This window comes from Trichomycterus rosablanca, chromosome 3 (assembly GCF_030014385.1).
Source record: "Trichomycterus rosablanca isolate fTriRos1 chromosome 3, fTriRos1.hap1, whole genome shotgun sequence".
Classification (NCBI taxonomy): domain Eukaryota; kingdom Metazoa; phylum Chordata; class Actinopteri; order Siluriformes; family Trichomycteridae; genus Trichomycterus; species Trichomycterus rosablanca.
The window spans coordinates 11,269,216-11,413,394 of NC_085990.1; the positions used below are offsets into that span (position 1 = coordinate 11,269,216).

Here is a 144,179-nt window from a genome sequence, read left to right on the forward strand (position 1 = left end):
ACTTAATGAAGTGCAGAGACTGTCAATTAAAGAAACTGGCCCTGTGGCAAGGCAAGTTGGCAAGACTTTAAGAAGTTAAGCCTAACTAGATGTTTTTGCTAGTTGTAAAACCATAAAGGTCATCCGAATTAGCATTAGAATTCCCTCAAATTCTAGCATTTGGGACCCGTAGTGTCTTTGAGGCAAATTTGCAGCAGTCCGGTTTTGTGGTGATAGGATGTAAGACATAACATTTTTTTCATTTCACTGCTAAGAAATTCAGCTTGCACACTTGCTTGTTTCAGTTTCATGAATTTGACTTCAGTTCCCTTAACCACCGGTTCTACAAAGGGGGACTGAAATTCGACACCTTAAATTATTACTATCACAACTGATCAACAGTATTTAAGCCATAAGTAACCAAGGCAACAGTTACTATGCGATTCACATACGCTGACATCAAGGACCTCCGACCTCACTATTCACATGCAAGGGTTGGACTTTCTAACCACCTTTTTAGATGAATGTGTGTGTGTGTGTGTGTGTGTGTGTTGCATTTAAAGGTGTGTTTATAATGGTCAGACTGCATTTCTGATGACCTATCCAGACACAGAACAGAGCAAAACCCAATGGACATAATAACAAAATCACCATTCACATTAATTAGGAAAATAAAAAATGTGCAAAATGAAATCAGATACACTGATTTCAACACTGGGTGACAAATAAGCAAATAAAAGTTGCAGTAAGTTTGTTTGTATCTTACCCTCCTGCCACAGAAGTGGTCAAGTGGAATTGTGTAAATAAGTAATAACACGTAGGAAAAGTCCTGGAAAAGTTGTAGCTGTAAATATTTCCAACTTCCACTCCTCTGTTTGTACCACTGTTGGGCAGGTGGAACAAAACTGGAAAAGCTGTAACAAAAACCAAGTGTGTTAGTCAGAATTCCAGTTCTTGAAGGCAAGAAGGCCAGATGAAGAAAACCGAGCTTGAGGTGGATTGAAAAAGGGCTTGAGGGCGTGTCATCAGGGAGGAGGAGGAATCTGGACGCCCAGCAGCTCGTAGGCAAAGATGTTCCAGAAAATGGCAAAGAGCAAGAAGGTGATGAAGGAGAAGATGAGGACCCACCAGGAACATTGCTTATATAAAGACTCCTCATAGCTACGCAGGATGAGTAGGCCCATGCTGATGCCCACCACCGCTCCCGACAGGTGGGCCATGAAGCTTGGCTGTGGCCCAGATGATGGTAACGGTGGTGAGAAGCGCAGCCACACGGCTCGACCCACCTCAGAACTCACTGTAACACAGAGAAAGAGATTTGTATTATTATAATGATTATGTAAAGTGTACAAAACAAGAGCTATGTGGTGTATTTATGTGTTTGGTATGATAAGATTAGGGTGGATTTAGAATACTGGTTCCAAATATAGGCATTTACAGCATCCAGTAATGGGTCTAATGGGACTCTTGATATGATGAATATGAATATTATCATATGAATATGATCATATGATTGCCAAATTCTCAGGAGTTTCAATGTTTTTAGAACACAATGTTTAAGGGCCCTGGTGTTGGATGTCACATGCTTTAAGTTCTTAGTTCTATATTCTCACTGTCTTTTTGTAGCCCCTAAATGTCTTATGTTCCTTGGGTTCCATGTTCTCTAATCATAGCTGTATCTTATATTTTTCATTCATGGCAATAGTCAGGTAAAGGTGCTTTTCTGTTCTAAGCTAGGTATATAAAGGCATTGTTTGACAGGTTTGGTGAGGAAGAACTGGAGGCCTGCAAAGAGTTCTGACCTTAACTTCAGTAAACAGTGAATACATTGTATTTTTAACTGCAAACCAGGCCTTCTCATTAAAAAACAATGCCTGATCAAAATCATGTGGAAAGCCTCCCAGAAGAGTGGAGCCCGGTTTATCTGCAACTACAGTGAATCTATTATAGGGCAGTGGTAGCTCTGTGGTTAAGATAGTGAAGTGGTAATCGTAAGGTCACTGTTTCAAACCTCACCTTTGCCAAGCTGCCACTGATGGGCCTCTTAGCAACCTAAGCCCTCAACCTTGAATTGCTTGCATTGTATTTGTTCACAAGTGTAAGGAACTTACAATAAACGTGTCTGCTAAATGCTGTAAATGTAAAATGTTGATGTGCATGGTTTTGCAATGGGGTGTCTAAAAAAGCTTATGGCCAGGTGTCTACTGTACATATTTTGGTTTGAATGCAGGACTACAGCATGTGTTCTAGAAAATAATTCATGTACGGAATAGAAAAACAAAAATGCAGATATCAACAAAATTAGTGATTAGGATTTCAGCAAATTCAAGTGACATTTGCTAGAGACAAGCTGGACAGGAATGTCCTCAGTAAGCATTGTAAATTGCTGTAGCTGGTAAATGAAGCAACAAATGTCACATTTTCCCATATTTATTTTCCAAATTATTTTGCATTTTTCTTTTTCCCTCCCAATCTAGTTGTATCCAATCTCCTAGCTGTACCTTCCTCTGTAGCTGCATCCTGACTATAATGCACCCCCTCCGACACACACGTATTGTCACACACTGTTACAATCTGCAGCTTTAAATTGTAAATTTGTTCAGCATTGAACATGATTGCAGAAACAAGCATTCTGGCCAAATGTGGCACTTCATGACGGACATGTCCTATAATCTCACTTTCAAATCTGCTGAGTCAGCCAAAATGACAGAAAGAGACATTTCTAATCTCCACTGATCTAGCACCCTGGAGTTAGGGAAGATGAAGAGAGGCATGATGCAGCAGTAAGAGACCCTATAGGGATAAGAAGCAGCGTTCAAGGGCACAACAATAGTGGGCCGAGAAAGGGGTGTTTCTGTGGCTAAAAATAGCATGCACAGATTTCAAACTGCAGTCTCCAACACTGTAAAATTAGAAAGGCGGAGGGTTTTACGCAACCATAAATAAGTTTGACAGGACAAACATGTGACTCAGACGTAAATCACATGATGTGAAGCATTACACTTTCACTGAGCTGGCAGTGGGTGAGGATGCTGGTTGCCAGCAGAGAGAATACTTAAGCTGTGATTATACTGCATCCGATTAAAGCTTGTAACTTACAATTTTCAACTTCCGACCAAGAAAAACCAAAGTAAACTCCCTTAACTGGGAATTTTTACTAAAGTTGAACAAATTATATCATAAAGGTGTTAAACTCTCCAACGTACAAACATCTTGAATGCAGCAGATATGATCAGCAAAAGTACTTGCAACCCAGCAGATTTAAAAATTCTTTTGGAAAGCTTACAACCAACCTAAAGAAACTCTCACAAGTATGTGTTTTTGTCACTAAAAATTACATTTGCAGGAATCATCAAAATTTTAAGACTGCCATTACCTACATGTCCCCTACAAATGCATGTACATTTTTAAATTCAGCTTATACAGACATTAGGCAGACAGATGGATTTATGCACATATAGTTGGTTGGATGGATGGATGGGTGGTTGATTGGTTGGTTTGTTGGTTGAATGAATGAACTGATTGTCTACACTTACTGCAGACTAGTGCGAGGATCATCCGCAGCAGTTTATACGGACACTTCATCCCTGCCCAGTTCTGAAACAAACACACAATTATACACAGGTTAGACCCATGCACATGTCTATATAAAGCTAAAATACAGCCATCTATGATTCATGGTAGAACAAATTTAGCTAACGCACTACCAGTAAATAAAAAATAACACTCATAACCGCCCCCACACATAAAGCATATGAAATTTAAATAGCTCGCCCTCCTCAGAGATGAAAACAACTACGCCACTGGTTGGCACGCAAACCACAACAACTGCTAAATTTTTAATCACCCTCACAATTTTTAGTGAGATCCAAACTAATGGCTGAGCTGACTATGAAGGATACTAAAAACAGACAGTGTTGCTAACAGTGTGTTAAGACTGTTAAGGTACAGTGTGCTAACCGAATCACTGCTGAGCCCTTGAATCCCTGGACTGAATTGGGTTTCCTAAGCCACAGAAGTAAGATCTCAGCAAATGATCCAGCCATTTGGTGCTACACCAACAAGATAAGGCAGGATGGCTGATTGAAGTTAGTGTTTCTTTTACTGAGCTCGAATATAATAAATGTACACACATTTTAAATTTTACCCTCACATAGTTCTGAACCTGTCAGTCCCAAAAAAACAGGCATATCCTTGTTGTGGCCCCAGTGCCTAGTCAGTCCTAGTGGAAAGCAACTCAGGCAACTTAGTACTTATTGTACTAAAACAACGATCAAGGAATTTTATTAGTGGAAAGAACTAATGAGCAAAATTAATTAAAAGAAGTTTAGTGTTCCTGTTTAGTTCTTTTAGTACATTAAACCACGTTAAGATTTTTTAACGATAAGCCACTGAGCAAAGTGGCGGTTTGCGCCGAGGTTCGCGTAAAACACTTCTCATGTGAATGTGCCCTAGTCCTAGTGAAGAAGGTGTGTCCTCTGTACTTGTTACTCCAAGTGAAGGACATGTGGTCCTCTATACCTGACAGTCCTAGTAAAGGTGGTGTGCCCCTTTGTACTAACAGCCCTAGTAAAGGAGGTGTGGTCCTCTGTACCTGATGGTCCTAGTAAAGGAAGTATGGTCCTCTGTACTGACAAATTTTATTAAGCAAGGCAGATAAAAAGCAATATTTTTCACAGAAGAAGGTATGTGTGTGTGTGTCCATGGAAACAAGTTGAAATCAATCAAAATGCATCTGTCATCATGCCTGTTTTCTCATTTTGTTCAATCAGTGATGAAAGTCGTGGACATAGGTTAGCTTGGTTACCATGACAACGTTTGCGAGATGGGCAGAGCAGAGGGCATAGACTCCACCGGAACCACCAACCACTGGAGCACGCATATCAGTGATGGAGACTGTGAGAGAACCTGATGAGAGAAATCAGGGGTAAAGTTAGTATTACGTTAAAGATTTAATCATTTATTGTTTCTTTTTCAACAACTGTTTTTTTGTGGTCGGGCTTGCAGGGGGTCCAGAGCCTGTCCTGGAACCCCTGATCCTAAATTAATAAATAAAAAATGAAGTGTGTGGGGGGAATGTGTGCTTCATTAGCTGAAAAGTAACTGCTGTACTCTTCTCTTTTGTTCAACCAACACGATGAACCCACTAAAGTCAATCACCAGTTCCTATGACAACCAGTACCCCAATTATCAAACAGTAAACATCACTGAGATTTGGAACACGGTCAGAGATCTCATGAAACATTGCTACACAGCTAAATCCAAAGCGGAATTGGAACAGATCATAAACACGCACATGCACACACACACACACACACACACACACACACACACACACACACACACACATCCTCATCCATCTTCATCGAATGTGAGTTATGTTATTAGTGTATGATGAAATATTAAATCTCTTTTCATGTCTGATCAACCCAGAACATTTTTCTTCCTTCTCTTCCCTACTTATTACATTTTCACATGCACATTTCAGAGAAGTGTACGGTATAGCAGTCGCTGGATTTCAATCATCTCTGCAACTGTTCTTTTTCTGTAACAATGATCCATTTGTCTAAACAAGAAATTACAAATGAACATACAGAGTCATACACATTCTGAACAGATGCTGGTTCAAATCCCCTTTAATATGCTGTCAAAATAACTTTGACCCACTGAGACATGGACTCCACAAGACATATCAAGCAGTCCTGTGGTATTTGTTACCAGGACGTTTCCAGCAGGTGCATCCTGGTGCATCTCTTCCACAGGTAAACGATGTACAAGTACCAGATCATCCATATGATCTTAGAGAAAACAATAATTATCAAACAAGTCATACTTATTTAATTGCGCTGATGTCCAGTTCAGATGCCTGCATGCCCATTATAGGTGATTTTAACGATGGGCAGTTAGTGTGGCCACTTTGACTAGCCTGTAACTACCCAGACCATACACAATAGGGTTCGATGCAATGTGCGTCGTGACACGTTCACCTTATAATAGATGCAGTACACCATGCAGGGGGCCAAAATCACACACTTGTAAAGAATCACAGCCCTATCTTTAGCGCCCTCACACTGTCTGACTGTTGCTATACATGCTGTATTTGCTTTTGTCAGATGTAGTGTGCCGGTAGTGTGACGGTTCAAAAATTTTTTAGTTTTGGACGCTGAGCTTCTGCAAGATGATTGGAGGATCAGTCGAAAGGCTGAATCCCGTTTTGATTGACAGCTGTTGCTGGGAGCTTCAGTACCATCGCGGATTTTGCGAGTGAAGTCGGAAGACAAACTGCAACCCATTTCATGCCATTTTCTTGAAAACTAACAAAGGGGAGAATTTATACATTTATATATAAATAAATTGACAAATTTTATGATGTAAGCCAACAATGAGCTTCCCCTCTTTGAAAGACCAGCAGCCGCCACTGCCACAGAGGCAGATATACACACTAAAGCTGGCAGAGTAAATTCCTGTGCAGAAAATTACACCTCTATCGACTGTGATAATTGCATATTGATGTAGCATACACTCTGCCTGTGTGTGTCTGTGTGTGTGACAGATTTCCTATAAGTGTCATGTTGTGCTGTGCTACAGATGCAGGCCTCAGCATATTAATTCTTGAAAGGCAGCTTCCTAGGTAAGCAGCATTTGTGGGCAGCTGGAATGAAAGCTTTGCGATTTGGAAGGAAGCTGATCTCAGAAATGCCTTCTTTTCAAAAAATTTCAAGTCTTCCTCATTAAAAAAAACTGAATCTTTAAATAATCATAAATATGCTAATTAGATGCCATCATTAATAATTAATAATAACTAATTAGATTAGCCTTCATGCCATCCCATAAATTAAACCACAACTGTACAGGTTGTACATACACATACCTCATACACAGATTGTACATACCTCATACACATACTTCAGTGAAACAGGAAGTCATGGATCACTGGGATGGAAGCCAGCCATAATTTTTTTACTGTCACTTTAGATTTCTCTTTGTAAAGCAGTGACATTCCAGCAATGACACTTCCAGAACCAGACATGATTTAAACTTCAGTAGTATTTTAAGGTTGTGTTTACACTTGCTACAGAAAAGTAATTTTGTATCCGGCATGAATTATTTTTTTTTTACACAGACCAGTATCCCACCCCCATCCCCGGCCACATCTGACCCTTTGGCTGTCCTCAACCAGCCCGCATAAGGTCAGTGGCAATTTACATAATTTACGCTTTTTATAAAGTGATACAATTACTATTGAGCTGGATTAACTTCAGCCTATTGGTCCGGCCCTCAACAACAGTCCCAGTTTCTCATGGGTTATACGGAGTCGAGCTGGAAAGAGAAGGGAATACTTCACATTGTCCAATGCACGTAGTTGTTTCCGCACATCATTAAAAGCAGCTCGAGTCCTGGCAATCTTTGCTGTGTAATCAGGATACACCGAGATACTCAAGTTCGATACAGTGATTCGTTGCATCTCCCTGGCTTTCTTCAGAATGTGAGCACAATCCTTGAAATAACCCCCCGTGGCATCGCTACCAGGTGAGGACGCAGCTTGAACTACAGATCTGAGGAGGCTCTGTGAGGGTCCCGGTGTTTTACTGACTTTACTTTACTGACCCCCCCCCCCCCCCCCCCCCCCACCCCCCCAGGCTTGATGGTGCGATGCTAACATCAGATACAGCAAAGCTTTGCAAACTGAAGGCACATACCTTTAATATTTATATTATGATTATTTATTTTATTATGCACCAAGGGCTCATTCTGTTTTATCCACCAATCACAGCATCTCATTTCTCTCTAAATGGTTCAGAACAAATGAGAAAATAAAACGCCCTAAAGTGCAGACGTGGCTGCTAAGCACCTCTCTCATTTCCTGTACCTGTCTTTCTCTCATTCACTCTTTTATTGTTTTATTTTTTTCTCAGAGACTGAGATGATTTAAGCTGCAGTTTAGATAAAATGGATAGTGTAAAAATGGGTTTTTGTTGTAATGCGTACGTTTTTGTGAGCAGAAAGAGATGACCTTGGCTGCAGCCCGTTTATGGGATTTCACTATTCTTTGAGATGCCAGTGCACATCAGGCCAGCACGAGACTGTAGAACAACTGTCCCCGTCTTGTATACTTCCATTCCCTGCAGCACCATGGGTCACTCTCAACCAATGGGTATAAAAATGTGTGTGTGTGCTTGTGTGGGTATGTGTGGCATGGGACTGCAGAGAATATTGATTGCCCCTGTGAGCTATGGGGAATGAATATGATGCTGATTTTAGTTGTAGTGTAGCAACACACACACACACACACACACACACACACCCACAACTCAAACTTACATTAGCAGGTTCATACTCAAATAAATGACACACACATGTGCAACTTTTCCCACGTGTAATTATTACAATTTGCAATATGTGCAATATTTTTTCCCATGTGCAATTATTATTTGTAATTATTTGTAAATATTTAGTTTTTTTCAGAGTTTTTTCTGACTTTTTATTGTTATTATTGTTATTACACTGTACTTTTTATTGTCTATTTTTTGTACTGAGTGCTTTACTGTCCCTTCGCTGCTGCAACACTGTGAATTTCCCCACTGTGGGACTAATAAAGGATTATCTTATCTTATCTTATCTTATCTTATCTTATCTTACCTGCCACCACTCCTGCCATATACAAAAGACTGATTCTCAGGATGCCATGCACCATCTCCAGAGGAACCCCGATCATCAACTGAAGGAGTGCATTAAAGCCCAGCTGCTCCAACCTGTCCACACAAACACAATGGCATGGGTTCAGGTTACAAAATAATTTTGACTTGTAGAGCACATTTCACTCACATAGCGGCTATTAAACCACCCGCAGACATAGCCAGTCACATATATATGTATGAGGGATCTACAAAAGTTTCTGTACTTTTATATTTTTGTTGGAAGCGGTGAACGCTCAACCAAAAACAATTTTTGCTGATGGCATTAAACAGTTGGTACAACGCTTGGAAATATGCATCGAAAGGTGACTCTGTAGAAAAGGGATGTAATTTGTTTTTGAAATTCTTAATAAATAGAGTTTTAAAAAATGTGTGGAAACTGTTTGAAGAACTCTCGTAGATACATGTACATGTATGTGCCAATAGTATAGCTGGGGATTTGAACCAAGGATCCCCTCAAATTTTATGAAGTAGTGTAGCTGGTAGAGTGGCTTCTGCACAGCAAACCAGGTCTCTGGTAGCAGTACAGGTCTATGAGGAGTTTAGAATGTTCTTCTTGTGTATTTTTGCTTTCCTTTTTCTTTCAAAACATGCAGGAGGTAGATTACTTTTAATTAGGGCTGGCTTGATACCACTTTTTTATGCCCGATACCGATACTGCAAATTGAGTATTTGCCGATACCGATATCAAGCCTATACCGTCATTTCTCCTCTCAAACAACTAAGCAGTCATAATATATAAAAATCCTCCAGATTCCTCAAATGGTTTAATGATATTATGCACTGTAGAGGGAGAAATATGCAAATCCCTTCCAATCTTTCTTTGAGGTACATTGTTTTTGGCCTTATTTACATTAAGTGTTATTTCCTTCTGATATCCAATCCAGTGATTTGGGCCAATATCGGACCAATACCGATACAGAGTATCGGATCGGTGCCAGCCCTACTTTTAATAACCCCTAGGTGTGAGTGAGTTTGTACTGCCCTGTGATAGACTACCCACAATCCATGCTGTATTTTTGTTTTGTACCCAGTCTTTCCTCTGATTCAGGACTGATCAGGACACAGCAGCTACAGTTGAAAATGAATAAATAATTAAACTACTGCATGTGCTTTCTCAACTAGAGGCGCGCCGATGCTCCAAATGAAAAATTCCCAGTTTGTAAATTCATTAACTACAGAGAAGAAAATGAAGTTAAATTATTTTATGCAGCAAAAGAAAAATTTGTCATTATTTCAGTATTTTAATGAAACCGTCGCTACTAACATTTCATTCTGTACCATAAAATAAAGCATATTTAATGTACACACACACACAAACACACACAGATGCCAGTTCTACTGTCAGCTCAACAGCAAGCTAAACTCCTTTTATGCTGGAACACAGCAGTTAGTGCTTCCCAACACAAGGAAAAAAATAAAAACCAGACAAAGAAGTTGGCAGTCACAGCGCACTGGCATCATGACAGCTCAGTCAGCATACGCTTACATTTCTAACCTCAGTGTCTCCGTCTGCCAGAGTCAGTAGGCAAGTGCCTAAAATTTAGAAACAAAAAACAATATACAGGTGCCAACTTAAATACTGAAAACATTCATTATTCATATTCGTTCTGTTATTGATTTTTATTTACAGAACAGGGTGTCTGAACGGATCCTATTATTCTGGAATGTTCCTATATAAGTCCTAATAACGGAGCATTATTTTAAGTTCTTTTTACAGTTCTTTGAAATTTAAATAAAGTGATGACCGACCCTATAGTCTGCACATTAAACCATCAGTCTGAAAACAGTTTGTTTTTTAAACCACTCAAATCATTTTAGACATAAGTTTGGGTGCATCATCTTTCTGAAATGTTACAATGCCATGTCAGTTTTGTAAAAATCATGATGTACAACTCTTGTTAGGACTGCAGTGCTTCTTTAAATTGTGGTTATTTTTGTAGCTCTGCTACTTGTGGGACTTCTGTCAACAATCCTGTAATGTGGTGTCTATCAATGTCAGTGAGCTTCGACTTGCAGTCACTGTTCTCTTTGCTGATACTATATGTTTGTGTTGACTGTACAGATGCACTTGTAAATAAGACAGACACTATTTAAAACTCTGTAAGCTGCCTCATGCTGCTCTGAAATCTGGACGTGTATGCCACAGTGATTAATAATAATATGATAATTTTGGGACTGTCTGCACTTGCTGTAAGACTTCTGCTCATGATGATCTCCTGAATCATGAGGACCTCCTTCATGAGGTGATGCAAATGTCTAAAAAACTGTATTGTTCTAAATAGGACGTCAAAATGAAACATTTGACAGACACTTCAAAGCTACTATAATTGTGATGGTATACAATCCAAGAAACTGAGTGTTTGGACCCTTGCTGAAGGGCCCAGTAATTGCAGCTTGATAGTGGTGGTGTTTGGACCCATAATGATACTTTTACACAACTATTCTGCAACATTTCAATTGGCTTCTTCAGAACAACTCTGTGACTTGTGGCACAGTACCCACCTCAAAAACTCATAGTTGTATCATACTGCTTAGCTAACATAGTTGTAAAAAGCTCAAGTAAGCTTTAACATGATATGTTATCTTATAGTCAACATTTGGATAGAAATTTGGCTTAACACATTAACAAAGCTGCAGTTATGTTCAGTACAATGTATTTCTTACTAGTGTTTAAGCCACTTTATAGCTATTATCTTACCTGAAATCCAAAATGCTTAAAAGCAGCCAAACTGTCATTTTTACAACCACTGATTCTTCAATATGAAAATCTAAAGGTGCTTGGGTGATGCAGCAGTTTAATGCCTAAGCCTACCACTGCGGAGACCTGAGTGTAAGTCTTAGAGGTACAACAGACCTGGTTAAATTTGACGCAATTGGTAGGGTTCTTACCACCGCAACAGCAACTTCTCCTCTCATTGAGATGCTCTAAATAAAGAGATGTTATGCAAATATGGCACCTACATGACTTGAACACATTTTACCCGTTCTATATATCTATACCTAACGTTGGTGATTTGCCAACCTCTCCTGTAAAAACAGAATTCGCTGATCACCTATTAGATACTATTAGATGCTATCAATCTCATATGTACAGTATATTATTTAAGGTACACCTATCATACAGACAGACTTTGTGGGTATACAATTACTGACTGTAACACATTCGTTGTTTGGTATACTTTGGCACCCCCCTTTTCCCGTACCCCATTTGTCAATAGATAAGGGCCCCAGTAGGACCTCCACTGACCAGGTGTTTTGGATGGTAGACTATTCTCAGCACCTCAATGACACTAACATGGTAATGCCATGGTATTTTTTTGTTCTGGTATGAGTGCAGCAGGTGCAGTAGTGTTGTTAGGGTTTTTAATTACTGGTTAAAACTACTGACCTCTTTATTAGAAACACATACCCTGTTAGCAGTGGTTGTAGCAAACACACCACCGTGTAATTTCCACATTGCAGTACTTAATAAAGCAGATACAGAGGAGTGACTAGAGGAGTAACAAGAGGAGTAAATGCTGTTTAAACTAACTGACAAATCATAGCCTAGTGGTTGAGGTACTTGACTAGCAATTAGAAGGTTGCTGGTTCAAGCCCCACCACTGCCAGGTTGCTGCTGTTGGGCCCTTAAGCAAGGCCCTTAACCTTCAATTGCTCAGACTGTATACTGTAACTGTAATGTAAGTCGCTTTGGATAAAAGCGTCTGCTAAATGCCGAAAATGTAAATGTAAATGACAAAGTAAGAGGAGTAACAAATAGGCTACAGTCAATAATTGTATACCCACAAAATTCACCTGAGTAGTAAGTGTAGCTTATTAAATAATTATTAAATATACATACCAGACAAGTGTACCTAATAAAATCCTTAGTGAGTATATGTTTTAGGCCAGGTCCAAATGTCTGCTTCTTATTTGTGAACAGGATCTATAAACCCGACCACGACCATATGAGAGATTTAACGTTGCTTCTTTGATCAGCTGTCTGGTTAAAAGGCTTATGTTGACAGCCACTTACATACTAAAGAAAAGGTTTATTAAGATGTGCCACAGCCACTAAATCCAAGCAGCAACACTGAATACATTCTGATGCAGTACAAGTAACTTCAATGACTCTGGCACGCTTGCAGACACTAGTAATGATGCATCACTAGTTCTCATTTCTGAGACCTCGTGCTGTGTGCAGACACAGCCCTGTGGATGATTCTGCCTTCCTCATTCTTTTTCACATGCACTTCACACCGCCCTAGAACATATGGATGAGCAGAATGCTTACAGTATGTCCTTTTGTATGAGCTGTTTGCCTGACTACAGCTCTAGCTTCAGTACTGTCAATTCTGCAAAGCCACTGGGAGCCGTGATCTGAGCCTGATAGTGATGCTACAAATAGACACAGACTTTGCGAGCTGCTTTGTCCCCAAAACATTATAGTTCTCAGATCTTCAGTTTACAGGAAACTCCTATTTCAGGTAACACTAAAGCTTTTTGTGCAGAGATAACCTTAACTGGCACGAAACCCTCTCTTAACACAATCCCAAAAGTGGCAACCCATTCATCATCATTTTCAAAAAGAGGCATCTCTCGGGCATAGTTACATTGGCAGAACGCTTCTGAAACACGGTAGTAAATGAAGCCTCCAGGCTTTTTTCTTTCATATTAAATTTTATTTAACCTGTTTTCATCCCAATGCTGTTTGTAGACACACAGTTACAGTTCTCTACTCATAAAGTCCTGGTAGAAAACAACCCTTATTTTATCTTATTTTGGCTAGGTTATTTCTCATTGTTTAGAACCACACTAATTTGTCTAAATGAAACTTAATGCACAAGCTCAAAAATAAGCTAAAAAATAAAATAGACCCATCAGGCTTTTAAAATATGACCTGCAGATCATTAAACATTAAAAACCAATTTCAGATGCTAGACATAACCATAGACAAGTTTACATTTTCAGCATTTAGCAAATGCTTTTATCCAGAGCGATTTACAGTATGCAATCTAAGCAACTGAGGGTTAAGGGCCTTGCTCAAGGACCCAACAGTGGCAACCTGGCAGTGGTGGGGCTTGAACCGACAACCTTCTGATTATTGGTCCAGTACCTTAACCGCTAGGCTACAGCTGCCCAACACATAGACAGAGAACCAAAAGAGCTACAGTATGGGTGGAACTGGGTGGAACTAAGTGCTGTTGGGATTTTTAAATACTGTTTAAGAGTACAAATAGAGTACAAATACAGTCAGTAATTATCTACCCACAAAGTTAGACATAACCATAGACACAAAGACAGAGAACCAAAAGAGCTATGGGTGGAACTGGGTGGAACTAAGTGCTGTTGGGATTTTTAAATACTGTTTAAACTAAATGACATCTTTAATAGGAACACAAACCCTGTTAGCACTGGTTGTAGCAAACACACTACGTGTGTCATTTCCACATTAATTTACCGTCATTGTAGTACTTAATAATAGGGATACAAATAGATACATATATCTATATCTAACTTTGGTGACCAAGTGGAGATGAGTAACAAATAGGCTAAAACCAATTTCAGATGCTAGACATAATTGACAGAGAACCAGAAGAGCTATGGGTGGAACTCAAAGAGGTCATCAACAAAGAATAAGAGAAAAACCTGGAAAGAATAAAAAGGATGAGAAATCTAATTGGATGGCAGATACAGTGGAGATTGCAAGAGGGGGAAGAGAGGCCAAAATCAATAAGGATAAAGATCTTTTAAGGGAACTAAACCATGAATTCCTGAGAGACATACTACAATACTATAACAACATCTCTAAAGACATTAAAGATTAAGCAAACATGGAAAAACTACAATAATTTTCCAGAAGATACATGAGATGAAAAAAAACCAACCTCAAGTTAGCATGCATTGATCAAACAGTGATGAAAGAAATGCACAGAAGATATCTACAAACATCAAGACATAATTTGCTCAATCTTAACTGATTAGATGAACCTTCAATGATTGAAGTTGAAATCTGACATGTTCTGAGATTCTGAAGAAGATTCTTTAAACAGATGACCAAATTATACCAACAAATCTGGATAGCTGGCAGTTTATATGCTAATACCAAAATAAGGAGAAAAGAAAGAGTGTGAAAAGTAACTCCCTAATATCACACGCCAGTACAATTATGCTGAAGATTATTCAAAGCAGACTAGAACAGCACACTGAAAGAGAACTGCCAGATGTACAAGCAGGGTTCAGAAAAAGCGAAGGAACAAGAAATCAGCACAGATGTATGCTGGATTCTAGAAAGAGCAAAGCAATTAAAGAAGATAGTCAACATGTGCTTTATTATTTACAGCAAAGGTTTTGTTTGTGTTAACCACACAGAATTATGGAATGTCCACAGGAAGATAGGCTTACCAGAGCATCTCATTGTCCTGATGAGGAATCTCTACACTGATCAACGAAATCAATGATTTTTTATTAGGATTTTAACGACATGTTCTACACTTTGGTTACATTCATGACAGAACAGGTAGTCACTGGTTACACAAGATTCACCAGTTCAAGTCTTTAATGTCAAACACAGTCATGGACAATTTTGTATCTCCAAATCACCTCACTTGCATGTCTTGGACCGTGGGAGAAAACCCACACAGACACAGGGAGAACATGAAAACTCCACACAGAAAGGACCCAGGAACTTCTTGCTACCCACCGAGCCCCACAGTAATGACAGGATTTGGACAAACAGACTAGTTCCACACTGGCAAAAGATTTAAATAAGGCTGCATTCTGTCACCATTTCCAGTCAACCTGTACGACGAACATACATTATAAGAAGCACAACCTAAAGAAGATGATTGAGCATTTAAGATTGGTGGAAAAAACATCAATAACCTTTGATATGCCAATGAGAAAAAAAATTATATTCTGTGCCAAAAGGGTTGTGGGTTTGAAACCCAGATCTGCCAAAAGTCCACAATGCATTAAGTCTGTATTCTGCATCACTTCTTAGTTGCTTTGAATTTAAGCATCTGCCAAATCAATAAATGTAAATGAACCAGCTTCTTTCTAAGCAAAGCCAAGTGTTTAAGGGCATCAATCACGCTCTGTCCTCTCATCGTGTGTCTGAAAGGAGGTGCAGCAGAAACAACACACTTGGCACAGGACTGTGTTTATAATCTTAGCATATTGGAATCAATATTACTGACTGTATATAAATAGTGTAAACAATTACAGCACAAAGTTGCTTTTAAAGACATTGGATTATGTATAAGGCTTATTTTTACTGAGCATGAAGTAGGTCCAGCAGAAAGATTGGTAGAAGTTTTGATTTCAAAACATGGATCACTTTGGTGTACATATTGGTGTGTGTGTGTGTTTGTGTGTGTGTGTGTTGATTCTTACCCAACATGCATGAACATGTAGCTGAAGAATCTCCAGACCTGGGCTCGATGTCCTGGATGATATACCAATGGACTCTTCATGAAGTCTGGCTGATATGTCTGCAGAACCCACTTGTTGAGCCTCACACCATAACACATAAACACTATAATCTGGCGCACACACACACACACACACACACACACACAATTACACAATGAAAGTACAGTCCGAAATTCCACTAACAAGATGTCACTGTCAGTACTAAATATTCAGAAATGCGTTATTGAATAAATGTATGAGGTTTAATGACTCATAAAGCATAATAAAAGACTTAAGCACTGTTGGTACACAGTGAATAAAATATACATCTGCAAAAACAATTTGTCCTTGCACAAAAACACAAACACACTCAGAATAAGTACAAAAATTAACCCTGGGTGTAAAGGAGTCACTATATTTGTGACTGTGACTGTTATGCCATGCAATGAGGGTTTATTTTTGCCTCAAGCCCAGCGTTTCGAATAGCTCAGCACAGACTCTGACCCTTTTATGCAGCAGTTACTGATGCTTAATTAATTAATACAACAAACAAGCTACACTGTATTAGACTACATATCAAGCTACTCCAGACTTGTGCCAGATTCCTATAGAGAGCTTTAACACACATTGAGGAGCATGCTATGTTCTCTGTATTCCTCTGCTGCTCATTTCTGTGACTCAATCAGACAGTAGGAGTCGCTTGTTGCTGTCCCAATAAAGTGACTTCCAATCCACCCTTTCTCAAAAATGCCTGACTGTATCTGTAGAGTGATTGACCAGATAGGTGGCACCACTGAGACTTGAACACAAGTTGTTGTGGTGGTGGGCTGGCATTAGGCCACTGGCCATACAAGCACATTTTTTCTTAATTCAGTGAGCATTAGAAGTAATATTTAGTTGGACAACCAGCTATACCAGCCCAACAGCCACTGTTTCAGGATAGAAGACCAGCTAAACCGACAGCTTTATTGCAACATGCTAACAAGTGCCAAGGTACACCGATCAGCCATAACATTAAAACCATGTCTTTGTTTCTACACTACCTGTCCATTTTATCAGCTCCACTTACCATATAGGAGCACTTTGTAGTTCTACAATTATTGACTGTAGTCCATCTGTTTCTCTGCATGCTTTGTTAGCCCCCTTTCATGCTGTTCTTCAATGGTCAGAACCCTCACAGAACAACCACAGAGCAGGTATTATTTTAGTGGTGGGTCATTCTAAGCACTGCAGTGACACTGACATGATGCTGGTGTGTTAGTGTGTGTTGTGCTGGTATGAGTGGATCAGACACAGCAGCGCTGATGGGGTTTTTAAACACCTCACTGTCACTGCTGGACTGAGAATAGTCCACAACCAAAAATACATCCAGCCAACAGCGCCCTGTGGGCAGTGTCCTGTGACCACTGATGAAGGTCGAGAAGATGACCAACTCAAACAGCAGCAATAGATGAGTGATCGTCTACAAGGTGGATCAACTAGGTAGGAGTGTCTAATAGAGTGGACATTAAGTGGACACGGTATTTAAAAACTCCAGCAGCACTGCTGCGTCTGATCCACTCATATAACACACCACCACCATGTCAGTATCACTGCAGTGCTAAGAATCATCCACCACCTAAATAATACCTGCTCTGTGGTGGTCCTGTGGGGGTCCTGACCATTGAAGAACAGGGTGAAAGCAGGCTAAAAAGGTATGTAGAGAAACAGATGGACTAGTCAGTAATTGTAGAACTACAAAGTGCTTCTATATGGTAAGTGGAGCTGATAAAATAGACAGTGAATGTAGAAACAAGGAGGTCAATGCACAAGTACATTGAGGACAAACTATTAAAAGGAATTTTGGCTTCTTAATATTCCTGTGCACTTTTACCTATGGGACGTTATAGACAGAAACCTTAGTGCTAATTTGGGAGTTAAGGTAAATCTACAGTAATAAAATACCAGTTGAACACATCCTGTACAGCATAAACAATATATGTATTAATAACATGTAAAACAAGTACTGATCACCTAAAAAGCAGATTAAACTCGGCACATAGTACTTTTATTTTTTGATCACTTTATTTCATTTTTATTGACTGCTCCATGCTGTCAGGGTCGTGGCAGGTCCAGCATCACCAGGACACACCTGGCGCAAGGCAGAAATACTCTGGACAGGGCAAAAATCCATCATAGGGCTTTGGTTATTCCTGTACCCACCTCCAACATAGCCAATCATGACTCTGTAGATGCCTGGCTGGCCAATAGCCAAACTTAAATCCCAGTGGTGCTGAGCTGGCGGAATTGACCTAGGGCGCCCAAACATGACAATTCCAATTGAACACATGACTGTTAAAGTGTAAGCAGACAAAATGTGCAGCTAAAATGCTTTACTGTTAGAACTCTGAGTGTTTGGAATTTTGGATGGCTTGCAGAAGTATTTCTAATAAAGCTTAAATTAGATGAATGTGATTGCAAAGAAACACCATTGAGAGTCACAATATTCAGCATAACTATCTATATACATCATTAGTAACAGAAAAAAAACATGGCGTGTTGAAAATGGAAGTCCATAAAAATACAGAAAAGCAGGTGTACATGTGTGTATGTGAGTAAGTGTGTATGATCCTGAAGAAAAGGGGTGCACCTGTACTATGGTGACGATGGCCATAAAGACAGGTGGAGGACAAATCCTGTTTTGGTGGAAGTACCAGCGTCTGTCTGTCTCACATGGGAGAATCTCATAGGCTACGTAACGTACAAATCGCTTGTACACACCCAAGCCCGTCTCATCCAATAGGATCTCGCGCTGAAGTGTGCGCCGCCCATTGGCAATGGCACGCCGGAAACTACTGGAGCGCTTACTGTTTAGCTGGAGAGAGAGAGAGAGAGAGAGTGAGTAAAGAATATGTTGTGTACCTGCTGAGTGCACAGTAGTAAAAGAATGTAATTGATCCTAATTCTATTTAAATAAAGTTTTTTTTCACAAACACAGACAGCACTACTAACCCAGTGACATAATTAGTGTACATAATTACTTTTAGTTGACTTGTTTGTAAAGTCAAACAGTGCAACCCAGAGTCTGTGTGTGTACAGTATAGTGTAATTTATACTGTACAGTATAGTGTTACACTATGTAAGTGTATCTCACCAGTTCGATGAGCTCGTGGTAGCAGACTTGGCCGTGCTGGTCACTCTGAACAAGAGCCAGCAGCATGTCCAGCTTGTTGGGGTCCAGCTGCAGCTCATGCTGCTCCGCCAGACTGGTGAAGTTCTCCACCGCAATAAAACCAGTCTGCTCGGGGTCCAGCTACACACAAACACACACAGAGGGTAGAAGTTGAAGTGTATTTATATTAGTTACAATGTTGCCAAAACTTAAACACATCTGTGTCATCCCAAATTGTTTTTAATTATTACACGCAATGTTTATGGTGTCCAAAAATGCTAACACCCAGGCAATTATTTTTTATTGAAAAAATTAAGGTATTTTTGCTCATAAAGATGTATGGGAAACCTGTTAATGTGTTCCATGGTCCTGAGGAACTGAGTATATTTTAGGCTAATGTAAAATAATGGGAGTTGTTTTTGACACTTTTACACTGAAAATGACACAAATATAATATAAAAAACACTGAAATACAATTGAAATACTTCTTTAATGTGTTCTTATGCTTCCTAAAGGTGGAGATGCTTTATCTTCGAATACCGTATTCCATTCAGTAAGAATGCAATCATATAAGAAGCAGCAAAATAGCTTTTGTGCTGGCTGTGCCGTTATTTCCTTTGGAGTGTAGAGTGTCCTATTGAGTTATTCCAAGATCAAGAATCTCCACAAGAAGTAAAGGTAAAGAGCATTATTTTACATTAGCCTAAAATATACGCAGTTCCACGGGACCATGGAACTTATTAACAGTTTTCACTTATCTCATTATGGGAAAAAATACCTCAATGCCTTTTAAACTCGACGCCACTCCCAGAATCAATTGACATTGAGTTTCAAGGTACCACTGTATATAAATATATGCTAAACCACCATTTTATACATTTTACTCATGCTTAATAAAGTATGAGAATTATACAACTAGGAAATATTGTGTCTGTTTTGATATTGTACTTTTGCCTGCCTTGATATTGTAATTTTACTCTTGGCTCCAAGGAATGATCCTAATCAAATAAAGTTCATACTGACTTGGCTTTCAGTCTGAAAATGTCACCACAAGCTTACAGTATAAAGTCTACAACAATATTTTTTAAATGTTATGAGATCTGAAACAATTTTGCAGTTGGTTTACTGATTTCTAAACTAGTACCAGTACCACATCAGTTTAACCTCCCGATTTAATCTAACAAAATTATTGTGAAATTTTACTACCCACAAATAGTAGTGATGCAACAGAGGTAGCAGTGTAGCTCGGTGAAGCTTATAAATAGTTTTAATAGAACATGCAGCACTGTGTGTGTGTGAGTGAGAATGCGTGTGTGATAATTCAAAGCAGTTTAATCGAGCACCGGCAGGGTTTTAATTCCATTAATCTACTTCACTGCCCTGCACCGTCACTATTTATTTATGAGCAACAGACAGAGATCCAGCCAGCCAGCCACACACACACACAGAAACACACACACACATACACAGGGTAACTTAGGCTCTCGGCTGTGGGCCCCCATGTGGGCCCCCTTCATTTGTCAGAAATAATAACAGTAACTTGTAAGCTCATGATTAGTTGGTTTGAATAAAATCAGATTTGGCAAGTTATATGTAATGAAGCATGATACAGGTCAGTGGCCAAATGTGTGAAGACTACAAACATTACCAAATACATGATATGGTGAATTTACGAAGCATTGCTTCTACCTTCCATACAAAAATGGTGTCGCATTTAAAATAAACACAAATCAGAACAAATACAGAATTAATTGAACTTTTCAATAATAATTAATAATTATTATAACAATATGTGGAAATTATCACATCACAGTAACTGAATTTTGCAGTGTCTGTAGGAATTAAAAACATCTTGTCCCGGCTTGGAGATTCCTCACATCCTCAACGATTAATCCATTAGTGTTATGAAATAAAACAAACTACACCGTTTCCTGTTTAGCCACAGATGTCCTCTTCAAAATTCAGCAGGGTTTAATAATCTAAAAACGTGACAGAACTTCAAAGGAAAATCTGAACTCTGTGTCAATTCTAATTGGTCCATTGGGTTTAATTGACATCCACATCTTCCAATTGTAGACACTTTGGACGACACGCCGTAAAGCGAGATGTGTCATGTGAACAACAGCTCGAACATAAGTGAAACCAAAAATGCTGCTAAATGTTCTGTGTGTAAAAGTTAAAATAAAAACAGCAGTTTTGCATAAGTGTGATGTTGTAGGTTCTGTGTTTATTCCTTTAGAATATTTGTTTCACAGTCTGAGCATTGTTACTTAGATAGCTAACCATGTTTAACCATGGTGCATTGAGACATGTATTATTACTGCTTAGTTGTTTGAGAGGAGAAATGACGGTATCGGATTGGTATCGGCAAATACTCAATTTGCAGTATCGGTATTGGACATAAAAAAAGTGGTATCGAGCCAGCCCTAGTTTCAATTTATCCAAAAGGTCAAAGCTCTGGTCAGGCCACAAAACTAAATTTGTCAAGCCATGAGTTTATGGTCCTCACATTGTGCACAGGGGGCACAGTCATGCTGGAACAAGAATGCATTTCATTTATATTATTAATTTATTTTCAACACCAGTTAGCAATGGGTTTGCCTCAAGCAGCTGCAGTTAATAATTAGAAGGGGTGTCTACATACTTTTGGCCATATTGTGTAAAAAATTAATGCAAAAGTGATTGTATACATGATTCACTGTAGATATAGTACAAATGCAGGACAAGAATGGATAACCGAGGGAAGGAGGGAGCCCAGAGAGGGTAGAGTAGCCAATGGGGGCAGATGATGAAGTGAGGCAGGGGGTAAACGAATGGAGAGAGAGGGATGGCGAAAAAAAGGAGAGGGGGGGAAAATGTGACTGATTTAATGCAGGCATGCTGCAGTGTCGCCATGGTTACAGGTTATGGCCGACCAATGTGTCACCCATTAAGTGAGAGGGGAAAAGGGATTGAGGGAGGTAGGTAGGATAAAAAACCACAAGGAAAAGCGAAGGATCAGGAGGAAGGATGTGAGAGAGAGAAACACTGATTCACCGAGGGGAATTAAAGACAGTCTGACTGCGCAGGGAGAAAACCAATATATTTTGAATATTGAATGAAGATTGAATTGGTGGACCTGTTTCCTTACACTGGGTGACTGGAGTGAATAATAACACTGTAAGCTCTGTTCACTGCTATACAACTAATTCTACAAAATCTTCAAAATCAGTCAAAGCATAAAGACAAAACCCCAGTAAGACACCTCAGTATGTGCAGCTCTTCTGTTATAACTATTTGCGCTGTTTCCATGGCTGCAGCTAACGCTCGAAGAGAAGTATTGACTTGCTGTTTTCCAGTACTGGATCTAGTGCACTCTGGCTAATTCCTCTCCTCCATTTCGCTCCGGTTCAGTCGCTGCCCCCATCTTGCCATCATCTGACTATGTTAATCATGACAGGTAGGCAATTAATAGAAAAATCATTTTCATTTGCAGCGCTTAGCGGACCTTTTTTTATCAAAAGTGACTTGTGAGCGACGACAATCCAAGTAATTGAGGGTTAAGTGCTTTGTTTAAGGCCCGACGGTGGTAACTAGGCTGTGGTGGAGCTTAAACCCGTGACCTGCCAATCAATAGTCAAGTACCTTAACCCCTAAGATGAGCTACAACATCCAAAATGATACAGTGTCCAAAACTTTGGTCCAGAGTTTCACACAGATGTCAATTGGATTGGGATTTATACTTATACTGATCAGCCATAACATTAAAACCACCTCCTTGTTTCTACACTTACTGTCCATTTTATCAGCTCCACGTACCATATAAGAGCACTTTGTAGTTCTACAATTACTGACTGTAGTCCATCTGTGTCTCTACATACTTTGTTAGCCTCCTTTCATGATGTTCTTCAATGGTCTTGACCTCCACAGGGCCACCACAGAGCAGGTATTATTTAGTTGGTGGATGATTCTCAGCACTGCAGTGACAATGACATGGTGGTGGTGTGTTAGTGTGTGTTGTGCTGGTATGAGTGGATCAGACACAGCAGCGCTGCTGGAGTTTTAAAATACCTTGTCCACTCACTGACCACTCTATTAGACACTCCTACCTAGTTGGTCCACCTTGTAGATGTAAAGTCAGAGACGATCACTCATCTATTGCTGCTGTTTGAGTTGGTCATCTTCTGGATCTTCATCAGTGGTCACAGGACACTGCCCATGGGGCGCTGTTGGCTGGATATTTTTGGTTGGTGGACTATTCTCAGTTCAGGAGTGACCCTGAGGTGTTTAAAAACTCCATCAGCGCTGCTGTGTCTGATCCACTAATACCAGCACAACACACACTAACACACCACCATCATGTCAGTATCACTGCAGTGCTGAGAATGACCCACCACCCAAATAATACCTGCTCTGTGGTGGTCCTAGGACAGTTCTGACCATTGAAGAACAGCATGAAAGGAGGCTAACAAAGCATGCAGAGAAACAGATGGACTACAGTTAGTAATAGTGGAACTATGGTAGGTGAAGCTGATAAAATGTAGAAACAAGGAGGTGGTTTTAATGTTATGGCTGATCGGTGTATATAGACATTTAATTAAAAAAGTATCTATCTGTCTGTCTGTCTGTCTGTCTGTCTGTCCGTCCGTCCGTCCGTCCGTCCGTCCGTCCGTCTATCTTTCTGTATATTTAATGATCCCTAATCCCACGTAGATGGGGGCATTGTCATCAATACAGAAATGTTCCATTCATCTACACATCAACAAATGTGTATTGATTTAATGTGACCTTTCCTCCTGGTGATAAAACCCAAACCATGCCAGCAAAATGCCTTCCTCAGCAAAACATAACCAAAAGAACTCTATTACTGTAGGAGTCAAGCATTTAAACCTGTCCCATTTTTTTGTTGTTCACCACATATGCACCGAAAATACTGACTCATATGATTATTACTCTTTCTGTAGATCAAACCGGATCGGTTCCTCTTACCAACTTGATCCAAAATTAAGATAAAGAACATGGCAGAATGTTAATGTTTTAAAAGTATGCAGTACAAACTGTCTGAAATTGGAAAGCATCCACACTCATTTAGTTCTGCATGTTCTCTGCTCTCCTCCCACCACCCAAAAACCTGCAGAGTGTGAAACGACTGATGTGTTTCAAGGTTTATTTCGTGAGAATTTCGTGTCTTGAGTTTTAACCAAGTATTTTCCAAGTACATGAAAAAAAGCATTGTGGCATAAGCAGAGAAAATCTGAGGCATAAAGCAGATTAGTTCAGTGTGTTCAGGGATATCACAGGGTGGTTCGGGCACCAACCGATCCGAGTGCTGTGGACTCACACTCAGTCACCAGAGACTTTCTACTTCTCAAGCAAAGAATACAGGGTCAGCAAAAGGCTTGTCTGTCTTCCTCAGTGTTTCCCTGTACAGACGGTGGCTAACAAAAAGTCTCACACATTCTCAGGTATACACTTCATTTACTTTGAAAACCTACAGCAGCTTAAAGACTATTTTTACACTAATCTGGTCTTCTGCCAGCTTCTCTGCTGCCGTGCAGTTCTGTTACTCACTGTAGACAGAGATGGTTACATTTGGGAATATTTACTTACAGCAAATACACTTATAAAGCATAATTTCTACCAAGAATCACTTGGCATTGTACATACAAGATTCTAACTGCTTCGTAGTAGCTTTCTTAAATATGTAATCTCCACTTAAGAATGACTTTAGGGCAACAAAAATCAGTAAGTGTGAAGCTGTTTAGCTAGTCGTTATTTACATTTTAGCTCATTTGGAAAACTCTACATGAGGAAAATTCACCTTCAAGAGGACAGCTCTAAAGTAAAAGCAGGCTGGCTTTGTGTTACAATAATGTTTTCCATGCCAACATTGTAAAATTCCCTTGCAATGTTCCCTTGGTTTAACCATAAGTCTTAATTAGGTCTTAAGTGAAGTTCTCAAGGCCATTGTTTAGATAAGATTTCAAGATAAGATTTAAAACCGATCCTTTATTGGCTGGAATGCATAAATAGGGCATTGCTGGCAATTTTCAGTAATTGTTTGTCCTCACTTCCAATTTAAACTGACATTAAAAGCTTCTGGTTTAAATCGGCATTCTTCCCATACTATGTATGTCCCAGACTAGAATTATTAATCTATACACATACAGTGGTACCTTGTAACTCGATGTGTATGGAATAACTGTCAAATTCCCTTTGAAAGCATCTGTATACACCGATCAGGCATAACATTATGACACCTCCTTGTTTCACTGTCCATTTTATCAGCTCCTCTTACCATATAGAAGCACTTTGTAGTTCTACAATTACTGACTGTAGTCCATCTGTTTCTCTACATACTTCTTTAGCCTGCTTTCACCCTGTTCTTCAATGGTCAGGACCACCACAGAGTAGGTTTAATTTGGTTGGTGGATCATTCTCAGCACAGCAGTGACACTGACATGGTGGTGGTGTGTTAGTGTGTGTTGTGCTGGTATGAGAAGATGACCAACTCAAACAGCAGCAATAGATGAGAGATCGTCTCTGACTTTACATCTACAAGGTGGACCAACTAGGTAGGAATGTCTAATAGAGTGGACAGTGAGTGGACACGGTATTTAAAAACTCCAGCAGCGCTGCTGTGTCTGATCCACTCATACCAGCACAAGACACACTAACACACCACCACCATGTCATAGTCACTGCAGTGCTGAGAATGATCCACCACCTAAATAATTCCTGCTCTGTGGTGGTCCTGACCATTAAAGAACAGGGTGATAGCAGGCTAAAAAAGTATGTAGAGAAACAGATGGACTACAGTCAGTAATTGTAGAACTACAAAGTACTTCTATATGGTAAGTGGAGCTGATAAAATGGACAGTGAGTGTAGAAACAAGAAGGTGGTTTTAATGTTATGGTTGATCGGTGTATATCTGTGTTTAGCTGGATTTTTCTCCTGTTTCACTTTTAACTTGTGATACAGCTCAAGGTGCTGAGAAATTGTGATAATCAGCTTTTCCAAGAGAGTCTAAAATGCTTATCGTTGAGAAAAAAGCTTAACTTGACTTAATGTATTAAAAGTACGACATAGAAACCTCTCTTAATTATTACTGCTCATAAGTTCTCTCCACTAATGAAATTCCTTGCTTGTTGTTTTAGTACAATAAGTCATGTTAAGTTTTGTGCACTGGCACACTCCATAGGACATGACAGCACAGCCAGCATAAAAGTGGTTTTGCCGCTTCTCATGTAAATGCGCCTTTACTAGAGAGAATTTGGTATTCCAAGATCGAGCATCTTAATGATTAAGAAGCATAAGGAAACAATAAAGAATTAAACGTTTTATTGTATTTTTTTTATTGATTTTTAACTGCTTTCAAATGTATTTCAGTGTTTTTATATTATATTCATGTTATTTTAGTGTATAAGTGTCTAAAACAAGCCCATTATTTTACATTAGCCTAAAATATACACAGTTCCACGGGACCATGGAACGCATTAACAGGTCTCCCACACATCCTTATGGGAATAAATACCTTGAAACTTAATACCTTTTAAACTCAACACCACTTCCAGAACCAATTGACGTTGAGTTTTAAGGTACCACTGTATTTGGTTCATGACTGACCTGTATATATGTGTGCATATATATATATATATATATACTGTATGTGTGTGTATATATAGATGTTTATGTATGTGTGTATATATGTATATGTGTGTATACAGTTTCCATATACAGTATATGTGTATATGTATATAGATTTGTATTTGTGTATAATAATCACATCTCTTATGTTGCACAATATATGTTCAGTACTATGTTCAGTTTCTGCACTACTTTGTTACTTTTGCACACTTAGTTCACTTTAAATTGCTTCTAATTTTAATTTTGTTTTTAATTGTCTACACTTACATTTTAAAACATTTCTAATTTTTTGTATAAATGTATATTTTGTCTATTTTGTAATTACTGTGGCCGAGCAGTCACAAAAGCATTTCACTGCCAGTTGAAGTGTGTATGACAAATAAACCTTGATTTGATTTCTACATTATAATGCAACACTGTCAGGGTATTAGGGCTCTCTACTATATATTTTATTAATGCACAGAACCATTTAAAAAATATATAATAATTCAACATTTGCTGTTAAAGCACCAGGTTAATCAAAATTTGATCATGCCAGTATTAAAATGACACCAGTAACACAAAGCTTTATATTTCAAACTATCTCTGAACGTTTGATAAATTGCATTTGTAAACCAGGTTAATTTAATCTGTTAGAAGTACATTGTGCTTCTGTGTGTTTTAACTGAAACATTCTCCTTACACTACACAATCAGCTCGTTTTTGCTTCGTGTGACCTGTATGACCTTGAGCTTTTTTCAAGTAAAATAGCACAAAACTGTATAAAACTGTTGTCCTATATTTTGGTTTGGGTTATGTCCACTGGTTTTGGTTTTATAAGAATAGCCGAAGTTGGTTTCCTTGGGAGTACCAAAACAGGAATGTGTAGATTAATCCAGTCTAACCAGCATTTAGAAATAAATAGTGGTACATCCCTAATCATGTCGTACCAAAATGAAACCTTTATATGATGTCACTGGGTTAATTTTAGCTGTTGCATTGTTCAGATGGTGATGAGAGTACATTGAAAACAATAATGGAACACAGTACGGTGCACATCAGCTGAAATAGAAGAGTTTAATTTTTGTTAATAGCTCCATTACTACGCTCACACACCCTCTGGCAATGCCAACCACAATGCAGAGTTTCAGCTCTGTTAGCTTAATGATTTTGGATTCAAGGGTTCAGTGAGGTTTGCAATGCGCACACAGAAGTCAAACTGGTTTCTGGTAGCTTTATTTTGTTCATTTCTAATAAATGCGCCATCCTTGTTAGGGTCGTGTTGGGTCTGTCATCACCTAAAAAAAGGCGCAAGGCTTAAATAGTCCCTGGACGGCAATTTATCTCAAGGCGCCAAACACTCATCCACACGTGGGGGATATTAAGATTAAAAATCCATCTTCTGCTAAAATTAATTCTGACCAATTTTCTTTGGGACTCGCATCCATTGATTTTTATACCACTGCTGCTACTGAGGTCTGATTAAATAATAAAAAATTTATTAAAATGTATTAGATTTTCAGATTCATGCTGAATGTGATCAACGACCACCTACAAACAAAAAGTAAAACACCTGAATGAAAACTCATTTATGAGTTCTCATGTTGTGTGATCCTGTAATTAAAAGCAGGATTGTGGCTCACCTGGTAGAGTGAGTGCTGCACAGCAACATAGTTCCTAAGTTCCTCTCTTGACCAAGAAAATGCTTCTCAGAGTAAACATCTATTCATTTTATCATTCTTTATAATGCATGTTGTCATATTTTAGTAGGTATGGCACCACTTGGAAAAAACTGGGGGCAAAGCAAAAATATATCTTTGAAGGGATGCCAATCCATGAACAATTTACATACATTAGGGGTAAATAAATTGGGGTAGTAGACTGTGCTAGTCCACTACCACTGAGATTCGGGGGTTTGAATCCCCAGCGGTGCTATCAGCAGATCAGGCATCTATATACAGATATGATTGCCATCCTGTCCAGGGTGTGTTACTGCATTGCACCCAGTGATTCTGGAGAAACTGGACCCACTACATCCCTGATCAGGATTAAATGCTGGTAAAACCTAAAAAATGAATGAGTGAGCAATAATTTATTTATCTTATTTATTTTAACAGCAAGCGTCTTTTGTTCCACCAATTAATTTTTTACTTTATTAAGGAAATTAACATTTTTATGTATCTCAAAAATACACATTTACACTGATTGCTTATTTAAAAGTATTTAAATGGTGGGGAAATTACTGTAAATTTGGCATTTTATATCACATTTATACACACAGTTTTATGGGTTTTCATCTTAAAGACAACAAAATAAATAATGCATTAAAATATGCATGTGTTAATAACATGGTATTTAAAAAAGAGGCTACTAACTACTGGACTTGTAATTAGAAAGTTGCCAGTTCAGGCTCTGTTGGGCCCCTGAGCAAGGCTCTTAACCCTCAATTGCTTGAATTGTATTCAGTAATAATTGTACACAAATGTGAAATGTAAAAGGATGACCAAACTTTTACATGAGACTTCACTGTAATTTTTTTTAATTGCATTTTCTCCCTTTTCTCACGATTTTTTGCGCATCCAATTTTTACCCAACTGACTTATGCTGACCCCCGCCCCGACTGAGGAGAGTGAGACTGTCACATGCCCCCTTCGACAGGTGAGCAGTAGCTGACTGCATCTTTTCACCTGCACGAGGCGAGTTCATATGCGATCAGCCCCGTGAACGGAGAGACACACCCTGATCAGCATTATTCCTCAACTCTGTGCAGACACCATCAATCAGCCAGCAGAAGTTGTAATTGCACCAGTTATGAGGTCCCTATTCGGCTCCCTCCCTGGATGAACAACAGCCAAGCGTTGTTCATATCGCCGCCCAGCCTAGCCGGATGGCAGAGCTGAGATACGATACGATGTATTTAAAATCCCAGCTCTGGTGTGCTAGCGTATTTTACCGCTGCGCCACCTGAGCGGCCAGACTTGACTGTAATTATACAAAAAGAAAAATTTGAATTTACATTTAAACATTTGCAAGAAAAATAAACAAATGTTTATTTATGTTGGATAAATTTGAGTCTGCACATACTTTTCATCCAGGCACGTTACACACATTTATCAGTGTAACTACTGCTCAAAATGACCTAGAGTTATAATTTTTGATAATATTTTACTAAGTGGAAAAGCGCTATTCAACACTCGGAATAAGTCATCGTTTACCCAGCTTATGCCAGCAATACTGAGCATGTGTGTGTGTGTGTTCACAACCAGAAATAGCCTGAGCTCAGCACTGCTCCCTGTAACGGAAAACTCATCAACTCAATGAAATAGCAGTTGCCAACACTCACACAAACTCACACACACACACACACACACACACACACACACACACACACACACACACACACACACACACACACACACACACACACACACACACACACACACACACACACACACACACACACACACACACACACACACACACACGGCACCACAGAGAAATGACCAGTCTGTGCTGAAATCACACATTTATACACACGTGCATATGGCCTTCACCCACACTGTCTGAACAGAAGTGCCTGCTACTAGTCTAGCTACAAACCCACACAACACACACACACACACACACACACACACACACACACACACACACACAGTATAAAATAAACCCTGTTTTTTAGCAAACAAAATGACATGCTGAACAGTTCATGGGGTCAATTCATCACTATCATTTACTAATCACTGATACATTTCTGGGATCCCAATACATCCACTCACAACAAGACCTAATAATTTAGAGCATTAGTCCAGTACAAGTTTTTGTGGAAGCAGAGATGCCCAGAGGAAACCCAGACTAGTACAAGAATAACATGCAAGACTCTTCACAGATGAGAAGGTTAGGATTAAACTCAGGTCTCTGGGACCCATGTTGCTCTGCCATAGATACTGCAGTGTGTGGCACAATTAAAATTAGGCTTAAAGAACAGACCTTTGGTGCTTTGTCAAGGTTACGACAGCTCAGATGAGAAGTGACATAAGAGGCCCAAGAGAACCAGGTCACCTGGTGCCTAGGCATTAAACACCAACTTATTTTCTGACTCTAAGGCTTGCTTCCTAACAGGCCTCCCCACATTCCTCCCCAAATCAAATTACAGAAGTTTACTAGGAGATATATGAAAGCTGAATTATGGAGAAAACATTCACCAAAGTGGATACAAAATAAAACAAAAAGTTCTCTAAGCAGAAAATCTGATTCTGTAAAGCACTGTGTCACTGTCATTACTGTGAAATGTACTGTGAAATGCATGGTAGCGTGTTTATTAAGCATCATTTGTTGGGCTTTTTGTGGTCAGCCTAGAAATGAGCAGAAGTACACTTTATGGTCTAAAGTTTGTGAACGTCTTTCTGAAACCAGGCATTAATATGGAGTTTGTGGCTAAAACAGCCTTCAATCTGCTGGAAAGGTTTCTACAACATTATAATTCAATATAAAATTGTCATACAATTATTATAATAATTATAAAAATGATTCAGTTCCTATTTGTCTTTGAATTGTTTATTTTTTTTGAGTGATGTGAAATTTGGATCTTTAAAAATGGACATGAATTTTAAAATTTCTTAGTATTTGATATGTTCATATTTGTAACAATTGGATAAGTATGAACTTACTTGAATGTGCTTTTTAGTAGCACCACATTTTTGTTGGTATTTGAAAATTTTGAGGGGTTTTTTTAACTTAAAAAATTTAAATTTTATTAACATTTTTATGCTGACTATATAATTTGTATTAAAACATGAACAAAATAAAATAGAGCCATTTTTACTAGTGCTCTCACGAACAAAATAAAAATAAAGGCATTTTTACTAGAGGTCTCAGACTTTTGGTCAACACTGTACCTTATAATTACAATTTGTGTAAGTTTGCGTTTGTGTACCCAGTTCAGTTTCTATATGTAACTGGTGCACCCAACGTGAGAATACTGTTACTGGAATATTATAATATTAAAAATCCCTTATATGTTATGATATTAACACAAAAAGGGCAGCACAGTGGTGCAGTGGATAGTGCTGTCACCTCACAGCAAGAAGGTCTTGGGTTCCAGTCCTTTCTGTGTGGTGTTTGCATGTTCTCTCTGTGTATGTGTGGGTTTCTGTTGGGTGCTCCGGTTTCCTTCCCCAGTCCAAAGACTTGCAGTCAGGCCAGTTGGAGCTACTACAAACTGCCCTTGTCTGTGTGTGTGTTCTGTGATGGACTGGCGACCTGTCCGGTGCATTTCATGCCTTTTACAAAATGAAACAGACCCACAGCAACCCTGACCAAGAAAAAGCAGTGGTGAAAAAATGAATGGATTAATGAAAAGAAAAACTTAAACATTTTGACTCACAGGGAATCTTAGCAAGGTACACATGACATGTAGGATGGTGTAAGGATGGCTGGTGTAAGAAACAGCCAGTGAATTTACATGGGAAGGGGGCAGGGGGTTTAGGAGCTCTTCTTGGACAGTGTGGGAGTGTTACAATTGTCGGTGAAACTATAATAGGGAGCTAAAAATAACTTAACTGAAAGCAAAGGGGGAAAACTGGTTCAAAGGTCACACTTGTTCACGCTAAGTGTAAATAAATTGTTTATAATATTAAACATTACTTGAGTCAAACCTCCTAATAATGCCAAATAAATAGGCTTAGTGGTTTGACTTCAGCTTGGAGGGCGTGTGTGAGGCCTGAGGGCAACGTGGCTGGTGTACTATTTTCCCTGAGGCTACGCTGCAGTGATCAGAAGCAGGGTGTGCACGGTGTATTTGTGTGCATGTGTGCGCGCACAATGTATGTGAGGTGTATTGATGTAGAAGGTGCCACTGGCCTCGCCTAGCTTGATTTAGGGGTGATTTCAGTAGTTCAGGGCACTGTGGGTCTGCCGGGCTGTCACAAACCATGCGTTTTTTATTTGCACATTGAAATATAACCAGAGACTGAGACACACACACACACCACACAAACACAAAGCATGACACACACCAGCCTCTCTTTGTCGACCCCTCAGCCATGCTTCTCCTGCATCACCCCCTGTATCATCCGCATCCCTTCACCGTAGCTGGACTATCTAGGAACAGACAGACACATGCACATCCACATGCATGAAGATGGGAGACGGTCGTCATGGTAACTGTGAGGGATGCTTACCTGCTCCTGAATGAGCTGTAACAGTGAGCACCTATCCATATACTGGCCCTGCTTCTCCAACCTCCGCCGAGAGATACACACTCATTCATGCACACACGCTCATCTATACGCTCGCACACACCAGGGTGCCACACGCCCCCCTCGTAACTCCTTTGCTTGTGCGAGCAGGATTCCGAGTGTTCCCTCTGGTCAGGGAGGACGAACGGCTGTGTCGTTACGAGGAAATCCAGGACAGACCAGATCTCTGTCTAGCTCTACGACGCTCCACGCTACAGCCTGCTAAAGCTAGACTGCACAATGCAGCCCTCTCTTATTTTCCCTCTGTTCACCTCTTTCTCTCTCTCGTTCTCCTCCCTCCTTCTTTCACCCTCACGTCTCTTCCTTTCCTTCGTCTTGCCGTACTCGCCTGCCTCTACCTATATGTAAATCTCTCTCTCAGACTGTGGCACTCCCGCTCTCGAGCTATCTGTCCTTCTTACACACCACACTGCCTGAATGCTAATGATTAAGGGGAGGGAGGTGGCATCAGCCGACCAATAGGATGCAAAGGGGTGTGTACCAGCCTGCAGATTTACCTCCAAATCCACAGTGCATGATACACACATGCATGCTAGTATTAGTAGTACCCCATAATTAAAATCAGAGCTCATCTACATCTAGGGCGGCACGGTGGCTAAGTGGGTAGCACTGTCGCCTCACAGCAAGAAGGTCCTGAGTTCGATCCCCAGGTGGGGCGGTCCGGGTCCTTTCTGTGTGGAGTTTGCATGTTCTCCCCGTGCCTGCGTGGGTTTACTCCGGGTGCTCCAGTTTCCTCCCACAGTCCAAAGACGTGCAAGTGAGGTGAATTGGAGACACTAAATTGTCCATGACTGTGTTTGATATAACCTTGTGAACTGATGAATCTTGTGTAATGAGTAACTACCGTTCCTGTCATGAATGTAACCAAAGTGTAAAACATGACGTTAAAATCCTAATAAACAAACAAACAAACAAACATCTACATCTCTGTACATCAATTGTGTTCATGTAGCTGCAGATTTATTTGCACCCTTTGTAAAGATTTGTGGTTAATTGGCTAAATCTTACATTAAAAGGCAATTTTAAAAACAACAGCAAAACATTTGAACAAAAAAAATTAAGTCCTGGATGGCACAGGTATCAGGTAGATGGGTATCTTCTATGGATACCTCAGTGACCCAAATTAAAGTCTCAGTGTTGCAACTGGACTGATTGGCACAACAGGCACAACTGGCAGTGTCTGATAGAGGGAAGTCTGGATTGGGATTCACCTTCTTGCCACCAAAATGGTAAATCCTACGTTCTGGTCAAAATGCCAGAACAAGCGACAAAGGAATACAAGGGATGTAGTATAGACCTCTGTACATGTAGGGCTTTCTGTCACTGCTGGGCTTGCCAGAGCAAATAAGCAGTCTGTGACTTCACGTGTCCAATGAGGCGTGTACTAGGCTTGCCTCTCTTGTTGGCCACAATAGGTGTCATGCAAGCAACAGAGGTCAGCAGAGTGTGAAACAGGTATTAGATATTTTCAAGTTCAAACAAGTTATGTAACCCCAAACCAGATTCCTTGTACAAGTTTTGCCTCTTTAGTGATCTTCCTCACTTTGCATGGGTCCAATATTCACTTGCATGCAGTTCCTGACATGGTCATTACAGCATGTATTAGCTATATTAGTAAATATAGGCATCATTTTATTTAGTTATTAGGATTTTGAAGTCATGTTTTACACACTTTGGTTACATTAATGACAGAAACAGTAGTTACTCATTACACAAGATTCTTCAGTTCAATGTCAAACACAGTCATGGACAATTTTGTATCTCCAATTCACCTCACTTGCATGTCTTTGGACTGTAGGAGGAAACCCATGGGGAGACATGGGGAGAACATGCAAACTCCACACAGAAAGGACCCAGACTGCCCCACCTGGGGATCGAACCCAGGACTTGCTGTAAGGCGACAGTGCTACCCACCGAGCCACTATGCCACACTATAGGCATTGTTATTTGTGTTCTGTTGCATAGCCATTGTAATTAGGGTCATTTACTACACAGGCATTTTGTGACCTATTCATCCATCCTTAACAAAGGGTGCCAATAATTCTGGAGCTTGCTTTATATGGAAATGCATTGTACTTGCACTAGGCCCATATATTTCTTTTGTTTAGCACATATCAATGTTGTCTGTCATTTGTCGCACACACACACACACACACACACACACACTATTGACTTAGGTAAGATAGAGGATGTGGTTTGGGAAATGCAAAGCTTGCACTTCATCTCAGCTATATTGATTTGGATATTTATCACACAACCTCTCCGTGCTCCCTTTCTGGGGTGAATGAAAAGTGAGCAAAAACATTAAAACTCATTTTATAAATAAACATAATTTTAAAAACAGCTTTGCAGATTAATTCTAATACACTTTGTGGCCAAAGGTCTTTGGACATGCCTAATTAGTCAACACCCATTGTGAAGAGGTGTATAAAATGCATGACAGTGCCCTGGTGCACAAAGTAAGTTCCATAAAAATGTGGTTTGATTAGTTTGATGTTGCCTGCTCAAAGCCCTCACCCCAAACCCAATGAACAACTTTGGGCTGAATTAGAATGTTGATTATGAGCCAGGTCTTTCTTGTCCAACATCAGTGCTTTTGACTAAATAGGCACAAATTCCCACAGACTTGACACATTCCCACATTTTATGGAAGGCCATTCTTGTAGTGTGTAAGATGGTATACTTGCAAATGGGTGGCCAAGTTTATAAATATATTGTTTTTTAAATGGGATGCCTATCTAGCTCATGTTTAGGTGTTCACACAATAGTCATCATATAGTGTAGTTCGGCAATTCGGAGCATGTATCAACTATAAAAATGGTATGTCCCTTAGCACTTTAATCTGGGAGATTTAATGGTGACATAAAGAAACTATCAAAGTTCTGAAGTGGCTAATTGTTGGGTGTCTAGCTCGAGATGCATTAATCACAAAAACATGAACATTATTTCATGTCTTTAAAGGAACAGTATTAAAAGTCAGGCCAGTGTATGTCAAATGTACAAAAAAAAAAGTTTGGTGCAGAAAAACTGCAGTGGCCCACACCGAGCCCTGACCTCAGCACCACTGGGACCATTGATTGCAAGCCAGGCCTTCATGTCCAGCATCAGTGTCTGACCTTAGAAATGCTGTTTTGACTGAATGGGTACAAAACTCCAAAGAAGAAAGGAGCTTATTATAGTGCAAAGGCGTGGCTACTGTATATTATTGCCCATTGTCTTATGAGTCGTCCAACACGTTATTAACATCATAAAGAGAAGTTACTAAACACCAAGACTTATCCAGTCAAGAACCTTTCAAGGTTTACCAATTCATAAAATAATACAGTGAATCAATAAAGCTGCATGGTACGTTTAGAAGTGCAGACTGTAAAGTAGATCTTCATCTCCATCATACCTCAAAAACAAAAAAGCAGTTAAAACATGCATTACTTTGGTTTCCTGGCAGACCTTTACACTGAGTCACTTTGTGTCTGTAGAATATTTTGGCGGTCATCTGTGAATGGACCTCACATTAAGAAAGTGACACTCACATTTCAGCACTTGGCAAGTCTGACGGTGTTTCAAGATGATTTTTCACCTAAAAAGCACATTTTCACAGCCAGGAAATGAGAATGTAGTAATACATCATTTAAACAGAAAGCATTTCATTGGCAAATATACCAGCCATCACATCCTGGAACAACCAATAATGGACCACAATTTGTTTTACTAATGGCTTTAAGGTATAAATCATGTCAAAAGAATAGGAGCTGAGAAAAAGTGAAAAAAATCTAAATTAGAAGTGCATTGGTCAAGAATTGGTGCATTCTTGCTTCTACTATTATCAGTAGGTGAAAATATCTGTTAAAGACATTCAAAAACAATCATTTAAACATTTTGACTTAAGCAATTGTATTTATTGAACCACAGGTTAGACAGATCATTTATCTGTTGCTGATATGATAAACATTTTAACTCCTTTTCACATGTTTCATGTGTTTTTGAAACAAATTATATTTGCATGCTAACTAGCTAACATAGCTAGCATATCTGAGGAAACGTTAGCTATTGCTAACTAACTAAAGTAATTCAACAGGGTTGTTTGCATTGTAGTCAAAACTTCATTTAGATGAATTTCAGTATAATTTCTTTAAATTGCTACTGTTTTTATTGAGGTACCACTGAGGTACCAGGAGGATAGCTAACACACAATGACAACAACAAAAAAACCCATATAAATATTTGTAAATTAAGAGACTGATGAAATATTTTATTCACCCCTTTAAATCACTGATTTAAAGTTTTGGGAATAAAACATATAGTAAAGAAACTTTTACATTTAAGGTATTTTTATAGATTAGCATTCAAGCTTAAAGTACATTCACATGCAGACTAACAAATCTAAAAAGATTGGGAATATACTGAAAGGTTTGCAAATATATTTTTTCTTTAAGCGATCCCAAAGAATAAAAGATCTTCTCCATTATTGAGCAACCGCTTGATTCTTGATTGAACTTGATTCCCCATGAGTCCCATTCCCAAACCCACTATAAAACATTAAGCACCACCATTCTACAATTACTTACTTAAAAACACTTCAATACATCAACCACTACAGCCTCATGTGGTCAATTTATATTATACTCCCTGACCAGGGAGTATTGACTCGAGATTAAATTACTCTGTCAAAGAAGCTTCTCTCTCACACAAACCTCAATTCAATAATAAATAAAATAATAATAAAAATATAATAGATATAAAAAGCAAACATTTTCATCATCTTAGTTCACAAAAAGCCACATTGTTTATTACTCTGTTCTGCTTTGCACTGATTATATTGTACCTGAAATAGCTTTTACCTGAAATGTTTTTTTCTTTCATAAAGCTAATATAAAAACGGCAGACCTGTTAACATTAGCCTTTATTTATTTTAGTGAAGTTTGTTCAGTGACACAATGTATTTCAGAATGTGCAGTTAAAGGAAATAGACATCTTCAGTGAACTGGGCCTTCATTCCAGTATGTGATTTATTTTGATGTGTTTCTATATACTAACAAATTAAACCTTTTGTAAGATATATGAAAGGCACTGCTCTGTTGAGATTAAAAATAAGCCATTAGAAATGCCAATCAACATCATTCTTTAAATCTTAGTGTCCTGCAATTGCACTGACAGAAATATAAACCAGAATGGGTGAATCAGCAGAAGAATCAGTTTAACATTGTACACAAAATACACAAAAATAAAAATAATTATTTGTAGCCTTGTTGGGTGGCACAGCAACATGAATCCTGATTTAAGCTTGCCCTGGTTTAGTGTCACATATCCTTCCAGTGTCCTTGTGTGTTTCTTCCATTTTAATTCCACCCTTATAAATCAAACGGACGAGTTAATTGGTAAATTGCCCGTGGGTGCGTGTATATAAGTTACTCTGTGAGGGTGTTTTGCCCTAAAATGGATTGGAAGGGTGTAGTCCTCTATGTCGACCAGTGTTTCTGGGAAAAAAGAGGTTAATGAAAATTAATTAAAAATAAATTATTAAATTAGAATGTGTTATTGTAAAAATATCATTGGTGCAGCTGTGTAAAACAAAAAGCTGTGAGGAAGACTGTATTAAAAATACTAAAAACTTTATTAGTGCCCCCTAATGAATGGTGTTCTGTGGAATAACTCAAGGTAAAAAAAAATACCAAGGTAAAAATTAGTAGTTTCCTACATGAAAGAGCTTTTCAAAGCGCTCTTGACTTTGAAACGACCTCACAAATGGCTGCTGTGGGCATTCATATATTCAAGTCCCTGTAATAGCTTCCTCCTGCTTAGAGACATAGTGGGTTCCAGCACCACACAAAAGAATGGGGTGTTGGTGGAAATAGATGCTGGCTACTTACACATTCACTTACTGATATCTGAGACAATACACGTTCTCCATGATTTAGTAGGTGGGAGGGAACCGGGGGACCTTGAAGAAACACAGTGACCATGGGGTAAGGATTAAAAAAGAGTGAAAAAGTAAAAAGGCAAACACATTAAAAATGTTTGAACTGCCATGTTGAAAAGTCAATCAAATGCTAATATTTTGTGGTCATCTCATGTGGTTACACCCTTATTCATGCAAGTGGACCATGTTATATTATGCTGTCATAGAACATATTTGACTTTTTATTGTCTTTAATTAAAAATAACATACATTTTACTGTTACCCGTGTGTCTGTTTGTGTTTAAGCATGCCGCTTGCCCTTCAACAGAAAAAAAAATCTTACATATAATTAAGAATTGTGCTAAGTACACCTGTGCATTTCAACAAGGTCACCTGTGATATGCTTGAAAATTAGCACATGCCCAAGGTGAATAACTACTGTGTGTCTTGCACCCATGGAAAAGCTCCCCCCCCCCACCCCCAATTAAGAAAGTGAGTTTTATCATTGCTTTATCAGGTCAAAGCGAATTCAAAAAAATAACATTTAACTACAATTCAGTACAAACAAAATATTAAAAATAGTCTTGCAGCAGTTCATTTTATCTCAACAATGAGTGTGTTTACTCCAGCTTCTTCAGTAAAACCATCCAGATGGAGGACTGGCTACTCTAAACTGACCCTAGGTGCAAGTGAGTGATGTGTAAGAGGGACAGATTGGCACTAGTGTTTCCAAATGGCTCAATATTGCCCAGTATTTCCAAATAGCTCTGTACCCACTGTGAGCCTAAACAAGATGATTTGGTTGGTAAAAATAAATGAATGTATTCCGTGTCTCGTCGTGCTGTTTTGGTTGGAACGGTAATAAAATTATTAACAGTTGTTTTTAAGCTACAACGTTAATATGTGCGTGAGTCAGATAATTGTTTGCAATGCTCGATTTAAATAAATAAGACAGATCATTAAAATGTTATTTTTTACTTCATAAACACATTCAAATAAAAGAAGTGAAAAGATAAAAAGTTTTTGTCAGAAGTGGGATTTGAACCCACGCCTCCATTCGGAGACCAGAATCCTCATACTGGAAGGTTTAGAACCTTGAGTCTGGCGCCTTAGACCGCTCGGCCATCCTGACATGAAAACGCATGAGATTTATTTTGCACTTGAACTAAAGTAAGTATTCTGATATTCTGCTGTAAATACTAATCAACGCTGAGAATAATCGTTTAATAATGACAGTAAAGTGAAAATGTTAATTAAAGGAAGAATTCCGGAGAATAGACGGTTGTACGCGCTAGAAATATGGCGACCTAACGAACTACTAACGAAGCAGTAATGTGCTGCCCTCTGTTGGTCAAACAGCTTCATAATATAAAGCCAACACAAGCACTGTAACTCATTTACAATATCATACACTATACACTATTATTATATTATATACTATAATAATATCAGGTTCACATTTCGATTTTAATTTTAATTTCTAACTATTACAAAACATAGATTTTTGACTAGTGATGCCGAAACATTTGCATTAGATTTTCATGCCAAAATACAGTAGTATTCCAATGGATAGATGAATTACATTATCACTGGGCAGTAGTCACTGGTCAGCATTAACCACATAACATTATTCTTAATTAGTTAGTAATGTTAAGACGCAGTTGTTGCAGATATGTTGCACAAAGATGTTACAGATTGTTTTATTTGTAAAGTACTAAATGACTGAGATCTGTTTTGTATGACTTCTGTTGCGTCCAGTTTGTTGCCATGTAACTTATTAAACAACCTTTACTCTGCCTGAGGGACATTTTATTTGATTAATACATAAGTAGTGTCTAACTTGCCCAAAAAATTTAAACCCATTACTGCTTCCATTCGTTTGATTTGTAGACTGGTGGAATGGCGCCCCCTAGTGCTCTGGCGCCCCGGACAGTGGTCCTAAATTGTCCTAAACCAGGGTTGGCCACCTTTTTGTACGACGTGCCGATTTATAAAAAAAACAATATGTATTTAGAAGTATTTAGTTTTTTGGCATCCAATACGTCAAAGTCATATAACTCATATAACACAAACTGTTAGCATGTACACTATGTAAACAAAAATATTAGGACACCCATTCTAATTAACGAATTAATGTTTAGCCATAACAGCTGCTAAGAGGTGTAATAAATCAGTCATATAAAGGAAATTTAATGCAGGATAAAATTTTGCAGCAACAGTTTAGGGAAGGCCTTTTCTGTTCCAGCATGACTGTCTCCCCCTGTGCACAAACAAGATCTACAGTACAAAGACATGAAGAAAAGCTTGGTTTAGAAACTCCAGTGACCTGCACAGAGCCCTGACCCCAGTCCCACTGAAGAGCTGTGGAATGAACTGGAACATCAGTCGAGGCTTTCTTGACCCACATCAGCGCCCGCACAGCAATACAAATAAGGTTTGTGAGAAACCTTCTCAGAAGAGTGGATGTTGTTAAAGCTGAAAGATCTAATAGATGTCACTATTTTAATATCATTTGTTTTTGGAATAGGATGTCCAACAGGCTTATGGTCGGATGTCCAAATACTTATGGCCAGAGTGTGTATAAATTATAGCTCTTCAAAAAGAAAAGTACCTGTTATTGGAAAAGCCAAAAACAAACACAGAGTAAAATGCGGTGTTATTTGGCCCTAAATCGACAGTACACTGTAGCTGATTACCTGAGTACAGTGACTGATATCAAACACAGAACCACACTGACTAAATACAGACTCAGTGCTCACAAGCTGGCCATCAAGACCGGACGCTACAGGAACTCCTGGCTCCCCACAGAACAAAGAGTGTGTACACAGTGCAACACCAACACCACAGAGACTGAGCTGCACTTCTTAACCGAGTGTCCAAAATACACTCACATACGGGAGGTGTACTACAAAACATTCCAGAAACTTCACCCTGAATTCTGCTCCCTCACCAACAGCCAGAAACTGATCATCATGTTAGGAGAAGAGAAGAAGAGCGGCACTGTAGCAGCTCAGTACGTATCTGCCTGCAACAATCTAAGAGACATGGACTGATACACCCAAACACAAGAAGAAGAAGATATACTTTATTTGTCATATATACATATACAGTTGTACAGTACAATGAAATTCTTTCTTCACATATCCCAGTTTGTTTGGAAGCTGGGGTCAGAGCACAGGGTCAGCCATCATACGGTGCCCCTGGAGCAGACAAGGTTAAGGGCCTTGCTACAGTGGCTGCATAGCAGAGCCTGGATTTGAACCGCCAATCTTCTGGTTGATAGCCCAAAGCTCTACCCACTAGGCTACCACTGTCCCCCTGATGGACCCACACAGAGATAATGTTTGATATGCACATCTGTTTTTATTCTATTTTTCTTTTTTATGTTTCTTTTTTTTTTTTTTTAATATTTTCCTAAAATTCTTTCTTTTTGTATATTTATATAAATGTCTTTTCACCACTACAACAGTCATGCTAATAAAGCTCTTTGAATTGAATTGAAATTGTATTCTAGTCAACTAAGGGCATTCCATGTTTAGCAATACAATGAGCTATCTTGTAACTTCAAAGCGTGAAATAACTTTTACCATGGCTTAAATTCTGAAGAACACAGTACACAGCACACACAGTCCGGTCTTTCTCTTCAATAAATCCATACAAATCTGTCCAGTCATGTTAATATAAACAAAAGTTAATTTTAGCGCGTTTAGCTGCCTTTTTGTACTAAATTCGCACAAACTTGAAATTCAATCCTGACACCGTGATTAGCCACTAGCATAAATTACTCCACCCTAATTTAACCGCTTGCTGTAGGGATTCAGCCAATAATCAGCAGCCCTGGGTTTAAAATATTGTATTGTTTTTACTCTCATAAATCAGTGTGCCAGGCAAGTATGACCCACGTGCCTGTCGTGGCACACATGGCATGTGTTGCCGACCCCTGGTCTAGATTTTGTTCCTTGATTTTCTCATCACTGGTCTTTAGTTGAACTGCTAATTCAACCAGTTGGTCACAAAATACTTTTTTGTTGTTGTTTGTTTAACATCTAATCTAACATCTAAAAAACATGAACATTATTGTATAATTACTCCCATTTCAGCTCTACCAGCTTTTCACAATATTTTGGAATGTGTCTGTGGGACTTTGCGCCCATTCAAGGAAAAGACCATTTCTGTAGTGCGGCATTTATGTTGGACATCACACAAGGTCTGGCTTGCAATCATCATACTATTAAGAGTTCCTCCACACTAGTTTGTCAAAACATGCCTGGAGTCATGCTGGAACAGAAAAGTGTTTCATTTTATATTCATCAGCCGGTTTATCCTGCTCAAGGTCGCAGAAAGACTGGGCACAAGACAGGAATAACCTAAACAGGACACCAATCCATTACAGGGCTACCGCCAGACATAGCCAATCATATATGTGTAAATGCCAGAAATATTGACCAGCTGATCAAGTGACAGTTTTTTTTTCTTCCTGATCTTGGCAACAGACCATTGTTCTATGTGTTTAGACAGAAGTCATGAAAATTACCTCCAATACTTTTAGAAATAAAAGTTGCTGTGTGTAGGCCAATATTTCAAAACTAGTAGATTGTGTCACATAAAAAAAAAAAACTATAATAATGGTATAAATTCAGTCGAAACTAGCCAGCTGACACCAACATGCCATAGTCACAGAATACATTTAGTTCCATTCTAATATTTGATGTGAACATTAATAACTCAAGTTTATGATCCTTGTCTGTTTTATTTTATGGATTGCAATGTTGCTATGTGAGCAGGTGCACACATGTTTCTAATAAAGAGGCCAGCAAGGGTAAATTATCATGGTATGATTAAGTGATGCAACATTTTAGAATGAAAATGTAACATATTTTCCCGAAAACTACAACCCCAAATCAGAAAAAGTTGGGACAGCATGGAAAATGCAAATAATAAAAAACACTTCATTACATTTACTTTGACTTTTATTTAATTGCAGACAGGATGAACCTGAGATATTTTCTTAATTAATAAACATCCATTTCTGCATTTTAGGCCTGCAACACATTCCAAAAAAAGTTGGGACGGTAAAACATTTACCACTTAATTTTGCCATTCCTTTTCACCACACTTAAAAGACGTTTTGGCACAGAGGATACCAAGCGATTTAGTGTTTCAGCTTTTCCAAAAAAGACCTGGAATGCTGATTCATCTGACCACAATACACGTTTACACTGTGTCATGGTCCATCCTAGATGCCTCCGAGCCCAGAGAAGTTGGATTCTGTAAAGTTGCTTTGAGACAATGTCTATTGCAAAGAGCACTATACAAATAAATTTGATTTGATTTGACTAGTTGTCGACGATCCTTCTGGACATAGTTAACATAAGGCTCCTTTTTTGCACAGTAAAGTTTTAAGTGCATGTAACTCTGTAATGCAGGAGTAATTCCTGAAATGCAGGAATGGAGGTATATTAACAAATGAAATGAAGCTGAGCAGACAAAACATGAAATACTGTATATTGGGTTTAAACTATCTGCAATCAAATAAAAGTCAAAGTAAATGTAAGGAACACTGCATTTTTATTTTATTTGCATTTTCCATACTGTCCCAACTTTTTATGATTTGGGGTTGTATTTTGTGCCAATAAACTGTATGTAATGTATTCAAACCTGCAAGATTTTGAGACCAAATGGATTGGGTTTAATTGGTCTTAACAATGTGTAGTTCATAGTCATGTTATGTTCATTGATGAGCAGGGGTGCAGGGGGGGTCTACTGATGATCATGTCATGTACGGTGCAGGTTACAAGTGTATTGTATATATCCGACTAGAGAACCAAGATGGCGTACATGGGAGCCAACAATAGCAACAAAATACAAAAAAAAAAGAAATAAGCAAACCTGCTAAAAGTTTCCCCCTTTAAGTGAAATTAACAGACAGTGTTTTTGCATAAATGTAACCTATTAAAGTGGAGCTACACTGAAAAATCATTTCCCGTTGTGGGCAGGATAAGAACAAAGGAATGAAAAGGTGCATGGCGAGAATGAAATCACATTATTTCTTACATTCTGTTGTAATAAATGACAAAAGCGTGTAGTAGATTTAATAAGTATGTGCTGACAGTCGGTACTGGGCTCAGTGATCGGTATCAGCGGCTGTTTGGGCTGCTGGCAACTTTCCGACACCAGCCAAAAGACACCGAGCGTAACTAAAGCTGCAGAGTTTTTTACCCCAATATTCCAGTTTAGCACAAAATGCAACAGCACGCGCTCGTTTCAACAAAAAGCGCCCTGCACGCGCGAGTAATCAGTGATATCTCACGTGCATTTTCATTCACGCATGTTTAATTTATAGTCGGTTTAACAGTAAATAAGCTGAGCAACGTCACGACGATTCTCCGTAAGGACTGTGTTAGTTCTTCAACTCCGTTGGGCGATTAAAACCCTAAACAGCGTTTTGTACCACTCGAACCGGCGCCGTTCCGTTAAGCAATGATCTGGCTTTCCTTCAACATTTGTTTCATCCCCGACGGCTAAGTCGGTTCGGGTCAATTTGGGCCGAATCCGGTAAAATGAGTGGCCGCGCGCGAGACTCCGACTCGGTTTTCCAAGGAAAAAAGTTGCTCGCGCGGATGTATTTCGCCTCAGCCCGGCGCGAGCGTGGAGATCAAAGTGTGCTCTGTCGGACCGGACCGGTGCGGGAGCACGTGCATGAACCGGCGATGCGAAATCAGCGCGAGTTCGGCCGCGAAGAAACACAAACCGGAGCGCGCGGATTCCATGCAAGCGCGCTCACTCGGCGAGCTGGAGGTTGTTGTTCTCAATCACGTCCGCGCCGAGGCTTCATTATGTACTGCCTAGTGCGCGCGCGCGCACACACACACACACACGGAGACGCATATACACACCGCGCGTGCACGTTTACTCCAATAACGGGCACAGACTAATAAGAGTAATAACTTTGTGTTTGTTTGTTGTTGTTTATTTCTGGGATTTTCGCCGGGAGCTGGAAGAGCCAGACTTTTCAAGTTCGGGTTTTCTTTGACAGCGCAGGCACGAATTACGACGTGGCAACAATTTTTAATTCGGTAATTTTTGCATTGTTTTTCCTGAGGTCCTGAGTAAGTTTTCTGGTTCGCAAGTTTGACACAGCACGTGCTTCCAGCTTCATCAGGCACCTCTGATCACCTACTTGGCGACAACAACTGTTCCTACAGTGCAGAATCATGGCAGATACGGCGGCATCATCAGCGGCCAAAAACAAAAGGACGAAATCCCACAAGGCGGCGGCGTCGCATCCCAAATACTCGGAGATGATCAATGCCGCGGTGGTGGCGGATAAAAGCCGAGGCGGTGCCTCGCGCCAGTCCATCCAGAAGTACATCAAAAGCCACTACCGCGTGAGCGACAACGCAGACGCGCAGATCAAGCTCGCGCTCAAGAGGCTCGTGTCTACCGGGCTGCTACGTCACACCAAAGGCACCGGAGCGTCCGGATCGTTCAAGCTCGCCAAAGCCGAGGAGCCGAAAAGCAAAAAGAAACCCGCATCTACAGCAGCGGCAAAGAAGAAGCCCAAAGCGGCCGCCGTGAAACCCAAGAAAGCCACACCAAAGAAGGCTCCCAAACCCAAAAAGGTGTCCGTCAAGTCTCCAGCCAAGGCGAAGAAAAACAAACCCGCTGCGACTGAGAAGAAGGTGAAAAAGACCGCCGAGAAAAAGAAGAAATCTCCAGCCAAGGTCAAGAAAAGTCCAATCAAGAAGGCAAAGCCGGTCAAGCCGAAGAAAGCGAAAACAACAAAGAAGCCCAAACCCAAAACTGCAGCTAAGAAAGCAGCCAAGAAAAAGTAGAGACTTAATTCCACTTAAGACTGATCCATCCAAATATAGCTCGCTGTATATACACTTTTTTCTTTCGATTTTTTTGGTCTACAATAATTAGTTTTTTTCTTGTATAGACCTAGTGCTGACTTCATTCTAAAAGTTATGCACAAGCTGCACTATATGTAATTGGTCTGACTGTAAAAAGCTACAAAATGTTAGTGTAATAACCTAAAAAAAAACCATTAATGGTCGTGTGAGGAACTTTTTAATTAATGATTTCCTAAGTTTGATGTGGTTGCGGAAACCCCTTCGCATAAAACAGTTGACATAATGTAAACAAAACATTTAAAAACTGTTCTTGATTACACCAACATTTGGATTGGAACATACTATTGCAATAGTCTTGTAATATGACACTATTGATGTTTTGAATATTAAGTTTGTATAGGCTGTGATATGGACCTCATCATGACCGTTCCTTTTACAGTTCTTACTGCATCTAAATTCAGCTAAAATAAAGATGTTTATATTACTTTAATTAAGCTACACTGCGAAACTATTTATTTTTTATTAGTTTCATGACAATGACAGTTGATGTCTGAGGCAGTTGTTTTTTTTATTTTGTTACATTCATAATAGTATTATTTGAGAACATTATTTTGAATATTAAATAGAATAATAAAAGTTGTCTCATTTCTAATTCCTCATTCAAATTCAGGTCCTGTCCTACTCAAATTTAAATGACCGTAATGTAATTAAGCTATGTGACTAAGAATTTTGGTTGGTGATCATTTGTGATGGGAGCACTGTTTTGCTAAATATGAATTTAAACTGAACAATGTCCCACCTGAACAATAAAAATTTTTTTATGAAGATGATAAATCTGACACAATGATAAATGTACTTTTACTGTAAGAAGCAATCATGATCATATTGTAGTAAACTATGTTAGAAAATGTGTAATACTTTGCTTGCCATCTTTATACTGTAAAATAAACTTGTCTCTGTTAAACCTGTGTGGTGAATCAGAAAATTAAAATGCTGTATATGACTTAATAATGACAGAGAACATTGGATACACGATGTGGCCAAAAGAACTGAACACCCCTCAGATTATTAAGTTAAAGTGTTCCAGCCATACCTTTAGTTTGGTGTGGAGGAACTCCAGTGGCCTGCACAGACTCCTAACTTCAACACTATCAAACACATTAATGATAAAATAAAACACAGTTAATCTGAAATACTGTTTAAACAGAATAAGCACAAGCTCCAACTGACAAACTACAACATTTTGTAGAGGAGTGGAGTCTGTTACAGCTGCAGAGGGAATGCCAACTTCATACCAATGCCCAACAAGCTCGTGTTCAAGTGTCCATATACTTTTCTCCACATAGATTGCTAACAATACTTTATAAAGGCTGAATCCCGAATAACCCAAAAGTAAGTTTACTATAAAGTAATAGCTGTTTGGGATACAGCCGGTGGAGTGTTGTTGCCATGACATCACTGCTTAAAGATAACAGGCTAGATTAAATTAAGCACAGATGATTCCTTCTGACATACATAATAAGCATTAAAACCGTATTAAATTCAGTTTTTATTAAATTTAACCATCTTATTCAACAAATGTAACATTGTTTATTAAAGTTTTATGTATTAATAAAGCCATTACTCACTTTCAGTGAACATCAGGGTAACGACCCGCGGATTTCAAACCATCAGGTGGCATAATCGACCAATCACAGATGAGCATGGTTACTTTTTATTTTTCACTAAAAGCTTAATCACGGTCTGGGTTGCAGTATTTCTGGCACCACCCAGAACAAGGATTCCAGAGGAGGTAGACTAGCGTAATAGACCACTGCACCACCCAAGCGCTCTACTTTTCACTTTTAGCTCAGACCAGACTGCTAAAAACAGAAACAGCACAACGGAGAGGTCAATTCAGCTAGGGCAACTTATGGATGGGCCTTAACCAAGGTTCTTAACCAAGGACAGGGGCAGCCTGGCTGTGGTGAGGCCTGAACCAGACCTTTTAATTACTAGTTCATCACCTTAATCACTGAGCTATTACTGCAATCAAATGTAAGCTTTTAAAATATTTATCCTGGCCAGGGATGCAGTGGGGCTAGTTTCACCAGAAAATACTGGGCACAAGGCAACAATAACCCTGGACAGGGCACAAATTCAGCACAGAGCTGTGGCCACCCCTTCAGACATACCTAATCATGTCTGCATAGACATCCATCCGCCTGGCTGAGAGCACCAATGAGATTTGGCTAAGCTAGGCTTAAGAAACTGCTGTGCCACCCAAGCACCTGTTATTAAAAATGTATTGTTTAAAAAAATATCCCAAAATGTGCACATTCACCCTTTCCTTCTAACTTGATGGACAACTAAAAAGCACCCTGCTCTGTTTTCTGATTTTTATTTTGGAAAGTTTTAAGACAGGGCTGAGAAAACATAGCAGCCTTGTATTTGCTAGCCAATTATCACACTAGCTAGTTCAAAGAAATTAAACAGTACAAATCTCTTAAAGTTGTTTTATGCTTGTTGATGCTTACAAGTGCAACCAATTCCCTAACACTTTCTTTCCCTTGTCCTACAGTGATCACTTGTGTAATGTACATGACACACAATACTGAAACAGCACTGGAATACAGGGTCTGTATAATTAAGATGAGAAGCATTAGACAGAGGTGTTTGAATGAGACAAAAAAAAAACACATTTAACATTCATCATAAACAAAATGTTTAGAAGAAGATGCAGCACTCATTTGAAAAAAGGTTTATTACAAAATGTATTTGATTGAACATACCGATTCTGATGCATCTTAATCAAACATTTCCTAAGAGGCCATGTCTTTAAACTAAAGGTCCAGTCAGCTAATTTTTTAGTGTGGATACGGCAATAAATTTGTAGTAAGCATGCTAATAGAATACTGATTAATTTAATTTCTCTGGCATTATCATTGGTGGGTCTGAATTTGAAAACAGAGAATTATTAAAAATTATAATTATATAATCTTACATGATTTTGTGTGGGACACAAATTAAGGTGAGACGTGAGCTGGCCCAAGTTATTTTTTAAGTACCCAAAAGTCTATAAACTAGCATACTACCAAGATGAAAATAATGCAAATGTTCAAACTTTTGTCCAGCAGAGAACCCTAAATAGCTGCACTTTAATAAATAATCAATCAATTAAAAAAATTGGTTCAAGGCATAGGTTTGTGATTGTAGCAATCAGCACTCTTAAAAGCAGCTATTGGCTAAACATCCTCCAAAATAATAAAAGAAACTTAAGAAAAAAAGTGTCTTAAAAATCAACATTCAAGGCAGCTCAAGTCCTGCCTCTCTTCCATTTTACTGGTTGTCACACGTGTATTAAGATGGGTGTCCAGCTTCCCTGGAATCAACGGCACAATGAGATAACACACCCTTTAGAGGATGCCTATCCATCTCTTATTCCCCACAGTGTATCATGTCTGTATGAAGACGCCCGACCAGCCGACAGCACCGCTGGGGATTTGAACCCTGGATTCCAGCAGTAATGGGCTAGCGTAATTTACCGCTGCACCACCTGATAATAAAAAAAATTATACATGCCTAAAAAAATCATTTTAGGATGTAAGCCCTTGGCTAGAATTGAATAAATCACGGTCCCCACATTTCTTTTTCCAAATTAAGCCAAGGCATGCTTGGTGTCGTAATTGAAGCTTTTTGCTACCAGGTTAACATTGTGCGAGCTGCATGTATAATCTCACACTCACCTCAAACTACACTGCATTGCTTAGAAAGCACAAACTTGCTAACCTACCTTTAAAATTAACAAAAGCATAACAGATAGCTAAAAACAGTAGTATTTCCACAGCTACACAGAATTTGCATACTTTGCAGTGTAATTTTAGTGCAGTACTTAATGCACACAAACCTATAATGCTCCAGGTACTTTAAGCATTAGCAGCTTAAAAATAGAACATGTTAGTTAGTTGATTAAACTAGTCTGAAGTTACTGTTAAACAGATACCATGATGTCATTGGCTCATTGTTTTCTGGCTTTTTCCTAAATGAATTTAGTGGTAAATACGACATTTTTCAAATCTCTGAATTGCACATTTCCCACTATTTAAAATACCCCAAAGTAACATTCTCCCTCTTAAGTCAATTAGTTGGCTTAAATGCTGCTTTATTAGTAAATGGAAAATGGATATAGTTTAAATTATATTTTGGGAGGTTTCAACCATTCTGTTTCTATATTTTTCCAAAAAACAAAGCAAACTCTTAAAAAAAAGCTATGCAAACATTTTCTTGATGCAGATCTCTTCAGCTTTTCAGCTCATCCTAGGTACTGGGTTGGTTTGAATAATTATAAAATGCTGAAAACAACAAACTGTGCAGCTTTATGCATAATATAGATTAGTACCAGCAAAAGACTTAAGTACTTGACATAAAAAGTAAATTAAGCTGAACAATAAGAATACTATATTAAAATTGGCTACTGTATCAAGTATTCAGCTTTAAATACTTTAAGTATTCTGCCAGACCCTGTATAAATTAGACATGCAAATTGCACAATGCTAAAATCATCTATAAGCCTCCCATATTTGTATGAAAACCAAGGATTGTTAGACTATATTTGGGGTATGGTACACATAGTTTTGAACTGAACACATACTTTGTTGAACTGTTTCTTTTATGGATATAATTTAATCAATCATTTACTAATTTGTGGACATTGATTGCTCACTATAAAAATGTTACCTAAAGGTCCAACACAGAGCTTCTGACAAGCTGACATGAGAGAATCACGGCCATTTCTTTTCAAAACCTCAGGACTAGTTCTATATTTAAAAAAAAAAAAAAAAAAGAGAAAACACTATGGAAAGTTCTTCTTGGACCATTTACTGCCTGCCATCATTATTATATACTAACTATTTGCTCCCAGCTTTCTAACAGACACACACAAGCAAACCCTTATCTCTCACAGTGTCTGTCTCACCTTGCCACTGTATGGTGCGTGCGGATGGCAGCCACTCCAAAAATGTTGTAAGGTCAGGAGGTCAAAATAAGCTCGGTCAATAAGCAAAGCTCTGCCTATTATTCAGAATAAAATTTTCAACTTGACATAAATTTCCCACATAGAACCTTTAGCACCGTCAGCAACAGAGCAGACTCGGATAGTAGACTTGGATTGATATTGGAGCGTGTGTATGTGTTTGTGTGTGTGTGTTATTTGTGCCTGCTGAAGGCTCTGTAGAAGGCAAATCCCAGCACGGTGGTAATGGCAGCACCGAGCGTCACACGCAGCCAGAAGGAAGTGCTGCTCATGTCTGAGCCATTCAGGTGCCTACGTATGGAAAAAAAAAAAAACATATCAAAACATGTACATTTTTTGTAAAAACAAAACAAAGCAAAACATGTAAAGGAAAAATAAACTACAAACTACATAGATCAAACTTTTATAGACAGCTAAGCTCTGTCGTACTATAAGACACTGTTTATCAGAAGTGTTGCTTGAGCCCCCATACTGCAGTTTTTCTTTCTACGTCTAACATGGTTTACTTCTTCTGAGTTTGTTGTTAATAAACCAGTTTAAACCAAGTTCATTTTGACTAAAGTGCTGCAGCTGAAATGCTGTTTGCCTGATGACTAAGCATTATGAATGCATAAAATTCACCACAGCCATTAACATCTACTGCCAGGCGCTCAGGTGGCGCTAGCACACCAGAGCTGGGATTTCGATTACATTGTATCAAATCTCAGCTCTGCCATCCGGCTGCCTACATAAACGATTGGCAGCTGTTCACAGGGTGGGAAAAGCCGGACGGGTTCCTCATAACTGATGCAATTACGACCTCTGCTGGCTGATTAATGGCGTCTGCGCAGAGTTGAGGAATAAAGCTGATCTCGTGCAGGTGAAAAGATGCAGTCGGTACTGCACACGTGTTGGGGGCATGTGTCAGTTGCAAAGCTCCTCAGTCAGCAGTGGAGGCTTGTATCAGTAGAGGTGAAGCGTAACACAATCAGGGTAATTGGATATGACTAGATTAGGGGAGGAAATTGGGGGAAAAAGAGAGAGAAAAAAACATCTCCTGCAAGATCTCAAACAAGAGAAAGGACTATGAATCTTAATCAAAATACTGATAGTATCAATATATCATTTGAGAGCAGTAGTTACTTCTGTAGCGAACCCCCAATCCTTCCCGACCTTCTGCTGAACAATAAAGAGCACATATACACATGTGGTAATATTTGAAATGTGATTCATGTCCATGATTTAGTACACTGCTTTTTACTCATCAGTACAGTTCCAAACCACACCCTACTGTACAGTCCACAAATCATCCAAACTGTGTTGACATTGTGCTGACATTCTTCACAGTGCTTTAGGAAAGCATTCCAAAAAAATGCAAAACCACCCTATAGTTAACAGAGCAATAATGACAATTGTCAAAGCTTATGGTCATTAAGTGTATTAGTACATACGGGTACATGGCTGCCCAGACAAGCTTGCTGTAGATGTGTTCGTGGTTTTGTGGGTGTAGCGTGGAAAAACGGAGTGGCGCAGACAATCTGTGTTTGTAGCAGAACTCGGCTGGGCTCATGCCGTGGTGCTGCTTCACCTCAGGCAGGTCAGCCTTGGAGCCCACCACCATGCATGGCATGCCACGATCCATGTAGTGCTGCTGCAGTAAGTAAAACGTATCAAATTAAAATGAGAAAAGTCCTCATCACAATTTATAAACATCTGTAACACTGACAGCAGCCAACAAGTAGTGCAATGTATAATGTAATGTGAGAGAGCTAAGTAACACACACTATTATTTATATTTACAATTATGCATTAGGCCAAGGCTGTTAATCTACAGTAACATGATACAATCCCAGCAACTAAAAGTTAAGAGTCTTCAGCGACAGCTTGGCAGTCATTCGAACAGTCCAGTTTCTGTTTCTGCTAAGCCATTTTTATCCAAAATACTGTGAGTGTATTCATTTAACTATGACACCCAGTCTTTAAGTCCTTGTTAAATTGAATATGGTGACTGAATACAGCTGTGGTATCTCTGTGCCCATATATAGAGATAGTAAAACCAAAACTTTACCAAGTAAAGCCACAAGCATTACAAAGAGGAAAAAGGAAGTTTTGTACAGAGCAGATAATAGAATTCAAACAATTGTCTGTATGTACCAAAGTACATGGACCAGTGGTCTCTTTGTTTAAGAATCTGTTATCTTAGGATAAGAGAAAATTTGTTTGGTCAAAACTGATGTTAATGAAGACATATAATCTCAAGTATTTTGTTGTTAAGTGTATTTTTTGTATGTGCAAACATATGGTAAAACATAATAGCCTTTAAAACGCACATAGTACAATATGAAGTCGGTGCAAAGTCATTGGTATTTACTCTCCCGAGTCTGTAGCTAAAGGGCTAACCAATTCCCTGTGTACAGGGTGGGCCATTTATATGGATACACCTAAATAAAATGGGAATGGTTGGTGATATTAACTTCCTGTTTGTGGCACATTAGTATATGGGAGGGGGAAAACTTTTCAAGATGGGTGGTGACCATGGCGGCCATTTTGAAGTCGGCCATTTTGGATCCAACTTTAGTTTTTTCAATGGGAAGAGGGTCATGTGACACATCAAACTTATTGAGAATTTCACAAGAAAAACAATGGTGTGCTTGGTTTTAACGTAACTTTATTCTTTCATGAGTTATTTACAAGTTTCTGACCACTTATAAAATGTGTTCAAAGTGCTGCCCATTGTGTTGGATTGTCAATGCAACCCTCTTCTCCCACTCTTCACACACTGATAGCAACACCGCAGAAGAAATGCTAGCACAGGCTTCCAGTATCCGTAGTTTCAGGTGCTGCACATCTCGTATCTTCACAGCATAGACAATTGCCTTCAGATGACCCCAAAGATAAAAGTCTAAGGGGGTCAGATCGGGAGACCTTGGGGGCCCATTCAACTGGCCCACGACGACCAATCCACTTTCCAGGAAACTGTTAATCTAGGAATGCTCGGACCTGACACCCATAATGTGGTGGTGCACCATCTTGCTGGAAAAACTCAGGGAACGTGCCAGCTTCAGTGCATAAAGAGGGAAACACATCATCATGTAGCAATTTCAAATATCCAGTGGCCTTGAGGTTTCCATTGATGAAGAATGGCCCCACTATCTGTTTACCCCATATACCACACCATACCATTAATTTTTGTGTTCCAACAGTCTTGGAGGGATCTATCCAATGTGGGTTAGTGTCAGACCAATAGCGGTGGTTTTGTTTGTTAACTTCACCATTCACATAAAAGTTTGCCTCATCACTGAACAAAATGTTCTGTGTAAACTGAGGGTCCTGTTCCAATTTTTGTTTTGCCCATTCTGCAAATTCAGTGCGCCGATCTGGGTCATCCTCGTTGAGATGCTGCAGCAGCTGGAGTTTGTAAGGGTGCCATTTGTGAGTAGCTAATATCCGCCGAAGGGATGTTCGACTGATGCCACTCTCCAGTGACATGCGGCGAGTGCTACGCTGTGGGCTCTTGCTGAATGAAGCTAGGACAGCCACTGATGTTTCTTCATTAGTGACAGTTTTCATGCGTCCACATTTTGGCAAATCCAACACTGAACCAGTTTCACGAAACTTGGCAAGCAGTTTGCTAACTGTAGCATGGGAGATGGGTGGTCTCGTAGGGTGTCTTGCATTGAAATCTGCTGCAATGACCCGGGTACTGCGTTCACCAGACATCAACACAATTTCTATCCGCGCCTCACGTGTTAACCTCTGCGACATGTCAATGGCTGTAAACAAAGAGAAGCTTGTAAATAACTCATGAAAGAATAAAGTTATGTTAAAACCAAGCACACCATTGTTTTTCTTGTGAAATTCTCAATAAGTTTGATGTGTCACATGACCCTCTTCCCATTGAAAAAACTAAAGTTGGATCCAAAATGGCCGACTTCAAAATGGCCGCCATGGTCACCACCCATCTTGAAAAGTTTCCCCCCTCCCATAAACTAATGTGCCACAAACAGGAAGTTAATATCACCAACCATTCCCATTTTATTTAGGTGTATCCATATAAATGGCCCGCCCTGTATTCTAGCAATTCAGTTTTCAAAAGCTTATTTTTACTGCAGTTAAACATTCACAGAGCTTGGGGTTTTAAAACATCTCCAGTTGTAAATTATATAAGCCAGTGAGAAAGTGTGCTCTTTAAACACATTTTATAGGATACAACACAAAATTGATTTTCAAAATGATGCACTTCAGTAAAAAGATTCGAAATGATTTCAATGTGAATAAAGTCATTGAAGGAAAATGACATACTCTTACACTATTAATAAAATAACAAATGTAACAGTATATGTATAACAGAGATATGTACCTCCTATTGATTGTGTGTGTATAGGTGTGTGTGTGTACCTTGTATATACTGGCACAGTAGTTAAATGAGTCGGGATCGCTGACATCATACATCAGACAGGCGACATCACACGCTGCATCTGTAGCCTTCATGAACTCAGTATCCACATCAACCTCCTCAAGCTACAGGTAATTACACGGATGTTGTACAGAGACACAGTAGATGTCACTACCAGCATGATTTACAAAAACCACAAACATGTCCTAAAATTACATGCCATGGCCTAATACTTATAATATGGAAGATCACTACACAGAACATACTTAACTAAAACACAGCTGGTTTCGGAATAAACAGGTCTGGAAAATGGACAACTAAATTGGCACAAAAAAAAAAATCACAGCAGTGTGACACAGTGTGATATGTGACACGGATTGTTTTGTGCCAATTTAGCTGTATCCATTTTCCTCATTGTAACCTCCTCTACCGCTGCAGACCCCCACCCTGACTGAGAAGAGCCACAGACTCCGGAGAGACGAAGTCCATCAGAGAGTAGTATTGTGAACAAAGTCACCCACCACAATCCATGATCCTACCAACCCTCATGAAGCCAATCGCATCTGTGTAGGCTTCAGGCACATAGCACAGCTAAGATTGGAGCGCTGAAACATTCAGTTTTTACCTCAGCAGTGTCAGGATATCACATTAGACCACTGTGCCACCCGAGCGCCCAAAAGTACCCTTAACAAGCATGGTTTACCAGCAAGGTCAAGAAAAGACTCATGTGGGCTCTTCTTAATCAGAATAAATATGCTTTGCTCATAAAATCAACCTAAGCACACTGCCTCTTCTTTAGGATAATTAATGAACACACACAGTGTTTGTGTGTGAGCACAGAGGCTTTGAAGTATCAACTCAAGTCAACTGATAACATATCTCAGCTCATTATGATCTGATCATTTGATCACTATTGTAACAATTACTAACATTTGTAATAAAAGTAAACAATATTTCATACATTTGCTGAATCACTTACAATGAGGTATTTCTCATGGTTGGCGATTGTGACAGTGTTTATGGTGTAGATAGAGAAGGCATTAGGATTGCGCTCATTACTCTGCAACACAAATTCAGGTGTTATTAATGAGCTTTTACACATTTTACAAGACCTGCCCATACACATAAACATAGTAAAAGAAGCATTCATTAATAAGATATCTGAGCTTATTATTTTGAATGTAGAAGATAATAACAGGCTACTATCTTACCAGAAGACTTTTGTCCAGGAAAGCTTTCAGAAAAGCTGTCTTTCCTGTCCCACGTGGACCAATCACCTTGCAGAGAAACACTGAGCGCTGTGTCTGCCGCTTTTCCATGTCTAAGGCTTTTTCTCTGGTTACTAACAGAGAGGAAACAGTTTTGGGGGAAAGTGTATCACTTTATTAGGAACACCACATTAATACTGCCCTCAAAAAGCCTTAATTCTTTGTGGAAATGGCTTTCACCAGGTGTTGGAAACATTACTTTAAAATGTCAGTCGATCATAAAATTCTTACGCACTTATACCAACAACAACAGCCCTAAATGTTGATAGGTCAGGTTTACGGAATTATGCTGTATATGCAAAACTTAAGGCTTAGAAAACCTTATTTATCACACAGTTTTTCTATCTTCAACTGCCCAGTTTTGGTGAGCCTGTGCCCACTGTAGCCTCGAATATCTGTTCTCAGCTGACACAAGTAAAACCTGATAAGGTCTTCTTTACCCCATCATGCTTAAGTTTTGTTAATTGTGAGTTCTGCTATGTTTATTCAGAACATGTTAACTGTGATTATTCCAAAAAGGTACGTGTACATGAAAAGCATTTTATTACAAGTGTTTGCATGTTTACCCGTGATAGCAGACGTCTGAGAGTCCTGCTCCATCAGAATGGGATAACCAAGGTAACCCAGGTACTCCAGACATCTGTGGACATCCAGGTACGCAGACAACCTACAAACAGACACAACATATGATTCATTTTAAAAACACAGATGAAAAATAAAAAAATATCCAGTCTTAATGATTTCACATGGCAACTTTTTTTTTTAGGATTTTTAATGACATGCTGAAACATGCTGAATTTTTAATACAGCTTAGCATTTTGATTTTATACTATATTTTGCAGTATTTTCTACACCTTCTTAATGGTGCAGTTCCCAAACTCAGCTACTTATTCACTTACGTCCACTGGCAGAGGTAGCCACGTTGAGATATGTAGTTCTCCTCTGTAGTGGGGACGCTACTATAGACAGACTCACTCCAGGGCATATAGGGAAATACACTAAATAGATTTTTTAGCTCTGCTGGAGAAAGGGCAGAGTCCTGATCCTGTTTTAAGAAAGAGAAAACACATACATCTAGGAACAGAGTGCTGTAAAAAATTAAAGGATAAAACTATACAAGTGTTTGGCTGGTTTGTACCTCATCATACTTGTCAAACAGCTGCTGAAGGAACTGATAAGCCAGATGATTCAGCTCTGTCGTACAACCGACAGGTACACGCAGCCTAAAAACAAGTGAGCATACACAGACTGATAAAATGAAAAATGTTTTAAAGGTATAGTTCCCATCAAAAACAGTTCATTTTTTCTTTTCCCAAATTTAAATTGACTGGTGTCCGACATTTGCTTCCCTAGCCTTGCACTGGAGCTACAAAGCTAATAAGTAATACATGATAACAGCCTATCAAACAGCAACACATACTCTCTTTTCTTAATGACTCAAACCTAAGGACAGTGTACAGAAGCAAAGCCACCTTCTGCATGTGTTTAAAAAGTGAAAGTGCCCAAAACTACTGTGCTGGCCCAGCATTCTATCCCTTTGTATTTGTTTTCATGAATACTAGTGCAGTAAAAGGCTATGTATTTACTTTCACAGTGTAGGGTATTATCTTTGTTTGAATCGAGAGTGTGGTTGTTTTGGTCATGTGTGAACAGTGTGACATTTTAAGTATCAGGATTTGGTTCACATTATTTGGGAGTCTTGGGTTTGCTTTAGGAGAGCTTACAGTGCAGACTTCACTACAGCAGGAAATGTGATGCTGTGATTGGCAAATGAACCAGAATGCTTTTTATTTTTACACTGATAATCCAAAACATTAGAACCCTTTCCCAAAAATGTTCAAGTCAATTCCTATTTCATAACTATTTTGGTCAGGAATATATTACATGTTGGGCTGATGGTAGTAAATCATAGTTTACGTGTTAAATGCGGCAGATCTGATCAACATAAAGACCTGAGTGACAATTGTTATGACCATATGACTGGGTATCTCTAAAACAGAAAGGGCCAGATTTGTACACAACACTGTGTATCCTAATTTAGGAAACTGCACTGCTAGGTGGTGATCACATTTGCAAAAAATGTATCTCTGTGCAAGCAATTTTATAAAAATGAAGAAAAAAAATGTGTAAATGTGTTTATTGAGCTTTATTGAAGGAAACAATAAAGAAAAAAAAAACATACTGTGGATAGAGGAAGTCATCAGTGAGATCAAGTGTGTCATCATAGCCAAACTTGCGCAAAATGGTCCACGTGGTCTCGTGACGTCCTCTCTGAATAAACAGTGTGTTCAAAAACAAGAAACCTGAAAAAAAAACCAGTGAGTGTATATGTATAAGAATATTTTATATTTCCTGGATAACAATTTACTATAGAATTTTACTGCCTCTATGTTACAGGATGAACTTGCTAAATTCTGATTTAAGAAATCAAATTAGTTGTAATTTTCTTTGTTTAAATGTCTTTGTTTATGGTACGTTTACTGTGGGTTTTATAAATTATGGATAATTATGGATAACATGGATGATTTTTTAGGAGCATACATAGTTCAATAATGTTATTTAAGCTTTTAGCATGGTCTGTAACACTGTTAGTGATTATGGTTTACTTATGGTTGGTGACTTTTGTGTCTTTATAAACAGGGCTTGTTTGTGAGCGTCCAACAAAAAAGTACATGAAACTCTAATGTCTTGCTGAGATTGGAAACAAAGACCAGTCTTCCACCTTACAACACAAGGAAACTTGTATGGATAAGTTTCACAGATAGCAATGCTTGACCCTCCATATGTGATATGGCTCTCTGTGAGACAGGTGAAAAGAAGTGGACACCTGCATGTGTGTCAGAGAAAGCGAGCGGTTACATTTGGGGTATGGGACATGACTAGGTTGGCAGGAAAAGATAAACATGCAAAAATAAGCATAAGTGATCATATTAAAATGCCTGTGAATCGGTATTATAAAAACCTTGATTGTGAGGTAACTATTGGTTTATGACTTTGTTGGTTAATGTGATACCATAGCAACCTTTTGTGTGTGGGTTACCATTAAGGGTGAGGCCGTTATCCTGCACTCCATCACTGGTGTTTTTCCACACGACTGTTTTAACATCGTCCAGGGCCTGAGGAGCTAACGGGTTTCCGAAGCACGATTTCTGTCCACACACAAACACATACACACACCTGAGTAACTGGTTTAAAATGTGGAATTACAGGGGTCTATTTAGCATATCCCTCTCTGATATGAGCTGTGTGGTCTTACCTGAAAGCTGTTGAGTTCGGAATCACTAAGAATTCGATCATTGTCTTTATCAGATATAGTGAAGATCCGACTCAGGGCACGAACACAGAGAGGTTTCAGCTGCAACATACACAAAGACAGAAAATGTCCAGCATCAAAAAAGACACTAGCAGGTTTATGACATATAGTTAACAAGGACTGCAGAACATAATTCTAGCTTTGTGGAGCCAAAAATGACCAAACAAAGTTTATTGGGGAATAAAGGTATCATCTGGATCCAGTGGTTACAAGGTGAGCTATGACAGCATGTTGTGTAAAATTAAATATACAGCTATTTGGGAAAGTACAAAACGCTAATAGCTAAAACTAAACACCACTAAAAAAAATCCTTTAATGTTTGATTCCTCAGAGGGCACTGCTTTAAAACCCGGCATGCTTTTGTGATCAATGTCATCACCATTTGCTACCGCTTTTCCAAATGTAAGTGAAGTCTGTTGGCCATACATCAACAATGTCCAGAAATGCCACTGACCTCTCTGAGCTATAACTCACCAGAAATGAACTGGAGAAAAAAAAAAAAAGTATTGTGGTCTGACAAGTCAGCCTTTTAAGAAAGTACTAATTTGTCAAAATCATAAGTCATTGTTTTAAACAGCTTCGATTAGTCCAGCTACAATATCATTACATTTGTTACCAACTATTTTTATTGTTATTAAACTTGAACAGTTTTGTAAAGTTAGTTGTTGGATCCCTAAAAAACCTCTGCTAAAATCCCATTACCCATAAAATACATTTTAAAGCACTATGAATTAACTCAGTACCACATGATTCGTGTGTGTGCGTGGTGGAATGTGAGAGTACCTGTTTCTCCTCAGGATCGTAAAGTGGTGCTGTGGGGTGCAGAACAGCTTTCTGAGCATAGTAGAAGAGCTCAGAAATGTTTTTCAGGTTTTTAGCTGAGCACTGTGAAAACAACACACACACACACACACACACACACACACACACACACACACACACACACACACACACACACACACACACACACACACACACAGAGCGTATTTTAGAAAGGTAAATCCTTCAAATAATGAACTTTATGGTAATTAACACAACGTGTATGTGCCAGTATGTGTACAAGCTGTTCTGACCTCTACGCAGGTTTCAATCTCTGAGAACTGGTTCATGATGGGCAGGATAGTTTCCATTGAACTACCAGAACGCAGATCTGACTTGTTGCCCACCAGGATGATGGGAAGCCTACAGAAACAAAAGAGAGGGCAAATTTTTAATAAAACCGATTAATAAAAAATGTGATAATGTGAACGTAATTTAAAAATATGATCAATTGTATTGACATGCAGATGTTTTATTAGTAAGACAGAACTTCTTGATGGCTAAACTGGTCCGAACACAGCCCTGAGTACAGTGCGCTGATGTGTCAATTGCACTAACTGATGCACACATTTGTTGAAGTAAATTTTAACTACATTTTTTTATACCTGTTCTTCCCCTTTCTGCATAGGTTGCCTCCAGGGATTCTGGTTGGTTTCCACTCTATCATGCAAAAGGTGAACTGTCAACTTTTGAACTGCAACTACGTCTAAAATCACTTTTGGGTGACGCCACAGCAGTTCAACCCTGATCAGTAAAAATAATGGCCAGAAACACTTTTCAAGGCTCTAGCTCACCTGAAACTGAGACTGACATGTTGTAAATGTGTATTGTGTTTCTATGAAACAACTTTTTTAGATTGTTGATGAAAATAATAGACAAATGACATTGGTAAGTTGCACATCTGTGAGGGCACTTTTACTAGTAAATGACATTCTGAGGCAACACCCTGAAGTACAGTACGGTTTAAATTAGTGATCCAAAATATAGCCATTCCTGACCAGGAGCCATTCCTTTCCAGGTTGTATGGGTGGGGTGAGAAACAGTGCAGACTGTTTATTGGTCAAAAGCAATTGTTACAGCATTGTCACAGGTGTGACCAAATACAAATGTTATATTTATAATCCAAATGCAAGCAATGGAGCGACAGAGGCTTTTAAGAGAATGGAAAATGTTGAAAGCTACTTTTGATCATCAGACGAGGTGCAAGCTTTCATCAGTGTGTGATGAGAAGCAATTGAAATGGACAATAGCACATTATGTACAGTATAGACAGTTCTGGATTTGAACGTGTACTATACTGTACTATAGGGTACCTGCTATGGAAAAGGGACTCAGAGTGGTGTTGGACCAGTTGTAACAATTGTGATAAACAAAGTGAAATGTAAGTGTGCATGAGAGAAATCATTCTTACTTGCTGCCTTTTTCAGCACCACCGTTTACAAGCGGGATCCACTTAGTCCTAATCTGAAAGACAATACATATCATCACTTAAAACATGAAGGGTAAAATTAGAATGAAGTAGGCAGGAAAAAAACAGGTACCTTGTCGATAGTTTCTTCTTGTGTTACGTCATACACCACACACACTACGTTAGCCTGTACAGAAGATCATAAAAGCTTAGACTCATGACTTAACATGAACTGGCTTTGTTTTAGGTTTTATTATGTAGTTATTTGAATTCTTCCATGGAAACTATGTCTGTTAAACAAAATTAATAAATTGCTACAGTAAAAGTAAAGGCACCCTGCTCTTTAGCATGATTAGTCATCATGCACAATCATGCTACAGCTGTTATTTCTATCATAAAAGATTTATGACACTCCTACCCACCACCAGCTGAGACTTAAACTGAGCCTGGTTGGGTGCTTAACAGATTGCTATTAGGTGATTAGATTAGCTAAGACTAAGTGAGCAAGCTCACCACAGTTTAAATACAACTGTTTACCTTAAAAATTTCATCTCGCAGCACATCCTCTGACTGCTCAGTCTCTGTTTACAGAAAAAAAGACGTTAATAAAACCTTTTATCATGTTATACAATGTTTGTAGACATTTAAAGTAACATGATCTCAAATGTGCCAGTAAAAGAATTGTTAAATAACAGAACAGAACAAAGAATACAGCTTCTATTGCTCACACTAGTGAAACAAAAAACACATGTTTAATAAGAAATCATTAAAGTTGGCGTTTTACACACTTTGGTTACATTCATGACAGAAACGGTAGTTACTGGTTACACAAGATTCATCAGTTCAAGTCTTTAATGTCAAAAGCAGTCATGGACAATTTTGTCACTTGCATGTCTGGGCTGTGGAAGGAAACCGGAGCTCCCGGAGGAAACTCACACAGACACGGGAAGAACATGCAAACTCCACACAGAAAAGTCCCAGCCTGCCCACCTGGGAATCGAACCCAGGACCTTCTTGCTGTGGCGCGACAGTGCTACCCACAGAGCCAGTGCTGCCTATAGGGGGATAGGATAGCCGAAGCCCTGTGATGGATTGGAGTCCTGTTCAGGGTATACCTTCCCTGAGCCCAGGTCTTCACAGTTGAACCGAACCAACTTTGACCCTGACCAGGCTAAAGCGGTTCATAAATGGCCAGCAATACGTCCAATACGTCTCTAGACTTTTTGTAAACTATTTATAAATAAAACATTTCATTTTTTATTTTCATGTTCTACGACCTCATTATCCTGGTTAGGGTTGCAGAGGGTTCGGGTTCCCTAGAATCGCTGGACAGAATATAGTATCACACCTTGGACAAAACGCCAATCCATAGCAGGACCTCGGCCACCCCCCTCAGACATAGCCAGTCATGTCTGTGTGTAGATGCCCAAAGGGCCGATGCCACCGCTGGGAATCTTTACCCTTTATCCCAGCGATAATGGGAGCCAGATTTAACATTGTGCCACCCAAGCTAAACATCTTATAATCAATGTACTCACACACACTTACCGGAGTAATCCACTATGTGTGTGGGCACCTTCTCAGGTGTGACGTCTGCAGGTATAGTGATCTCTTCAGCTCTCAGGGGAACCTAATTAATCAGCCAAAGAAATAAATCACCATAGTTAGTTGCTTAACATCCACAGTTTCACTGCCAGCTCACACCCCACATTAAATATATACTAGGAATGGCCATAAGTTCTCAACTACCCTGGGAATTGCATTTATCATCAATGATATATTCTGAAACATTCAAGTTTTGCGATTTCAGATCAATTTTTATGACACAACCATGAATGTTAATGATGAACAAACTGACAAGTCATTTTTAAATTAATGCTGATGATTAAAGAGTCATTAAAATCCATTTCCAAAAGCAGGAGGTTGATTTAAAAAGAGCAAAGCTACGGATCTGTCACTAATTTGTGACTCATTCTCTTTTTATATACATGTGACAGGTGTTACATTGAATCATGCACGGTGTCTTCTGATGTATCCCGCCACAAAAAGCTTGCTGCAGTTGTAACCAGAACAGAATAATGTTTGCTGAAGAGATAAATTCTGCTGTCACAGAATAAACCGATATGTAAAATCAACTCAATCAATAAAGTAACAAAAGTGCTAATTTGTGTAATGTAAGCACACAACGCTGTAAATAGAGGTTTGTCCTACCAGCAGTGAAACAACCAGCAGTGACATGCAAGTGGATTAAAGAGAAACACAATTATAAACCTCTCAATGCAGTCTGAGGACCAGAGTAGCATCTCGATTTATCCAGCAGATAAATAAAAACACACATTAGACATACAAGAGTGCTCACCTCCTCAGGGAACTCCTCTCCCACCAGGGACATGATGAGAGACGTCTTCCCCACTTTAGCTGGAGATTGAAAGGAAAATACAGGAGTGCGTTAATATACTAGATTAGATTAGAGCTGAAGTAGAATCAGCCAGTGTGGTCTCCTACGTGCTCATGGTTAAACAAGTTCAGCTGATAAAGCTTTGCATACAGAGCAATAATACATAACTGAAAAAGACATAAGACTCTAACACAACTTCAGCAAGTTCAAATGTACACAGCATTACAATTTAACCTTTTTTACCAGCATAAATTGGATAAAACGTTGGGGTTTACTGATTCTGAAGCCTCAAGTTTTGCTCTTTCTTAAACAGTAGAAGACTTGATGTCAAAAATTAGAGTTAAAAACCTTTTAATTAGGGCTGTCGTTAATTAACGCATTACAGAATGAATGAACTCAGACAACTTTATTTGAGAGGAATTTGGATGGAAAGCCCATGGACTATATGTACGTCGTGGTAACATTACCAACACTGGTGTTAAATGGATCGTAATGGACTGTAGACACTTTAACATAGTTAACGATGTGGGTCTACATGACGTTATACGTGTTGCATCTAGAAATGGTTCATTGTAGTACCCTGAGCACCTGTTTTCAGTGGCAGGGTTATATCCTCACTTTTGCCAGATAATGTGAACAGACTCGTCATTTTAAATAACTGGCTGAAAGATGGGTAGCTGTTAACAACTCTATATAGGCATTGGCTGGCTTTCTAAAAATAATTTATATTTAATAATTTTATCATAATTTTATTTGAGGTTCTAGATCTCAGGAATGTTTTAATGCTTTAAATTTTTCCTTATGTAAAGCACTTTGAATTGCCACTGTGTTTGAAAGGTGCTACACAAAGAAGCTTGTCTTGCCTTATTTATTATTAAAAAACATGCAATAAAAATGTGCATAACTTCAAATTTTGGTTAGTTATTTTTGCAGTCGATTAATCGCGATTAATTTGGTTCTTTAACTACTTTTAATGGCAGATCACAAAATGTAGAAGAGATACAAATGCAATTCAAATAAAAAGCAGCTTTGTGGCACAGGCTGGTAGAGTGCGACACAACAACACTTGCTTGATACTTGCTTCTGATCATTAATTGTGATGGATTTGCATGTTCTCCTCGTATCCGCGTGGGTGGGTTGCAGATCAGATTTTTGCCCGCAGTTGACACATTGATGACAGTTTGACAGCTTGTCAAAATGTTGTTAGTATCTCTTTGAAAATTGTCAAAACACTTTAAAATGACTTGTTGGGTTAATTGTGAAAGAACATTAGGTTTTATATAGGTAGAATATAAAATCTAATGTTCTTTCAAAATTAACAATGCATTGTTTTGAAAACATTTGAAAAGAAATGGTAAGGTTTGCAGCTCAATTTAATCTACAATACATTCAAGTGCACTATGTAGGCTTCAAATGCCGTTCCATTAAACCCTAAGTAGTGCTTTTAAATAGAAAACAGTATTCAATTTAGGATACAGCCAATAAGTTTTGTTCAAGTTGCCTTTTGTTACCCAGATAACATAAAAAGGTTAACATAATACAGAACAGCTGAGCGGTTGCTGATAAACCGCCGCTAATACTATAATAAAATATGCTAATATTTAATTAATATAACATAATTTGCTAACTTGAATCGAGCTAACGGTGAGGAAGCTAACAGCTATGCTAATAAAGCTACAATGCATGTTACTTACGCTCTCCTAACAGCAGAATCCGGACGTCGCGTTTCATTTTCTTTACGAATTAAATCCTTTTGGTTTATTTAAAATAATTTAATAATTTAAACCCGGTCGCGCTCTTCTCTCTGACCCATTCTATCCAAGGAGAGCACCCACAGTGCAGCACGGCTTCCTCCTTGAGCTGAAACCTAGCACAGCGCCCTCTGCCGACGACCAAGAAGTACTACTGGCTCACCTATCGGCTCAATACCGAATCACTCTTTCTGCCCGAGTGCACTTCATAGGGGCAGATGTTCTCAGTGGGATCAGAGGACTCCTGGTGGCCCGTGATTTGTTGCTGGGGGGTCCGATTTGTAAAAAAACAAACAAACAACAAAACCCAGAATAATTGTTGTTCACACTTGTGTTGTTCACAAATTACTTCTATTTTTAAAATACATAATAAACTTTCTTTTTTAATTTCAATTTGAATTTTTTTGTATTTTTCTACACTTTCAGATTTTAAAACATTTCTATTTTTTGTATAAATATATATTTATTTATTTGTCTACTTTGTCTATTTTGTAGCTAATGTGGCCGAGCAGTCACTAAAGCATTTCACTGCCAGTTGTACTGTGTATGACTATGTATGTGACAAATAAACCTTGATTTGATTTTGAAGTACTGGAGGCAGTACTACAGGTCATGTTCATGCTTAAGTGCGAAATTAAATTACACCCTCCTTTTAACTGCACAGTGCCCTACAGTACAATACGGTTCACACACAAATCCAGATTATCAGTGCTGTATCTAATGTTTTCCATTTCCAATCGCACAAGAGCCCCAGTAAAAAAAAAGTAGGAGAATGTCACTGAAGATGATCCTGTGACGGCACTCCCACAAGACTCTGAGAGCAAAACACAACAGTAACTGTGAACAGTGGCAGTAGCAACAACAGGCCAATTTTGTTTCACCCTGCTGCAGTTGTTGTGGTCTTTGTTGCACAGATGGAAACAGCTATACAGTTAAAGTCTCATTCTAAAATCACAGGCGTTAACACAGAGCTGCCGCACCCACTTTGCAGCTACAACAGAATTCACTTTACTGAACAGACTTTCCACATGATTTTGGAGTGTATCTGGAAATCTGTGAGCAACCCTGTGCCTTTCTAATGTGAATCAATGTAAAACAGAGGAGCAAGTCTTCGATTTTAAATTGAATTTAATTCAACAAAACAGAACAACAAAACACATGTTAAAAAAGTATTTAAAAATGAGTAACTTGTAAAATGTATTTTAAAAAAGATTTCAAGTTAAACTTCATGTTGAGAAACTTCACATACTGGAAAAACTTCCTAGAACAAGCAGCTTTTAACAAATACAGCTACACAAACAGATAAATAGTGTTAAACGGAATGAAAAGCAGGTTCACTCAGGTGGAAATCCATCTTCACTTTCTCTCCCCTTCATGTAGTGTGTATATGTGTGTGTTTACAGGCCTTTAAGTGTCCAAAGGAAGACCTCGCCATGCGCTGCAGTGAACAGCTGTGCTCCCGATTGGCTAAAGCTGCAGCAGTAAACAGAGTCACTGTGGCAGGTGAAATCCTGAAAACAGCCGCTGGAGGAATCGATCAGCTTTAGCACACGCTCTGAAACCACACACACACACACACACACACCTCAGATGTAGTTAATCTGCCAAGACTTGGTCTGGCACTACAAGGCTAACAAGTAACAAGATTTGTCCACCAGGTAGAAACAAGAATTCAAGCTACATAATAAACCACACTAGACATTATTATCATTACAGCTTACAGTGTCTGAAGCACATCAACAAGTCTGTGTGTGTGAGTAGCTTGTTGCAAGTTCATTACTGGTTATGAGGTTCTGTTTGTTTTGTTACTTCAGCCTTGTAGCTCTAGTACATTTTGACTGATCTAGAGAAAAAATGGCAGGTTTCACTTCTATTCCATGCAGGTTCAGCTGACTTACCATTCGATCCAGTGGCGAGTAATCTTCCCTTACAACATAGACTAAGAGATAGAGCCCATTCAGTAAGAGAAACTGTCCTCACCACCTATTTAACATACAAACAAAAACAACACATTTATATGTTTGTTTGTTTATTAGGATTTTAACGTCATGTTTTACACCTTTGGTTACATTCATGACAGGAACCGTAGTTACTCATTACACAAGATTCATCAGTTCACATGGATATATCAAACGCAGTCATGGACAATTTTGTATCTCCAATTCACCTCACTTGCACGTCTTTGGACTGTGTGAGGAAACCGGAGCACCCGGAGGAAACCCACGTGGACACGGGGAGAACATGCAAACTCCACACAGAAAGGACCCAGACCGCCCCACCTGGGGATCGAACCCAGGACCTTCTTGCTGTGAGGCGACAGTGCTACCCACTTAGCCACCGTGCCGCCCACACATTTATATGTAATCAAAACTAAACACATTACATTTTCAGTGACTGATTACGTGCTGATTATATGCACCCTGGTTGAATTTTATAATTTAATAATTAGGTAATTTTGATGCACCCCACAGAATGTGAGCATGAGAAAAACTTCAAAGATTTACACATCACACCAGCAATTCGACATGAGCTGAAATAATCAGAGCGGATGGGTGTGACTGTGTTAGGGTGGAGCTGGTTTGGTAAGACAACAGGGTGGTGCAACGTGTGTGTGTGTGTTTGTGTATGTATGGGTGTCAGTTGTATGAATGGATTCATTGAAAGTTCTGTTGTATGTCTCACCAACAGGTACCTCCTTAGAGGAATTTTCAATCTTCTTTGCAGGCTGCGTCTTCGTTTCCTCAAACACGTGAGAGTACTGGCCAGCAGCAAATTTCAATGGCGAGCTTAATGGCAAACAGAGGAACACACTATGCTCTCTGTAATGCTATGTGCTCAGGCTGGGGCATCATCCAAAAGCAGTGAGAAAGTGACTTCATACCAGCCTTTCCCTTCCTTAGACATGACAGATTGTGTACGCTATACACCCAACCAGGCCTATGACACTGGTGAGACCTGAATTTGTGTGGTGGACTGGTTTGTGCAGTATAATAAATTAGCTCACCAGAGTAACATTGCCATAACCGTTATTCATAACTAACTACAATATTAAGTTTTTATTAACGCAAAGCAATTTATTGTTAGTTGTCATTTTTTACTACTAATGCACTCATACCTGTTTCTTTTTCAGGCAGTAGAAGGTCAGTTCTTTCTGAGCAGCATAGCCAGTATAAACCACCACTCCTCTCTCTGTAGGGCTGAAGGCTGCCAGACTGGGTGGCAAACTAGCAGCATGCTGATTGGATGAAGCAAAACATTATTTTAAATAAACACCAAACAACTGGATGGCAGAAATCAAAACAATAGCACTGGAGCACCAAGAGATCCTCGTCCCCACAGCTCTACAACACCTCCCGATCAGCCACAACCTTAAAATCATGTGCAGTGAAAATAGCTGTGGACAGAGGTCAGCATGGGTACTCTGACCGGCCTGTGGATACGCAGCAAGCTGGGATGCAGTGTATTCTGACACCTTTTTATCTCACACCTTTTTATCATTAACAGTGTTAGGAATTTATGGTACAGCAGCTGTTCTGAAGGATTAGACCAGACAGACTAGCCTTCACCAGTATTCCCTACTTGGACCACTTTTGCTAGGTACTCCAGAAACACTGCAAATTGAAAATAACCAAATCTGATTAATCACTTAGTACTGTCATCACTTTTGCAGGAGCCAGCTTGGTTGCTATGGTAAGCTGCCAGTAATTGTGTTGGTTGTGGATTGTGTTGGTTATGATCCTACAGTGGATTGGCACCCTGTCCAGGTTTCAGCCGTTAATAAAAATGAAATAATGATAAAAACCAAAAGACAGCTATGTTGTACTACATAAGAAAATCTTCGAGTCCATCAGTGCTAAATAATAGTAAATCGGCATAATGTAACCTAGAAAGCCTCGTTTGTGCTGATTACCTGAGGAGGGGCGGGAGCTGGAAACGTCAGCCAGTCAAGCAGCTCACATTTGTCTTTTGCCCAGTCGGCAGCCCAGATGCTGACACGCCGGTCATCGCTGACGGCCAACCAGAGCTCATTGCCTTCCAGACCGTATTCCTTATACTGTAAAACATGAACATGTCCATGATGTTTATATTAAATGTGTTTCAAACAACAAAAACACAATATGGCCAAAAGTATGTGGACACCCTTCCAAAATACTGACTTAAGGCCTTTCAACTACAGCCATTGCTTTCAGGTAAATAAAATGGCAGTGATATCAAATAAATTATATGCTATTAACTTTGGGAGAAGGTCCTTTTCTGTTTCAGCATGACTGTGTTCCTGTGCACAAAGCAAGGTCTATAAAGACATGGTCTGAAACAACTGTTGTGGAGGAACTCCAGAGGCCTGTACAGAGCCCTGACCTTAACCCCACACAGAATGAACTGAACAGAAATGGAATGAACAGAACTGGAATGTACTGGAATGTCTTTTTCAAGCTAGGCACAAATATCTAGGCACAATTTTCCACAAAGATGAAGATGTCATAGCCACCAGAGAAGAACTCCTATTAGTGTCTATAGTGTTGGAATAGGGTGTCCAACATGGTCAGGTGTCCCCATACTTTTGGCTACTCAGTGAATATCACAAGTGCTTTACACCTTATTTATGAAATGTAAGTGACAGCAACATTAAGTAAAATAAAATAAATGTAGTACAGCATGGGCATACGTCTTCTGTAATCATTTTATTCTGGTCAAATATATGGTGAGTCCAAAAGCCCATCCCGGAAACACAGACCAGAAAGCAGGAATACACCCTAGACTGGATGCCAATTCACTGCAGGTCATTTTACTTATTAAACTACAACAAACAGTAACCAGGGAAAAAGACTTAGCCTAGGTCTCTGGAGTAGAATAGTACCAACACTTCCTGTAAGGCCACTGGTACATATTGCAAATATTGTTTATAAAATGTGTAAAGGACAAATTTGCCTCTAATATAAGTGATGCCTCCAGTTAGTTTACTAGCAAGTAGACACAACTGCTTCTCTTAAATGTGCCTACGTATAATGAGTCTGTAATGCCCTGCAATAGATGGCAGTTTGTACAGGGTATATTTTCATCCAACAAACTCATTCTACTGGTCTGTCTAACCTGTTTGTTGGAGCACTGTAAAGCAGTAATAGGCGCCCCTTTGTGGTCATTGATGATGCGTATTGAGGCTCCGGTTAACAGACTGCTCACTGTAACAACGCCATCTCTTCCTCCTGAAAGCAACACCTGACCTGCAAACAAAACACACACACTTTAGTAGGGCCCTATATATAACACAACCCATTTTACTGCCAATTAACACGACATGGCCATGTGCTAAACTGTATATACCTGATAGCCACAGATGTTGCTGAAACTGCTAAACCTAATTATTAAAAGGGTGGTACACATACTTATTGCCATATAGTGTACATGCATTTTGAGTGTTAGCTTGTTGAGCTTTAAAGCTAACTAAAGCTTAAACCCCAAATAAGGCATTATTCATTATAACAATCACTTACCATAGTGTGAGTACTGCAGAGCGCTCACAGCTCCACGGTGCGGCTGCAGTTTAAGTTCCATTTCAGCTGATGCCACATTGAAGATTCTTACAGAACCGTCACTGTACCCACTAGCCACGTGCCCAACTTCGCTAGGCTTGCAGCTGCCTGCTGATGAGCTCCAACACACACACTCGCAGCTCTGAAATATAGGACGTAGCAGATGCACGTATGTACCCTTAAAAGACATTTTAGTTTGCGTAAGAATCCATGTCCTACTGTAGAGAATACACACTACTACTAATTTTCTAGCTATCTTCATTTTTAGTAGGTAGTTTGAGACACCAGTTTGCCGCAAATAGAAAATCCATGTGAATGCAGCACTCAAGTTGTGCAAACTGCAACTAATGTTTGCAATAAGTTATTCTAGCATTACTGAAAGCAGAATATTGTGGAAGGCAAACATTTAATAAAAATGGATTAATTAATAATGAGAAAATCTATTTTGATTCCAAAATGAGAAGTGGTTTGATTGGCTAGGACCTACCTGGTTAAGAACTTGAAACTGCACCAGCAGCTCGTTGCTAGGCAATGCCCACACTCTCACGCTGCCATCTTCTCCACATGTGACAAAATGTCTCTCGTCTGGACTACATACTACACCATTCACCTGCGCGCACACACACAGGACAGGAATCACTAATCACAATGCAGTAACATACACCATACAGCACTCCAGTGGCCTGCTCAGAGCCCTGACCTCACCCCCACTGAACAGCTTTGGAATGAACTAGAACATCAATTGAGGCTTTCTTGAGCAACATCAGTGCCAGCCATACAAATGCTCTTTTGACTGAACTGGCACAAATTGCTACAGACATACTTTAAAGTCTTGTGAGAAGCATTCTGAAAAGAATTTACAGCTGATTAAATTCTTTGGCTTAGGTAACTATAGTTATAATGTGTGCACGTGTGTGTATTTATACCTTGCTCTTATGTCCACTGATCAAACGTATACTGGTGTTATCAGTCCAGCTGATGTACCACAGAGTTCCTGCAGTCGTACCCACGATTCCCATGTCCATGGCATCATCAAATACTGCACTCACCACAGTGCCATCCAGCACCATCTCTTGATCCAGCAGCACCTGAGCATTACTAATGGGCAGGACATTAAATCAAAAAGAACAGAAACAGACACATTAGCCAGTCATGCATTTTAAAATCTGTTTCCTAAAGAAGATATGAACTGTTAGAATAATCCAGGTGTCACATTTCATAAACGAATATTCTCCAAGATCACATGGCACACAACAAATTCTGCACTGATGTAGCATCAAGTCTGTACAGTAGGAGTTAAAAGCTTACATGCACTTGTAGGGTCATCTGTGTAATGGCAGAGCATTTTAAGTTATTTCCTGAGTTCATGTAGCTTTTCTAAAATACTTTAAAAACACTTTATGGGATGAATTGGTACTTTGCGAGTCAGGCTTTCTCACCCAACATTAGTGCCTGACCTCACAAATACTATTTTGACTGAATAATCACAAATTCCTGTAGACATGCTCCAAAATCTTGTGGAAAGCATTTTAGAATAGTGGGGGCATATATGCCTGGAAAGGGGTCAATTCCTTTTCATGCCTATTGTTTTAAAATGAGATGTCCAACAAGCTCATGGTTAGGTGTCCAATTACTATCAACCATGGAGTGTACAACTGCAAATACATGTTTTATTAATAAAAAAAAGCTGTGTGTGTGTGTTTTTTACCGGTTCAAGTTGGCTGTCTCTTTGTTTGTTTGATTTTGCACTGCAGTGACTGACCACAATCTCAACTTCTTACTGTTACTACCAGTAAGCAGCCTGTTACCCCGGCACAGCAACACACCTACACACCAAAACACACAAATGTACATCCCATAATGTGACAAACTCTACATTTTCAGACATAAAACTTTGTTTTTACAGTCGGAGCAACCAGCTCACCGATTTCTCCCTCATCAGCCTCCCAGGTCATGAAGCAGCGGTGTGTGTTGCAGTCCCACAGACAGACACTGCCACTGTTCGTCCCAGTGTAAAGGATGGAGTCAGAGTTATAGCAGAGTGACGTAACCTCTGACTCTCCAATCTCTTCTGGCAAACCCATCGTTTGTACCTGAGAAGCACAATCATTTCTGTTATGGTTTGTCTCTGGTCTTGATGGGCACAGAGAAAGAAATGGCCAGAAAGTATTCAGTCTGTTAAATTTATTAACATACTGCTGTGCTAGTTTTGCTTAAAATCTATTTTAATGTTTTATCAAACATGTTTTGTGTCTCTTTTTATATGCACTCCAAGATACCGCTAAACAAGAGCAAAGCTCAGCAAGACTGAAGCTGAAAGGCTGTAATGTTAAACACTTGTGATAACAAGGGTAACCACTTTGAAAGGTGATCAGACCCCAACCTTATTAGTTAAAAGTGACCCAATCACTTTGCCCAATTCTACTGCCTGTCATAGGGCTTAAAACAAAACGGAAACCTTTTATTCACTACACATTACTAGAGTTTTGGTGTGCATTTGTTTTATATCTATACCACTCAGCATCTGAATTGTGGTCTTCTAGAAGTGCCTACCTGTAATTCTGCCCCATGTCCATGAGTTTGTATGTAGCAGAAAAATACAGAATTGGAGCCAACATATGCCAGCTGGTTGACCCTACTGGGGCAGAACGCTGCCTCATGCAGTGGGACGCTGGCACTGACTGAACAGAGCAGCTCAAATGTTTGTGTGCTCCACAGCCCCACCACTGACTCCTGAAAATCCCCTGCACACATCAATAATAAACATCTTAACAAAACTTCATTCCACTATTAACAGCTTTAGCTACAGGCAAGTCTAAACTGTCCAGTTCTTATATATAGTTACAGCAATATTAGACATACAATATAGCCAGAAGTAAATGGACAACCCTCTTAAAGCCTACAACTTTGTGGTTTTGCACACAAACTAACAAATAGGCACAAATTCCCACAGATATACTCAAAAATCTTGAAAACCTTCACAAAAGAGTGTAGGCTGTTACACTGTATATAAAAATTCTATTTCTATGAAGATGATTTTGGAATGGATATCCAAAACAAGCTCATTATCAGGTGTCCAAATACTTTTGGCAATACAGTGTATACACCAACAATAAAAAATGCAAGCTACATAACAATCAACATTAAATTATATGGGTTTACATGCAGATGCTTCTAGACACTGAGGTAGCATGTGCTTGAAGTGGAGCAGTGAAATTGCAGATCCTACATAATAATTCTGTGCAATATAGTGATCAGTAATAACACAAAGTACCTGGACACTAATTTACAAAGAAATTCGACTTCAGACAGAAAATGACACCATATTAAATTCCTACACCAGAAATATTATCCTTAAAAATGTCCTACCAGAAATAATATGTATACAAGTGATGTCAAACAACCCACCCACTGAGAGGAAGTAGAGGTCATCTCTGGAGAAAGCCAGGCTCTGTACCGACCCCTTATGGTATGAAATGCAGTTTCTGCGAGATCCGTCTTGAATGTTCCATATGCAAATGAGGCTTTTGGATGATGCTCTGCCTCCTGATGCAGAGGCCACCATCTAAAAAGCCAACATCAATCCAGGGTTAAAGAAGCATTCAGTGCAAATGATGTCATAAATGATGTGTCCTTTTTATGTCTGATCCACTTTAAACAATGATTCATGAACCATTTGAATCATGTTAGATGAAAAACACAGGAAGAAATCAAAGGGAATAAGCCAAGCACATTCATTTACCTGTGCATCATGAGTGACAGCAAGAGTCGAGATCTCCTCAGTGTGGCCGAGCCAGTGTGTCTGAGAACCATCATGAAGATTCTCCACCACCACCACACACCCGCAGGTGTACACAAACAGACCTGAATAAACACATACAGGCAGAAAGAGAGAAACACCAGAGTTGTTCAACTGAATTCAATTTTGAATGCCTGTAGTAAAGGAATCATTACCAAGGACAATCATTTCAACACATTTTCTTGCACTGAGAAAAAAAACAGAAAGCCTAGTGACACAAAATCAAAGTTTTTTTTTATGTGAAAATTTGTTTGTCTTTCATATATTATTTTGGCTGCTCCAGTATTTTAGGGGTCTCCATAGTGGATGATCCCTTATCAAATCTATTTTTTAGACTTGGCACAGTTTTGCCCTTCCTGATGCAACTCTATTTTATCCAGGCTTAGGACTGGCAGCCCCCAATAGCTAGGCAGTAAATGTCAAAACTTTCAGCGTTGTATGATGTTGTATGATCCATTCACAGAAAGACATTCTAAAAAATACTTGTGTGAACGTAACAGAAAGTTGGACTGTTAAGCAAAATACTGTTATCGCGTAGAAACAGAAACAAAACTGTGTCAAAAGGAAAAAGAAACGTTAGGCATCTGCTTATGTGCCAGTTTGGACTCTATAACCAATTCCCGTTTGGTATTGGTGCCACTCTAGTCTAAACCCTTTACATTAAAGTTAATTAAAGTCATGTTAAATTGTATTGGAACGCATGCAGCATGATCCCTTATCAGATCTATTTTTCACCTGTGTCTGGATTCCAGATCATGTTGTCATGTCCATTGCCATTGTAGCCAATCACAGCCTTGAGACACAGTCCTTCTTGTCCAGGAGGTGGAGTTACAGCACTCTGAAAGAGATGGGGAGGAAATCAGAAAAACAAAGCATTATATTCCTGACTAACACAAGTCACAAAAACATTGTTTAAACGGTGAAACCTGAGAAGCATCATGGAATTCTAAGTGTCTACCAGTATAAATTTGGCTCTATTATATATGTGTACCTTGAGCGTTTGGGTGGTAAAATATGTTAGCCCACCTCTGCCCAGATCCAGGGTTTGAATCTCAGCAGTGCTATTAGTCGGTCAGAAACCTACGTAGATATTATTCGCTATGTCTGAGGGAGAAGTGGCTGAAACAGCCTATCCATTGGGAGGTACACTTGTCAGTGTGTATATACAGTAACTACAAGGGTTGCGTCAGGAAGGGCACCTGAGATAGAAGGTAAGCAGACCAAAACAGCACCTAAAATATGGGAGCAGCAAATTTATTTGACAATACTTGAGATCTGACAGTGGGTGGTGACATAAAACAAACAGCATACACGAGGTGCGTTGCTATGGGAAATGTAATGCTAGAAGGGAGACCGGGTAGAATGCTACAGCAAGATCGTTAAAGCTGTAAAGTCGCATGAGAACAGGGTTGCTTATCTCAAATCACATGTGAAGTACTAGTTAATATGATATTCATTGAAAGGAGATTGCAATTATTATAAAATCTGTATGTAGTTTTTGTGTAATCTGACTAATAAAAGGAACATGTACCTGGTCAGGTGTAGACGTTTTGTAACGAGGTGTGAAGTGTTTGTAACAATCAGGACGGACCCGCTTCAGCTCCTGCCCATTTGCCTCCTCTCTGATCCGATCGGCTGGAGAATCGGACATGTCTCGAAGCTCACCCAGTTCAGTGACGCGCAGGAAGGAGGTATGTCTGGGAGCAGGGGAGTGACCAACAAAGGGCTGCACTTCTTCATTATCGTCAGTAAGCGACAGGAAGATCGAACCTGGTTTTTAAATGAACAGTAATGAAATATAGGTGGAATACATACTGTGCCAATCATTCCAGCAGTGTGTACAGAATAGTGCAAACATTTACTTAAATCTACATTTTTTTTCAAAGTCAACTTACAGTACTGTGACAGTACACAGTCTAAACAATTGAGGGTTAAGGGCCTTGCTCAAGGGCCCAACATTTACAACCTGGTAGTAGTGGGGCTTGAACCAGCGATCTTTTGATTACTAGTCCAGTACCCTAATCACTAGGCTACACTTACCATTGTACACAATGTATATGCTATTCAAAAAATAATGTTTCACCTTTACACACTATATGGCCAAAAATATGTGGACACCTGGCTATGAACTTGTTGGAATATCCCAAACCATGGCCATTAATATGAAGTTGGCCCTCTCTTTAAAGACACAACATCCACTTGTCTAGTAAGGCTTTCTAGATGATAAGACTAGCACCACACTTCTAATGACTAGTGATTACAGAAAATGCATATTATGTGAGATGGGTAGGGCAATAGAGTAGAACATTCAAATGTGAATGTTTCCCCAAACATGCAGAAAAGCAAACACTTGGGTAAATGTTCACTTATAGCAAATATACTCACCTTCGTTTTCTTTCATCTTTGTGGCACTCACATTGAGAGGAGAGATGGGTGGAGGAGGGGCCTTTCGAGGTATCCCACTGGACAAGGCTTCATCAAAGTCCTTCTCGCCATGTTTCACTACAACTAAAGAAATCCAGACGATAATACAATAAGAATTTCTTGCTTAAAATTTTGCTGCATGCACTGCAGACGCCCGACTGGCTAATAGCACTCCTCAGATTCAAACCCCGGGTTCATTTTACCGCTGTGCCATGCCACTTAAGCACCCTGTTGCACATGTATTCTTTTTAATAAATACATCTTTACCAGTCTTGGAAGGAGCATGGTCCCATCCTTCACCTGCTCTTGAAGAAGAGGCGATCACCACATTGGAGTCAACACTAAAAATAAAGAGGGAAAAATAAAATTACTGTACTCTGTAACTTATTATTTAAAATGACACCATATTACATTCCTACACAATTTACAAACAGTTATTTACAAACAATATATTGATCAATTTTACCTGAAGGTGGGCAACTGCAGTGGGTGAGCCAGGAAATCCCAAAAAAAGATTGCATCACCCACTGAAACCACACCCATCTGGTCAGGGGTAAAGGATACCTGCCTAATGGGTTCTGAGTGCCCAATAAACACCTGCAAAACAAACACATAATAAATAAACAGGTTTGTCTTTTATAAGATAATTTAACCTGTCCTGAAAGGTGATGTCATCACACAATGTTTGTAGGTGTTCCTCAGGGTTCAATGGTAGGTAATATACCATTCCTAATTTATTTTATTTATTTATTTATTTTCTTTCGGCTGCTCTTGTTTTTAGGGATAAACAGAGCAGATCCCCCCAAGTTCATAGCCAGTCATGTCTGTGTAGAAGTTCCACCGGCACTGCTAAGATTTGAACCAGCACAAAAGTGGGCTAGCATGAATTTACATTGTGTCTACAACATTCAGTACAGTCAAAATTCTATTCCAGCTAACCACCGAAACTTTAAACCTTGCACCCATAGTTTCACATAGGGCACACTGTGACTCTCTGTACATCAGTGTTAAGAAGGAGCCAGCAACTGCACAGGTGCCAGAGGAGGCATTGGTGCAAGCTGCAGAGGAACTGTAGTGGAACATTGTTAAAGAAGCCCCAATTGATCTACAATGGTTCTATGGTTAATATTGGCCCTGGTGGAAATGCATCTACATTGTGTAAATATATAGATCTCGAGATTAATCCTGTCTTGTTCCCTTTACACTTTTTGTTCAATGCATGCAGTGTCAAATAGATGCAGCTGTATGTCAAATATTCAGGACACATTTATACCCAAGCAGTGGATTCCCTGGAAACTGGGAGGCAAAACCCACCTGGGAATTGACATCCAGATTCATGTTGTAGTCCCAGACCTTCACAGCATTGTGTCCAGCTGTGAGCAGGTAACGTCCATCCTGACTGACAGCCAAAGAGACGCACTGATGCTTATGAACCTCAGACACCTGGAGGAAATGCATGCAATCATAATAACTAATATGGTGACTTTTTGTGGGAGGCAAAGCTTTTTATGTTACTATTTGCCTTTCATATGTACATGCAAAGTGTCACTCAAAAAAAGACAAGCATACGTGTGCAACAGTCATCTATTTATATTTATAATTTTCTAAACATATCATGTATAAGATACACTATATTGCCAAAACTGTGTGTGGACCTGACTATCAGCTTAATGGACATCCCTCTCCTAAACCAGAGGCCTTAATATAAACAATATTTGAAGTGTGGCTGTAGAAATTTGTGCAGTTGTGTTCACAGTTAAGGCAACATTCTTCCACTCTTTAACTGTCCAGTTATAATAAGCCTGTGCTCACTGTCCACCTCAGATTCCTGTTGTCAGTTCACAGGAGTGGAAAACGATTTGGCCTTCTGATGTTAAGTGCTGTGCATTATGAGAGGCTTTTCTGCTTACACAAAGGAAAGATCTAAATAAATAAAGCAAATAAACATGTGCTGCTGATCACTCTCACCTCTCTGAGTAGTCTTCCAGTGCGACTGTTAATCCAAAGGATCTTGTTGGCTGAAGTGGTGACCAGCAGATGTGAGAGAGAAGAAGGAGAGAAACACACCTTCAAGGCAGAGTCCAGGGTCGTGCTCTCAACATCTAACACACTCACATCCACCCGCAATACCTACAACACACACACAAGAAATGTATGATTATATATATGCATACATATACATTTCTTAGATAACATTTCATTAATTAGCAATACATTTTTATGTACCTCATCAAGTGAACGAGCGTCCATAATAGTTACTGTGTATTCTGTGGGTCCGACAAACGCCAAACTGTTACTATCAGAACTTACAGCCAGAGCATCCGGACCTCGCTCTGTTCCTCGAGCAACCACGTTACCTACGGAATATATTAAAACCAACAGGTTTGTCTTTATTTATGAGTCTTGTTAAAACAGTAGCAAACACTCATCAGGCACTTTGTTAGGTTTACACAAGTACTTGTATACCTACAGGTGTAGCTATACATAGTCATACATAGGCATAGTTCATTAAATTGTCAATGAAAGTAGGTACAAGACACGTGAACCTATTAAGTTAGCCACTAAGGTTATCATTAGTGTAAAAAAAATTATTCTGTATAATAGTGACTAACCTAGCACTCTGAGGACATTATATTCTGGATGGGAAGCATCGTAAAGGACGAGATATCCCAGAGAGCCAGCACTATATAGATGTTTACCGTTGGGAGAAAACGCCAGTCCCACCACTGCTCCCCGATGCTGTCTGATAAGGCAAAAAACACACACACAAACTCTACCGAGAGTTCTCAATGCATGCATGTTGAGTGTGGGTATGTTTTTGTCTAAATTAAAGAAAATGATTTGGTGTACCAGGAATTAATTATATGATTGATTATTGCTGTGTTTGTTTTGTTTTATTAGGTTTTAACATCATGTTTTACACTTTGGTTACATTCATGACAGGAACGGTAGTTACTCATTACACAAGGTTCATCAGTTCACAAGTTTATATCGAACACAGTCATGGACAATTTAATGTCTCCAATTCACCTCACTTGCATGTCTTTGGACTGTGGGAGGAAACCGGAGCACCCGGAGTAAACCCACACAGACACGGGGAGAACATGTAAACTCCACACAGAAAGGACCCAGACCGCCCCACCTGGGGATCGAACCCAGGACCTTCTTGCTGTGAGGCAACAGTGCTACCCACTTAGCCACCATGCCGCCCTGTTGCTGTCTGAGTGCTGTGCAATTCTGTGTTTAAGCTGTGTGTGTGCAGTGCTGTGCATGTACTGTGCTGTGCTATAGGTATGCCATTCTGTGCTATAGGTATGAAGTTCTGTGCTATGTGTAGCAGTTTTGTGCTATGTGTAGCAGTTTTGTGCTATGTGTATGCAGTTTGTGCTGCATACCTGTGCTGTGCAAGTAAGCTGGATGTTGGGATGTCAAACACTCTCACGGTTCCTGAGTTGGAACCACAGACAAAAATGGGCTTGTTGGGATGAAATGCCACTGAGCATGGTGCATCATTGTCTTCATCAGATACAAAGTCATACAGCTATATAGAATGAGAGACATTTATCAGCTCTAACAAAACTTAAAGAAAAGTAATAATTAGGCTATTTCAATAACTGCCCAAAATTGGCAACAATATACAACCGTATTACACAACGTTTAGATTTAAGAGAACCTGCTGGGTGGAGTCCATGTCCCACACACGAATGGTTCCATCTCGGGATGCTGTGGTGATTTGGCGTCGGGTTCCGTCCACGCTACAGCCCAACACTGTGGCTGTGTGAGACCTCATAAGTGTTCGGTAAGCACGACTACCAACATCCAGGTATCCAAGGTTTCCTGTGCTGGTAGCTGCCAGGACACTCAGACCATCGGATGATACACACACCAGACTGACTGGCCCTTCATGTTCTACACACACACGGGCAAAAAGAACCAAATTTTAACATAATAACAGTAGATGACCAATCATTAGAAATAAATTGGTTGATGCGGGAGACTGACAGATGGTACTGACCTGCCTCCAGGAAAACAGAGGAGAAGTCTAAAGGCCAGAGACGCAGGAACCCGTCCTCGGAACCAGTGGCACAGAATGCATTACACACACTGATGCTGTTCACCGCAATGCCCGAACCTAAACACACAAAGTTCTTCATGGCATCAAAACTACTCATATCAGTGCGTGTCATAATCAAGTAATGTAGGCATTGAGAGCCGTAACTCTCTCACCTGTGCTTAAAGTCTGCGTCTCTTGCTGGTGGGTGTGGTTTTGCCGAGATGGGAGGAGTCCTCTGACATGCTTTATTGTCACAGAAGCATAGTCAATGTCCAAAATGTGGCCACTTCTACTGCTGACAAACCTGTACAGTGCACAACCATGTGACTTAACATCAATTTGTCGCAAGTTAAGCATCAATAATAACAGAACTGAACACCATAAAATGCTTTGTGTGTGTGCTCACAGTGAGCGCTCGTCTGGCTGTCTATCCGGAGCATGTCCCTGCTCGAAGTCGAGGTCTGTAAACTCCAAGCTGTGATGCTGTCCCAAATTTACAGGGCACGAACGCAAAGAGCCACCCCGTACACGCCACAAACGCACGTTACCCACGCCACAAGACACCATACTACGAAAACATGCAAACAGGTATCAGCAAACATAAAGCACAGATTTTTCCTGCTTTATCTTCCAAGCTAGTCATTTACAATTTTAGTTAATCTAAAACAACAATAAAAAAGTCATTGCATATAAAAAACATTTAAATTCAACTCCAGCAGCCAATGCTTGATTTGAACTGAGAGCAGAGCTAAAGTGAGAGCTCAGACTTCTGGTCTGTTTCATATTCTCATCCAACTCCAGTGTGCATGTGTCGGTTTACACACTTGTTGAATGAAAAAAGCCCTGCTACATAAATTATGAATAGTTTAACTATTACGCATTCAAATCAACAACTGTAATTTTACGTAGTTAATCCAGGATTAGGACACTATTATAATCAAAATCACTTGTTTATGAGATTTTATGTATTTAAAAAATATATAACCAATTAAAAATATAGGAAATCAATAATTAGGTAGGTTTTTTCGGACACATATTGTCAGATAATTATAGGTAAGGTGGTGAAAGTTGGTGTGCACAGTGTGTTGGAGAAATGTGTGTGTGTGTGTACCGTGTTTCATCAAAAAAGGCTATCTTCATGGTCTGGATGTCAACATCTGTGTGAGCTTTAGCCAAGACTGAAACCACACCACCTTTCAGGACTCGTTGTGTATTCCACACTACAACTGTCTACAAATACACACACATGCACACTTTTATCAAATGCAATTTAAAAACATACACACAATCACTCAAACTGAAAAATACACACCTGAACCTCAAGAAAAAACACTGAATCAAGATGTCATGACTTTTAAAGAGGGTATAATATTAGGACTGAAAGTCACAAAGGCTGCTTAACTGGCCAGAGTTTTAATAAGAAAATAAGATTTTCAACCCCATTATTCAGTCACCAACAAGTTTCACCTTGATCAGTGTCTAAACGTGTAGTCTGCACAACCGGCAACCCAAATACACTATCCAAATAGTTTGTACAGATAAACTACCTGCACCCTTTTTGTTCATCTCTTTAAACAAGCAGTTTTGTTCTTGTTTTTACATCAATACAATATGTTTTGCACCTCTGGTGTTAAAGCTTAAAGTGTCATTTGCATTTGGATATTTGAAACATCAGTACATGTGTGGGTATTTGTGCTTGAAGAACAGCTGATATTTATGAGAAAAACAATGCAAATCAAAAAACATTCTCATCAAAGGTAAGGTAAAAAAATATTGTTTTCAGACAACAGGGCATTTTAGACAGACGGTGTCTAAATATTTTCTAGTTTGAAAGAATGGTGCATATTGGGAAATCTGTGAGTTTTTCTTTGATGATCTCTGGTACTGTAAAATTTATGTTGTGTACAAGCACTTACAGTTTTGTTGTGATTGTCTTTGCCCACTCCACACAGAACTCCACCACTGTAGGAAAAACTGAACACCAAACACCAAATAAACCCCAATGATCTTAACAAACTACACTGTGTGTGTGTGAGTGTGTGTGTGTGTATGTGTCGGCACCTGAGTGAGCGTAGCGAGTGTGTTTGTGTTTTGACAATGGTTAGACAGGCTCCCTTGCTGTAGCTCCAGAGACGAATAAGGCAGTGGGTACCAATTTGAGCTGATGCCAAAAGAGTCGAGCCGGCATTCAGCGCCAAAGCAGAAACCTGAGTCACACATACACATACACACACATAGTACAAACACTTCATTAGGCATCTTTCATTAATTAATGTTTACAGGCAAATGTATACAAAGTTACAACAGTATCTGATGTAACACACCTTGTCTGTATGGCCAATAAAGAATCTCTGTTGGCCAGACGAGAGCTTCATACTGATAATGATGGCATGACACGGGTACACCAGCTCTTGTCCTTCACAAGCCCACACAGCCTACACAGAAAGAGATGAGTAATGGACATGATCTTGGAAATAAACAAGGCAATTATAATAACAAGAACAATGAACAATTTATTATATTATTTAAAATAAACCATATTACAATGTTTTATTGTATTTATGCTAAATGTAATAAAATCAATGTTAATTATTTGTCGTACTTTAAATTATTTTAATATGTAATAATGTATTTAAATAAATCTGCCCAACCTCTCTGTAGGAATTACCACTTGAATACATTGCTTGTAACATTAAAAACTTTTACTGTTATTAAAGTATTGTTATACATTATAAAATAGATAATATATTATTATACATTACGATAAGTATTACATTAACCAATAATTATTATAATAAATTTTAATACTGCTATTTTCATTTGATGTTATTTGCCTCAACAGTTTTATCCTTGTCAGGGTCACTGCAGGTCCAGCATCACTGGGAAACACCAAGCACAGGGTGGAAACACCCTGGACATAGCGTCTATCCATTACAGGACTTCACCCATCATCCTTTAGACATTTATGTTTGTGTAGCCACCCGAGCAGCCAACTGCACTATCCAGGTTTGAACCTGGATCTCAGTGGCCCTGTTGCACGGTTGTCTTTAATATTTAATAATTATAAATAATAATAATATGATATAAATTCTTATTGGATGTCTCTTGTTTCACTCACACATCTCATTGTAGCTCCACCAAAGCCAATGATCTTGCTCAGCTTCAATATGGGGTCTGGGTGCAGCTTCTGAACCATGGGACAGGTCACACAGATAAGTGTTCAACATATAAAGGCAAACATACAGATGTTCAAGAATATTGAGACCAGTCATTATCAAAACTGAACACTGAATGTTATCTACTCATACAGCTTCAGCTAACGTTATGTACATAATGTACAAAAGATATAAACAAAGTCTCAACACTTGCTTAACCACTAACACCTGATATTGACTTTGTTCACTCTTCTGTACAAAATAAATTATACTTGTCTGTCAAAAATAATGCCTCTTCTGATATTTCTTGGTGTACATTATTAAATCTTTTGGTATTTACATGTCTCTGCTTTGCTGGCATGGTAGTCGGTAAAGATGAAGGTCGAGGAACAGCAGCATTGACCACCTAAACATAAAATTCACTTATTACAAACTGCACACCACCGAAACCTATTAATGCACGTTTGAACAAACAATGTAACACTTTTTTAATTACGCATTTAGAGGTGTAATTGTGATGTATCCAAAATGCTAGTGCTGAATGAGCTGTTCTTATTTGAATGCATGCTAACAAGTAACATATAAGAACAAGATCATTCAGTTTAGTTACATCTTGCAAACAAAACCGGTCAAAACATCCTGACAGATTAGCAGTATTAAAACCACATTCTTCCATTAATTCTTCAAATTATGAATCGAATAATTTATTGAATGTAAACTTTATGCACTTAGTCTCATTTACATTACAGAGACTAACAGTAATGTGACAGTATACTGTCTAAGCAATGAAGGGTTAAGGGCATTGCTCAATGGCCCAAGAGCGACAACCTGGCAGTGGTGGGGCGTGAACCAGCAACCTTTTGATCACTAGTCCAGTACCTTAACCACAAGGCTACAACTGTCCTATGTCAGTTAAAAACAAGGCTTTTCACACACAACAATAAAACCAAGGGAATAAGACTAGGTCCCAGCTCTAGGTCCCTGTTTTCTGCAAAATTCAACATCCATTAAATGTTTTTTTAAACACTTGTGTGTTTAGAGCTTCAGCTAACATGTGGGAACACACATGGACCCCCAGCCACCAACTATGGCACATAAGGGCTTAAAAGCAACCAACTAAATTGGAGTAAATTTGAGTTTCTTGAATCTGTTACCACCACTTCATCGCTGTCTGTCGAATAGCCGCTGATGTCATCTTCCTCATAGTGAGCGTACACATGAACCCCATCTCCATTATCGCACACCACCCTGCTGTCTTCCTTCCTCTGAGAAATCGAACCTGCTAATCTTGGGCTGCATCCGTCTCCAGGGGGCGTAGAGATGAGCTCGGGCAGGCCGGAGGAGAGGAGCAGTGAGCGCTGCTTAGCGCCCTGCAGAGAAACAAACACGAACACACACACAGAGACGTGTGTATATAAACAGCACTGGGAATTCATGCCATACAAAGATACTTGTTTATGGGTAATTACACTTGTCTTTATTTCCACTACAGGTTAAATGATCCAAATCTAATCTTTTGAAACATGTGACATGTAAATTATGAAAAGTGAATGTTTAGTGCTAGATTGGACAGTTTTGCATGAGAGCTGGTGCTTTTATGTTCTTCTTAGATGTAAATGACACATTTCAGCCTCTAAATTGCTGAATTAACTTCAACAAATTACGAAGCGACATTTTCACCCCAATAAAAATGATAAACTATTATAAAAATAGTCTAAAATATTGTAAATGAACATAAACATTTATATTGCTCAAGACGGAAGAACCATCACCAGCAGAATCATAATGTGTGACGAGAATAATTCATCACAACATGTGAAAATCCCAGTAGAGGTTGCAGCCATGAAATTTCTACTAGACTTGCTTAGGGTTGTGTTAACCATTTTCCTTTTGGGTCGTTTACATAAAGATTTTTTTTCTGAGCAATAAAGCTTCAATGGAACCATCAGCAACATCACATTTAAAACAGAAAAAAGACAAATTCTCACAGGTTTTGATGTGGTGATTTGCTGAATGAGGGAGACACGGTCCTGCACAGGCTTGCTGATGCTCCCGTCGCTGACACATTCCTCTCGGCAAGGACTCTCATCAACCGGAGGATCTTTCAAACACACACACACACGCACACACACAAAATAAAAGTGAGAATGAAATACAGATGAAGACGTCTCCTGATGCCTATTTTGGTCCAAATTGCTGCCTAAACTGGTACTGTTTTACATACACAATTTAAGGTATACGACACAAGCAAATTAGCAAAAAATAACATCACGGTTTTTATTGAGTCTACAATAGCTTTGCAAATGAAAGAAAAAAATAAAGCTGCAAACTGTTTGGACTTCGAATTTGAGCAGAGCCGCAACCTAGACAGACATCCACACAAACACAAGAAGTCATATTTGTGGGAGGGAAGGTTGGACAGGGTCCCTCCCTGTTGCAAAATGCAATCTCTGGGACTGGTCCGGGCGCCTGCACAAGTTTAAGTGTGGGAAAGGGGGGGAAGGGTCACATATACATTTACATTTTCTGCTTTTATCCAAAGCGACTTACAGTACTGTGACAGTATATTGTCTAAGCAATTGAGGGTTAAGGGCCTTGCTCAAAGACCCAACAGTGGCAACCTGGCAGTGGTGGGGCTTGAATCAGCGACCTTTCGATTACTAGTCCGGTACCTCAACTGCTAGGCTACAACTGCCTGGTCACATGGAGTCTAGCATGGCTTTCCTTATGTGATACGGCCCTGTGTGGGAACCCAACAATGGTAGGTCATAAAAAGATTACCACAGGGGGATTGTGGTGATCCAGCTGTCTTTAATCAGATCAGGGGTTGTGCAAATGGCATCAGATTTAAAATCAAGAATTGGAAATTACTAGCTTGGGAGATAAAAGGGAAATAATACAGAAGAAAGTTCATGGCTCGGAGTATATTAGTGTATTGTCTTCAGTTAGCTGAAAGGAAATTCACCCTACTAGTGTCACACTCCTCCTTAGACTCTATATAAACTAAATGCTGAAAAACAACATTTAAACTGTCTGGTCCATCTATTAGACTACACGTACATACAAAATGTTTCCAGTGGTGGCTTAGTGGTTAAAATACTAAAGTACCCCTAGATCAAAAGGTTCAGTGATTGGCCCCTAACCATAATACTTGTAACCTGACTTAGATATAAGTGTGTGAATGGACATGTAAACAAAGCCTTTAGTGCATGTGAATGATTTAAAGACTTACTTGCAGTAAGTCCTTTTTGGATGGAGTCAAATGGCATCTTCGCACCATCAGAGGGAAACCTTTAAAAACAGCATCATGTGTCATAAAGTGGGGTCAGTAAAATGTACACACAGTCAGTAATACAAATGTGCCAAAAGTTGCTTTTTCCTTTCTGCTGCTGCCGTAGTTTTTGGAATCACAGTTCTGGTATGCATACCTGATTTGGCACAGTTTAAAAAAGTTTTTATGCCGGATGCCCAACCCTCTTTATTAAATCTAGGCTTGGGACCATCACTGAGAGAACACTGATATGTGTACACTGCAATGGCTAGGCTGTACAGGCTTGCTCACACCAGACATAGCTAATCATGTCTGTGTAAACGCCCGACCAGCAGACAGCACAGCTGAGATACAAACCACAGATCTCAGTGGTAGTGGGCTTGTGTGTTTTATCTCTGCATCATCCAAATGTCCCACAAATGTGCCAAAAGTACTAGCTATTAAATACAAGGGCTAATATACTTTTTTAAGTATGGATTGTGTCATAATTAATCACTTAGTCTAGTTTCTTTGTTGGAAGCTGTGCAATTTACCTTATGTAGTCATAGAGCTGATGCCAGCTGCCACCCTTTGGCACTGGGAAACACATTTCTCTAGGCATGGGTGCGGTGCCCTCTGGCAACACCAAGCCTGACTGTTTGTACTCCGAATATGACAGTCCTACAGAGGGGAAGAAAAGAAAACAAAAGTGACCGAAAGAGCAAGAGCGTGGCACAGTTAAGAGTGTATGGTTTCGTACGTGCAAGTATGAGTGTGTACCCGGATCCAGAAGCAGGTCGCTGGTGATAAGGTTTTTGACGGCCATGTTGGCACACAGTTTGACGCTTTTTAGGTGGCTGTGAGTTCTGTTTAGGTAGACGGAGAGAATGTAACGAAGGTCCATCACCAGGCATGTCCATCGTACACCCACTGGTACTGGGCCAACCAAACCTAAACAGCATTATCAGAAATTGGATGTCAACCAAAGTCCAGTAAAAACACACGGAATGACTAAATCACTGGAATTAAATATAATATTTTACTCTTTGTACTTTTATAAGCTTTTACTTCCGTTTACTATATCTTCAGAGAAAAAACAACTCCTTAACATGACAAGTTACAAAACCAGGTAAATCATTGAATCACTCATTTTCATGTTTTACCACTGTTATTCCTGGTCAGGGCTGCAATATCACTTGTCACAATGGAGTACCAGAACCCAGACAAGAGACCAACCAAAAAATGGAACCACGCATCACGTTGAGGAATTACATTTCTGGGTGAACTTGGTGTGTTGGTGTCTATATGTACCATGTTTGGTAGTTTTGGCTGTGCTTTCGTACACAGACCCTGGTGCGGATCCACACAAAAAGGGAAACTGCAGCCAGGTCGCCGTGGATTTAAATTCCTTGAAGAGATTGGAAAAGGACAAACGGATCACCTGACCCTCCTGAGAAAGAGACAAATTCAAGATTTTTCATTAGCTGCTATACCTCTCATGCTATTTTATTTTAGCTTTCTCTATACGGCCACACTGTTTTTGTAGACTATCATTCAACATATTTAAATCCCTTTTTTATTTTGTTCAACATTTATAATATTTAATCAATAAATAAATAATAAACAATGAAGCAAAGCAGCTTTATTTTTTAGTAATTTTAGTTCAGTGGACAAACTAGGGACCTGATGTGTGTGTAGTTATTAGGCTTGGCTTGCTGAGGGTGACCAACTGACTGTGCTTGTGTAATGTACTTGAATTTATTAGAATTGTGAAAATGCTTTTCTTAATTTTATTTTACTGTACTGTGTGTGTACAGAAGTTAAAAACCTCCTCTGTTAAACTCAGCTCACATATTTGCTGATATGGCAAGTCTAGAGTCAGTAAAGTGTCACATCTATGAAAAATAAACCTTTAGAATTAAATAATTAATAACAACATGGTATAGCTGAGTAAATGCTTGCTCTCACCTTTGCAACCACATCCAAGTGCACTACAAAGTTTTTACTGGGACAGGGCCTGAACAGAAGGTAGAAGTAGTGGCCTGTGAGGCCCAGTGATTGGCTGCTGGTTTTGGGAAGCAAGATGTAGTTGCTGGCGGGGACTGAACCACGGATACAGAACACGGTGCACTTGAGTATCTTGTCCTTTTGTCGGGGCAGCAGAAAAAGAAAAACAAGTAAATAGATCAATCAGACTGTGGCATCAGAATAATCAATGATTAAAGAATGTGCATTAAGTGTTGAGTGTAATTACCATGTAGGTTGTGACATCTCCTTCTTTAGTGGCTTTCTTCCATTCTTCCAATTTTACGTGTTTAAATACATTCACGTATGGATGTTGCCAGGCTAGGAAGAGAGTTGAATTATTACTCAACAAATGACACAATTTTCATATAAATGGAGGTCATTTATAATTACTGACTGCAACAGTCTAATCAAATTACTTTAGCATCATAATATAATGAATTATTCCTAGGCAAGAAATTTAAAACACTATTTATAGACTTTTTTGTTTTTATTTTCGTAATTTCTAAATATTTAAAAGACACACTATATACTGTATGAAGGGGGTCTAGTCCTATGCAGATGTTTGGGTAAATCAACATATTGCGGGGAAAAAATGTGGCATGTCTATAAGTTAGGCACAATTTATATTTTATATAATTTACCTATATGTAAAATTTAGCAAATAAGCAAAAACTCACAACTTGTGTTTGTTTATAAGTTTCTTCACAAATTTTAATGAAAAAAATCACTAAGTATGGAATTTAACCAAGGTGTCCATACTTTTGCATAAGACTACCAATGATATGTTGTAAGATATGTTCTACATAAGTAGAAAACAGATAACAGATAAAAATGTCCGTCAGAGGCTGTCAGTACTTTTGGGCAGGGGAGCAAGTATAACCAACCTACAGTGTTTTTTAGAGGTGTAACGATGCACCACAAGACAGTTAAAAATCGGTGCACATGTGTTACGATTTGAATCGGTTAAATCGATATTCACTTTAAACAGCAGCTTTCTTTTTTTTTTTTACACAAAAAGTGAAATGCATAGTTTGCACCTACCTCAGAAATAAAAGGGCATTCATTATTTAGATAAATAAAAGATAAGCACAAATACAATATTTAATTTTATTTTAAAGAGAAATAATAAAAGGAAACTTTGTCATAATTTGTCTTCAATTTGTTTAAAAAAATCTGCAAAAAATTATATCGTAAACCCAGTATCGTGAATCGTATCGCATTGTGGGTAGAGTGTATCGTTACATCCCTAGTGTTTTTGTTTTGTTTGCAACTTCAGTCGAGCTTTAAGGAGGGAGCAGGGACTTCTTTCCTTCATGGCAGTCCCTGAGCCCTTGACTATGGACATACACATGTTTGTTCCAGCAACCTATAATTCATGAGATAACTGTTTTTGGTGGTTCTTGGATTACATCTAATGATCCTGACAAATTACCCTTTAAGTAAGGAGACTGACTTGAGTTTTTTCCTGGCCTTTTCCCAAAGTCATCACTGTTTCAGAAACATTTTACGTGCTGTCAAACTAACCCTATTTATATAAATCCACACAGAAAACACCAGACACAGACAATCATAAGTTCTAAAACATGAAATTTACATTTACGGCATTTATCAGACGCCTTTATCCTAAGCGACTTACAGCTACAGTATACAGTCCGAGCAATTGAGAGTTAAGGGCCTTGCTCAAGGGCCCAACAGCAGCAACCCTGCAGTGGTGGGGCTTGAACCAGCGACCTTCTGGTTACTAGTCCAGTACCTTAACCACTAGGCTACTGCTTGCCCATGCAAGTGAAATGAGATGATGACCACATTTAAAGAACTTCTTTAGGCAGAGAAACACAAAAGTTGTAGAAGTTATTGACATCCACAGACTGCCATGACATGCATGTTCCGTACGCAGATTGTATCTTACCTCTGGATGAAGACATGGTTACTGAGATGTTTCACAGTGATGGAGAACGATGGTTTGCTGTCACCTGTTGATATGTCGGTTACTGCTGTTGTGAACAGTTAGCCATTAGCTCCCCAGCTGGCTGAAACTTGTACTTTAACGCATTAATAACTGCACTTTTATGTTGTTTCAACGTCCATCTCAACTATATAACGTATTTATACAGTGCAGATATTTGTTTCAATAAATAAAACTATAGTTTTAGTAAAACCTATAAAGTTGCTGGTTGTCCGACCAGACAGCCGTTTGTTGACAAATCAACTTATCCCGCTACAGCAGCCGCTACTTGCGAGCGCCGTGACGTCGACCCGAAACGCCCCCAACTGGCTTATGGGAAATGTAGTTCAAATCCCTGCGCCCTAACAGTTGAAAATGGCTTTTAGAACCTGTCAGGTTTTCTTCTGTTCACAGTATAAAATTTAGCGTAGCACAAAAAAAGGGCCTGTTCATGTAGTGGGGCCTTTAAAACCTCTCCAGTACCAGCGATGCAGGTAGAAATGGGTGAAATGCCTTTAAGGATCAGAAGGGTACAACTAATGATGACATACTGGGTCAGTGGCGTAACTAGGAGCTCATGGGCCCCAGTGCAAAACATTTTGGAACAAATTTCTCATATATATATATATATATATATATATGGTCTAGTAACGTTAAGCAGGTTACGAAAATATTTCTGTTTTTACTTTTGTTATCACCGCACTTTAGCATTAGCCACTTGCTACTAGAGGGTCGGCTCACCTAGCCTCGTCCGGGGGGGGGGGGGGGGGGGACTTAAGCGCTGGGACTACACGGCGAGTCTCAAATACAAAACTAACTAACCACCGCACATGTATAAACCCGGTGCTGCATTCTGATTGGCTGAGCTCACATAACACCGCTACAATATTGTAATATAATAATAACGACCTGGCGAATGCAGCCAATGGGGAGGCAGAGAGTTGGGGGGGTTGAGTTCATGTCGTGGAGGCCCCCCCAGCCATGGGCCCAAGTGCACCTGCACCCCCGGTAGTTACGCCCCTGTATTGGGTCAATCTTCAGAGACACGATAACACTCATCCTACCAAAGAGGTACTGCTTAGAGGTGGGCGATACCGGGAATTTTGGTATCGATCCGATACCAAGTAAATGCAGGGCCAGTATCACCGATATCGATACCGATACCGATACTTTTTAATATTTAAGCTTCATAGATCCAAAGGATCCAAAAGACCTAGGATAGAATTTCGCCAAACATTGTACGTGACAACAAAATACTTTATTATCACAATCAACATTTTTGTTTAGAAACAATGGAACAGTAACAAAACAAAGTTTGCCTTAACATTAGGAAAATAAATCTTTTTTGAGGTAGAAAAGGAGAAACCACAATACAAAAATAAAATAACACAGCGCAGCGCTACTCATACAGACAGAGAGACTTTGATGAATCCGCGTGCGCAGCAGTCAGTGCATCCAGAGAAAAAAAGCTTGAGTATCGATCTTTTTACACGAGTATTGCTCAATATCAATACCAGCGTTGGTATCGATATTATCGATATTTGGATCGATCCGCCCACCTCTAGTACTGCTAGACTGCTGGGAACATAGAGGCTCAAATTTCAAAAGTTTTGGGTGGATAGGTAATGCTAAAGCTGAAAGTATAGGATTACACGAACTCCAGTACTGCCCAATAGTTCCATTATCATCAACTCCCCCATGGTTATTTCCTATGCCAGTTGTGCATTTAAGCATTCGAAAGATATTGGAGAATAAATCAAATGAATGGGTAATAAAAGACATAGTACAAAACACTTTTCGAATTCTGTATGTAATGAAAGTAATAAATTAAGTTTTATTATATTTACATTTACCTTTTTGACATTTGGCAGACACTTTTATCCAAAGTGATTTACAGTACAGTGACAGTATATTGCCTGGGTAATTGACGAGGGTTAAGGGTCTTGCATAAGGGCCTGACAGTGGTGGGGTTTGAACTAGTACCTTAACCACTAGGCCACAACTGTCCCTCAATCAAAACCCACAATTGGTTCTGAACAAAAACCTTAGATTTAGTTCATTATAGTAATGAATGAACTTTTTATTTGCCTGGGTTTTAACATGCACATGAACTAATTAACAGTAGAATGTAAACATCATTTAGTGATCACAGCATATTGATGATACATTACCTTCACATAAATCATCACTGCTTTTATAAGTAAAAAGTATCGGTATTGGTATCGGCCTTTTATTTACTTGGTATCGGATCGATACTAAATTTGGCAGTATCGCTCACCAATATTAAAGTAAATAAGAAGATAACGAAACCGTTAAGCGAAAGCGTTTCGTATTTTATGTATTTGTCTCTTTTGTAACGCCGTACCTCCGTGGCTGTCATAGTGACAGCTACACACCCAGACGCTCACGGAGCCTGGTGTTAGCTGCAGAGCTAATGACAACAAACCTTTTTTATAATTTATAATATTGTTTTAAAACAGCCAATAACTGGTAAGTAAACAAACTCCTAAATTTTTTTTGACTAGAATTATTGAACAAATTATACAGCGATTCAAAAGTGAGTAGTTATTGTGGCTAATGCTAATGGCTAATAATGAGCATTTATGATCATAACCAGAGCGATGGTTTAACTGTGCTAGCTAACTGCCTGATAAGCTGTTTATCCAAAATGTGTTATTGTAACCTTTTAGCCTAGTGTTTTGTAGGCTAGTTTTTTCTCGATGCTTTATGTGAGTTTTGAACAGAGATTCAGTTTGTGTGGAATATCAGGCTGTTTGCAGGTATGAGTGTGTGAATGTGTGTGTGTGTGAGAGAGAGAGAGAGAGAGAGAGAGAGAGAGAGAGAGAGAGAGAGAGAGAGAGAGAGAGAGAGAGGTTAGAGAGAGAGAGTGTGTGTGTGTGTGTGTGTGTGTGTGTGTGTGTGTGTGTGTGTGTGTGTGTGTGTGTGTTAGAGAGAGTGTGAGTGAGTGTGAGTGAGTGTGTGTGTGTGTGTGTGTGTGTGTTATCGTGCACTTCTAGCATCTGTATAATCAAAGTCAAATTACTTCACTATACAGTAAATATCCTACAGCATTACAGTACTTGGCCAATAAAGTCTGATTCTGATTCTGATTGTAAATTGCAGCACAGTATGGTGAACCAATAAAGGCCACTAAAAAGTTGATTCAAGCAATGCCAGACAAAATCATTTTAATTGTGTGTTATCATATACTAGACACGAACAACAGAACAATTATTCCCAATGTGGGTGGATGAAGTTTTTCTTACATTATGTTGACAGGGTTTTGTTTGGTTCACAATAGATGAGTTTTGTTACTTTAAAGATTATTTATAAATCTGTAAGATTTAAGTGTAGGGAATCATGTGGTCTCTTTAATATGCAGTAATACATTAGTGGTAAAATGCTTGTGTAAGAGAGAAAGAGATATTGACAAAGCTTCAAACATTCATTTATTCATTGTCTGCTTTACCACCGATCTATCCTATTGGGGTCGCGGTGGGTCAACTCACTGGGCGAAAGGCAGGAAACACCTTGGACAGGTTGCCAGTCATACCTAGGGGGACTTGTAGTATCTCCAATTACTAGGACAAACTAAGGTTTAATGTTTACATTTCTATTTATGTGCATGCAAATTTATGCTAAACTCCTGCATATGAATTGACTTATTAGTAAATGTTTATTTTTTCCTCTTTCATAGGTGTAATTTGTGGGGATAAAGGAGGGAAATCAAAGCAACAATGTCCTTCAGAGATCTAAGAAGTAAGAATTTTTTATGTGAATGCCAAACGTTTAGTAGAAAGAAATGCTCTGATGTGTTTAAACAGACCAGTGGACCAATTGCTCTATTGTCACACTGACTTGTTGCTAAAATGTTAAATCAGTGATAATGTACAGAACACAATGACTTTAACATACTGAAAAAACACAGAGGTTTATTAATCAACTTCAGTTAAGCCTTACATTAAGGTACAGTGTCTGTGAGTGCTACACTAGCCCTTTACCTTGCTATCAGCCTGGACTGCCACTCTACAGACACATTTGGCTATGTCTAAGGAGGGCTGGATTAGGAGTCACCTTCACTTATCACCTTACTGATGCATTGATCATAATACATTAATATAGTTACAGGCACTTACTGCCCACTTTATTAGAAATACAGTATGGTCATTCAAGTAACTGTCTAATCAGCACCATTATGTGGCAGCAGCACAATGCATTAAACATCTAAGCAGCATACATGTGCAACATTCTGCAGCAAATACCAAAGAAATGTTTCCAACACCCTGCAAACGCCATAAAGAACTGAGACTGTTATGAAAACTACTCGGGTTTATGTTGGTGTTTTTAATACATTACCAAGTGAGTGTGAATGTCTAATAGTAAGTATTGGATAAAGTGGCTTGCTTATTGTTGTTGTTTTAATAGATTTTACAGAGATGATGCGGGCTCTTGGCTACCCTCGACTTATTTCTATGGAGAATTTCAGGACTCCCAATTTTCCTTTGGTGGCAGAGATCCTCATCTGGCTTGTCCAGAGGTAATACTGTACTGATTGCCTATTTGCTACTTTTTCAGTTTTTTGTGATGTGACATACATATTAAAGTACATATTACATATTTCCCTTTATCTAATTCAGGAGACTAATTAGCTACATAGCATCTTTTCATAAAAAAGATTTGATGTCCTCATGGTATTGTCAATAGAGCTGAGCCTCCAAAACTCACTCTGCTAAACAGCTTTGTAGGTAGGTTCAATATTTTGACTCCACCAATGGTGTTTTTTTTTATTGTTTTACAGGTACGAGCCCCAGATGGAAATACCCAGTGACATTGACAGTGAAGCTGACAGAGTGTTCTTTATCAAAGCTGTGGCTCAATTCATGGTATGCATACTCCAGGGTTGCATTAGGTTATTGTACTTGTTATTAAAGCTTTTAGTTGTCTCTTGAGTACCTGTGTGTAGGGTATAGTCTTGCTCATGATTTGAGATCTTAAACACATACAATAATTACATATAGTAGCATGTAATGTAATTGAATATGTTCTTTGTGCTTTGTCTTTATTTTAGTTACTTACATTAATTAGTATTATTAGGGTCTGCTTATAAATACTGTAATCATCATTTTTGTTTTCAATTTGTGTTGACAGACTCAAATTTGGGGGAAAATAACCCACAGTCAGTAATGGTATACCTATAAAAGGTACGTGTATGTGTTTGTATGTGTGTTTTCCACTAGGCAACTAAGGCCCACATTAAGGTGAACCTAAAGCGCTTGTACCAGGCAGATGGCTATGCTGTGAAGGAGATGCTTAAAATCACCAGTGTCCTCTACAACGCCATGAAAACCAAAGAGACCACAGCTGAAGACCACAATCTCGGAGAGACCAGCAGCAAGTTTAAATTTGACCTGGGTTTAAAGGTGAGATCTTACAGGTGGTTCTCCAAGCTTTACATGAGCCTATAGCATAAATACACCTGAACTGTATGAGTGTGTCTACCTGCTGTGTGTAGATAGCAGATTTAAAGGCAGCGCGCCAACTCGGCTCAGAGATCACGGCCATGGGGGCATCTCTCTTTGACCTGCTGGGCCTCGAAGAAGAACTAAGAGAGAGCAGGAAAGCAGCAATCGCACGACCGCTAGAGATCGCAGAGACGGAAAAAGCTCTTCAAATAGCTATAAAAGAAGTCATGGTATAAACACATTATAAACTTATTTACATCGTTTATTTACATAAACTTGCATCACCTTTCAAAAGTTTATTGTCCAATGTCCAATGTAATATGGTACATTTGAAACTAATTATACAGTAGTATACTTTTTACATAATTTTTCATGAAACTGTTGGTTGGCATGGAAAAGACCCTTTAATGTGAAATAATGTAGACTATTAAAGAGAATTCTCCATTCTCCCTCTGTTCTTCCACTGCTTGTGTCGGCACATTGACCAGACAGTAGGAGTGGCTCTTGCTGCACAGACAGGTGATCGCCCATCCGGCTTACCTACTTTACCTGCTGATTGCTCAGTCAGGCTGTTTTAGATTGCACTACCACCCGAGCACCAGCTACATTTTAAAAGAGCATTGATAGACAGACATTCCACAAATGCATGCAGCTCTGTGGACAAAGCCATCGCAACACACAATCAGATCCAAGCATGTGTGGCAACACCAGTTAATTGGTAATTAACACTCTCCACTAAAAATAGCTGTAGATAGAAATTAATCTAACCAAATATGACAAATCCCGGACGAGCCCCCAATGAATGGGTGGTTATACAGAACATATTAACCCTTTGATGCACAACCTGGGTCAAAAGTGACCCAACTGAGTTTTTATTTTCTATATCTTCAAGCTTCCATGAATTTTTCAATTAAATTGTTTTTGATCATCACAAATCCTTATTTCAGTTTTATATTTTTTTGCTTTTTTAATAAAAATCATTTTTGTATCACTACCCTCCTAATGCACAACATGGGTCAAAATGACCCTTATGTATTTACTATGGAATTTGACAGAAACTACTGACATTTGTAAGTGTTTGTAGTCAAAAACATATTTACTGATCTTTTGAAAGACAACCAAAGATTAGGCTCTTGAATCTTGAATATGTCCAATACTATTTGCTTGCTAGCTGTTTACATATTCTAGTATAGATAGCTTTTATTAGCTAAGACAGCAAATACATGAATAACTGACAAATGTGCATATGAAAATATTCTTGAATGGATGAACATGGGTCATTTTTGACCCATGTGGTGCATTAGAAGGGGTTTGCTTAGCTTGTGCATCAAAGGGTTAATTCCATAAACATGACCAAAAAAACGCAGCAAAGCAACAATATTAAAAATAACAAATGATTTTCTTGTCCTGTGCTGTCAAGCTGATTGGATCTGCAGCAAATAAACTTGGGAGTCAGTGTCTTCTTTAAATGTAGTGCAGAATAGTCAGCGTTTGTGTGTGTGTGTGTGTGTCATTAGGAGAACGTCCAGAAGACCAAAGAAATGCTCAGTAACGTGGCATCTGATGAGGCGAGTCTAGAGGCCAAAATTGAGAAGAAAAAACAAGAACTGGAAAGAAACCAGAAGCGCTTACAGACGTTGCAGAGCGTCCGGTGAGCAATATTCTAGCGGCTATCAGCTGTATATAGTGATGAAGTAGAAATACTTAAATATGCAATACCAACACCTAATGTTCAATTGTGCAAGCAGGAAACAAGCATCTACAAAAGTTTTTTGTATGACTTTTGCTTTTGAGTGGTACAATAAAATTTATCTGTAAGAATGTAAGCATGTTTCCATTCCATGTCATAAGCAGTAATTTATTAGTTTTATTCTATGATATAGTCCAGCCTTTATGGAGGAGTACGAAAAGATTGAGGAGGAGCTGCAGAAGCAGTATGAAACGTATGTAATGAAGTTCCGTAACCTGTGCTTCTTGGAGCAGCAGCTGGATGACTATCACCGACTGGAGCAAGAGCGTTTCGAGGTACCACACACATAATGTACCTATATTGCTGTACTGGTGGGAAGCAAATGCTCCCACTAGACTGTGTCATTATTTTGTATTTTCTGGCGTCAGTATCTGACCAGAGCAATACACTTTTTTTGTTATTTCCTCCCAATTTAGTCGTTTCCATTTCCTCATTACACTGACAACCTTAACCGCAAACACTTTGTTTATCTTTCACGTAAATTTAACTCTGCAAACCACACAGAACACGTGTATGTAATTTATTGTATTTAATTCTGTTTTTAATGCTGTTTAGGAAACTGAGAATTCCATGAAAATGATGCAGAACAAACTCCAAGAGGAGGACAGGAGACTCATGAGGAGTGGAGGTGCATATACAAACCCAAACACATTAAATCCCAGTCTGGAGGAGTTAAAGTGTAGCTTTTGCTGTTTGGAAAAATGTTCATATACAGTATTTAATAGAAATGATCACATACACACCTGTTCAACACAATGTCTCTGAGAACAATTTAATTTACATCTGATGTTTGTTAGTACAGTCAGGGGCGTTTGGGTCTTGCGGCAGTAGTGGGCTGGCCAAACAACTATTTTTGTTTGGATTTGGATGCATCTTTTGAATAATTTTTATGCTGGACTATTCAATCATGAGCTTGTTTAGCTTTTTTGCAGATTAAGCTTTTTTTAAATGACAGAAATCTTCTGGTACCTCATTGAGCCCTTGATGTTTAGTATTCGAACAATAATCGTAGTGCTTTACACACCTCAAAAACATTGCAGATCCTAATAGTGGGTATTAGGGGATTCCTCTGTATAAACATTTAAACCTACTATATGTTTTTATTGCCATTTGTCTCAACTGACAAAAAAAAATCTAAGTTTAAGTGACATCTAGTGATTTCAGGTGCTTGTGATATAAAAGGCTGCGTTTTCAAAAATAGTTGGGGTGGCGTCTCTCTCATTTTGATTAAACTTTTAAAACAATATGCATTTTTACTGTCCTTTATAATGCAAAAACATAGTCACTGTAGCTGCCCTGGGCTCTGTGAATGAAAAAAGAACAACAAACTTAGATGGCATCCACCAATCAGCCAATCACCTTAAGACAGGCTGAACAGTTCATATGTTTTTAAGTGTCATTTGGGAGGAACCACTTAAAGAGAAATTTCAACTGTCACCTGAATTAAACAGAAAACATTGGGGCTTTTATTCTGTGGTGTGATTTAAAGTTCGGAAAAAATTATATAATTACACAAAGACTGATAATTTGACACTTTCCTTCAGTGCGAGAAGAAGAATCTGATATAGACATCCCAGAAGATGACGGCTCAGACAGTGAAGTGGAAGTAGGACGGCCGGCTAAACCATTCCCTCTGCGGCATTCACAAATACCAGGTACCTGAAACCAAGTATGTTTTTATACAAATGTTTACACATAGAGTTTACAACAAATCACAGACAAATTAACAGCTCGAACTATAGTTAAGAAAACATCTTAAAGCTGTAAGGAGAAGAATGTAATCAAAGCCCTTCTATTATACCCCTTTGGTTAATTATGGTATTGATGTCCCCTAGAGCCCCTTACTTTCTATTTAAAAAATGGCAGGTTAACATTCGAGGTGCTACACATATTTTTGCCAAGAAAACTACAGAAATCTGCTTGGAAGGTGTAAATAAGATATGTGAGTAATATCCTGCTAATAATATCCTCAAATTAAACAGCATGCAAAACAGTCAGTGGTGCATTAATTTGCATAAAATAAATGTGGTGACATGCAGTTTGTGACACAGCCAAAAATGTTTTTAATGCCAACAAAGAAAAATAGGTTTTCTTACTTGTGGGCCTTTATCCATAGTAGTGTTCTTAAGTAAAAATGTCTTCCAGTACAGCTTAAATACTGCTGAACACAGATCTGTGTGTGTTTCTCCTATAGGTCGAGCTGGTGCACGTCTCATTGGCACCATGCAAGGAGGAGACACTGAGGTGAGTCTACACACCAGAATCCCACACAAGTTTGTCATGGTCGGTCTGTTTGTTCCAGATGTTTCTTTATGGCTTTTATCTCTTTCACTATTTGTGAACCTACATTCTTCTTTTTCTCATGCTTCACATGCTTTTCATTCTCGGCTTGTTTCTTCTTTTTTCCCTTTCCACACTGGCTTTCATTTGTTAAAGGATATTCAGCATTGCCCCGGCGCTGCCCGGAGGCGCAGGAAACGGAAGGTGTGTGTAGCAGTGTTGTAGAATGTCCTGATATAAAGAGTTGAACAGAAATGAAGGTGATGTGAAGTGATGTAAAGTGAAGTCGTGTATTTACGACTTTCAGGTTCAGTTCACAGGGTTTTAGTTCACTTATACTACAGTTTATTGCTAACATTGAAAATGTAAGAATTTGCTTGATCATAATTGAATAATATGTGAAGTCATTATTGAGTAAGCTTAATGCTTAGTAAAGTTCTTTACCTCACTTGGCTTGAACATGGTATTTGCTATGTTTATGCAACACAGTGTGCTATAATTAATAATTATTTGTGTAATTAGAGTTTAAATTTTAATTGTAAATAAATATTAAAGTTTAATATATAATTGAGTTTAGAGCTGATTGTTGGGGATCTAGGAGAGACCTTTACCAAGTCCAGGTTTATATAAAAAATATATATATATTTTTTAATATAGTCTCATCTATCATAACTACTGTTTTTAAGTCTATGTTTTAATAAAAAATAGAACATAAATGCAGCTTTAATATCACTGTTTTTGGCAGCTCTCATATATATCTATATTTAATATAAATATTAAATTATGTATAAAATTAAAAATAATCAGACTTACGTGTTAACAGTTCCAATAGCTACAGGTGATGTGTTGTTATTAGTAATATGTAAATCACACCTGAGTTTTATTCTGCCGTCGTTTCAGTCAGAGGACAGCGAGATTGATGTTGACGATGATGATGATGACGAGGAGGAGGATGAGGAAGAGGAGGAAGACAATGCGAACGAGAACCTCGATGATAATGACAGTCTGGAAGGTTTTGCGTCCAACCCCAGTCGACCAACCAGATCACTCCACCCTCAGATACTGGATGAGAGTGATAATGACTTCTAGTGCATACTGATCTTTTACACAGACAGGCTGTGTTCCAGGCAGATAGCAGTTCTTTAGGTAGGCAGCATTTCTGAGCAGCATGTCCAGCATCACATACGTTTCTGTGTAACTTGTTCGAAATGTGTTAGTCATTTATGATGACCTAGCTTTCTGCATTACATACACTATGGTCCTATCCAAATTACGTCATTAATTTAACACACCAAACACACACAAATAGTTCTGGCTGGGAAAAAAGTATGTAAACCCTTGTATGTGGAAACTACTTTTAGCCGCAGTAATGTTTGAGAAGGAATTTCTCAGATGTTGTGTGTGTTTGAGGACAGGACAGGACCGGACAGTACCTCTACCTACACCAGCATCCCAATCATTCTAACCTAGTAGTGTGTTGTACATTTATAAGTGTAGCAGGTGCAGCAGTGTAGATGGGATTTTGAAACACCTCAGTGACAGTACTGGCCAAAGAATAATGCTCTAACCAAAAATATAAACCCAACTGCTAACAGAATGTGTGTTCCTAATAAAAAGGCCAGGACGTTTAAACAGTGTTTGAAAAACCCAACAACACTGCTGCACCTGCTACACTCATACCAGAACAACACACACTACCATGTTTACCATGTTGGTGTCATTGTAGTGCTGAGAATGTTTCAGTGACTAAACATCAATGGGGGTCCTATGAGGGTCCTTTTCGTTTGATAAATGGAGATCAAAGGATGATGAAGTGTACAAAGCTACAGTCTGTTCATCGGTATGGTAGGTGTGGCTTATAAAATCAAAGAATGAATGTCCCAGATAGGGGACCTAATAAATTTCTCAGTGTGTGTATAAGAATTACACTGTTAATGTAATAAATGTACATTCTCTATAAATGCTTGGTTTTATTATAAAATGTTTCAGCAAAATACTTTTTGTACAAATTATAAAAAAATAAAGTACATCATCCAACAAAACAAAAATGACACTAATTAATAACTGCAATAAATATTAAAGAATTTACATTCATTCATATAATTTAATAATTTGTACAGTTTGTATAAGATTACTAGATGTCTACCACACATTCTGAAGCTTTAGCTCGTATGGCGTCCGAAACTGCTTTGGCCCCCGACTCACGAATTCCATTACCAAGCAGACTAAAAAAACAACAAAATAAACACAAATGTTTCAAATTCAGACTCACACATGCAGAGAAATAATACAAATTCAGACTCACACATGCAGAGAAATAATACAAATTCAGACTCACACATGCAGAGAAATAATACAAATTCAGACTCACACATGCAGAAAAATGAGTGAATAAATGTGCACGTGTGTGTTTCCCTGTGATAGATTAACACCCTGTCGTATGTATTCCTGCCCTGTGTATTCCTGTATAAATGAATGGTAAACATTTTTAAAGACGTACTTGATGTAGGTGAGTTGATGATTTCCTCTCAGTGCTGCGACAATGAAGATGGCTCCATCCATTCCTAATGAGTTCTCCTGAAGACTACACACATTAAACAAATTCTAACATTGTCTTTTTTAATGAACAATTCCTATATATACACTATCTGACCAAAAGTATTTGGACACCTGACCATGAGCTTGCTTGACATCCCATTTAAAAAATTATTGTATTTAAATACAGTGAGCTTTTCAGCTCCTCTATGAAGGCTTCTCACAAGACTTTAAAGTATGTCTTTGTGAATTTGTGCTCATTCAGTCAAAAAAAAGCATCTGTATGGCTGGGCACTGATGTTGGTCAAGGAAGCTTTAACTGATGTTCCTGTTCACTCCAAAGGTGTTCAGTGACTAAGGTCTAAGGTCAGCTTTTTTTGTGTCTTTACAGACCTTGCGGGCGGCACAGTGGCTCAGTGGGTAGCACTGTCTTTTGGTCCTGGGTTTGATCCCCAGGTGGGGAGGTCTGGGTCCTTTCTGTGTGAAGTTTGCATGTTCTCCTTGTGTCTTTTTCTATGGCTCTATGGCCATAAAAATGGCAATGCAAAATTGTCCATGACTGTGTTTGACAATAAACTTGTGAACTGATTAACCTTGTGTAACAAGTAACTACCGTTTCTGTCATAAATGTACCCAAAGTGTGTAAATATGATGTTAAAATCCTAATCACTGCAAAGTTAAAAGCACAGAATTTTCTATATATAAATGTTTTATACACCTGTTAGCAATTGTTGTGGCTAAAACGTGTGAATTCAGTTATTAGAAGGCGTGTCCCGATACTTTTGTCCATACAGTGTATATTTACAGCATATCTGTTAAGAATAAACATTGTGTTTTTGCTGTGAGTTATTAATATGAAATACTAGTTTGTGTACAGGTTTGTGGTGGAACACTACTCACTTCAAACTTCTCAAACTCTGATTGGTCTTCAGTGCACTGGAGAGAGCCTTTGCTCCACCCATTCCAATGGAGTTGCCACGGAGACTGCTCAGGTAGTAATTCAGTGAATAATAATACAAAAGTTAATAAATAGGTAGTGGTTGATACACAAGAACAATCGAACACAAATATGGTGTGAAGGAAAACAATGGATGGACTCACTCCAATGTGTGAAGGGTTTGGTTCACTGTCAGAGCCTCAGCCAGTGCCACAGCACTCGCCTCACCTGCTGATACACCCTGAAGACTATACACACACACACACACAACATTCTTCTAATTAAATATTCTTTTAGACTGAATGGGCACAAATTCCCACAGACATACTTTAAAGTCTTGTGAAAAGCTTTTCCAGAAGTGTGGCTGTTGTTATAGCTGAAAAGATCACATTGGGGTCACCCTGATTTTATACTATTTATTTATTTAATTTTATAATTTTTTTAATTTTGTTTTTATGCATTTTCTCCCCTTTTCTCCCGACTTTTAGTGCGTCCAATTGCCCGATTGCGTCATGCTTCCTCTCTTTCTCATGCCGACCCCCGCTCTGATTTGATGAGAACGAAGCTAACCCACACCCCCTCCGACACGTGGGCTGTATGCATTTTGTCACCTACACTAGACGAGATCAGCTCTGTGTACGGAGAGACACACCCTGATCAACGCACTCCTTCCCTGTGCAGGCGCTATCAACCAGCCAGCAGAGGTCGTAGTTGCATCAGTTATGCGAGAGTCCCTATCAGGCTAATACCCCACCCCTATATGAACAAAAGGCCAATCATTGTTCATGCGGTTGACTCGATACGATGTATTCGAGATCCCAGCTCTGGTGTTCCAGCATGTGTTGTTTTTTTTTACCGCTGCACCACTTGAGCAGCCTGTTATTTATTTTTAAAATGGGATGTCCAGTAAGCTCATGGTCAGGCCTTAGGCATCCAAATACTTATTGTGTGTATGTTAGTTTGTTCAGTTCAGAAAATGCAGCTACATCAGGCAGCTGCCTAGGTCGGGCTGTGCATTTAAATTAGAAGGGAAAATGGTAAAGATGGCTAATGTGATACCAGCCAGGTAATACCATACCCAATTTATTATTAGTGATGATCATGTTATATGAATGTGCTTTAGTGGCAGGGCCCGGGGGTCCTGTCAGAATCAAATCTGAGAGATCTGGAGTAAAATTCTGCTCCTTTTTTTCCAAAAAGGTTTAAACTGTAAAGAATTGATGTCCTCCAGTGGTCTAGAGTCCTTATCAAAATATCCATTGACAAGCTGTGGCAAGAATTCAAAATATCATTATGCCACCTCTTCTCAACTAACCCACACTAGTTTTTAAAAAGAGAAGGACACCATGTTTTCTTTTTAATGAAGTCTTAGCTGAAGGATGAACACTCTTTCAGGCATTGTAGATGGGAGTACTTATTTCATTAAAAAAAACGAATACTTTTTTCTAAATGTTAACTCATTTGGATGCAGTATTTGTAATTTAAAGCAATCTTAATATAATAAAATCAGTTTCTTGTTTTTGTCTTAGCTTACGATAATAATCCAGCCGGTAATAAAACAGGAAGTTAAAATGAAGTTCTTGTTCCGGAACATGACCTATTTTTTATCATTTTCATTCCCAACAGACCACACACTGCACTCATATATGCTCTGTGTGGGTTTGTGTGTGTGTGTGTGTGTGTGTGTTGTTTGGACTTACTACAGCTCTTTGAGAGATGAGTTAAGCTTCAGAGCAGCTGCCAGCGAGACCACACCATCATCACCTAAAGCATTTTCCTGCAGACTATAGACACACACACACACACACACACACACACACAGAGTATAGGAAGCAGCTTGGTCAGAAGGTGCTGATTAATTTCTAATAACACCTTAGCTTGAAATGATGTAAGTCTCTTAAGTATGCTTATTCTATATTTATCCATGAATCAATCGTCTTTCATGCAGGCACCATGACTAGTCAGCATAGTCCGCAATTGTGGCAGCAATGAAAAACCCATTCAACCTTTTCCTCTCTCTGACACAACCAATTGTGCCTATAAGGACGCAAGACCGGCCGTTAGCTCAGCTGACATCTGAGCATGAGCTCTCAACTGTGGTAGGCAAGTGTATTAGACCTCTAATGTGTGTGTGTGTAGGAACTCACTCCAGGATCTGGATGATGGTGTTGTGATGTAGGGACTGAGCTAGAGCTTTAGCTGCACCAGCCTTCATTAAGTTCCACTGAAGACTAACACACACACACACACACACAACAAAACACAAAGAATGAGAATGAAATAAGTGCATTACAGATGTACATTTTGCATCATACATAATCATGTTATAAACCAAGCCATTCTATGTGTTGCATTGTGAAGCCACTCGGCTCCTGCTTGGTTGTTTATGGACGACAGGGCTGGATGCTGGATGTAGCACATTTGTTTCCAATTATGGTGAATTTAAAAGAAATTGATGATTGTTGCCTAATGGAATTTTAGTGATTTTCATAGTAATCATTTCAAAAAATAGTGTGGTAAAAATAATTAGTATGGTGTTGTTAACAAAGTGTCCAGTGAGTGAAAGTATGACTCACTGTAAGGAGGTCAGAGCTCGGTTGACTTTTACTGCAGCAGCTATGGCTGTCACGCCATCGTCCCTGAGAAGATTAGCTGTAAGACTGACACACACATACACACGGTTTTTAAAATGTTACCTGATGAATTACATAACGCATGTACAGGATGTGGACGAAAAGACAAAAGTGCAAGTAGACACGTAGGTTATCCGTGGTGCATTGCTTGTAGATAATACAGCTTGTAATCAGACTTTACAAGTCATTACAGTGATCAATTAACAATTTCAACAATTTAATTGGCTGTTACTAGTATCCCAAAAGAAATGTCAGCAACAAGAAAAATATTATAAAATATATTCTTAAATATAATAAAAATATGTAATAAAAAATATACTGTATCTTAGCATAGATGGCTCAAACATTATATTTTTATATAAAAATATAATTTTTGTAAACATCAAATAATTTTGATTTTCAAAGCCCCTGGAACGTTTCTTTTTTTTCTTTTTAATTTTCTATATTTCCCTACTTTTTTCCCCCCAATTTTCTCCCCTAATCTAGTCGTGTCCAATTACCCTGAATGCGCCCTCTATACTGATTCGACCCTTCACCGCTGACTGAGGACGCCTCTCAACTGACATACGCCCCCTCTGGCACGTACAGACTGCATTTTTCACCTGCACGAGTCGAGTTCATACACCGACAGGCACTGTGTACGGAGGGCCACACCCCCATCAGCATTATTCCTCAGCCCTGTGCAGGCGCCATCAGTCAGCCAGCAGGGGCCGCAGTTGCACCAGTTATGAGGACCTATGATCTGACTTTTTACCCATACGAACAACAGCCAATCGTTGTTTATGCAGCCGCCCAGCCCAGTCGGAAGGCAGAGCTGAGATTCGATACTATGTATTCAAAACCCCAACTCTGGTGTGTTAGCGTACTTTTTACCGCTGTGCCACCTGAGCGGCTAAAGCCCCTGGAACATTAACATTAAATGTATTTGGGACAATAGGGTAAGTGGAACTGAGGAAAAAAAGATGAAAGTATTAGAGTACTTACTCAAGTTCCTTAAGTGTGTTGTTCTCTTGTAATGCTCGAGCAATGGCCCGGGCACCTTCAACACCTACGGAGTTCTCCCTAAGGCTACACACACACACACACACACAGTAAGTTTTTTTTTTACTTCTGGTCATCAAGAGTGTTTGGTTATGACATACAGTAGTGATAGTTTAGTGTGGTACAGCACCATGCATACTACAGCACAGCACGCTGTTGTATGCATAGTGTACTATTGTGTAGTTGCTATAGCAAAGTGTAGTACAGACCAGTAAATTCACTCACTTCAGACTAATGAGGCCTTTATTGTTGCGCAGGGCCAGAGTAAGAGCCGTCATTCCTTTATCACTGACAGAGTTACTCTGCAAACTGAAGAAGACAGAAACAATTCAAAGAAAACTGCAGATTGCAATTAGTGTGTGTGTGTCTGTCTGTATGTGTATTACCTGAGTGTACGAAGTGTATGGTTGTTGGCAAGGGCTTGCGCCAATGCTAGAGCACCCAAGTCTCCCAGCTGATTACTAGACACACTAAAATACACAAATATTTCATTATACACACACACACACACACACACACACACACACACACACACACACACACACACAATCACTTATAAACATACATCCACAGATATACTACACACAATCCTACATAATTACACACATGCTACACACACCACCCTACACATATACATACACAAACATCCTATGCATAAACATACACACCTACTACACACACCACCCTACACATATACACACACAACCAGCACACTCTCCTACATATACACACTTAAACACAAATATAGTCCACTCCACAAATTGTGACACCCCTGGTAAAGAGTAAAATGGGTTATAATAAATTCACCTTTTGTTATTCTGAACAAAACCACGTTTGTCAGAATTATCGGCACCCCTGCATTTAAAACATTGTACAACCTCCATTTGGCAATAAAGCTGCACTTAGTCTTCTCCTATAACATCTTCTCTTAGTGCATTTTGGCATATGTTGTTTTTTTTCCTACATAAATGTACTTCGATCTTCATTTTTTCAAATTTGTGATTAAGCTAATTCAACAAAAAAAGACTTCTTATAACCATTTTTCTTATCTTTACCAGGGCTAGAAATTGTGGGGACAATGTACACACACACACACACACACACACACACACACACACACACAGACACACACAGACTGATGGACAGATAGATGCACATTTCCTACTTGAGGTCTTGTAATATCTGATTCTTTTTTAAAGACTCTGCAATTCTCTTCACCCCCTCCGGTCCAATATTGTTTTTCTGAACACTGAAACACACACACACACACACACACACAACCTATTAAAACAACAATTTACTTTACAGTACACCAAAACTAGATCATGTAAATGATTAAAACATAAGAATGTATAAATGCTTTCCTAAACACAAAAGATACAGGTACACAGATATATACAAATTTGGAACAATATGTTCCAAATTTAGTGTTGTACAGTACAGTATAGTACAGCATGGTGAAGGGCAATTGTAGTTGTTTGTTAGTTTGTTTATTAGGATTTTAATGTCATGTTTTACACTTTGGTTACATTCATGACAGGAACGGTAGTTACTCATTACACAAAGTTCATCAGTTCACAAGGTTATATCGAACACAGTCATGGACGATTTTGTATCTCCAATTCACCTCACTTGCATGTCTTTGGACTGTGGGAGGAAACCGGAGCACCCGGAGGAAACCCACGAAGACACGGGGAGAACATGCAAACTCCACACAGAAAGGACCTGGACTGCCCCACCTGGGGATCGAACCCAGGACCTTCTTGCTGTGAGGCAACAGTGCTACCCACTTAGCCACCGTGCCGCCCGGCAATTGTGTACACTAGTAAACTGTAGTAGTATAGTGTAGTCTAGTGTAGACTAAATATAGTGTAATGTAGCAGTGTAATATAATGGAGTATAGTGTAGTGTAGAGTACTAGTGTCATATAATGGGGTGTAGTTATAGTGTAGTGTAGTATAGTGTAGAGTAGTATATTATAGTGTATGTATATTTATGTATAAGCTTTCGATTTGAAGGCAGAATCTTGGCCAGTTCACAAGCTCCTTCTTTTTACCCAGAATACCACACGCACACACACACTTACTTTAGTGTGGTAAGCTTCCGGTTAGACTGCAGAACCTCAGCCAGTGCACGAGCTCCTTCATCCTGTATATTATTACCCTGAAGACTACACACACACACACACACACACACACACTGAGTTTAAGGACTAAACATAGCCAAATGGAATCAGTATTTCTAAAAACAGGGTTATGTATGTTGCTGCAGTATGATGCCTTGACGTACAGTACTCTCCCCATTACAAGTGTATGTAAGTTTTGACTTTAAGTGTTGGGATCTTATAATGATAGAGCTTATGCCCAGAAACCAGGACTCTATAAACATTTTCTCCTGGGGTGAAACTTACTTAAGAAAAGAGTTTAGAACTATGTGCACCCCTGACCATGAGCTTGTCAGACATTTCATTCTATGAATATGTCCACAATCCATTTGCCGCCATAACAGCCTCAATTCCAGGGAAGGAATCGAGTGTGTCTGTTGGAATTAGTGCCCACTCTGTCAAATAAGCATTTACACGATCTGTCAGGGCACTGAAGTTCATCCACATCTAACCCCAGCTTCGCTCAAAGGTACCATTTATTACCTTAAAATCTTAGTGTGCACCAGTAAGGATTCAGCTGTGATCCATTACAGTAGGAACTTACTTGACTGATACGATGACCTGGTTCATCTTCAGTGCATCAGCCAATTTCTTTGCCCCTTTGATGCCAATATTGTTACCATGAAGACTATAAATAAAAACATGCATACGATTAAATACAAATGACACTCACAGGAAAGTTTATTTACTATTTATTTACTTTCACTACCCACTTCTTCCTGATCAAGATTGTGATAAGGTATTTCTCTTGTCTGTCAAGAAAGTCTATTTGAGTAGAATTTGGAGGTAACATTTCTACATTTTACTAGGTTATTGTTCTATTTAATTTTAATTTTTTATTTTAGTTACATAAAAACAAAAGATATAAAACCATATGTAAACATAAGCATAACGTTAGAGGACTCCATGTGACATTGTGGAGCAGAGTACACAAAAACACACAGAAAAAATATGAACACTTACTCCAGTACAGTGAGAGTGCGATTAACCATAAGAGCTTGACTCAATGGATTGATCCCCTTACTGCTAATTGAACTATCTGCCATACTACAGTGAAAGAGAGAGAGAGAGAGAGAGAGAGAGAGAATGAGATTATAAGCATACATAAGGACAACACTCGCACATCCTCCCCCACTAACTTATATTTAAATAATGTTAAATAATTATTACAACACAACACATCTAAATTTAATATCAAATGAATTACACAGTGCCATAATTAAAAACATTTTAAAATAACACTTTCCAACTAAAAATACACAATAATTATTATAAAAGAATTGTAGCCAACAAAGACTAGACAAATTAGTGGGTTTTAGTTGATGTTATGTATGATGTTACATAGACTGAAAATGTATTGCAATATTTTAATAGATGTAACAAAAATAATAAAATTGAAATTATAGCTTTTATTGTGGTTCACTGGAGTCCTAAAGTCAAAGAAATGGCTTTAACCCTTTTCCAAACAACATTTTTATCTACGTTCCTTCCATAGGAAAGAATTTGCAAGTGTCTTACACGTGGTTCTAATGTGACTGTAGAAACATGTATCTTTATCACTTATTTGATTAACATGCAACTGTAATTGGCAGCAGACAGGAACAGGAATGTGTGTAAACACCTTATACCTCAGTGATTGAATATGACAGTCTTTTGCACTCAGCAAACTTCCCAGTAGCTCCATTGCATCGTCCTTAAATTTATTATTTTCCATCCTAAAGCATACACACACACACACACACACACACACACACACACAAATCTGAGCTGTCAAACTATTACCAAAAATGAGTTGAGCATTACTCACACAATTTTCCCACTTAGTTAAAAACAGTTTAAACTATCAAAATGTCCTAAAACTTGAGAGCACTTTGGTCTAATGCACTATGATATCTGAGCTACAGCTCGGTGTGAGAAGCTGCTGGCTACTACTGTGCTTGTGTCAGAAGAGCCCTCGCAGCCAGAATTGGACTGCAAACACAAATTCTTAGCATTTATCCAAAACATCTGGATTGCTGATTGGTTATTTGTGGGCAGAGATTATGTACTCACATCCCTGGAAAACTTGTATTTTAAATCATACAGTTGAAATTAAAAGTTGTTTATAGGTCTATACGTGTTTATAGGAAACATATGTGTCATGATTTTGTGTGACTAAATGATGAGAACACTAATTTAATGTGTTTTGAATATGATGGGTCTTAGATAATTAATTTGGTTGCATAGAAAATGTTTTATAGTATTTTTATAATCCTTCATTTGCTCATTACTGATTCTCATTGATAATTATAGCAAGTGATTCCTCTGTCACTATATAAATAAGGCTAGTCTAACTCCATTAAAAGGGGCCACATGTAATAAAATCGGCAGTATTAAGCTGTTTCAGCTCTAAAAGTTTTAAAGGGGGAGTTCTGAATGCTTAAATGGTTTGCCGAACAGCATAGGTTTGAAAACAGATGGATACATGGAAACGTTTTTCACCGCTTCTTAAAATACTGAATGGGTGGGAGAAAACCACCAACACAAAGTTCACATGTATGGGTTACCTTAAATGTTTGGGTTACCTTAGCTTGCTACAGTACAGGAGCTGTGGGAGGAGTTGCTTGAGAGAGGTGGTGTTTAGGCAGTTTGAGAGGTGCGTCTCATTGGCGCATGCGTCCGACACCTGCAGCAGGTATGCCAGAACTGCACAAACTCCACCCTTCAGTTTCCCCTGTAATCTAAAGCCAATCAAATCCTCTTCCACAGACCGTAGCCATTCTCCTTGCTGTAGCTCTGCCAGACAGGCAACGATAGCAACGTCTCGCATGCTGACTGCTTCGCTCCCTGACCCTGTCACCGTATTCTGAAGGAGAGTTGTCGCCATTGTGCGCTGGGTCACTTGTTCATCTCGACTCACTCCTAACGCCCCGCTCATCAGAGTTCCTGTTGACGCAGACATCAGACCAGACAGGAAGCGCATGAAGAGGTCAAGGTTACCATTGGTAGAGGCGCTGGTCTTCTGGAGTGCAGCGCGATAGTGGTTCTGGAAGCCAATACGAGGCCATGAGACACTGCTCTCAGAGAAAAGGTCAAACATCCCACGCCGTGAAGAAATATAGTAGAACAGGGCGGCAAGAAACTCCTGGATGGAGGTGTGTATGAACCGCCATGACACAGTTTCAGAAGACCAGCTTTGTTCTCTCTGGAGGATCCTGAATCCTAGACTTCCTGGTGGTGGTGGTATGTCTACACCATAAGCTCGTAGTTCTGTTTCAATAAATGTGTGGCGCCGGCGCAGCAGAGTATAAAATGCCAAGCGTCCAAGACTGCCCAGGGGCTTCCGAATGCTCCCGCCAGATGGATCCATGGATAAAAGATGTGGCCAACAGAAATGGGCGTATACCTCTGTTAGAGTTCGTGGAGGAGACATGTCCTCTAATTCCATCCCTACTAGGTGGGACAGAGTTGTTGTGACGATGTGACAGATGCCAGGTACTGAACAAAGGATAAGCAAAGGTTTTTGGGAATTTAAGTGAGTCCATGCCTGGTGAGACAAGTGCTCTGGTGTTTTTGTACAAGAATTAGACTGAGTCGATTGTTCCGGTTGTGGCCAAGAGTTCTCCAGTGAGTCAGCAATGACTTTTTGGAGGTAATCCTCAATGTACACAGACGAGAAAGGTGGGATTTCCGTCACACGATCCACCAATCCTGCAGGTACTTTTGCTCCAACACCAGGTCTAGACAAAAGCCACAACGATGCCCCTGGCAGCAAGTTTCCCCTAATGACATTTGTAATGAGGTCGGACACCGAAAGCTCCCGACGAGGATCAGAGGTAGCAGGAGCTTCTGAGAAGTCTAACGGGGAGCGGAATTCCTCCAGCCCATCGAAAATCAACAAGACTTTACAGACACTGCTGTTTAAAATGACGTCCACATTATCATATGGAATGATCAAACGAAGCAGCCTTTCAAGCGACAGCCGCTCAAAGTAGCTCAATTCCCAACATGAAATCGGAATCGCCAAGCTCAACTCTGGGTATAACTTTCCTGAACTCCATTGACGGATAAATTGTCGGACCAGTCGGCTCTTCCCGCTCCCAGCCACGCCTACTGTCAGTGTGACACGAGGGGCAGTGCTAACCCTTGTCAGGGGAGCAAACAGTTTGTCCAGGCCCAGTGGGCGGCTATGCAACGGTCCAACTCCTCTGTTGACTGACACTTGAATAAGATCGTGTTCTCTCTGCTGCAGGTCGGACACTCCCTCAACCAGTAATAGGGCGGGACGAGGGCTGTTACTGGTGTCTTGGTTTGGAAGGGTTTCAACATCCTCTCTGACCTGCCGAAGGAGGGCGTCCTTATGCTGTTGAATGACAGAATCTAGAAGAGGAAAGTAGAAATGATCAGTCTCTAACCTAACAAAATGGACAACAGTTCAATGCTCAAAACCTAGACTAGTCAATGAAAAGTCAAAAAAGTCAATTATTACATGTAATTAAGATTAAAGGCAGGGAGTCTGCAGAAGGAATGGGTAATCCTTGACTAGATAAGTCTGACAGTGGCTCTAGAATGTGCATTTTAAGGTGAATAAGACTGTTCTGCTTATTGTTCTTGATGGAACTGTTGTTCCTGCTGCTGGTAAGTAATTCAGCTTTTAAAGTGATTTCTGGTCTCATTTTTCCTTTGAAGATGGAATCATTTTCCTGGCATCTGTTCATCCATTTGAGGTCATTTTTTAAAGGTGGTGTCTTGGAAAGATACTTCTTGGCAAGCGGTGTGAGACCTGTAGCTGTAGTTTAGTATGATGTCTGTGTAATCTAGACAGTACACACCGATCAACCATAACATTAGAACCACCTCCTTGTTTCTACACTCACTGTCCATTTTATCAGCACCACCATATAGAAGCACTTTGTAGTTCTACAATTACTGACTGTAGTCCATCTGTTTCTCTACATACATTTTTAGCCTGCTTTCACCCTGTTCTTCAATGGTCAGGACCCCCACAGGACCACCACAGAGCAGGTATTATTTAGGTAGTGGATCATTCTCAGCACTGCAGTGACACTGACATGGTGGTGGTGTGTTAGTGTGTGTTGTGCTGGTATGAGTGGATAAAACACAGCAGCACTGATGGAGTTTTTAAACACTTCACTGTCACTGCTGGACTGAAGAATAGTCCACCAACCAAAAATATATCCAGTTAACAGCGCCTAGTGGGCAGCGTCCTGTGACCACTGATAAAGGTCTAGAAGATGACCAACTCAAACAGCAGCAATAGATGAGCGATCGTCTCTGACTTTACATCTACAAGGTGGACCAACTAGGTAGGAGTGTCTAATAGAGTGGACAGTGAGTGGACACAATATTTAAAAACTTCAGCAGAGCAGCTGTGTCTAATCTACTCATACCAGCACAACACACACTAACACACCACCACCATGTCAGTGTCACTGCAGTGCTGAGAATGATCCACCACCCAAATAATACCTACTCTGTGGTGGTCCTGTGGGGGTCCTGACCATTAAAGAACAGCATGAAAGGGGGCTAACGAAGCATGTAGAGAAACAGATGGACTACAGTCAGTAATTGTAGAACTACAAAGTGTTTCTATATGGTCAGTGGAGCTGATGAAACAAGGAGGTGGTTTTAATGTTCTTATTTTTTATTTAATTTTCATCAAACGCTTTATTCTGGTTGGGATCACTGCATATTCCAATTCCACAGATCCACAGGCCATCCACTAATGAGACAGCCAACAATGTCTGTGTAGACACCCGGCTGGCTGATAGGACCTGAGGCTGATCTCAGCAATGGTGACTAAAAATCCAAAAATTATTCTTTAATTCTTTATTTTTCTTTGGCATACCACATAGGTATGTTACATATAGCACCATTGGTACCTGCATGAAAGTTTAAAAATCTACTCTTGATCATGACCCAAGTACATCCTAACGTATATTCTGGTGCAGGTGTAAATAAATAGTAGTGCTTGCTTTATTCATTAGTAAAAATTAATACTTGGCCAGGAGTACATTTTTGTTCTTCCCTGTAAACCAGAGGGACTAAACAAAATTTGGGAGCCTGTATACACAGAATGGGGCAAAACAGTGCTCTCCTATAAATATGTTCAGCTTTCATGTGACCTTGCATAAGCAGCGGTCCAAAATCATGTGGTGGCTGTCTTTATGGGCGTAAAGAAAGCATGTGTTAGAATTCACCCTACCAAACTGTCAGCAGTTGTCTAATAGAAGAGACTCAGCAAGCAAATAAAAATTATCTACATACAAATGTTTATCATCTACTCACCATGATGAGTTATGAGTTGGTATTGATCCGGGTGAAAGCTCTGCAAGTAAGCCTTGAGAGCAGAGCCCTGCGAGTCACTCATGAACAGGAGCTCAACCAATGTTTGAACTTTATCTTTCAAGGATCCCGCCTCCTTGATAAGCCCCACACCCTCAGCACTGAGCAGGTCTGACTTCTTCATGTGGTTGACCACATTGATCAACAACGAGGCATCGATAAAACGCTGCAATGATTTTTGATGCCTACGCAGCCAACCAGAATCTGATGAAGGCACACAGCATGTTACAATAATGGTCATATACACTGATCAGCCATCACATTAAAACCACCTCCTTGTTTCTACACTCACTGTCCATTTTATCAGCTCCACTTACCATATAGAAGCACTTTGTAGTTCTACAATTACTGACTGTAGTCCATCTGTTCATCTCTACATACTTTTTAGCCTGCTTTCACCCTGTTCTTCAATGGCCAGAGTAGGTATTATTTAGGTGGTGGATCATTCTCAGCACTGCAGTGGCACTGACATGGTGGTGGTGTGTTAGTGTGTGTTGTGCTGGTATGAGTGGATCAGACACAGCAGCACTGATGGAGTTTTTAAATACCGTGTCCACCCACTGTCCACTCTATTAAACACTCCTACCTAGTTGCTTCACCTTGTAGATGTAAAGTCAGAGACGATCGCTCATCTATTGCTGCTGTTTGAGTTGGTCATCTTCTAGACCCTCATCAGTGGTCACAGGACGCCGCCCACGAAGAGCTGTTGGCTGGATATTTTTGGTTGGTGTACTATTCTCAGTCCAGCAGTGACATTGAGGTGTTTAAAAAACTCCATCAGCATTGCTGTGTCTTATCCACTCATACCAGCACAACACACACTAACACACCGGCATCATGTCAGTGTCACTGCAGTGCTGAGAATGATTCACCACCTAAATAATACCTGCTCTGTGGTGGTCCTGGGAGAGTCCTGACCATTGAAGAACAGCATGAAAGGGGTCTAACAAAGCATGTAGAGAAACAGATGGACTACAGTCAGTAATTGTAGAACTACAAAGTGCTTCTATATGGTAAGCGTAGCTGATAAAATGGACAGTGAGTGTAGAAACAAGGAGGTGGTTTTAATGTTATGGCTGATCGGTGTAGTTGCACTTAACACTTACACTTAGGTTTTACAAACTCTTTGTAAACATTTTTATAACTAAAATAACTTTATAACTTTTATAGTTAAGCAACTTATACAAATAAATAATTAAAATATTATTAGGTTTTAAATGTCTTGAACACAATTTAAGACATTGGTAACTTTATAATTACAACTAATTTGCTTTATCTGAGATACATAAATAAATCCTGGTCAAGTGTACCTTCCATCTTCCTGCGAGTTCCAGATTTTGGAGAAATAGATTGCAGAACCATATAGCAGTCGTCCTGCCAAGGAATTCGTGAGTTCCTCTCCATCCCAGTAAAGCTAGCTGTGATGTTTCTGTACGTTTATGGGATGTTACTGGTTCACTGTTGTGCAGTTCATTTGATCCATATCTCTGTTTAGAGAAGAATGTACAGTAGATACAGCAGTAAAAAAGTGTTGCTCATGTGCATACTTCTGTGATAAACCCCCATGCATTTCAACATACAAACATTTTTTAACCTAGGCTCATTTGAAAAGGACTAAAGTACAGTGGAAACGTGTATTGTGGTCTGATGAGTCAACCCTTTGAAAACAATAGATTGCGTTCTCCATGCCAAAAGGGAAATAACCCCATCACGTTATTATTGTAAAGTTCAAAGCCAGGGTGTCATCATATATGGGTACTAGTACTAGTGCTCTTTGCATGGGTAACTTTGTAGAGGTGCTATTAATATTAATATAGATACACATTAAGGAGAAATGTAAGTTGCCTTCTAGACAATGTCATTTTTAGGGCTGTCCATGCTTATTTCATCATGTGACAACAGCATGGCTGCATAATCAAAGAATTGAGTGCTAAACTGGCCTGCCTGCAGTCCTTTATTGAAATTGTATGACCTACTATTAAAACTTCAGTAAGTGTCTTTAATTTTTTGAAACAAGTTGTAGGCATTTAATTTGAAAGGCATAGATATAATAATAATAATAATAATAATAATAATAATAAAAATAAAAATAATAATCTCTCACTCTCACTAACTCACTGTCTTAACCGCTAATCCATCCCAGCTTTTCAATAGGCGCAAGGCACACAGCAACACCCTGAACGGGGCGCCAGTCCATTGCAGAGCAGACACACACACATACACACACCCATTCACCTATAGGGCAATTCAGTGTCTCCAGTTAACCTGACTGCATGTTTTTTGGAAACCGGAGCTCCGGAGGAAACCCATGCAGACACGGAGAGAACATGCAAACTCCACACAGAGAGGACCTGTACCGCCCTGCCTGGGGATCGAACCCAGGACCTTTTTGCTGTGACCATGCCGCCCAAAATAATAATAATAATTATTATTCTTTAAGACAAAATGATTCAAAGTGTTTCTTTAATCTAATAAAAATTAATGTAAATATTTGTAAAATAAGAAAACAAACCTAATTGTAACTTATTGGGTTTTTTGAGGTTTGTAAGTCCTCCACAGTAATATACAATCATTATTATATTTATTAATTACATATTCAGATAAACATCTACCAGAGTTAATACCACAGATTGTAAACTGAGCTCAGTTTAATTTAGAGACGCTTCTGAAAAAGTGCATTAGCAGCATTTATCTGCATGTGGTTTTTAATGCACCTTGTTCTTTTTAAGCCTACGGCTGCTCTCAAATGCTACACGTCATATCTAAACACACAGAAATAATGCAGGAGGAAAGTGAGCTGCTGTAGAGCGAGGAACAACCTCCAAACCTCAAAAACGTTGTGGCTTAGCAAACGCGCAGAAACTAAGGTCACGGCATAACATGTTAGTAACACACACGCATGGCAAGTCAAATAATATATAGACACCCTTTGTAATTATTAGGGTTAAAAGTTTTAGCTACAGGTTCCTAAATTCAATCTAAAATAAATGATATTCTTCTTCTCAGAAAAAAGCAGGTTCCATAAACACATGGTGTTGAAAACCTTCAGGGAGCTGATAGAGCTCTGACCTGAGCCTCATTAAATACAATTAGGATGAGTTTGCACCAGGCCTTTTCATCTAACATCAATCCCTGGCTTCGAAAGTGCCCTTTTGACTGAATAGAAACAGAAGCCCATGCACAGACACAACCCAAAGGTTTAAGAAGGCCCTTAAAAGAGTAGAAGCTGTTATTGCTACAAAGTATAGGAAGGTAGTGGAGTTGGGGCATCATATTCATGCTCATGGTTATGAAATAGGATGTCCAACAAGCTTATGGTCCAGTGTCCAATTTGGGTATACAGGGGAGTGAAAAAGTCATATGTGTCATATCTGCTGTTTTATGAACTACTGTATAGATTTAATTTAGCATGTTCTTCCAATGAGTTCACTTATTTCTTGACTTCACATATTTATATTTCTGTCTACCTTTAGGCTCTAGATTGCTTGTCTGACTAACATCCTGCTTATGTGTTTACTGAGATTAAGTGGACACTTCTCTGGGCTAGCCAGCGTAAAAATTTACTATATTTACTTTGCCTGCTCAATCTGGAACTGAACTCAGTTGGGATTATACAGTATGAAGACAAAAGACTCAACTGGGATCATAAATGTACAGAAAAGCTTAAAATTATAAAGAGTGTGTGTTTTTGGGTCAATATAAGGTTTTTTACCTTTTTTTGTTTTACCATCTGTTTATTCTGGCCAGAACACGCCCTGGAGAAAATGCCAACCCATTGCAAGACCTGTGCCACCCAACCCTTCCCCCGGACATATCCAATCATGTTAGTAAGTAGACACCCAAGTGACCAAGTGGCTGATAGTGCTGTTGGGGACCCAAACCCTGGACCTCAGTGACAGTGGGCCAGAAATATTTATGGCTGCACCACCCAAGCAGGGGGGTAAATATGGTTTGGAGAATTACTTACCAATAAAAACATGTTGCAATTGCATAGGTGTGCTGCAAAAGCCCTAAAATACTTGTGCCACAACCAGTTGGTATCAAAAGTCAGGAAATTAAATGGATTGAGTCCAACTGTGTGCAATTAAAGAGTGAAACAAAGCAAAGCTTAAGAAACAAACCCCATAAACACTCGTTTAGGGTTTGCCAAAGAACTTGTTGAAGACTCAGCACACATGTTTAATATGTTTTTTTGTTAAACAGATCGAAACAAAAAAAGAAAAGTTTACTTTGTGACCTTGCTGCAATGAAATATGTTTGGAGGAATACTATTTCAACAGTGAAGCATGGTGGTGGCAGCATCATATTGTCTGAATGCTTTTTTTATTATTAGCAACTAGTAGGACCAAACTGAGTAAAAGAAAAGTTATATTGTGCCATATACAGGGCAATCCTAGAAAAAAACATTTTAGTCTGTGAGAGACTTCATGCCGCCAAGGCTACAATGGAGGGATTCTAAACCAAGAAGCTTAATTCTTAGAATGACCAAATCAAAACCCAGACCTCTGATGGAGATCTTGAGCAATTGTGTCAGGAAGATTCATCAGTTCACAAGTTAATGTCAAACACAGTCATGGACAATTTTGTGTCTCCAATTCACCTCACTTGCATGTCTTTGGACTGTGGGAGGAAACCGGAGCACCCGGAGGAAACCCACGCGGACACGAAGAGAACATGCAAACTCCACACAGAAAGGACCCGGACGGCCCCACCTGGGGATCGAACCCAGGACCTTCTTGCTGTGAGGCGACAGTGCTACCGACAACAAATACAAACAAATATTTAATTTTCACTTTAATTAACATTGTCACAATAATAAATATTGTGCATAATCAATGAGTAATATTGAGTAAATCAAATAATCAGAATCCCAAGAAATTCCATTTGATACCAAATTGTAACACTGTATTTTATAAAGTACATTGTATAAAGTACATCCCTGCATGATGTTATATTTTGTTTATCATACTGATTCCATTTGTAAATATGTTTTATGAAGCATTTTCCAGAAATTCAAACTCAAAATCTGTCTTGCAGTTGAATAATTGCTAAAAAAAAGTAAATACATTTCTAACTGTATATTTTTATTTAAAGATAAAAGATCTCATTTTAATCTAATTTTACAAATACAAACTGGTTTGTCTGTTTAATAACAGGATGTTTCAAGGCGGCAGTCATGAACCCTTAACACTGGTGGGGACCAAATCTACCAGGTGTAAAAAAGGGGGGTTATTCCCATTTTAAAAACATTCTGCTATATCAACAACTGATGGGAACACTGACTGATCCTAATATTATAAAGTTAATGAGAGGAATATGGGAGGGGGGATTTTAAGCATATCTGAATATTGTTGATGTGTCCACCTCACACATATTGTGATTATGGCCTTGGGATGTTTGCATTTTTAACTGATATTCTGTACAATTACATGGAACAAAAACAAACTTATGGAACGTTCTGTTAAGCTGATGATGATAATGGGTTGATGATGATAATGGGCATGCATGTTTAAACTGTTCAGTGTTTCTGAGTTTTGCCAGGCCCAAAGCAACTCAAAAATCAAGTGGTTAATTAAATTTATATAATAATGAATTTAAAGAATGGAAAAAAACCAATCATTTTCTAGAACATAAAGCCATGCTATTCTGGTGCTTTTCTGGGAATGTACAAAAATGTACAAACTGCAGCTTTAAGTAAATGTAACTGAGTAAATGTAGTATGTTTCTACCCATTTCTACTGACTCAAACCCACACAGAATAGTTTAAAGACTTCATCACTCTTACCTTATCAAATACACACTGTTTTATTTCATCCTATATTCCAGAATCATTCATTCTAACATCCATCATCCATTAGTCTGCTTACTTTCCATGCAATCTTGGGTCATTGTTCTTCGATTTGAATTTAAGAGCGCAAGCACTGTCTCTGCTCTTCTCAGTACTCCTCCTTTCATTTCATGTCATCTTCCTGTCACATCACACTTCCTGTACAGGCCACAGATACAAAGACAGCAGCATCTCTAACACACACACACACACCACTGTCACCTGTATCGTTATGCTTCTGTGCATGCATGCATGACCACACACAGAAGACTTTCATACACTCCCTAACTATTCAGGCCAGACTAACAACAGTATCTCTAACAAGATTAAAAATCTGAAGAATGTAGTAGAAGATTTATATGTGGGTGGGAGCAAAGAGGCATTTTGGTGGGACTGAATTTTCTACCAATTTATATCTTCTGACGGAAAGGCTCAAAGAAAAGGCGGTGCCCTAAACAGGCTGGGTGACAAAACACACCCTTCTTTACTAAATAATGTAAACAGTGCTATCACTCTGCAGACTTTACAAACAGAGTAAATAAAACTTTTAGGGATGTGAAACAAAAATATTACCACTAGGATTTGAATCAGAGCTAAACTCTGTGCTTTCACCCCTAAGAAAAGAACTCAATCAAATAGTAAGCCTATTTCTCTGACATCTATTTAGAACATTTAGGATGTTGACCAAAATTAAAGATGCAGTTTTTGTGTTGTGACTCCAAAATTGTTGATAAAGTTGGTGGGCGGATTAAGTGTTGATTATAGCCAAGTGTTGATTATAGCCAACCTTAGGTAGTATTTATTCTAGATGTATTTTCTCTAAATTGGGCCAGTATGATTATTTTATAACCAGTATTGTTTACTACTACTCACTGGAAAAGAGGTGTTGCTTATTATCTTCCAATACAATGTGACTTTCCCTTATTCCTTCCTTCATCCTCCTGAGCAAAAAGACCTGAGTGATTCCACGTCTGCTCTCGGGACTTAAGTAAGCATCACGCAGACCAATAATTACTTAGTTTATGGCTAAAAGGGTTTATTTCTGTTATAGATCTGACCATGAGCTTGCTGGACCTCCAACTGCATACAATGGAGAAAGTTTTTCTTAATATTTTGGAATATGTGGAATGAATTTGTGATTTGTGCTAATTCAAAATAGGCACAATACTCCAAGAACTACCCAGAGGAGTAAATGCGGTTACAGCTGCAAAAATATTCAATTTTATAGGTTTTACAATGGGATATGCGATGAGCAGATAGCTGTGTCTACATAACTGTGGTTCTTTAGTGCATTTTAAATAATAAGATAAAGTAACACTCTGTTACACAGCACACAGGAATGAATAAATATGCCACACTTGAGTGGTAAGAAGTACAGTACAATGTATTGTGACAGACACACAACAGGAAGTGCTGATGTGAACAGGAAAAGAGACATTACAAGTGAGAGACTGGCAGTTTAGAGTACCTATGCATTTTAGTGTAGATTTGGGAGTCCTGAATTAATGGCACTGATGAGCTAAAATATTATGACCAACTTTCTACTATGCTGTCAAAACAGCTCCGACCTGCTGAGAAACCACCAGACATCTAAAAGTGTCCTGTGGTATCTGATATCAGGAGCTTATCAGAAGGTGCTTCAACTTCTGTATGTCATGGGAAGTAATAAATAAATAAAAATATGTGAACACCCTTTTTTAATTACTGAGATCAAGTGTTCCAGCCCACCCATTACTCACTGGTATGTAAAATCAATTATTTCATTTCATTTTCACTTTATCTTGACCAAGGTCAGGTTCCACCAGAAAACACTGAGAACTAGTCAGGAACAATTCCAGGGCTTTGGCAACCCCAACAAACATGTCTGTATAGAGGCCTGTGTGTTTCTTTTGTTTTTTAACCGCTGCACCACTCATGCTAAAATCAATAATATCAACTAAATTAAACGCTTTTTGGGACAACAGTTTGGGAAAGAACCAAGGTCAGCACATCTTCCACAGAAAACAGATGGATGGATTGGATGGATACGAGAACACATGGTAAAATGCATGTTTTCCTTTAATTTACTCCAGTATCTCACAAAAGTGTGCAGAAGGTAGATTAGCTACTTTGAAATAGTTCCTGAAAACCTCATCAGGACACATGACATCATGGACTCTATGATGTACCAGGAGATTGGAAATGAAAATTGAACAGCATCATCCAAAAAGCTAAAAGTATGCATAACTGCACCTTCCAACAGGGCGATGAAATGTCAGAATCAAGACAGGATCTAGCAGGTTGAAAGATTTGGGGAGATTCTGCATTAATGAGTGCTCCCGAATCCTTTGTTTTGGATTCTTCAGTCTGATTAAACATGATGGGAGAAGGCTAGTGCTGTTACACTGGCAAGAAACGATTATAATGTACTAAACGCAGAGGTGGTAATAACTGCCATATGAGCCTCTATTAAAAACAATTATTTTAGTTTTGGGTTTTTTATTTTTATTAAGAAACAACGTTTATTTATAGGTCAAATTTCTTTCATGTTCTTTTGGTGTAATTAACCAACTATTAAAAAAAGAAAATTGGAAAGGCGTTACCCAGAGTGGACAAACGGCAGTATTCAAAACAGCAAGACATATGACAGACTGAATCTACACTCATAGTTGAAGTACTCATATTTGTACATGTAAATTGTATACAATGACTAAGGGTAAAAAGGGAAAAGATAAAAAAACTATTTACATTTTAGAAATTGTTAAAGCACACATGATAGGCATGGTTGACATGGTAAAAAATAATAAAATCCCTGCAAATCTAAAAGTCTGTAAGCAGCAGCGTAACTAGTACTTTATGGGTCCCAGTGCAAAAATGCACCCCCACCACATACAAAATAACTCTTGATGAATATACACATTTTTATTTAATGGCTTAGATGTAATTTCTATTTTTAAATCATGGTGAAGGCTGCTTAAGCATGTGGTTGGATCTACTTTTAAACCAGTTGTAAAAATGTGTGTATCGATATAAAAATGGGCCCCCGCATGCTACAGGCAACAGCCCGACTGCCCCCCATCTCTGATCTGTAAGTAGTCACGCTTCTGCTTACAAGGGGAAAAAAACAGTGATTTTTATAATACTCTTAAAAAAATCATAAACAAGAAAAAAACAAAACACAAAACCTCATAAAATACCAATTATACTGAATCTTTATCTCCCTAGACAGAAGTGTGCATCTTTTTTCTTGAAATGTTTAACAAGATTGCGGTTGAGTCCTAGTGTTTTCCAGTCATCTACAGTCCAATGACAGAATTACTTAGTGAATCTGTTAGTATTGTTGATTATGCTCATAATTTCAACATTCATTAACAATGCATTTACTATAAGCTAATAAAACATACACACTGATGTAATGCCATGTGTCAAAGATGACACCCAATAACCTATTTAAAAGTTCACCAGGTTGGAACCTTTGTAGTCGAAACAGGGATATAAACAAGAATTAGTCTACATTTTCTATACATTTTTTAACAACAGAGGATCTTGACAGAATACAATGCAAGTGGTTGGGTTAACCACTTATCAAGTGGTGGGGGTGTTCTGAATTTGTACCTATTTTTTACCTACTTCTATTATGAAATATACTACAGAGGGATTCGACATTATGTTGGTAATTCTATCATTTACATTACATGACCACAAATGAATTGTGGTTTATTGTTAAAAAACTATTGTTATAAAGTGTGCCTCTGTAGTATCTGATAATTATTACCATCATATCTAACACACTTTTGTTTTATGATACAAAAAACATAAAAATAGACTTCATTTAAAAATTATTCTCCCTCACACACATGCACGCACGCACACACACAGACTAAAGATCTAAAGGCGTCTCATGTTCATTCAGCTCCATTGAATAGTAGTCATGAGGCCGTCTGTGGAAACACACACACACACATAAAATTATTAAGATATGTACATATTTAATATGTAATCAAAACAAAATGCATGGAAAACTTTGGCTATTTCAAATACTGGTTAGTAACAACTATGGAAGCATAACTGGACTAACAACAGTGGGTTATAACGTTACTAGTAGTAGATGCCGTTTCCTAAGTCTTATGAAACACTTCCTTTGATCAAGTGCTTTTATGAGATGTATTCTGTTGGGTTCTCCATATATTTCAACATTAGTAGAAATAATCAAATATTGACCAGTGTACTTTTATTAGTTAGAATGCTGGCTAATATTTACATAATCCACAAAAGTACACAGTAGGAAATAATTGTGATTTAGTTTTAACGGATGCATCAAAACATGGCAAAATGCAAAAACAATGTAAATTGTCATTAGAGTTGGACCCCCGTAACAGCTCAGCATGCACATTTGTGTTTTATGGTGGATGAAAATTTCTAGTGTAACCAAATCATTTATCCAAACTGATCTAAACTGGATACAGGAACTTGTTTTTTTTCCCCCCAATTCATTTCATCAACAGCTTTTATTCCAGGGTCAGGGACATGGTGAGTCCGGTTTCACCAGCAAACACTGCGCAAGAAAGGTACATCCGGGACCCCCCCCAGCCAATCATGTCTTTCCAGACACCCTGGTCCTTTAAAAGCAAGTTATATAAAAAGTCAAAGGTGTGATGGTGACATGTGATAAAGTTTATGTTGATGCGTTTCGTGTCATTAGTACAAACCACAAACACTAACAGCAAAAAATATGTCAGCAGATCAGATCAGATCCTTTCTGTCAAACCCAAAATATTAAAGTGGTACCTTGTAACTCAATGTCCCCTTAACTCAAAATCTTTGAAACTCAGTGCCCTTCGTTAAGAAATTTGTACCCTTAAACTCGACGTTTCCCTTAAACTCAACATGTTCAGTTTGTTTTTTTAAAATGTATTTGTTTAATTTCAAATTAACAATAAACAGCCACTTTGTTCAGCTCTCGGCTTGAGCGGTGCGGTAATACGACATCAAAGTGTACATATTAGACGAAACTGCATTTGTGTGGACTAACCATCAGATCCACTCTAAAAGCTCCACATGTATCTGTATTTAGCTGGATCCCTACTGTTTCACTTTTAAACTTGTGTTACAGCTCGGGGTTCTGAGAAATTGTAAGAATCAGCTTTTATTTCAGTGTTTTTATATTTATATTTGTACTATTTTCAGTGTATAATTGTCAAAAACAACCCCCATTATTTTACATTAGCCTAAAATATATGCAAGTCTACGGGACCAAGCAACGCATTAACAGGTTTCCCATACATCCTTAGAGAAAAAAAATACCTTGAAACTCAAAGCCTTTTAAACTCAACGCTAGTCTCAGAACCAATTGACGTTGAGTTTCAAGGTTCCACTGTATAACGTGGCTGAAATACTGTTCTGAACAATTACAATAAACAGATTGCTCATGCTTACCTTTTCTTATACAAGTAAAAGACAATAGCTCCTCCTAGTGCACACAGCAGCACCACAGCTAACACAAGTCCCACCTGCAGCCACAGCGGTGACCCTGATAAGACCAGAACATTTTCAATTGTGAATTCTGAATTGAACCAATAAGTGTTTAAGGGTATGCAGTCAGGGAACAAACTGACAGTGTGTTTGTGTGTGTACCTTTATTAACAAGCCTCTGCTGGATAGTTGTGCAGGAGTGTGTATCTGCTGTCTGTAGTGTCTTGCCCACAAGTTCCCTCTGGTGTTCAGAAAGTGCCAGTACCTCACCCTGCGCGTACACACTCCCTGATATGCAGGTTAAATTCACACCTACAGCACACAAAGAATATCGAGTTAATCAACTTTAACCTATCAAAGTATGGTATCTTAATCTTTCAGAGCCTCACCCCACCGAAAGACTGGTCTTTAATACAACCCAAATTAAAACATACCTTTTTTACCCTTGAGGGCTTGTGTTCCTGACCTAATTATAACAGCCTTCATTTTCTGTAACAGCTTTCCACACGTTTTTAGCAATTGAGGGTTAAGGGCCTTCCTCAGGGACCCAACAGTGGCAACAGTCAGCTAATGGCTTGTCAGCTTGAACCGGCAACCTTCTGATTACTAGTCCAGTGTTTTAACCACTGAGCTACCGGTAGAAAGAGGCAGGCTATGTCCTGCCTCGACCAGACAGCAGGGTATATTTTTATGGTAATGAGGAACTCCCATTGTTACCATGGGTGTGCTAGCCAACTATTAATAAGTCAATTAATTCCTAATCAAATCCTAATGGATAAAGATTAAGCCACACATTGGAAGTTATAGATGAAAAAGTGTTTTAATACATCCTTCTCTGTGAATTTGTGTATGTGCGGTACCTGCGAGATGAGGCCCAGAGATCCCACACTGACAAGAAACCTCCAAGAATGCAGCCAGTGTTTCAACTGAACAACCTGTGCATATGTTAAAGAGAGATTCATTTGTATACAGTCTGTACACAAAGGCCACACCTATATCACTATGAACTGATGTGCACAGAGACCAAGTCATAATGACTGGGACTGACTGGAATAAAGGTCACGCCATTCCAACTACAGCTCCAATTATTGGGCAAAAGGCCAATATTAATGAAAATGATAGGCACAAAGGGAGCACTGTTCTGAACTGGTGTACCTGATGTCCATTTTAATTGCTAATACTTTGAAAGGAAAACTCAATATTACTGTGAACATACTGATCAATACATCATGTTCTGGCTGCAAGCAGAGGTCCATGTTGCTGGAGTAGATGGAGCTTGGGCAGAGGTTTTGGAAGCCGGGTGTGGAGTTGGAGGCGGTCCAACTGGCTGATCCCTTGGTGGCACATCGAGAGACAGAGTCAAAACTAAAAGCACACACACACACACACACATGCACATATTAGCCAAACTGGTCCAAGTTTCACTATTTGAGCAAAGCATACAATCAACATCGTACACATAACAGCTAACTTTACCTGGACATTGGATGTATGTACTGATATGTAATGCCATGGAGAAACTGATTCAGACTGGAGTCATTAGACAGAACGACCACATCCTGAATTTGTGAGTTGTTGATGCTTGAAAGGCCAAAACACAACCAAACTGCACTGAGAGAAGTTATAGCAGGCAAACTCTGATCTGTAGAAGAGAGACCAAAACTTAAGTCCATGTGGGAGCATAAAACACAGAGATATATTATTACATGAAAAACCATGACCTTGTCAACACAAATTAGAAAGACACAGAAACGGTAAGAGCCTCAGACTGACCACCCATCACTGACATATTTTAGAAACTTAATTCTCTGACCAAATTAAGCTAGATACAAACATGGAGTTTATGCAAAACACAGGTGATTCACTATTAGGCATGATATGCGGCAAAACCACTAGAACAACAACCTAGAAACAAACGTTATTACTGTTCACAGTTGTTTTAAGTTCAGTACCACCTATAAACAATGTGCAGAGGGCAGTAACATACCCTGACCAGGTCACACACCCTTACACACCCGCATCCTTACACGTAGAGAGCAAATCAGATTAGTCAAGCTACCTTTGCAATTTTTGGAGAGTCAGTAGGACAAAGGCAAGGATTAATAATAATAAAAAAAAATCCACACTTACCAGCTGTTGACACGTTGCCCAGTACATAGAATCCACTGTCTCCTATTCTTCCTTTTAGAGGTATACTGTGTCTCACACCCCCAACCTCAAACAGCACTATGACCAACGTGTGTAATTCTGTTGCAGCTGGACCGCTCAGCTCAACAAAGAAGTTTGCTGGCAAATGCATCACTCCAGAGACCACCTCGTTAATGACGAGTTCTTCAGGGGGATGGGGACAATCATTGTCTTTCAGTGCTGTGCGGGCAGCAAGCTTGACAAAGCAACAATTAAAAAATGGGTTTTTTAATTTAGTAACCAGCAACATTTAGGTTCTCATATTTGAAACTGTCTACATACATTCGGCTAAGCATGGTGAATACACACAAACACACACAGAAACATACAGTTTGATAGCCATTATATTGACTTGGAGGGTAATTGCTTTGTAACAGGCTAGGCCTAACAGCAATAAAAAAAAGTAAGCAGCAAAATTGTGGTGCAGTGAGAAGTTGTAGGGGCTGCACTGCTTTAATGACTCAGGTTTGATTCCTACCATGGGTTACTGTTTGTGTGGAATACAAATATAAATGACCTGGTTTAAAACTACCAATAATCTAAATGTTTCAAAACGTTGCTTAGCGACTGTATAGATTTTAGGTATTTTAACATTTACGGAACATACTAGGCTAAAATCCAGACAATGTTATATTCTGATTTTACTTATCAGCGTTTGCTGTTGGCAACCTGGGAACAATCAGCAAACAGCAAAAATAGGTTCACGATCGGATTAGAAGTACGCCTTTTATCGCACTCACTACCAAGTTTTAATAAGTTCAATGACATAAAAAACATTTTAGATCCCAAAAAGTTACCCAGTAATCTTACCCTAAAGGAGTTCAGGTCGAGGCGGTGTAGCCCACATCGGCTAAGGCTTTGGTCATCTTGTGCGGAGGAGTATTCTAGCAGGGGGAGCTGCCCTGGCATCAGCACACTGATCAGATCCGCCGTTTCTTTATCAGAGCCACGGGATCGGTATACTATGGCATCCAGGAGGCCCTTTGTTGGAATGTCCAGGCCCTCGCTGGAGGGGGAAGACTCCGAGCGGTAAATTGCTATGGCATCAGGGCCATTCTGAATGGTATTGGAGGGTATGGCAATCTGTGGTCCGAGCTTATCGCTACCAATCTGCAAAAAAGTGGAATCAAATATATATATAGATATATCCTAGCTGCACATTACACACAGAGAACATCCAAGCATCTTCAAGAGTTTAACAGATGGCGACTCACCAAGAAATACCCATGATTGTCTGTGTAGTATCCGTGGAGCTCGATTTCACGATAAATTTTCCCATTGTTGCCATTGAACAGCAGGAGCCAGATTCCATCAAGTGATGTGCGCTGGCCTGATGGGTGCCACAGCTCCACAAACTCCTCATCCTCTGCTGAGCCCGATGAGTCCGAATTCAACTCGCTGAGCAGAAAATCAAGATCGGAAGGTAAAAACGGCTCAAACTGCTCCTCTGTTGTGTTGATTGCTGAAAGAAAAAATTATGAGATTGTATTTCAGCCTGTATCAGTAGACAATGAAACTTTACCAATCTACCAATCTTTTGAGTTTACACTGTATGTTTAGCGTTTATGGTTAGTATACTCTCTAGCATACCAGACAGGTTGGCAATCAAGACCAACTGCCAGTAAGCACCAGCAACTTTATTAGGTCACCTATCTTGTATGTACATTGTATCATATAAATGCACTTTTTAATATTCTTGGTGTACAATAACTAACTGTAGCCAGTTTTTGTAGCCTGTACGTACATTTATGTACCATATAGATGCACGTTTTGATATTCTTGGTATACAATAACTAACTGTAGTCAGTTTTTGTAGCCTGTATGTACATTTACCTACCATATAAATGCACTTTTTGATATTCTTGGTATACAATAACTAACTGTAGTCAGTTTTTGTAGCCTGTACGTACATTTATGTACCATATAGATGCACGTTTTGATATTCTTGGTATACAATAACTAACTGTAGTCTTTACACTAATTAATGGAGAAGGACCTACTATAGGCCCCAGACTGACCTGATGATGTTTGGGTGGTGGCCCATTCTTACTGCAGAAACACTAATGTCATTTTTAAGTCAATTATGGCTGGCTTTTTCTCATTAAGCCAATTTTACTTTACCATAGGTGCCAATAATTGTGGAGGAGACTGTACTTGCTTAGCGTAGCCTTTAAATGACCAATGAATGCATGTTGAAGACGGGTGAACACAATACAGTGTGTCAAATCCAGAATTAATCACACTTTAATTGTCTACCAAACATACTTGCTTCCCCATCACTCTTTCCCAGGTCTCAAAAATTGAATGCCATTTTTGTAAGGTGAAGCAGATTTTGAGGTTTTGGTCTGATTGCAGCCAGTAGAGTTTTACAAACAGATATGGTTCAAATTGTGACAGGTAATTGAGATCTTACCAGTCTTGTAAGGGCAGGTGTTATACCAAGTGCAGTAGCTGGACTCGCTCGGTCTCTGCATCTGAAGCTGGAACACACCTGGATCTCTCATCCAGTGAGCAACACCACAGCGAGTGACATAGGCATCACCACCTTCAGAAGACCTGGTGACAAACAAAAGAAACAGCAAACATAAAGCAATTTGTTTATCAAGCAACTGAATGAGCGACTTGTTTACTGAACCGACTAGAATATTGTACAGTGTGATTTAAAAGGTGCAGCAAAATACCTGCTGTCAAACTTGAAGGGCTTTCTGCCTGGAATTAGAGTTTCTGTAAGATTGGCGCTTGGCATGTTTGTTAGTCCACTGCTGACAAACGCATCGAGGGGTTCAAGCTGACTTAGTGGGCTGCCTTTTGGGAAGTCTGTAGCCTGTCCTTCGTACACCGCCAACGCCCAGCCATCTAAATCTATGGGGGCAAGAAGAAATTAGCAGTTAGGCACATAGATTATTTATTAGGATTTAATGTCATGTTTTACACATGGAAGTTAAGCAGAAGTTACTTGTTACACAAGATTCATCAGTTCACAAGTTTTACGTCAAATTTTTTGTATCTCCACTTCACCACACTTGCATGCCTTTGGACTGTGGGAGGAAATCCTAGCAGACATGGCGAGAACATGCAAACTACACACAGAAAGGACCCAGACTGCCCCACCTGGGGATCGAACCCAGGACCTTCTTGCTGTGAGGCGACAGTGCTACACACTGAGCCACCGTGCCGCCCAGGCACATAGGTTAACTGCCAGTTCATTAATGCACATAACAAATCATACCTAGACAAAAAGCACAGAGCTTTAATCAAATATTATTACAGAAATGAATGACACAACCTGGGATTAGTATTAATTTGGTCAAAAATGTAATTACAGGACAAACATCGGATCATACGTTTTTTCCACATAGGTTAATCTTTATTAAATTATAGAATTTCATTACTGTTCTTAAAGAATATTCTTCTAATATAACAATCTAATTATATATGCCAATTCATATCTCAGATCACAGATCTCAGTGGTGCTGTCGACCCACACAAACATGATAGGTTATGGCAGAAGCCATGCAAAAAAGGATTTCACATGTATTTTTATCTCTAACTGATCAAATGTACCAGTTATTTGTAGTGGACTTGAACTTCTGGACCGCATTGTTAAAAAAAACCTGCATTACCTGACAGAGCGGTTGTGTTCAAATTTACAGACACGTCTCCTGGTTTACTGGCTTGGAATCCAACGCTGGTCCTCACAGTGTCTGTCCGTCCGTCATACACAACTACTGCCATGGGCCCTTTTTTCATCCCAACCAAAAGCTCCACCTTCCCAGCAGGTCTCAGTCCACCCAACTGGATTTTGTAAATCGACAGATGCGCAGGGGCTAACTGCTGGCAGTTATTCGCCCGCCCAGGAGTGGGACTGCCATTTTGAAAGCTATAGTAGTTATCGGAAAGCCAGCATCGCTGAATGGACTCATCGCCCTCTAAAAACTGCTCATCCTCCAGATATGGTTCAGAACCGGGTGTGAGAATCCTGGCCAGATGGTCAGCGCTGCCCTGGGCCCGACGAGATGTGTAAACTACTGCATCCAGCAGCCCGACAGCAGACACATTTCCGTTTTCATGCACTGGCACCCAGGATGGACCATAAAGCGCGATGGCGTCTGGGCCGTTCTGGACCGAGTTGTGAGGGAGAACAATGGCAGGCGATGGTTTGAGATCCGTTGAGCCGATGAGGAAAAATCCGTGTTCATCTGTGCTGTGCCCGCTAAGGTCCACCACACGGTATGCCTTGTCACCTTTGCCATTATAGAAAACAAGTGTGTAGCCATCTAGAGACATAGAGCCGCCACTGAGGGCGAAGAGCTCGACGAATTCCTTCATGTCCAGATTGGGATTATCACAATTGACTTCGCTGATTATTAGGCATGAACTAACCACAGACACACAAATGTACAAACACAACAGCACGCCTGTCGCACTTAAATGCATGGCGCCACCTTCAAAAGCACTTCTCACTTAAACCAGAACTGTGGGTGACCTGCAGAACAGAAAAATAAACAAATTCAGAGTGCACACACACATATTTATTAGAACATGACCTATTTAAATATCAAAAGCAAACAGCATTTTATTTGGAATAAACACTGGAGCCTTTCATCATGTGTCTTTAAATTTAAATTTAAAATTTAAATGTATTTTGTCACTAAACAAGACAATTAAGAAAATGTTTATCTTCATCATTAATACTTTATTTTAACTTTATTTTAGTAGTTTCATGCTGCTAGCTAACCAACATGTGTTATTCTGCTTTACAAAGCTCCACAACTCTGGAATAATCTTCCTGCCTCTGTTTGGGATTCGGACACAGTCTCAATGTTTAAGTCTAGACTGAAAACATATTTATTTTCTCAGGCTTTTGATTAGTATAGACAAAGGCGCAGAGCTTGGGGGTTCTTGGTCATAGAAACTTGTGGTGATCAGGGATGTTGGGTAGCTGTCGTTCTGTCTCTCTTGTCCGATCACTCTGGTTTGGGTAGGGGAGGTGGGCGCTGATGTCCTGTGAAATCCTTCATGACCTTGTTACCTGCTCGCTCTCCCTTTTAGTTATGCTGTAATAATTAGGGCTGCCGGAGTCTAAAACTCTCTGTAAAACTGTTTTATTTAACTAGCATTGGGAGTAACTGCACCAAGAATGACAAGAACTAACTACAGACTTTATTAAAGACTAGACCGGATAATAACTCTATTATTATTTATTTCTTTATTTATTGCCAATTATAACTTTTAGTTCATTTAATTCTGTGTTTGTATGATTTGTGTAAATCCTATTTATTTAAAGTATCCTCCAGACCACCCAAGAAGGATGGGCCCTGCTGAGTCTGGTTCCTCTCAAGGTTTCTTCCTGTAATTTTCAGGGAGTTTTTCCTTGCCACAGTCGCCCTCGGCTTGCTCAACAGGGGTTTTTGTATCTGTTGGTCCTGGATTTTGTAAAGTTGCTTTGAGACAATGTCTATTGTAAAAAGCGCTATATAAATAAAGTTGACTTGACTTGACAGGAATCTTGCATAACATGCAGCGCAGGTTATGGAGTCATGTACACGGAGTCATGGGCTTTAAGACGGACTTTAGGGGCGGCACGGTGGCTCGGTGGGTAGCACTGTCGCCTCACAGCAAGAAGGTCCTGGGTTCGATCCCCAGGCGGGGCGCTCCGGGTCCTTTCTGTGTGGAGTTTGCATGCTCTCCCCGTGTCTGCGTGGGTTTCCTCCGGGTGCTCCGGTTTTCTCCCACAGTCCGAAGACATGCAAGTGAGGTGAATTGTAGATATTAAATTGTCCATGACTGTGATCGATATAGGGTGGCACTGTGGTTTAGTGGGTAGCACTGTGAACTCACAACAAGAAGGTCCTGGGTTTGATCCCCAGGCAGGGAGGTCCGTGTCCTTTCTGTGCAGAGTTTGCATGTTCTCCCTGTGTCTGCGTGGGTTTCCTCCGGGAGCTTCGGTTTCCACCCACAGTCCAAAAACATGCAGTCAGGTTAATTGGAGACACTGAATTGCCCTGTAAGTGAATGGGTGTGTGAGTGTGTATGTGTGTCGGCCCTGGCATCCCATCCAGGGTGTTACTGTGAGCCTTGCGCCCATTGAAAAGCTGGGATAGGCCCCAGCACCCCCCCCCCCCCCCCCCCCCCCCGTGACCCTAATTGGATAAGCAGTTAAGAATATAAATGACTGTGTTTGATATAACCTTGTGAATTGATGAACCTTATGTAATGAATAACTACCGTTCCTGTCATGAATGTAACCAAAGTGTAAAACATGACGTTAAAAACCTAATAAACAAACAAACAAACAAACAAGAAGAATTTTAAGGCTGTCACAGTAAAGACGTTTTACAGAATTTCTAAGGGTGTAAATCTGAAATCTGTTTTTATGTTTCGAATCTGCCACTACATTCATCTTCTGTGGGTCCTACTAAAGTCATTAACAGACTTGGTTTAAACATTCAGATCCGGATCCAGGATCGATTCTGGGCTTGTTTTGGAGGAAAGTGTCATCATTGCAAAGACAAAGTCTTTAAAATTTCAGCCTGATTGCCAACTCTTTAGAAGGTAAAATATTTTGATTATTTCTTTTTGGCTGCTACAACAGATCATTCAACCACATACTTGATGTTGCACAGTATTCAGTTTTTTAATCTGCATGCTTACATAAAGAAAATAATTCAGGTAAAGTTTAAATTTATTCTGGCCAGACTTTATTGACTTATAAAGTGGCCAGTGATAGCTCAGTGGTTAAGGTACTGGACTAGTAAACAGAAGATTACCGGTTCAAGCCCCGCCACCACCAAGTTGCCACTGTTGGGTCCCTGAGCAAGGCCCTTAACCCTCAATTGCTCATTGTGTAAGTCGCTTTGGATAAAAGCGTCTGCTAAATGCTGAAAATGTAAATGTAAATATTGACAAGTCTGTTTGGATCACATTTATGAGAGACTTGCATGTCTTTGGACTGTGGGAGGAAACCGGAGCACCCGGAGGAAACCCATGCAGACACGGGGAGAACATGCAAACTCCACACAGAAAGGACCCAGATCGCCCCACCAGGGGATCGAACCCAGGACCTTCTTGCTGTAAGGCGACAGTGCTACCCACTTAGCCACCGTGCCGCCCGATTGTGGTTGTGTAAAATCAATCCTGGATTCAAACTCTCAGACAAAGTGTATGAATACCTTTACTATTTCTTAAACCATTTAATTAAACTGTTAGTCATTGGTGACTGGAAAAGGTAATGACTGACAACAGAGAAAGATAATCAGATTGAGCAAAACAAATGCAGTAGTGTGAAAGCAACAATCTAACACTTCTATTTAAGGGTGAGTCATAAGCAAATGTCCCCCCCCCCCCCACATACATACACATACATACATACACACACTCTCTCTGAAATAAAATAAAATTAAAACTAAGTGAACACAGGAAATGAGTCAGACTCTGTGATTGAAATACTCAATCAGTTCTGCTGCCTAAGTTCTTATTTCTTATAATGTTGCAGAAAACCGGACAAATGCTGTTTTCACTCAATGGCCCTAAAACCTTGTGAAATGCCTATAAAACAGTATTGCTGGATGGGATGGTAACTCCATTAATGCCTATGGATTTGAAATAGGTGTCTAAGAAGACACAAACGCTCAAGTGTTCACAAAACACTCTTGGAGAAATATAACTTGCTTAATTTATGTGTCGTTTGTGATTGCAGTACTGTAGATGAAGTTATTAATATAATATATATTATGTTATTATTATTTTCTGTAGGTCTGCAGGCTGGTTCTGTTGCTTCCGTCAGACTGTAAAAAAACAATAAAGAAAATAACACACATCCCTTAACTTTTTTGTTCACTATCTTTTGTTTAACAGGACATTACAGGGTAAATCTGTACAGTTTCTGATCTGACAGCTGAAAATCATGCCTGAGCTTGCTTAACAGTTTGTTTGGTAGTTGTTAGTAATAGTAGTCTTGCAGAGCCAAACTGCACTGAGAAGAAAAGTGGGGAAACTGGTAATGGATTATGGCTTAATGTTGGATGAAAACAAAGTGTTATCATGAAGGGATCATAGTTAGTTAAAATTTCATAAGCCATTCTTTGTCACCTACAGTGTATCACAAAAGTGAGTACACCCCTCACATTTCTGCAAATATTTCATTATATCTTTTCATGGGACAACACTATAGAAATAAAACTTGGATATAAGTTAGAGTAGTCAGTGTACAGCTTGTATAGCAGTGTAGATTTACTGTCTTCTGAAAATAACTCAACACACAGCCATTAATGTCTAAATGTGCCCAAAGTGTCAATATTTTGTGTGACCACCATTATTATCCAGCACTGCCTTAACCCTCCTGGGCATGGAATTCACCAGAGCTGCACAGGTTGCTACTGGAATCCTCTTCCACTCCTCCATGATGACATCACGGAGCTGGTGGATGTTAGACACCTTGAACTCCTCCACCTTCCACTTGAGGATGCGCCACAGGTGCTCAATTGGGTTTAGTCCATCACCTTTACCTTCAGCTTCCTCAGCAAGGCAGTTGTCATCTTGGAGGTTGTGTTTGGGGTCGTTATCCTGTTGAAAAACTACCATGAGGCCCAGTTTTCGAAGGGAGGGGATCATGCTCTGTTTCAGAATGTCACAGTACATGTTGGAATTCATGTTTACCTCAATGAACTGCAGCTCCCCAGTGCCAGCAACACTCATGCAGCCCAAGACCATGATGCTACCACCACCATGCTTGACTGTAGGCAAGATACAGTTGTCTTGGTACTTCTCACCAGGGCGCCGCCACACATGCTGGACACCATCTGAGCCAAACAAGTTTATCTTGGTCTCGTCAGACCACAGGGCATTCCAGTAATCCATGTTCTTGGACTACTTGTCTTCAGCAAACTGTTTGCGGGCTTTCTTGTGCGTCAGCTTCCTTCTGGGATGACGACCATGCAGACCGAGTTGATGCAGTGTGCGGCGTATGGTCTGAGCACTGACAGGCTGACCTCCCACGTCTTCAACCTCTGCAGCAATGCTGGCAGCACTCATGTGTCTATTTTTTAAAACCAACCTCTGGATATGACGCCGAACACGTGGACTCAACTTCTTTGGTCGACCCTGGCGAAGCCTGTTCCGAGTGGAACCTGTCCTGGAAAACCGCTGTATGACCTTGGCCACCATGCTGTAGCTCAGTTTCAGGGTGTTAGCAATCTTCTTATAGCCCAGGCCATCTTTGTGGAGAGCAACAATTCTATTTCTCACATCCTCAGAGAGTTCTTTGCCATGAGGTGCCATGTTGAATATCCAGTGGCCAGTATGAGAGAATTGTACCCAAAACACCAAATTTAACAGCCCTGCTCCCCGTTTACACCTGGGACCTTGACACATGACACCAGGGAGGGACAACGACACATTTGGGCACAATTTGGACATGTTCACTGTGGGGTGTACTCACTTATGTTGCCAGCTATTTAGACATTAATGGCTGTGTGTTGAGTTATTTTCAGAAGACAGTAAATCTACACTGCTATACAAGCTGTACACTGACTACTCTAAGTTATATCCAAGTTTCATGTCTATAGTGTTGTCCCATGAAAAGATATAATGAAATATTTGCAGAAATGTGAGGGGTGTACTCACTTTTGTGATACACTGTAAAAGCAAAGCTGAATTTCAAAACAGTGATAAATATCGGCTGTTTTCCATATACTCCTATATTAACTAGTAGATCAAATTAGTACAAACTGTAGCACATAGGAACTCACATGTGGGTTTTTTTTATGTTTTTTTGTTTGTTTGTTTGATTAGGATTTTAACATCATGTTTTACACTTTGGTTACATTCATGACAGGAACGGTAGTTACTCATTACACAAGATTCATCAGTTCACAAGGTTATATCAACACAGTCATGGAAAATGTTGTATCTCAAATTCACCTCACTTGCATGTCTTTGGACTGTGGGAGGAAATCAGAGCACCCGGAGGAAACCCATGCAGACACGGGGAGAACATGCAAACTCCACACAGAAAGGACCCAGACCGCGCCACCTGGGGATCGAACTCAGGACCTTCTTGCTGTGAGGCGACATTGTTTGCTATGTTAACAATGTCCACAAAAAAAAAAGCATTTGAACAGGTAATGCAATAAAAATAACATTAGTACTTTATTTCGTTTATGTGACAGGTCTGGTAACATATATAAAGTTTTAGTGCATAGACACCCCAGAAAAATAATAAAATAATAAATAAAATAAGGCAATACCGTTTTTGGATTTTTCAGACAAAAATGTTGTCACAATCACTCAGACACAAATGACTGAAATCCCACGACTGCGTACTTACATACTAAGTAGTATGTAAAAATACCACGCACTGAACACCTATGGTAACTATAGCAACCTATGACACCCTACTAATGATACATACTGTTCAGTAGGGTAGTACGCGAGTTAGTTTGGCTGTAGTCAATGTACATACGTTGTCGTTTATCATGTCAGAGCCTCCTCCCTTACACTAAAACACAAAAATGCTTCACGTAAGCCTATAAATAATGCAAAATAAGAAATGAAACGAGTTAACTCGAACTACTTATAATTTCAGACCAATGCAGGCTAAAATTGCTAATCTGCTACCAATACTCGCCACCCCAAACCCCAAATCGTAGGGCGCTGAAAACTACAGCAAAAACTAAACGTGTCTGTGATTCAGCTTTCGCAAAGTTTAAATTAATCGAGGACTGACTTACCGATATTCCCAAAAGATGTTTTGTCAAGTTTGTCTCGTCTAAATGTTGTCCGGTATCCCCAAATCTCTATCTCTGTGTAATAAAGCACCCCTTTTCACCAATCTCCTCCCCCAGCGCTCCAGGGAATCAATCGTTTTTTCAAATCACTTATTTTACTGAATCGGTTCCCGAGCACGACTCCTTAACGCAATGTAAGTGAGTAGGTAAACTGTGAATCTCTGTGAATCAAGTGAATCAAACCCCATTAAAGTTTCGCTTGAAAGAATCGAATCAGTAAAATGAGTCGTGTTGCGCGTGGGAGGTAAAAGCGAGATTCTTGTAGTGATCATCCTCGCTGGCTCACGCACACAGAAATAAAGTGTTCACATTCTCATGTGGTCAATAAAGGAATACTTCAAAGTTTTATAGCTTAATCTCTACCACGTTTCTCTGTATAAGTACTGCAAAAAAATAACCTGTACTTCGTTTGACTCAAAGTCTGCTTATAATGAATGTCTACCCTGTTAAAAAACAAGCAACTCAACACAGACTAGCATTAGCTGGGTCCTGGTCCAAGATGGGGTTTTTTTGGTCAAATACTAACAGACTGTTGGTTTAAACTGGTTCTTTCTAAATTGCAATCAAAACACAACACATTCTGGTCGGTGATTAGAAAATCATTGTAAAGTGTCATTGCCCAGCAAAACCCAACATACATTGAATTATTGAAGTATTTGGGCCCATTGACTTTTTGCACACTAAATTGTGTTGTGGATCTGAAACATGTTTTTTTTTTTAAATATTAGAACTCAAAAACTAAAATCTCTTATTTACAAAAATCTCTTATTTACAATTTGCTGTGGCAGATTGGTAAGGCACACACATGGGTCTGTATGGACCCTCGATTTACACTGAATTGTCAGAACAAAAACCAAACCATGAAGTTCAGTGAATCGTCTATAGATATCTGCAATAAAACTGTCGCAAGGTATAGATCCGGGCATTAGCACTAAGAGATCCTTTTCAGGCAGGTTAGTAAGAAATAAATATTAATGAATAAGAAAAAAAAAATTAGGCATTATTTTCACAGTGTGTTAGTTCTACCAGCTTCTGAAAATAAGCTCATGTCTTAAGTCATGAGTTAATTTCCCTTTTTCCTTTTTTGCTGTGTTGTAATCTGGTAAATAAGTGTTGCAAGACACAGCACGATATGTCAAATGGTTGACTCATCGTATTCCATTAGCCATTAGTCATAGCCAAATTCCATTAGCACAGTATGCCAAATGCTAGCGCTGACAGAAAGCAGTGGCACATATTAAAATGATGACAGAATATATGAAAATTTGTATTTCATATTATGAATTATTATGAATTTTGTCATTTCATATTTAAAACCTTGCAACTGGTTTCAAAAAAGTTTACCTGTTTAGTGAGGTGGATTTTTTTTTTATACAGGAGCATACGTGTAAGGACCAGTCGGCTCAAAACAGTTT

The 144,179-nt window shown here is 39.2% G+C and overlaps 7 protein-coding genes and 1 non-coding gene across 12 annotated transcripts; 2 read left to right on the plus strand and 6 right to left on the minus strand.

Annotated features, from left to right (window-relative positions):
* Window positions 1–707: 707 nt before the first annotated feature.
* rhbdl1 (rhomboid, veinlet-like 1 (Drosophila)) lies at window positions 708–33,422 on the minus strand. The gene is made up of 8 exons (XM_062991832.1): window positions 33,007–33,422; window positions 19,204–19,362; window positions 18,700–18,924; window positions 16,053–16,201; window positions 8,620–8,732; window positions 4,787–4,887; window positions 3,516–3,576; window positions 708–1,276 (listed from the first exon to the last, which is right to left on the minus strand). The coding sequence occupies exons 1-8, from the start codon at window positions 33,043–33,045 to the stop codon at window positions 1,005–1,007; spliced, it is 1,119 nt and encodes a 372-aa protein (XP_062847902.1). The 5' UTR covers window positions 33,046–33,422; the 3' UTR covers window positions 708–1,004.
* Window positions 33,423–40,004: 6,582 nt separating this feature from the next.
* Window positions 40,005–40,112, minus strand: trnal-caa (transfer RNA leucine (anticodon CAA)). Its single transcript has 2 exons — window positions 40,075–40,112; window positions 40,005–40,050 (listed from the first exon to the last, which is right to left on the minus strand). It is a non-coding gene; the product is annotated as a tRNA-Leu (tRNA).
* A 5,790-nt stretch (window positions 40,113–45,902) lies between these two features.
* On the plus strand, window positions 45,903–47,800 carry LOC134310285 (histone H1.0). Its single transcript, XM_062991834.1, has 2 exons — window positions 45,903–45,920; window positions 46,083–47,800. The coding sequence occupies exon 2, from the start codon at window positions 46,195–46,197 to the stop codon at window positions 46,813–46,815; it is 621 nt and encodes a 206-aa protein (XP_062847904.1). The 5' UTR covers window positions 45,903–45,920; window positions 46,083–46,194; the 3' UTR covers window positions 46,816–47,800.
* Window positions 47,801–49,561: 1,761 nt separating this feature from the next.
* rhot2 (ras homolog family member T2) lies at window positions 49,562–67,399 on the minus strand. Of its 2 annotated transcripts, XM_062992676.1 has the most exons (19): window positions 67,123–67,394; window positions 65,390–65,448; window positions 64,579–64,660; window positions 63,568–63,611; window positions 63,164–63,217; window positions 63,034–63,086; window positions 61,877–61,985; window positions 61,587–61,688; window positions 60,747–60,845; window positions 60,531–60,639; window positions 59,673–59,793; window positions 58,629–58,713; window positions 58,390–58,535; window positions 58,057–58,157; window positions 57,434–57,564; window positions 57,202–57,282; window positions 56,225–56,347; window positions 53,278–53,477; window positions 49,562–52,138 (listed from the first exon to the last, which is right to left on the minus strand). In XM_062992676.1, the coding sequence occupies exons 1-19, from the start codon at window positions 67,157–67,159 to the stop codon at window positions 52,021–52,023; spliced, it is 1,854 nt and encodes a 617-aa protein (XP_062848746.1). In that variant the 5' UTR covers window positions 67,160–67,394; the 3' UTR covers window positions 49,562–52,020. The 2 variants fall into 2 exon arrangements, with proteins under 2 accessions (XP_062848746.1, XP_062848747.1); XM_062992677.1 differs by lacking the exons at window positions 49,562–52,138; window positions 53,278–53,477 and adding an exon at window positions 55,302–55,599 and having other exon boundaries at window positions 67,123–67,399.
* An 890-nt stretch (window positions 67,400–68,289) lies between these two features.
* wdr90 (WD repeat domain 90) lies at window positions 68,290–94,300 on the minus strand. 2 transcript variants are annotated; one of them, XM_062992679.1, is made up of 43 exons: window positions 94,275–94,300; window positions 93,330–93,411; window positions 91,647–91,738; window positions 91,361–91,537; window positions 90,704–90,842; window positions 90,173–90,343; window positions 89,947–90,073; window positions 89,375–89,433; window positions 88,131–88,243; window positions 87,297–87,512; window positions 86,483–86,548; window positions 86,106–86,174; window positions 85,312–85,422; window positions 85,049–85,194; window positions 84,904–84,961; window positions 84,099–84,217; window positions 83,394–83,555; window positions 83,161–83,291; window positions 82,949–83,065; window positions 82,607–82,842; window positions 82,329–82,474; window positions 81,546–81,676; window positions 81,160–81,290; window positions 80,902–81,063; window positions 80,248–80,376; window positions 79,400–79,530; window positions 79,201–79,274; window positions 78,895–79,017; window positions 78,041–78,279; window positions 77,245–77,347; window positions 76,453–76,574; window positions 76,119–76,275; window positions 75,264–75,454; window positions 74,635–74,803; window positions 74,419–74,536; window positions 73,637–73,808; window positions 73,198–73,320; window positions 72,672–72,852; window positions 72,271–72,401; window positions 71,090–71,233; window positions 70,295–70,414; window positions 69,078–69,162; window positions 68,290–68,734 (listed from the first exon to the last, which is right to left on the minus strand). In XM_062992679.1, exons 2-43 carry the CDS (start codon window positions 93,343–93,345, stop codon window positions 68,577–68,579), a joined length of 5,565 nt encoding a protein of 1,854 aa, XP_062848749.1. In that variant the 5' UTR covers window positions 93,346–93,411; window positions 94,275–94,300; the 3' UTR covers window positions 68,290–68,576. The 2 variants fall into 2 exon arrangements, with proteins under 2 accessions (XP_062848749.1, XP_062848748.1); XM_062992678.1 differs by lacking the exon at window positions 94,275–94,300 and having other exon boundaries at window positions 93,330–93,553.
* Window positions 94,301–95,771: 1,471 nt separating this feature from the next.
* Window positions 95,772–106,351, plus strand: cluap1 (clusterin associated protein 1). Of its 3 annotated transcripts, none has more exons than XR_010011348.1 (13): window positions 95,772–95,855; window positions 97,063–97,124; window positions 97,791–97,902; window positions 98,164–98,248; window positions 98,603–98,785; window positions 98,878–99,057; window positions 100,345–100,478; window positions 100,711–100,852; window positions 101,133–101,205; window positions 102,122–102,232; window positions 102,772–102,821; window positions 103,758–104,003; window positions 106,270–106,351. XR_010011348.1 is itself a non-coding variant. In XM_062992682.1 (12 exons), the coding sequence occupies exons 2-12, from the start codon at window positions 97,103–97,105 to the stop codon at window positions 103,944–103,946; spliced, it is 1,281 nt and encodes a 426-aa protein (XP_062848752.1). In that variant the 5' UTR covers window positions 95,772–95,855; window positions 97,063–97,102; the 3' UTR covers window positions 103,947–104,818. The 3 variants fall into 3 exon arrangements, 1 of the variants encoding a protein (XP_062848752.1); XR_010011347.1 differs by lacking the exon at window positions 106,270–106,351 and adding an exon at window positions 105,784–105,984; XM_062992682.1 differs by lacking the exon at window positions 106,270–106,351 and having other exon boundaries at window positions 103,758–104,818.
* On the minus strand, window positions 104,831–119,965 carry nlrc3 (NLR family, CARD domain containing 3). Its single transcript, XM_062992680.1, has 18 exons — window positions 119,823–119,965; window positions 118,456–118,716; window positions 114,732–116,526; window positions 113,796–113,882; window positions 113,131–113,214; window positions 112,712–112,795; window positions 112,090–112,173; window positions 111,169–111,252; window positions 110,390–110,473; window positions 110,229–110,312; window positions 109,947–110,030; window positions 108,906–108,989; window positions 108,477–108,560; window positions 108,030–108,113; window positions 106,494–106,577; window positions 106,293–106,376; window positions 105,358–105,441; window positions 104,831–105,082 (listed from the first exon to the last, which is right to left on the minus strand). The coding sequence occupies exons 1-18, from the start codon at window positions 119,914–119,916 to the stop codon at window positions 104,992–104,994; spliced, it is 3,420 nt and encodes a 1,139-aa protein (XP_062848750.1). The 5' UTR covers window positions 119,917–119,965; the 3' UTR covers window positions 104,831–104,991.
* Window positions 119,966–128,130: 8,165 nt separating this feature from the next.
* Window positions 128,131–136,306, minus strand: si:ch211-183d21.1 (uncharacterized). Its single transcript, XM_062991596.1, has 12 exons — window positions 135,601–136,306; window positions 134,659–134,839; window positions 134,391–134,533; window positions 133,192–133,439; window positions 132,788–133,087; window positions 131,921–132,173; window positions 131,267–131,432; window positions 131,007–131,155; window positions 130,651–130,725; window positions 129,953–130,102; window positions 129,755–129,848; window positions 128,131–128,259 (listed from the first exon to the last, which is right to left on the minus strand). The coding sequence occupies exons 1-12, from the start codon at window positions 136,304–136,306 to the stop codon at window positions 128,199–128,201; spliced, it is 2,526 nt and encodes an 841-aa protein (XP_062847666.1). The 3' UTR covers window positions 128,131–128,198.
* Window positions 136,307–144,179: the final 7,873 nt, after the last annotated feature.

Excerpts from the sequence above, each read along its gene's own strand:
- rhot2 (XM_062992676.1), bottom strand. The coding sequence starts at position 67,159 with ATGAAACGCGACGTCCGGATTCTGCTGTTAGGAGAGC. Across the intron at positions 57,283-57,433 it reads TCCTGGACAAAAGTCTTCTG|AGTAATGAGCGCAATCCTAA; the intron begins GTAAGATAGTAG and ends TTTGTGTTGCAG. Across the intron at positions 53,478-56,224 it reads ACTGTGCCAGTATATACAAG|CAGCACTACATGGATCGTGG; the intron begins GTACACACACAC and ends TACTTACTGCAG.
- rhbdl1 (XM_062991832.1), bottom strand. The coding sequence starts at position 33,045 with ATGGATAGGTGCTCACTGTTACAGCTCATTCAGGAGCAG. Across the intron at positions 3,577-4,786 it reads ATCTCGCAAACGTTGTCATG|AACTGGGCAGGGATGAAGTG; the intron begins GTAACCAAGCTA and ends TGTTTGTTTCAG. Across the intron at positions 1,277-3,515 it reads GATCCTCGCACTAGTCTGCA|TGAGTTCTGAGGTGGGTCGA; the intron begins GTAAGTGTAGAC and ends TCTGTGTTACAG.
- si:ch211-183d21.1 (XM_062991596.1), bottom strand. The coding sequence starts at position 136,306 with ATGAAGGAATTCGTCGAGCTCTTCGCCCTCAGTGGCGGCTCTATGTCT. Across the intron at positions 130,726-131,006 it reads AGAACATGATGTATTGATCA|GTTGTTCAGTTGAAACACTG; the intron begins GTATGTTCACAG and ends ACATATGCACAG. Across the intron at positions 130,103-130,650 it reads CTCTGGGCCTCATCTCGCAG|GTGTGAATTTAACCTGCATA; the intron begins GTACCGCACATA and ends TGTGTGCTGTAG.
- LOC134310285 (XM_062991834.1), top strand. The coding sequence starts at position 46,195 with ATGGCAGATACGGCGGCATCATCAGCGGCCAAAAACAAAAGGACGAAA.
- cluap1 (XM_062992682.1), top strand. The coding sequence starts at position 97,103 with ATGTCCTTCAGAGATCTAAGAA. Across the intron at positions 97,125-97,790 it reads GTCCTTCAGAGATCTAAGAA|ATTTTACAGAGATGATGCGG; the intron begins GTAAGAATTTTT and ends TTGTTTTAATAG. Across the intron at positions 98,249-98,602 it reads AAGCTGTGGCTCAATTCATG|GCAACTAAGGCCCACATTAA; the intron begins GTATGCATACTC and ends GTTTTCCACTAG.
- wdr90 (XM_062992679.1), bottom strand. Across the intron at positions 84,218-84,903 it reads AAGACAATCACAACAAAACT|ACAGTTGTAGTGTGGAATAC; the intron begins GTAAGTGCTTGT and ends GTGTATTTGTAG. Across the intron at positions 81,677-82,328 it reads AGCTTACTTGCACAGCACAG|ACAGCATCGGGGAGCAGTGG; the intron begins GTATGCAGCACA and ends TTGCCTTATCAG.
- nlrc3 (XM_062992680.1), bottom strand. The coding sequence starts at position 119,916 with ATGGAGAGGAACTCACGAATTCCTTGGCAGGACGACTGCTATATGGTT. Across the intron at positions 112,796-113,130 it reads CGCACTCTCACTGTACTGGA|TCTTCATGGTAACAATATTG; the intron begins GTAAGTGTTCAT and ends TTTTATTTATAG. Across the intron at positions 108,561-108,905 it reads CGAGCTCTGACCTCCTTACA|TCTTCAGTGGAACTTAATGA; the intron begins GTGAGTCATACT and ends TGTGTGTGTTAG.